Source organism: Phoenix dactylifera, chromosome 7 (genome assembly GCF_009389715.1).
Source record: "Phoenix dactylifera cultivar Barhee BC4 chromosome 7, palm_55x_up_171113_PBpolish2nd_filt_p, whole genome shotgun sequence".
NCBI classification, from domain to species: Eukaryota; Viridiplantae; Streptophyta; class Magnoliopsida; order Arecales; family Arecaceae; genus Phoenix; species Phoenix dactylifera.
The window spans coordinates 11,643,411-11,787,589 of NC_052398.1; the positions used below are offsets into that span (position 1 = coordinate 11,643,411).

General features: G+C 37.5%; 9 protein-coding genes and 1 long non-coding RNA gene across 28 annotated transcripts in view; 4 read left to right on the forward strand and 6 right to left on the reverse strand.

Moving 5' to 3' along the window:
- The first annotated feature begins 4,149 nt into the window (after positions 1-4,149).
- LOC120111355 (E3 ubiquitin-protein ligase RGLG3-like) lies at positions 4,150-18,347 on the forward strand. 2 transcript variants are annotated; one of them, XM_039128298.1, is made up of 14 exons: positions 4,150-4,342; positions 7,745-7,803; positions 8,006-8,189; positions 11,172-11,256; positions 11,379-11,519; positions 11,602-11,715; positions 13,632-13,729; positions 13,871-13,950; positions 14,021-14,126; positions 15,721-15,848; positions 15,932-16,067; positions 16,146-16,202; positions 17,873-17,949; positions 18,064-18,347. In XM_039128298.1, exons 3-14 carry the CDS (start codon positions 8,043-8,045, stop codon positions 18,089-18,091), a joined length of 1,197 nt encoding a protein of 398 aa, XP_038984226.1. In that variant the 5' UTR covers positions 4,150-4,342; positions 7,745-7,803; positions 8,006-8,042; the 3' UTR covers positions 18,092-18,347. The 2 variants fall into 2 exon arrangements, with proteins under 2 accessions (XP_038984226.1, XP_038984227.1); XM_039128299.1 differs by lacking the exon at positions 7,745-7,803.
- Positions 18,348-30,869: 12,522 nt separating this feature from the next.
- On the reverse strand, positions 30,870-31,907 carry LOC120111356. Its single transcript, XR_005512563.1, has 2 exons — positions 31,775-31,907; positions 30,870-31,645 (listed from the first exon to the last, which is right to left on the reverse strand). It is a non-coding gene; the product is annotated as an uncharacterized LOC120111356 (long non-coding RNA).
- Positions 31,908-45,824: 13,917 nt separating this feature from the next.
- Positions 45,825-66,658, reverse strand: LOC103718708 (PHD finger protein EHD3-like). Of its 11 annotated transcripts, none has more exons than XM_017845613.3 (9): positions 66,091-66,658; positions 65,530-65,781; positions 65,296-65,430; positions 61,499-61,735; positions 61,109-61,402; positions 59,871-59,960; positions 59,573-59,617; positions 56,444-58,945; positions 45,825-46,508 (listed from the first exon to the last, which is right to left on the reverse strand). In XM_017845613.3, exons 1-8 carry the CDS (start codon positions 66,205-66,207, stop codon positions 57,977-57,979), a joined length of 2,139 nt encoding a protein of 712 aa, XP_017701102.2. In that variant the 5' UTR covers positions 66,208-66,658; the 3' UTR covers positions 45,825-46,508; positions 56,444-57,976. The 11 variants fall into 11 exon arrangements, with proteins under 11 accessions (XP_017701102.2, XP_038984229.1, XP_038984228.1 ...); XM_039128301.1 differs by having other exon boundaries at positions 56,444-56,508; positions 56,709-58,945; positions 65,296-65,781; XM_039128300.1 differs by having other exon boundaries at positions 56,444-56,508; positions 56,676-58,945; positions 65,296-65,781.
- On the reverse strand, positions 46,022-46,600 carry LOC103718707 (GATA transcription factor 4-like). Its single transcript, XM_026809134.2, has one exon. The coding sequence runs from the start codon at positions 46,598-46,600 to the stop codon at positions 46,022-46,024; it is 579 nt and encodes a 192-aa protein (XP_026664935.2).
- A 4,984-nt stretch (positions 66,659-71,642) lies between the features above and the next one.
- Positions 71,643-96,371, reverse strand: LOC103718710 (ubinuclein-1-like). Of its 2 annotated transcripts, XM_008807638.4 has the most exons (13): positions 95,889-96,371; positions 93,131-93,214; positions 92,885-92,977; positions 91,590-91,666; positions 84,731-85,325; positions 78,433-78,532; positions 78,205-78,314; positions 76,561-76,647; positions 76,055-76,180; positions 75,687-75,812; positions 75,265-75,312; positions 74,697-74,798; positions 71,643-72,335 (listed from the first exon to the last, which is right to left on the reverse strand). In XM_008807638.4, exons 1-13 carry the CDS (start codon positions 96,195-96,197, stop codon positions 71,844-71,846), a joined length of 2,349 nt encoding a protein of 782 aa, XP_008805860.2. In that variant the 5' UTR covers positions 96,198-96,371; the 3' UTR covers positions 71,643-71,843. The 2 variants fall into 2 exon arrangements, with proteins under 2 accessions (XP_008805860.2, XP_008805861.2); XM_008807639.4 differs by lacking the exon at positions 93,131-93,214.
- An 11,581-nt stretch (positions 96,372-107,952) lies between these two features.
- Positions 107,953-110,409, forward strand: LOC120111414. Its single transcript, XM_039128467.1, has 3 exons — positions 107,953-109,239; positions 109,336-109,488; positions 109,909-110,409. The coding sequence occupies exons 1-3, from the start codon at positions 107,953-107,955 to the stop codon at positions 110,407-110,409; spliced, it is 1,941 nt and encodes a 646-aa protein (XP_038984395.1).
- A 5,039-nt stretch (positions 110,410-115,448) lies between these two features.
- On the forward strand, positions 115,449-126,653 carry LOC103718711 (1-aminocyclopropane-1-carboxylate oxidase-like). Its single transcript, XM_039128304.1, has 4 exons — positions 115,449-115,655; positions 116,088-116,329; positions 116,702-117,388; positions 126,517-126,653. Exons 1-3 carry the CDS (start codon positions 115,557-115,559, stop codon positions 117,315-117,317), a joined length of 957 nt encoding a protein of 318 aa, XP_038984232.1. The 5' UTR covers positions 115,449-115,556; the 3' UTR covers positions 117,318-117,388; positions 126,517-126,653.
- LOC120111415 (cytochrome c1-1, heme protein, mitochondrial-like) lies at positions 120,846-122,266 on the reverse strand. The gene is made up of 5 exons (XM_039128468.1): positions 122,240-122,266; positions 121,894-122,114; positions 121,285-121,570; positions 121,129-121,200; positions 120,846-120,905 (listed from the first exon to the last, which is right to left on the reverse strand). The coding sequence occupies exons 1-5, from the start codon at positions 122,249-122,251 to the stop codon at positions 120,846-120,848; spliced, it is 651 nt and encodes a 216-aa protein (XP_038984396.1). The 5' UTR covers positions 122,252-122,266.
- Positions 126,654-129,638: 2,985 nt separating the features above from the next.
- On the forward strand, positions 129,639-133,931 carry LOC103718712 (RNA polymerase II transcriptional coactivator KIWI-like). 5 transcript variants are annotated; one of them, XM_039128306.1, is made up of 5 exons: positions 129,639-129,842; positions 129,982-130,087; positions 133,300-133,322; positions 133,402-133,455; positions 133,598-133,678. In XM_039128306.1, exons 1-4 carry the CDS (start codon positions 129,711-129,713, stop codon positions 133,420-133,422), a joined length of 282 nt encoding a protein of 93 aa, XP_038984234.1. In that variant the 5' UTR covers positions 129,639-129,710; the 3' UTR covers positions 133,423-133,455; positions 133,598-133,678. The 5 variants fall into 5 exon arrangements, 4 of the variants coding, with proteins under 4 accessions (XP_038984234.1, XP_038984233.1, XP_008805864.2 ...); XR_003387831.2 differs by having other exon boundaries at positions 133,300-133,455; XM_039128305.1 differs by having other exon boundaries at positions 133,402-133,931.
- A 7,743-nt stretch (positions 133,932-141,674) lies between these two features.
- The window catches only part of LOC103718726 (receptor-like kinase LIP2), a 4,598-nt gene continuing 2,093 nt past the window's right edge, over positions 141,675-144,179 (reverse strand). Inside the window, exons 6-12 of one of the 3 annotated variants that reach the window (XR_005512564.1) lie at positions 143,948-144,114; positions 143,785-143,864; positions 143,537-143,684; positions 143,091-143,240; positions 142,431-142,716; positions 142,127-142,330; positions 141,675-141,923 (exon numbers count right to left, since the gene is read on the reverse strand). Coding sequence is in view for 2 of the 3 variants with exons in the window: in XM_017845607.3 (XP_017701096.3) it covers positions 142,450-142,716; positions 143,091-143,240; positions 143,537-143,684; positions 143,785-143,864; positions 143,948-144,114 (812 nt within the window). In the remaining variant the exon portion in view is untranslated. Of the gene's footprint in view, positions 141,924-141,963; positions 142,331-142,430; positions 142,717-143,090; positions 143,241-143,536; positions 143,685-143,784; positions 143,865-143,947; positions 144,115-144,179 lie in introns of those variants that run through there. The other 2 variants (XM_017845607.3, XM_039128307.1) reach the window with 2 other exon arrangements.

Below are 144,179 nucleotides of genomic sequence, written 5' to 3' on the forward strand. Positions count from 1 at the left end.
TGGTCAATGGGTGCGCAAGGAATGGTCAGATTGACATAGCCAGGAGGTTGTTTGATGAAATGCCGGAATGGTTAATTTGGTCGTGTCCTTAAGGTTACTTTGATCCTTTCTATAAACTTTTTCTAAGATGGCATTTGGGTCTCATTTAGGGCCCATTATTTGGTGGGTAAATATCATGAAAAAGTTAGTCAATTTTTTCATTGACCAACTTACCCATGTTCTTATACTTCTATAGGTGGGTAAGTCATTTTTTCATGAATAGCATTTACCCATGAAATAAAGAGAAAGTCTTACCCATCTAGAAGGTAGGTAAGCCATTTTTCCACCAGCTGGAAAAATAACATTTGTATTTTGTTCATAAAATACCCTAAATCCTTTAATAATAACAATTTAATATAATAATAATATAACAATAATATATATTATATTATATATTATTATACGATATAGTATAAGATAATAAAATATAGTATTATCATCATATAATAATATGTTACTATTATAATATAATATACTTATTATTATATTATCATATACTATATTATTATTAAAATATATTTTTATTATAATATAATATAAATATAATATAATATTTATATAATAAAGGGTATTATAATTTATAGAAAATATAGATAGATCTTAGCAACTTACTTAGAAAAGTAATAATGCAAAAGAACATGGCTAACAGATTTCAAAGCCATTTTCCAATGCATAAAAAAATATTGGTAGACTATTTTTTTCTAATGTTGCCTGAAAATATTTACCCAGGAAAATACATATTCTCGAATAAGTTTTTTACCTTCCAAAGAATAGGCCCTTAAGTTTAACGGTATGACTGATGTTTTGTTAAGTTATCAGTTAAAATGTTGGATAAAAACAAACCTCGGGGGAGTAAGCATAAGTTTTTCAAATTATTGGATGTAAGTGTAATTTATCCATAATCTCAAAAAGATTTATATAATTTACTCTTATTTTTTCTATTTAAAGAGGATGGCTGCCTTGTTGTTTTGCACACCCCATCTTCTGCCCTTTAAATAAAAGAAGAGTCCAAATACATATATCCTAATAATAATAAAAAACTCCTCTACCTTGCACCCGAAGAATAGAACTCTCTCTGTTTTTAAGAGTCCAAAAGCAGCTAAAGTTGTCCACTATCCAAAAAGAATCTTCTTTTTTTTTCTAATTTGACTAAGTGAACAATTTGGATTATACTTGTATCACTTCTCAACTTTTATAAAGAAGTAACATTATATCTCCCATGTGGGATTTTATATTACCTTGAACGATAATCTTCATTCTATCTAGTTTTATGGTAGTATCATAGAAAGTGCTTTTCTAAGATTTGGAATGCCGCAACATTCCTAGATAATTTATGAGTTTACATATATGACTAGAGGGAAACATATCTTCACTTGTTTTATTAAGAAACTATCCCTGAATTTCCCTTCTACTTCCAATTTTCCTAATGGTTTATTTGAGAAGGAAAAGACTTGAGGAAATTATATGACAGACTAATTTTCCTAATGCTTTATCTTGTATAATGAATGGGAATAGAAAGAGTAAGTTTTATATACTAGAGATTGCGGCATGCAGGTGTCACTCTTTTATGGGATTACATTTTTTTTTACTTATATCCAAGTAACATAAACTGACCTTTACCTCCCAGTGTAAACTCTCGACTAGAAATTTTCTAATATAAGAATGCTTTGGAGACATGAAATATTACCGAGTTTTGTTTACATACAAAAATATGGAACAACACTGTCAAACTATCATCTCTTGATATTTTCTGTGTCAATTAACAAACAAATGCGCTGCCCTTTGCACGTTTCTGAAGGAAAGAACATTACTTTGTGAAAGCATATTTCTCAAAAGCACAAATACCATTTCTTGGCTATATCTTTTTGCATGTGCCTTTTAAGTACTGTGCATGCTTGGATAGCTGTCATATCATCTATTTTGAAGATGGACGATTGTTGCTCATCTCAAAAATAGAGAAAATTGCGTTAGACGCCAAATATGGTTGAGTCATGAGATGAGCGACATCCATCCATTTACAACATGATTAACATCATGGATATTTTGGCACGTGCAGCTTTCTCTGGGACAAAACATGGATGCAAAGGATCTAGACTCCAAACACAGAAAAAGCAAGGTTGACAAGCATTAGATTTGCTATTGACTTTCCTCCAAATAAAAACATCTATATCCATACGATTCACCCTTTAGACCACAACTACAGGGACGTTGCGCTATAAACAGATGGAACGACTTCATGAAGGCAACAAGTTGACAATTTCTGCAGACCCTGCAGAGAAGTTCATTAACGTTAAGGTGAAGATAAAAAACATCATACATATTTCCAAATGCTTTCCATCCTGCCTCTCAAATTGCTGCAAGGTTTCCATTGCTTCTTGTTGTAACAAAAGTAATTTATAATAAAAAAAGAAATGAGGGGATTACTTATTTAAGTAATCCTTTGCCGAATTAAAAAATATATCTACGAGTTTACAAGGAGATTTAAATTTAAAATTATTATTTTATTAATATAACTTGATGAGGGGCAAAATGAATCGTCCAGCCCACAATAAAAAGGGTGCCCAACTTCGGCCTAATAAACACCGACGCCGATCAGGCATGTCCTTGGTCCGGCTCAGAATTAGCCCAAGCTCGGACTCCGCCGAAAGCTCCCCCGACTTCCTATATTCGGCGATTCGCCTGACCAAGTCCGGGGCGTTCCCTCCAGTAATATGCTCCGACCCTTGAGCCCGGGGTAATCCGCCTGGCGCACCTTGGAATCCGAGGTGCTGGGCTAACCACATCACCCATCAAGCCGACCTCATCGAATGCATGATGCGATCTCTTGACGTGCTCGGCCTTGCCAGCGGCCACAACCATGTCCATGCCCACACCCTCCTACGTGGCCGTACATTGCAATGCCGCTACGCCATGCTTCATTAGCTGGCCTACGACAATCAAAGGACAGTTCCGTGACTACTCCAACCATACCCTGCTACGTTTGTCAACACCTTACCGTTCTTAAGAACGGAGGGTACCGCACGCCACCGACTAGCTCTAGCTACATGCCATCCGGCTCAGAGCCATTCCTCCTCGTAATGAAGGCGGACAATGCCCCCACCATCTGGGCCTCTCCACCGGGACTATAAATAGCCCCGTCATGTCATCTCAAGGGGGGACCTCTCCCTCTTAAGAAAAATCAAATATACACATCTCTAACTTGATCGTCGGAGGGCTTTCATTGGAAACACCAGTGATGCTTTGTGCAGGAACTCCGACACGCGGGTGGCGGATCTTGCCCTCTTCCCTGACACCTCGGCGGCTTTCTTGACTCCTCCAGCGTGGCCGGGCCAAATTCAAACCACAACATTACTGTATAAACAATAAATAATAAATAATGATTATTATAATTTTATAATAGAAAGCTTGACTCGATATTAATTGGTTCTAGGCCAGTCTTTTAAAATTCCTATCGCCGCATAACCGCATTTGTTTTGATCTTCCCGTGATGATGCGGAGCATGTCCAGCCTGGCCTCACGTTCCAAGAGGACGTTGCCCCGAAACTGCACAAATGACAATGTCACCTGCGGTACCCTCACCTATTCTCTTTCGAGCTTTAATCTGGGGCAGATAAGAACCGGATCAAAAATTTATTAATCTAAATTAGATTTATTTATTAAAATAAATTAAAATTTTAGATTTAAATTCGATCCGCAATTAAATAGATAATCCGACTTATTTAACCTAGTTATCAAACATATTAAATTTAATTAAATAAATTGTAATAGATTAAATTGATTTAAATAGGTCAAGCGGACTGAATTGAGTAGGTCATAGATTTTAAATAAGTTAAATAAATTTTAAATAAATTAAATAAGTTAGATTATGATCTGAATTAATTATTAAATAGAACAAAATATGTTAATTAAGTAGATATAGACAGATTGTACTATTTATAATTTAAATTTATTTAAGTCAAATTTAAATATATTTAAAAAATTGTTTTTGGGTTGGACTGGCGGATGGAGTCATTAGTGGTGGCTGTTGAGGCTTGCTTCTGACCGGAGGTCACCGGAACGTGACATAGAGACGAAGGAACAGGAGGCGCACGTAAGCCTCCGGGCCCAGTCGTGATGAAAAATCCTTCGTGCAGTTCGAGCAAGCTGGTGCGGACTCGAATCACGTTCGACGACTTGACGATCAAGAAAAGAGAGAGATATAGAGAAAGAGGAAGGATTTTAAATTTTAAGGGGACCAATATTCGTGTATGGAGTTTCAATCCTCCTCTCCGTCTGCTTCTTTTCGTCTTCCTTTGTCATCTAGGTATTTTTTTTTTCTTGATTCCAGGTTCTAATCTCTGCCTTTCTACTGATAAGATGGATTCATGAATGACTTTATGCGGTTATTGTAGCTGATTTTGTTATTCCTATTGTTGTTTACGCCAATGAAATATAGTATCTGTGATTTGTGTGGATGTGATTGTGTTGTAGTTTTTATCTTTTAATTAGCTTCTAATTTGTGAATTTATGTATATATCTAAAACTCTTTCCAAATTTGGGAAGAACTTGAGAGAGTCGTAGCCTCATATTAGAGCCTATGCTGCAATCAAGAACGTAAGTTTAAACTGAAGTGTGGAAACAATTCAGAGATTGATGTAAAGTCTTTGTCGAACTTTAAGGATGCATCCCTGGATCCATAACGCCAGTCTTGTATAGATGGTACAGAGCTTGATGGGTGAGGTTGAGGTTGAAGATTTTCGACTGCAGTGAGAATATGGGCACCATAGGTTCATAAAATGGAAAAACACTGATGGATTCAGTTACCAGCTGTGATATAATATTGAAGTGTGTGTAAGATGGCTAATTTCTGATGATTCCATTCTTTAAATTTTATACAATAGACTTGCTTGTTGGGGTGCACAGCGCAAGAAAAATATCAAACTGACTTTGCGATTGTGTGTGTGTGTGTGTGTGTTGGGCTTTTTTTTTTTTGAGGGGGGTCGGGGGAGGTGGTGGGGTGGTTGGGAATCGAGGTGAATGATCGGTTGAAGAAAATAGAGATGAATGACATTATACGGCCAAGGATATTGTAAAAACCTTCATAGTGGATTAAGGGAACACATAAGGATTCAATATTACAGTTGCTTGAAAACATATGAAACTAACTAGGTTCAATATAAGAGATCATTCCTTGTATGAAAAATATTGTTCTATGCCGAACCGGTACAGTACGGATAGCGTACCGACACTTGGTACACCAAAAAAGTTTTCTACCGTGCCGTACCGAAACTGTGCTAGTGTGGCACCAGTATGGGGTCTGGTACTGAGATGGAAAACTTTGGTTCTATGTATAAAATACAAAAAACTTTCTACAATTCCTCTGCAATTCATACTTTAGTTGTCTTTCATAATGACGCTACACACTTTAGAGAATGTCACTCCATATTCCAATATGGCTCCTATTGTTTTCTAGACTCAAAAAACATACGAGTGACTATATTTCTCCTAAGACTCATCAATTACTTTAAAGGAGAATTTTAGAACATTTAAAACTATGAATTATTTTTCAAAAATTGATCTTTAATGCACAAAAATTCTTCCCAGAGTCTGCAATATTTAAGAAAGCTTACATTTCCTCTACTTTTCAAGATAAACACCACTCACTTCTCAAATATTTGCTTTTGGTTATAGGACTTGAAGCATTAGCAGGGAATCTAAAAAAAAAACTGATTTTTAGTTTCTAGGAATTCTAAATGTTTAAAGATCTTGTTTAATGGCATGCATTTTCAATTTAGATGTCTGATTATTGTTTTTGCATTCGTAGAATTGGAAGACATTACTACCGAGAGGACATTAGCACCTCTCTCTCTTGTGCAAGCTAGAATTCAACACCTGCAATGAATGTCAAGCACATTATGTGGTAGGAGTCTTGCACCTGCACTTGGGGTAGGAAAAGAAAAGGGTTGCACTCTGCCATTGTGATACAAAATTTGTCAGGATCCTCTCTAGTTTGGGGCTGAATTGGATAAGTTTTGCAAGCATGGTCATCCATGTAATGCTCGACAATCGTGATTGTGTAGGCCTCACTGTGGTATATGCATTGCGCAGCCCTGTGTATTTCATGGGGCCCATTTAATCATAACCATTGCATGATACGTGAATGGGACTAGAAGATTGGACCTCTCCAGTGCAGCCCTGAACTGAGAGGATTCGAACTCACATGAAGGAGGAATACGAGAGGCACTTTTGAAAATGACCAAAAATAATTGGGATTCTTCTCCCTATATGGGTTTTGGGTTCCAAGGAAAACACCACCGAACAAAACACAATGAATAGATATCTCTTTTCTTTTCTATGCAATACCTGGGGAAAAAAGGAAAAAAAGTGAGGTTTCAGCCACCGACACTAAGTATGCTCTTCATGCGGAGTATCAGTCCATTACTAGTAGGGTATGGTTTGCGTGATACGGCACGGTACTGTCCAGTACAGTGAGCCATCATTTAAACTGACATCCTGAATGAGATGATGAAGCTGTGCTATCTGTCTTATTTGGTCATGCTCCAAGGTGCATCTAAATTGAAGATTCCATTCCCACCCTTCTGCCTCAATTTCTCTCAGTTTCATGATCTTGGTGTTTTGATTTTTTGTAATGTTAAAAGTTGAGGAAATTATACAGCCAAGGGTCTATTCCCAAACCAAGTATCCTTCCAAAAGCTGTTTCCTATCAATATAATAATTCACATGGATGATCTGAGAAAAAAATGGATCTCTGTTGAGAGAAAAGCCTTAACCACCATTTACAGAATAAGGTTTTGTTAAAATTCCTGAGGTTGATGATTACCAGCGACCCTTCTCCCTACTCCAACACCTTTGGGCCCAGCTAACGGGGCAAAAGCCTTAAACCCGTAACTTATCTAGCATGACATCAATTCCTTGAATAGAAAGCAGATTTTATCTTGTGATGCAAATCAATGAATGCCAGTTGATTCTGATAGCGGAAGTCATATCAATGGCAACTAGCAGCATACAATGTAGTCTGCCCTCCAACAGTAGTTGTTGAAAGAACACTTGACTGATGAAAATCTGTTTTGAGTTTAAAACCTAGAGAAAGAAAAATTTCATATTCCTTTCGATGAGCATTATGATGCTTCAGGAGTCATCATTTTGAATTTTAGATGAATGAGATCTGGGAAGAATACAAGAATATGTATACTGCTGAATACATTGTGACTACTACTAGTAGGATCACTATTGTCTACGATCCATATATGGATATCGGTTTTTATGCAACAAAACATTCTTTTGTAGCTTTTAGTGGAAGATATGACTTTAGTTGTCATAGGAGCCTGTTACAAGCTTTAGGGTATTTTTGATGTTATCTTTTATCTTTGACTCAGATTTTACGAAATAGATGGTCTTATTCCAATAGTCTAGATTTCTGGGGCCTTTTCTAAATAGTATCTAAGTAACATCACATGACTGTGAGGTAGGATTTTGACATTGCTTTCAGTATTAAACTTTAGGCTTTAGATGATTTTTCACATCATCGTTGTGGTTCAGGAGTCCTGTTCTTCCCTGTTCCCTCTATTCTTCATTCCTATCTTTTCTTTTCTATCTATTCTCTAAGATTTTTAAATCATCTTTTTTAACCATTCTGATTATTAAGAAAATCATCAAAATATAAAATGAAACTGGAATCACCTGACATTCACTTGTAATTTTGCAGGAATTATTTCTTGCAAGATAGTTTCTGGACAGGACTGGATTTTAAATTTATTTCTTCTGGTAAAAGCTTAGTTTTTTTATGTCTTCTCTCACAAATATTTTTGTAAATTTCAGTTTTATAATATAAGAATATACAACTTGTGGCTTCATCACTTTAATCATTTTGTTGTGTGTAAAGCATTAAGTGCATACAAGCTGATACTGATTAATTTGTACAAGAAAAGAATAGCTTACTGATTTTCTTCTGTTGATTTTGGTGCAGAGTTCATTGCTGATATTGCATAAAAAATTCCAGTAGAATGGGGAATGCAAAATCTAGTGGAGCTTCATCTGCTCGCAACTATCATCAACAAGTTCCTTTTCCTGTTGGAAGTTCCTTGAATTATGGAAACCATAATAAACGACAACCAACATTTATAGCTGATAATTTCAGCTCTCTTGATGAGGTGCTTAACTATGCTTGCACATATCTTTTTGAAAATGTTCTTTGAGTCTATTTCAGTTCACAATTTGAATCATTTAAAGCAAAAATTGAAGCTGCTATACTAAGTAGTATATGATAGTCACTTGGTTGTTTATTAATGGAAAACCACTATGTAAAGTCATTTATCAGTTTCTATATAATTTTTCTATTAACTCATCCACACAGAATAATGCTAATTTAATATTGCATCATCTGTTTCTCTTATTCACTGGTTATACTATGTAATATTTATTATGCTGTCTATTAAAAGGTTTCTAGTTTTTTCTAGTAGATATACCATTACAACCTATGCATATGCTATCTCTTACATATATTATTCAGTTTTAATACATTTAAAGGGAAAATTTTATAAAATCCCCTGTATTATTTGATAATATTAGGAATTGCATTAAATATTGAATAAATCAAGCCAGTCCATTAATTTGATTGTCATTTTTTGTTTCCAACCTTTAGCTAACCTATAGGCATATGAGGTAGCTTTGGTTCTGAAAAGTGTCTCCCTCCTCGAACTTTAAATCAAATTCCTGTTGCATAAGGAAAGGTCATTGCCTTTCTGGTTCTTAACCCCAACTTGCTTAATTGCTGGCATAGACTTTGCCTGGTCATCCAAGCTCTTAAGGAGTAGGTATACCTTTGATAGCATCTAGACATTTTTACCAGTAACATCAAGTTGAATACTAGATTTTTTAGATGTTTTTGTATTCTATATGTGTAATAATACAGGATCTGACCCACAAAGGTTAGCCAAAAGGTGCTATTTGGGTTCCTTGGCCCTGTATAAGTACCCAAGATGTACCCATTTTATAGCTAATGTGGGACTATATACATGCCCGCATGGATCCTCATATACTCTTCCTGTTTAAGCCCGAATATCTTCGCCGGTCTAAGGATCCAAATCCATTCAAATTCTGTCATAATTTATCAAATCTAATTACAAATACCACAATGAAGTCATGATCAACTTAAATGGGCCCATGCTAAGCGTTCCCTAGTCCACCTGAGCTATAGGATGGGTTCGCTCTGATACTTTTTGTAACGATTGAGGACCTCACCCAAAAAGGATAGCCAGGAGGTGTTATTTGGGTTTCTTGGCTCTGTATAAATACCCAAGATTTACTCAATGAATAGCCGATATGGAACTATACATACATAGGTCCTCACAATATGTTCATCTGGATTTTGTAGATGATAGTGTCCTCTCATGTCATTATTGTATTTGCTCCATTTCTGACTTATGGTTGGGGATGTGCCCATGAGGGTAAAATATCTTGTACCAAATGATGTAGAGGAAGAGTATCCTTAAACATGAGAGTACTAAAATTGCAAATGTGATGTTGGGCTTGAGGGCTTTAGCCATGCTATTCGGGTGGTCATTAGAGCTTGAATGGAGATGCCACAATCATCATGGATGTACTTTTACGAACTCAAATTTCATGAACTCAAATGTCAAACCTGCTGCTCTGCTTGAGTAGCTCCCAGAGGCTTAAAATCTAGTATGAAATAAAAAAATAATAGGTATAGTGAAAATTTCACAATGTGATACAAGCTTATCAGATCAACATTGCTCAAAAGCTTGAGCATGTATCTATCTCTAATAATAACAATTTTTTGCTTGACAAAAGGAAAATAAAAGGGATACTGAGACTATAACATTCACATTTGAGTCATACTTCTTTTTCCATACTAGATGACCAATATCTTCTGATTAACTATACTTGTAAATTTAAAATTTACACAAATTTATATTGTAAAAGGCAAAAGAATAATTTGCTCCTTGCTCACCATGCAGCTGCATCCCGAGTTTCTATTGTAAATCAAAGGATATTGTATTTATGTAAAGTAGATCAAAATCTAAGATGATAAGCTTTCAATGAGCACAGTGAGCTCTCAATCAGAATTAAACAAGACTAATGGCGGGTTGTTCCTTAAAACTTCTTGGCTTCCTGTCATAGGCAAGAGATTGGATTACACAGGCATAGGTGAGGATGAAGGACATTGGTCTATATAGTTTTCTGTTATGCAATTATATACTTGATAAAAAAGGAGACTATTGTATACTATTATTTTTTTCCTCTTGATGTAGTTGGAGAGCATAATTAAAAGGAATTTTTAGTTAACGGACAAGAGCAGGAAGATGGATATTCCAGAAAAGTTTGGTTCAGCTGGATGATTTAAAGCTTTAGAACTTCCATAAAACTGAAGACAAAAGTTGATAATTGAATTTATAATGGATACTCTTGATTCCTTTGCCATTGCTGAAGTTTTTCTAATTTGACTGACCAAAAGCTTGGTAAGGTAGATGATTTAAATTATAGACACAAAAACCAAAACAAATTGTTCTATTATAGCTTAATATAATATAAGAATGGCCAAGGAAATTTACCAGAAGCATTGTGTTCAGGTCCATATTTGCTCCATTGAGTATGTAGTACATATTATATGGTTTGTTTTAGACACATGATGAGTTATGCCATAGACATCAGGTTAGAATTCAAAATAGCTTTTCAAATTTTCAACTACAGACTCTTCTAATATAAATTAAACTTCACTAAAACATGTCTAAGGAATTCTTTGGAACACATAGTCATATCTTACAAAATTATTTCTTCATAATGATATTAATTAACCATGAGATTATTTTCCTTTTTTGAATGATTGTCCAAATGAATTTGTTTCTTTTTCGGATCCAACAAGGTAGATATCTCCATCCTTGTTTTGCAGGAAGTCCAATGTCCTCATATGTCAGATGCACATTGCACGACCTTTAGAAAAGCATTAGAAGATTTAAAATTGATATATTTATTTGCAAATATCTATAAATTTAAGTCAAATGGCTGTCAAATTTTTCATCCAATAATATCGAAGCTTTTAATGGTTTGCACCCAACATTCATTATTGTAAGTTTGTCTGTTAGAAATTGACAGGCTTTAAAAAAATTTTCTAGGTTATTACTGCACTTAGAGATGCTGGCCTTGAGTCATCGAATTTAATCCTTGGCATCGATTTCACAAAAAGCAATGAATGGACAGGTGATGTTACATCTCTAAACACTGAAAATTTGATCCATTATACTTCCTTAACAGCTTAAGTTAAATTGGATGCAATATTCTCTAGATTGTAGAGTGAAAGAAATACTATTCCTTAATTGTAGGAAGACATTCGTTTAATAAGAGATCGCTTCATGCTATTGGTGACACACCGAACCCATATGAGCAAGCAATATCTATAATCGGGCGTACGCTGTCCCCTTTTGACGAGGACAACTTGATACCATGTTTCGGGTTTGGTGATGGTTAGTGCTTTCTTTCTTCTTCTTCAGATGTGCATATATCTGGTCTTTTCTGTTACTCATCTATTTTCCTTTTCTTTTATAGCATCTACACGTGATGAATATGTCTTCAGCTTTTTTTCCAACCACCGTCCTTGCCATGGTTTTGAGGAGGCTCTTTCACGCTATAGAGAGATTGTTCCACGTCTGACCTTATCAGGTCCTTACTATTCATTTCTTTCTTTTTTGAATGAAAGTTCTGTTATTTTCCTATAAATTATTTTTTTAAGGACTTATAATAAGTGCATGAACTTTTAAAAGTTGATAAACAGTTTATTTGATTTGCTCATTTAATGCAATAATCATTTAGATGGTTGGTTTATTTACTATACATATACTTATAATTTCCTTATGAAGTTGATAATTTCAGTTCCAACATTCCTATAAATCCACTCCATTAATATGAAGCTGGCGTACACAATATATATATTAACATCCTAAATATTGTATCTATTGAATTTTTCATCTCAGTGGTTTTCCAACTCTCAATATAGTGTTGTAAATGAGCCAAAGCTCAAGTGAGACAGGCCTAGCTCAAGCTCAGCTCGTTTCTGACAAAGCCAAGCTCCAGCTAGCTCATTTAATTTCAAGCCAAACTCAAACTGTTCATTGACAGCTCTTTCAAGAGATGTAGTGAGAACTTGAGATCTCTCAAGGCTTTCATCTATATATTTTGAGCTAATGATTCTAGTCAAGATATGTTGAACCGGCCCGTACCGGCCGGTTCACCCTGTACCGAACCGGTCCAGTCTCTGATCAATCCGATTCAACCTTAAAAAATGGTTCTGGCCTCTATGAGGCCGGACCAGCAGTACCGGGCCGAAACTGGCCGGTACTAGATGCGTACCGGTGCAAACCGGTCTCGAACCAGTCGATTCGCACCGGTTCTACCCAACACGCCCGCGCACGCTGCGTTCTACGGACCGGTTCGGCACCGGTCCGAATCGGTCCCAAACCGGTCCGGTAGGCGACCGGTACGCCTACTGGTATTGGTTCAGCGTACCTTGATTCTAGTTGTATTTAATATTATAGTTGAAATTCAATTTGTTGTATATAAAGTATATTTATTTTTTATAAACAAATGTAAAAAATAAATTTCTATACAAAAAATATCATAACTATGTAATATATGATATTTATATATTCATAATTAGAGCTTAACGGAGACAAGCTTGAGCAAGCTAAACCTAGCTCAGGCTTGGATCTTTGCTAATCAAGTGAGCCAAACTCGACCAGAATTTTGAGCTGGAGACCAGCTGGCTCATAAACTGCTTGCTTGTTTGACAGTCCTAGTTCTTAAAGAAACTCATGCATCATTAGCCTTTAAAAGTCAACTAGATGCATGTGTTCATGGAGAACCCTTCATAGAGGACATGTTTGCGTTGCCCTCTAACATTCCTATCTTACTAACAATTTTTGATGAGTTTGATTTTACTAATGACATTGAGTGTTTCAGAAGCTAAAATTGGCTGCAGGTTTTTCTGAAAAGAGCAAGTTTCAACTGATCAAGAAACTGTTTCTTCAATAAAGTAGTAATTCCTTGATATATTGGATATTTATTAGAGGAATTAAAGGAATCAAATTTTTCTAAGTCTAGAACTAGCTGTCATAGTAGAAAACCTACCAAGATAAAGAATGGAGTTAATGTAAAACATGAGTTTGGTGACTTGATTTAGTTTATTAGAGAAGATTCTGATGTAGCACCAGTTAATTATTTCTTGGTAAATAGTTGATATTCTGAAAGTTTGATGAGATAGTGCTAATCTAATTTCAAGATTATCATAGTTTGATGAGATTGTGCTAATATAAGTTCAAGATTATCATACTTATCTACACTACAAGGCTTTGACAATTAATCCCACATCCCTGAATTTCTTACTCTTTTGAACCAATGCCCCTGATGTTTCTATCACATAATGCATAGCAATATGCAATGTACTATCTGGCAATGCATGGTTGAAATGGAAGATATCCACTTTGGCTTGTAGAATTGTGGACCAGATCAACTTAATTGATTTTATCAATGAAATGTACTAAATACTGCAATACTCCATTGTATCTTTACCTGATGTACAGGTCCAACCTCATTTGCACCACTTATTCTTGCGTCAATTGATATCGTAGAGAGGAGTCATGGGCAATATCATGTCCTTGTGATTGTAGCTGACGGTCAAGTAAGAACATTTGTTGATTCATATGGTGTTATTGAGACTTCTGGTCTTAGCGTTTTCTGCTTTATTACCAATGAGGAATTTAGCAGAAAATTTGGGTGCTCTTGCCTACCTTTCACTCAAAAAAGATTAAAAAAAATGCAGGTTACCAGGAATCCAGGCTTACCTCGTGGAAGACTCAGTCCACAAGAACAGGCAACTATAGATGCTATTGTTGAAGCTAGGTAAAACATTGAAATTGGTTCTTGTATGACCTATTTTTGCTGCAATGCTCTGAACATTTTTATCTTTCAGTTATTATCCTCTTTCAATTGTTATGGTTGGCGTGGGTGATGGACCATGGGATGCAATGAAGCAGTTTGATGATTATGTACCTCAACGGTCATTTGATAACTTTCAGGTAATTGAAATACTAGTTTCTGAAAAAGGTAATTTTAATACTAAGAGTTTACTATCTGATGAGAAAAAAACTAAGATTTTACTTTCAGTACCCTAGTAGCTAATGAAAATAGCTCTTCATTGATTATACTGAGCACTATATGTATAGGCTAAATTTAACGATAATTAAGAGCCTACTCTTGCCAGTGAAAAGCAAGAACACCACCAGTGTTGTTGAAAAGGTTGAGTTCTAAAAAAGTAGTTTACTGCATTTTATTTTAATCTATTAAATCAACTGACCTGCCTCAAGTTTTTTTTTTTTTTTTTCCCAAAAGCAATATGATGGTAATTTGCCACCACCCAAAATAAAATCTGGGACCTCTCCTATGGAGAGCTGGGTGCCAACCAGCTGAGATGAGACTTGCTGGTCTGGTACTTAGATATTGTGTTCATTTTTCTAATGCATTTTCATCTAGTTTTAGGGTATTGATTCCAAAAATGTCCCAAGGTCTTCTCATCATCTTTGTGGAGACCTAAAATTTGAAATCCAATCATCTATTCTTGTTCTTTGCTGTTAGACCAAATCTTCACGCATTCCTTTCCCCAGATCAATGGAGCATTTCTGAACTCTTACTTGTTAGTTGTAATCAATAACCAATTGAAATGAAACAGGATTTTGGTTCACCAAATTTAACTAGACCATAGAGTTATTGTTCACATTAAGTGAAGGGAAACCAATTTTGTGGTCAGATCATCGAAAGGGGACTACCACTTCTGCTTCTTCCACAGAAATTCTGTTGGGTAGATTCAAGGCATGCAATCATGTTTCTGCTCTGATACTCAAAGAATTGTTGGGTGTTGAAGGTCTAAAAGAAACAGGAAGACCACCAAGGAAGGGTCATGCTACTTTTGTTAAATAGTCTTTCTGACTACATCAACATGATGTTGCAATCCCCCTGCTTGCTATCCTGGGAAGTCACCTGCACTAGCAAAACTGCTGGTTGAAGGCCAATATCTGTTCCAGCTTGTCAGGAATAAGAACATCTTAAAAAGTGTTAATACTATAAATCCCTATCTATGTTGTCATTTTATGTGTTAATGAGGGATGGTTCTGACATTCTGAACCCTTCTTGTCGGTATATTGGGAACATTGGCCAAGTGATCGACTACCACCACCAGGAAAGGCAATAATTATTACATTGGACTGATCAAAAATGCAACTTCTTTCTTTGTTACCCCTTGATACCTCAACCTTTTTCCTTCCCTTAGTACCTGGTGCTCTTTAAAGCTGAAGATTGGAAACAATTTTGAAATGATGGGAAATCTTACTAGCATAACCATAATCACCTGGCCTTATCCCATTATAGGGCTGGCTTTACAGATTCTGGGATCTTACTACTCGTTGCAATTCAGTATTTGTTAACAAAATACGTAATTTCTTGGGGCAGACTTTTTACTAATTCTCTTATAAATCTATAGAAAGTGTTTTCCCCTGCACTCTTACAAGTCTTGTACATGATGAGTTTAGTCTCCTATCCAAGTCTTTCTTCACAATATGCGTAATGGTGCAAAATTGCTCTATCATGCATTCTGATCAGAATTTTGTGCTCATCTAGTTTGTAAACTTTACAAAGATTATGTCCGAGAACATGGCAATGTCGAAGAAGGAGGCAGCATTTGCGCTTGCTGCACTCATGGAAATTCCCCTTCAATATAGAGCCACACAAGGCCTTAGGCCGATGGAGTAAGTCTGCTGCAACTTTCTATCTTGATGTTTTTGTCTTGCTATGAAATAAATCACTGATTTAGGATTCTGAAACTAAACAGAAATTATGAAAAACGAGTTGGTAGGAGAAAGCCTCTTCCTCCTCCATGCGAAATAATGGAACATGATAATGCAGCAATTTCACACAGACATATGAAAAACGTGCAGTCAACTGATTACAATGTTCCAGCAGAGCAGGTATGTTTTAGTTTATCATGCAGCATTTTAGTGTATTCAAAAGTTACATATATCTGAGAAATTTTATTGATTTTCAAGGTATGCCCTATTTGCCTGACAAATCGAAAGGATCTGGCATTCAGCTGCGGTCATATGGTAAGCATTTCTCTGACCAACATAAAAGGATGATTTTGTTATAGAGCAAGGTTTGGAATAGTATACATAGTGGCATGGTATGTACCATGATACACCCCTTATCTAGTCATGGTTTGCAGATATGGGGTGTGCAGTACATACTGTTGTACAGGGAGATATGTACTGCAGCACCACTTTTGGAACCATCTTACACAGTAGGCTCTCATCTGTAGTGCATAGTGGAATAATCACCATTAAATATGACATTACTCAACAAAAAGTCGAGGCTTCATATGCTGGATCATTTGTTGAGAAAATGTTCAAAAGCAAACTTGCTTTTCTGGAATCAGTGGAACTTTGTTTACAGGTATAAATTGTATTAGCCATATATTTTCAAACTTCACCTTGGTTTTTCCTTTTTCTCCAAAGGCTTATTTTCTTTTGTATATTTATTAAATAAGAACTTTGAATATGATGGCAACATTGTGCACCTTAAAAATAATGAAATTGTTGCCAAAACCGTCCACCTGTTCAGAATTTTGCTTGCAGTAGCCGCATTTAACCTAATGACAGGTCAAAATTGCACTTAAAGATGTGTTTTCTCAATGAATTGTTTCCTTTTCCATAATTCACAGAATAACCAGGATGTTGATGCAAAATAAATCTAAACCATTTTATTGGGTTTACATATTCTGGTGCAAAATAAATTATATATAGACAAGTATAGTGTGTATATGTGTGTGTGTGTGTGTGTGTGTGTGTGTATAGGCAAAATAAAAAGAATCATCATTTAAAGAGAAATAGTAAATACTTTGTTTTCAATTATGGCATGTCTTGCCCCTTGATTAGCAATCAAACTTTTAACAATATTTGATAATTATGAATAGAAGTAGCATGATGATTTTTCAAAAAATGGTATGTAAATTCTTTTATTTGTCTTATCATGCATTTCACTTCTTCGCTGTACTCTTTTCCCTGACCTAGATTTACTTCGGTTGAGGTTCATTATTCAGTCATTTATTTCAACAAGTGATTAGCTTTTGCCTTACTGATCGAAACATAAAATTAGGACAAGGCAGCAGTTTGGTTGGCTAAGACCTGTGCCTTCCTTGGGGGAATGTGGGGTTCAAAATACAAAGCCATTAAAGGAAAAGGAGAACAAAAATGGGTCAAGAAGTAGTTGACCTAAACTCCTACCCCTTACAATTTGACCAAGCCATGCCCTATCCTTAAAATTTTGCTTGAATGGCAAGCAAGTCAAAAATAGGACTCACTAGAATTAAGCTGTTTGAACTCTTACTTGCAAGGTTAGCCGAACCGGTACTGAAACATGTGCCGATTAGCTGCTGGTTCGGTACAGGGTGAACCGGGCGGTTCACCTCCAGTTGAACAGACCAATTTCAAGCCTTTAAAGAAGTTTTTGTGGGGGGGAGGGATTGAACTGGTTTAAACCAGTGTGAACCGAGTAGTTTGCGCCGTTTTGCTCCGAACTGTCGACGGTTTAGAGTGGTTCCCAATATTTTCTAAAAAACTCAGCTGAATTGATTCAGTTCCATTTTTGTTTAGTTCGGTACGGGGTGAATCGAATGGTTCAGCCTGGTTCAGCATATCTTGCTTATTTGTTAAGCATGGACCACCTGTGATAAAGAAGACTATCTTACTGAATATGTGCTCGTCCTTTTCATGTTTAGACTTGCAGGATATGTGGTGCAACAATATCAGCATGCCCTTTGTGCCGGGCGCCCATAACCACTCGCTTGAATCTCAGGTCCTCTTAAACAATCCTGTTCAGTCAATGGTATTGGATTACTGGCAATAGCTCTTAAGTCATATTACTTGATTAACCTGCATAATTGTATGATACAATTGGACCCTACCACAGCAATGAAAACAGTTGGAGGCCAATATGACAATCCAATTGCTCTCAGTGGAGCACCGATCAAATATGCCAGAGATAGACCTCGCTGCTGTTAACTTTAGTCGCAATTGTTTGTCATGTAAGTAATGTGTTGCTATGTGATGCTTTTGGCTTGCCAAGGGAAAAAGTTGTAGGGGATTTACATCTGCCCCTGTAAGTGGGAATTGATGAGGATGTGCAAACACTGAAAGAAAATATGGCTTTAACACTAATAAATGTGTTTCGTCATCTTGGAATTTATTATTGTATCAACGAGCTTCTTAAGGTTGCACATATACCGGATAGTAAGTGGGAAGGAAATATTCTTCATTTCTTCTTTCTTGGAAGCAAAATTAGGTCTCTTTCAGCAATGATGAATGACTCACATTTAAAGATGTGGTCACTCCTGTTTCTATAGCACAATCCCCTACTTTGACCTCTGCATTCATGCTTGAATGGGTGAAAGAATAGTCTTTTTTTTTTCGTAGTTACATTTTTGGCAAAAAGGCTACTCCATTTCTTTATTGCAAGAATGTTCATATTTTTTTTGGTTTTGTTGAAATAGTCGTTCTGTTCTTTCTAGATTGAAATATCTCTTGCCACATCATCTCAGAATATGGCTTGAAAAGAGAGGAAATGAGATAATAATATATGGTGTATGTGAAATAGGATATAGAAAAAATAACTCGAGACAAGGGAGGAAGAGAGGGAATTTATCATTATCCTCCTTGGTCGCCATCCATCATTGCTGACCATTGGTCATGTCCATCACCATCCGTCATTCTCAACAATCCACACGTCCATCCACCATCACCATCATCGGTCATGCTTCCTATCTCTTCCAATCTTCACCACCATCCACTACTACATATTACCTTCATAGATTTTTATTATTGTTGATGATTTTCACCATCATGTACCATCGTCAGTGATCTACCACTACCACCACCTCCAACAATCTGTATTACTACCACCGCCGTCAATAATTTTTAACATTACCTACCATTGATAATCTCCACCACAACTACCACTACGTATTATCTCTATCATCATCTACCATCGTCAACTATGTCCACCATCAAGCACCATTTGTGATCTCCATCATCACAATCATTACCACCATCAATGATTTCTATCACCACCCACCATCTCCTACAATCTTTACAGCACTCTGGACCTCCTACATTACCTACCACTGATAACCGATAATATGTATATCTTAAATAGCTGATAATATGTATATCTTAAATAGCTGATAATTGCTAGTATACACATTTTAAACAAGTGATGCACGCATTTTATATGGGTGATGCATTTATTGGATGGAAGTTGATGCATACACTTTAAGATGCATTATAAGATATTAAAGAGCTATAAGTACACATTCTTAATAGTCGATACGCATGATTCAAATTGGTGATACAAGCATCTAGATAGTTGATATACATAAATTTGAGGCATGGATTTTAAAAAAGTGAAGTACATGTTATAAACTATTGATATACACATTTGGAATAGATGTTCATGTATGCTTTGTTACCATGCATAATTTTTAGTAGGGAACGTGGTTGCTTGCATAATTTTCAACATGACAAATTAATCTTATTACAAATTTGAGCATAAATATATTGTTTAATTCAATAGAGGGTTCACTATGAGTACTAGCTTGGCTCATTATTGTTGTGATAATAGTAGAATATTTCCTATTTTTGGTAGTATCAAAATGCATTTTGGTTTGATATCTTCTCTGTTTATCTAGGAAAATGAATATATCTAAAAAAGTTTTAACTTTGTTACATATTTTCAATAATTTAGAATGTGTTTATTGGTTTTTAAAAATATATGCATCAACAATCTCTACCACCGCTATTAATAGTTATGGGTAGTGGTAGTAATTGTCAAAGATGGAGATCACTGTTAATGGTGGATAGTGTTGGAGACTATCAACAACGGGCAAAGGTGGAGATTGTCAATGATAATAGGCAGTTGTGGAAATCATCAATGATAGTAAATAATGGTAGAGATCGTAGATGGTGATAGAAATTGTAGATGGTAGTGCGTGCTTCTATATGATAATATGCACCGTCGGTTGCTGCGCTCCCTGCGGGCGGTGGTTCTCGCATCCCTGTGCCCAAAGCGGGGTGCTCGATGCGTCATTTTCTTTTTTTTATCTTCATATTAAGAGTTCTGGCAGAGTTATTGAAACTTCGAAACCTTTTGATACGAAAAGAAAGACAGTTTTTTGTGTGCGAAGTTGACGTCATGGTGTATGGTTGTGGAAATTGTGGGTAATAGTGGAGATTGTTGATAGTGATGAGTTAGTGGATGGTGGTGGTGATCATCGACAACAATGTATGGTAGTACAAATCATGGGAGATGATTGAGAAAAAAATTTATTAGTGATGGTTGGTAGTGGTAGAGATGGAGACAGTAAAGAATGGTGATGGAGATCAATAATGACAATAGATAGTAGGAATTGCTATTAGTGGATATTATTTACATGGTGGGAAGTGATGAGATGGCGGGTGGTGGTAGGCATTGGTAAGGCAACAGAAAAGAGTTCTCTCTCTACTCTTTTATGCCATCTTTTTTTCCTATTTATTTTGTATGTATCATATATTTTTTATCCTACTTTTCTCTCCTCTACTCATCCATACTATAGATTAAAGATGTCCGAGGGGAAGAGGCAGGGGGAAGAGGGCAAGCGGCGGCCGTGGCAAAAGAGGAAAGAGAAGAGGGAGGGGGTAGGAGAGGAGGCAGCAACGGTGGAATCTAGGCCGGGGGTAGGGGCAATTTGTATTAGAAAGAAACCAAAAGAGATCGCCGCCCTCTCCGACTGTCGTGGATCCTTCATGGGCTGACAAAGTCGGAAAATAGTAGAACACAGGAAATTGGAGATGAGGGAAGGGGGTTGAGGGGAGGGAACTTATCGAGATTAGAGATGGATGGGTAGGATCTTCAAGATGGGATCTCGGCAGAGATGAGAGAAGAGGATCCTCAGAAAAGTTAGTGGCAAGGGATTAGAGGGGGAAGCGATCTCTTGTCGATCGAAGCAAGACGTTGGGTAGGATGTCTTGATCGAAAAAGAAATTTTTCTTTTGAGAGGGTGCCCAGCTTTTCGGCCTCTTTTTCATTTTTTATTTTATTTTATTATTATTATTTTTTAGTACATCGGCTGCTCATACTGCTCTTCCATGAGCACAGTCAGCTACATCACTAGCAAGAAGACTACATAAAGCAGAAAAAACAGAGGACTACTTTGGTCGAGAGCAATTCTCCATAATGATGAGTAGCTTTTTAAGGGCTGGCACTGCTTCGCATGTTTCCCACATAAGGGGGATACATAGCGGGTAGCAGCACCTTCCTTTCTTTTTAATATTTTTTATGTTGAGGGGTACTCCAAAGTGGCATGTCCTCTTAATATAATTTATTTAGTAGTTCCTTCTCATTTTTGATTTAATATTTTTTTGTATGATATAATTTTCTTAGGTTCATCAGTAGCGGTGCAAACTGATGGCTTTAAGAAATGATAGGTGACTGCATATTTTTCTGCATATTTTCATTCATATGATTATGCTTGGAATAAGGGACAATGCAGGGCTTCAGTTGCAGTACATGGAAGTTGTTGTATTAGCTCATAATAAAACTTAAATTTACAATGAATCTCTTTCAATTAATCTTTTAAAATTAATCTTTTCTATTATTTAGTTATTCAAAAAAAAATTATTATTGCCTTTGATGTTAATTATGCCATTTGTGGTTTTGTTTTATCAACAACATTTAACTGATTTGAAAAAAAACAATTTAAAGCTTTTATTTAAAAATTTTACTGCAAAATTCTGCAGCTATAGTTTGCATTTTCATTGATTAGTTTATAAAGAATAGTAAATTTTCCTTCGAATATTTGGTCCACATACGTTTACCCTTAGTATAAAATTTAATTTATGAATTATGGGTTTTTCTACTGTCTCAATTAACCTTTTCCCACTTGAAGTAGCATTTATGATACATATTTTTTTTTTCTAAAGTAATGGAGTAAGTTAAAGCTCTCTATTATTTCGTTCCATCTATTGAGTAGACTTCTTCAAAAGGACTTACTTTCTAGAGTGTTGCCTTGGAGCATGACGGGCAGAGTTGGCCACTTGGTCTGTAGTTTTTGCTTCCCATATGGATTCAACTACATATATCAACCCTTCTATCTTCCTTTAATTTGGAAAAAAAATCTCCTTATTCTATTCTCTAGACTCTTAAGGCATGTTTTGGTTTGCAACCGAAATCAGAATCGAAATGGATTAGAATGGGAGTCAAAACAACTATATCCTCCAATGCATTTGGTTTACAACCGAAATCGAAATCGAATTTGGATACTAGGAGAGAGTCGGGATTGAATTTGGAAAATTGGAGCATTCTCCTTCTTCCTCCGGAATCAGATAAAAATAGAACTTCCTTCAACCAAATGACTGGAATGGAAGTCACTCATTACTCTCCTCAACCAAACGTGCTCTTATTTTTGCTATCTAATTGCTGATATACACAACAAAACTAGTTTGGTCTCATTTAATATATTCAAGATGCCTTGCGAACTCTTTCTTTACCCAAAGTTGCATTCATTATAAATGTCGAGCCAAATGGATGTCAACCAACTGGACCTGGGTGAAGTATGGGCTTTGCGTTCAAGTTTGCTGCCAAATTACAGGTAAGAGTATCAAAAGCTGGTTCTAGAGCCCGACTCGAAAGCCTAAAGCCGGCTCAATTTCTTCTTGCATTTCTCTCCTCTCTTGTTCGAGTTTAGCTGGATTCTCTCTTTTTTATTCTGAGCCCTATCAAAAAATTGTCTCCTTTTATTCTGAGCCCTATCAAAAAGATGGAAAAGTGGAATTGTTTCCCAACTCAATGTCCCCTTAAAATTCCATTCCTAGGGGCCACTTCTATCAAGAACAGCCTCTAACTTCTATAGAAGCATTTCAGTGGTTTATAACATGACTCATTAAGCTGGCCTTTGGCTGATAGGATGAGATTTTTCAATCAATGGAACCAAGTCCCATGGCTTCCAGTGGTGTGAGATTTTTTTTTTTTTTTGCATAACACAAACCTTTCTTCGAAATCCTATAAAGAGGGAGAGGTCTTATTTTTCTCTTTTATTTTTTTTTAGAAAATTTAGCTCTAAAATTTTATCAATTAGCAATGTTAGTAAAAGGATCTATACGATCTCTTTTTAGACTGATGCATATCTATAAACTTGAGTTTTTTCCCCCCTCTCTTTCAACATTTAGAAATGTTCTCTCCTTTTCTTCATCTCTTATCTCTTCTCTTATCTTCCATTTACACAGGAAGCTCCAATTGCCATCCTTTAGTTCAATATTGATGATTCTAGCAAGTCAACTAAAGATGCAATATTTAGTGTATGTTTTAGGAGATGTAAAACTCAAATACTCAAAGTTAGCTGATTATAAAGCTTTTTCCTGAGGGGATGGAGAGGGCTTCACTAAAGGGATGGATGGTAATATTTGCTCCACTCATAATTGCCTTAGATGTAGAAATCTACATGCTTTGGGTTGCTAGATCTGATAAATTTTGACCTAAACCTTCCCAGCTGCCCAATTTTTTTTCAAAATAAACAATTTTGGATTAGGGGTGCAACTTTGGTAGGGTCAAAAATCCTGACTTAACCTCACATAGAATTCAATTGTGGTTAACCTTCAATCCAGCTCGAACTTAACCATAACCCAATTTCTCCCAACCCATTCCAAATATATAAATAAATAGAAAATTTGTATTTTTGATTCATATAGATTATTTATATATTTAAATCTTTAGTCTTGTTAAATTATGTATAAGTGCACTACTGAAATTGATGAATGGCTCTCCAAGAAATATTAAACCAACAAAAATATCCCAAATATTTTCATCTTAGAATTCCTATTCAACCATATCTATTCTGTCATATCAATAATAATAAAAAGGGAACACCTCCATTTTCTCTTTAAAAAAATCATATCTAACCTGATTAACATGGTGCAAACCAACCCGATCCGACTAACCCAAGCCCACCCAAATTTTGCTCAAAATGAGGTTGGGTCTGGATTAGAAGATAGAGGGAAAGGGTTGGATTAGGATTAGCTTGCAATCTGGCCCAGGCTGCTCCAGTTGCAGCCCTAATTTGGGTGAGGGTTCTAGAAGTGGGTCAAGTTTCCTTTGGAACCAACCGATTATAGATGGGCCCATGAATCATCATGGTTGTACGATCCAAAACCGAGCCTTGGGACCTTAGATATGGGCTAGTCAAGATCTAAATCCTGTTATTGAGAAGGCCGGATAGTTAATTGCTAAGAAGAAATAAAAAAATGAAGAGAAAAGTGGATGGCAAAACATGCTAAGATTTAATATGATTTTCCTTCATTTTACTTTCTCCTTTTTTTACTTTATTTTGATTCCCAACTATAAAACTCTTCTTCTTGACCCATCTCTTTTTCTTTTTTTTTTCCTCGAAAAATATAAGGAAAGCTCTAATCGAATTGGCGGATTGTGTATGAGTCTATTTATGGATATGGGTTATTTTATGCAACCGAATTATGAATAAGTTAGGTACCTGTAACAACCCAGGACTTTATCCAAAATGGCTAGCCGGAAGGTATTATATGGGTTCCTTGATCCTGTATAAGTACCCAAGATCTACCCAGCAAATAACCAATGTGGGACTAAACACACACCCACACGGGTCCTCACAGACTCCCCCGTTCAAGTCCTGACGTCCTCGTCAGACTAAGGGTTTATATCTATTCAAATCAAATCACAAATACCATGATTGATCCATGGTCAGCCCCAATGGATCCGTGCTGCAGTATCTCCTAGTCCACATAGGTTATGGGCCGGGTCCGCTCTGATACCATTTGTAACAACTCAGGACCTCACCCAAAATGGTTAGCCGGAAGGTATTATATGCGTTCCTTGATCCTGTATAAGTATCCAAGATCTACCCAGCAAATAACCGATGTGGGACTAAACACACGCCCGCACGGGTCCTCACAGTACCACTTCAAGATCTTCTTGATTCGATTAGAATGTGACCAACCAAGTCTATTGATCACATATGAAACATAAATGTAATATTCAAATCTGAAAGGGACTAAATGAGGTGGATTCTTCTGCTTCCCAAAAAAGGATTTGAGGGACTAATGTACAAACACTATTGAATAATTTAAGGGTAAAATGGTATAAATATTTTGTATTATTAATTACTGTTTGTCAGAAGTATTCCATAAATAATCATTTCAACCACCATTAACTAGATTATGGAGACCTGTGCAATAGAACATATTATTTTGTGGGTGCCAATTAGTTTAGCTAGTAAAGTTATTAGAGGATTGGTGTTGATTACCTGAGTTCAAGTCTCGCCGACATCTCGGTGTGCATTACCCCCTCTTTTTTGTTCTTTTTTTGGTTATCATATCCAAAATTTTGTTAAAATTATATATAATACCTCTGCTTATCTTGATCTACAAATAGAACTAAATAATGTTGACTTTTTTCTGTAGAAGCACCTAGGGTTAGATTGACTTTAACATGATAGAAGATGCCTAACGGAATTTTCCATGTCCCCATAGAAAAGCTCAAGCCAACAAAATGATGAGGTAAAAATTTGAAAGGAGACAATTTTTCTTCGCCAAGTCCAGCTATCTTATTGTCTTTTTTTTATCAATTCCTAAAAACCTCCATACACCCCACTCTCTCTCCTCTCTCCAAAATTTCTGAGGTTTTATTCATTAACCATGGTTTTGAAGTCTTAAGTGGAGTTATGAGCAACTGTAAGAACATTGATCAAACTCTTGTTTCTTCCACAATTTGGTGCTTCTTGATTGCTCTGATTTGTCTCGCAAAGCTCAACTTCCCAAATAATAAAAGATTCTTCTTTTCTATTCCCTTCAGTTTAGGGACGTGTTTCTGTGATCAAGATCGGAAAGTTTTCAGATTATGATTAATTAAGAAATCAAAGGAACCAATTTGTTTGTCTGATGGCAAGTTCAGCAAATTCTAAGGAGGGGGGAGGGGTTTTGCTCATGTGAAAGGAGATGGGTTTATTTTACTGTTCATGGACCCTGGTTGAGAGTAACCAAAGGCAAGATTGTTGATTACCATCTTTGGTTAATTTAACTAGTCCTTGATAATTGGAGAGATTTCAGGCTTATGGAAAGAGCTCCTTGCAAATTGAATTAACATTATCTGGATTGATTTGCAAATAGAGATAAAGGAGGTGTCATATATAATTTCGATAAATTCTTGGAAGTGATATGCTAAAAAAATCTATGTATGTGTGCATGCATATACACACACATACATACGTATATATCTACATACCTACTGATATGGCTTGGATTTGCCGCTCTCCGAAATTATTTCTGTCAGCTCCATCCACTTTAGGAGGGCGACACGTATCATGCGGAGTCAACAGTTAGCAAACATGCAAACGATTAGTATGTGTGGTTACAACATAGCACGATCTCAGCACGCCAGAGAAGGAAACCTACAACCGCCTCGATCGGCAGATAAGAAAAGCGCATAACAACTCATCCGAAGATCGTGTGATTCGGATCATGCGAGAACAACACCCTCCTCTCTATATAAACCAGACCTAGGGATCCTCAGGTAAGAGACTCTTTACCATGCTCTCACTTCATTATTTTCGTTCAGATCTCTATTGCTCCCTCCTAAAACTCGACTTGACTTAAACATCGGAAGATTTTCTACCAGATACGTTCTAGTGACCCCCCGATTATTTTCTTTTGGTTGTAGGTCAAAGCCTGTACGATGCAATCCATCTCCAACCGAGCCACTTGCTTTGGCCTTCTAGACCCCTAGTTCTGCCAGGTTAGATTTTCGGCAACGGCACAGACATATATACATACATGTATGTGTATCTTGACTCGGCTATACTGATGCTACTTAGATTCGGTTAAATCTCGATTAGACGATATGGGTTTCACATCGACGATTCGAGCTATTAGATCTAATCTACTGCCTCTAAACTATTTACAAACTAAAAAATTATGAGATTTGTATGCTTCCAACTAATGCAAGTGAGACCTCATTGCCGATCTACACATGATCGGATGAGATCGCCTCAAGTATAGTTAGGTATCTTTCTCTCTTTAACTACCTGCAAATATGCATATAATTTTAAGAACTACCATATAAATTTAAACAAAAATTAAAAAATCAATTAATATAAAACATAAAAAATTTTGGAGATTGATATGTAAAAGCAAAAGTAACATATTTCGTGGGATATTCGTACCTTGCTGGCCATGACAGTTCAAGTCCCATCTTCTTTGCCGGTGGCCCGACAGTGGAACAGTGGAAGTGCTTGCCCGAGACTGTACTACTTGAAACTTTTATCCTACCACGTATCCTTTAATTTAATGCTCCTCACACCTTTACGAAGTCCCTTACGGCTTTAATTCGCACGCCAAGTGCCTGCGAGTTCCCTTTCCTTCTTGTCATCATAAAGAGTCACAGGATAAAGCGGGCGGCCATCATCTTCCCATCTACCCGTTGGGCAACGGTTTCCAAACCCGCCGATAGAATTTAAAACCTGGACATGCTTCCATCCATGGAGAACAGGTAAAGTCTCACTTGCTTCCTTTTCTACTAAGGCAATTGCACATCTTCTATGTTCCACTCCCTACCTGACAGAAAAAAGATTGCCATGGGCACTTGTGTAAGCAAGTGTTGCTCCAATCCCACCCTCCCTTTTGATCCTAGTCCTCCCCAAGATAAGCTTGTCATTTCTCAATCACCTTCCACTCCCACCAATCCCCTCCCCAATGATCACCCCAGTATGCAATCAACCCCCTCCTCTTCCTCCTCCACTTCTTCCTCTTCTTCTTCTTCATCGTCATCATCGTCATCCGCCTCCGCTGCTTTTTCTTGCACTAGTAATTCCACCTACTCTCAGTCTTCGTCGAAGGATCGATCTTTCACGAATGAGTTCTTGTTGTCTTGCGCAAGGGAGAATCCTCACATAATCATACTTGATCCCCATAAGCATTGTCCCTCAAAGCCTAAACCAAATCGACATCCGGTGAAAGCATTGCCACGGCCATTCAAATTAGTTCAAGGTACTGCCGGAGCAAACCAGTCACTTCCAGCCAAGCGGGGACGTTCTACCTCACCACCAACACCTCTCGGCCGGAAGAGTTCCAAGACAGAGCTTAGCTCGGCAGTCCCTCCCACATATAGAAAACTGAGCACTCCATCTGCTCGTTGGAGATCGACAAATGCGTCAACTGAACTGCAGGGGCGTGCCGTTGGAACGCCGGGTAATGCTGCAAGTAAGGAGAAGCTTCTGCGTTTGAGTCCTTGCAACTTAGCACACAGGCAAATTTCAAGCGTAGAGAAGAGGAGGGAAGCTTGCATGCACCAGATCCACCAAACGCACGGTCAAATGGTTCAGAAGGGTAGCAGGCAAGTGTTTGCTCAAGAGAGCTCCAGGATTCCTCACATGGAGGACCTGAATAATCCTCTCATGTATATGGATTGCTTTATTTTTATTTGATAGGGAGTGTTTGACTGCTTGTGAGGACTGCTTTGCTTCTCGAAGTTTATATAAATCACCACCACGCAAAATACTTGCACATAGGATTTGTCATGTTTGTGAGAACAATGAGTTTACCATGTTCTGTCCTGTATTTTGAACACCTGAGTGCTGTTTGAGAAGTAGAGGGAGGGAAAAAGAATGCTTGCCTGTAATGTAACTCCTGTGGAATATATAGAACTTGTTTGCTTACTTTTATACTTGAATCACGGCTGAAGTTATGCAACAAAGTATAATGAACAAAGCTTGCCAAAATGCGACTGCAGCCAAACTTTGTAACATAGACCTGTCTGGCCATATATGTTTCACTCAATTTTTGTTAATTCGGAGAACAGAAAATTCTGAGACGTCTTTAAATAAAATGGTGTGCTCAGTAAGCTTGACTTTGAGAAAGCCTGTGATAGAAGGTTCATTGGGATTTCTTTGTAAATTCTTTGGAGAAGAGAGGTTTTGCGTAAACATCGATCTATTCGATGGCCTCGATTCTAAATTCAGGAAGAAGTGCATTGTTGCTGAATGGCCAGCCAAGTAATTAGATACATTGTAGAAATAGACTTTGGCGAGGGACCTCGGATGCGCTGACCGAAATTTTACACACAGCCAGAATATTTGGATATCTGATAAGGTTAGGGTCCAGATTACGGAAATTGAAGTGTTTTAAGTCTGCAGTATGCTGATGATAGAGTCTTGTTCAGTGTGGCTAAGCAATTGTAGATCACTCATCTATAACTTATCTTAGTTCTCAAAGAGCAATGTGGTTTACTTTGAACAAGATGCGGAGAAAGGCTGATGGTTGGCTTCGATGTTGAGGTGCAATTTCTCCACTATCTCTATCACCCACTACTAACAAAGGCAGACTAGCAACCTCTATTAGAAAAGTTACTGCAGAGATTATCAGGATGGAAGAATCAAATGTTTTCATGGGGAGCAGACAGACACTGGTTAATTCAGAAGGAGCTTCTTGGTTATTGGTTAGATTTGTTAGGATCGAAGAAGCTTCATGTAGTCTGAGAAACCATTTTCTGCTCCTTGCTCCAAATTGGTAAATTGGAAGGTTGTTTGCAAAAGCAGAAAAGGAGGCTCGGGCATAAAAAACTTAGCAGAATTTAATCGCGCTTTATTGTCAAAATGGGCCTGGAGGCTCCTGCAAGATGGAGATGAACCATGGATGAAACAAATCAAAGCAGCATATTACTCTTTTTTTTTGAAAAAAAATAAAAGGAGACTAATGGGCAATGAGCCACATTAGCCATCAAGATTCATTAAGAAATCAGAGACTTATGTACAGGCCTCAGATGTTACAGCCAGAAGAGAAGAGAATACAGAGAATTTACAAAAAAAAGAGAAACAAAGGTCTGGCAGTAAAAAAGATGAAAACAACAAAAACACATTGTAGAGAAGATGGATAAAAAAGTTGGAGACTCAGAAGCAAACTCAAAAGCAGCAGGGATCAGTGAAAGCTCACGATGCTGCAAATCTCCATCATCGTCTTCCTAAAGAAGGCAGGCGGAAAAGCTTCAAAAAGAGGATCCGAAGAGCCGGGATCAGAGAGCATCCAAACCAGTGCAAGATAAATTCCATGATAGAGCTCAATCAAGCCTGACCAACTGAGGCAGCTGTTGAGGCAACCGCCAGTCGAGCTGGTATGGTAAGCCTCTTTTAACTTTTCCCATAATTTATAGAATCCTGGGAAATTTTTTTGGCCACAAAAGAGGAACAACTCATTAAACAGGTGAATGCAACAACTCCAAGACCTCATCCAAAAATGCTACATAAAAGATATTTTTTGAATTTCTTAGTCTTGTATAAGTATCCAAGATCTTTTCGGCGAATAACTGATATGAATCTAAACACACACCCAACTAAATACATGCCCATATGGGTCCTCACATATTTCCTCCGTTTAAACCTCGACTCCTCATCAAGCTAAGAGTTCAAATCTATTCAAATCTAACCATAAATACCACAATCAAATCGTGGTCAGCTCCAATAGATCCGTGCTGTAGTGTCCCTTAACCACATAGATTATGGGCCGAGTCCACTCTGACACCATTTTTAATAACTCAGAATTTCACCCAAAAAGGCTGATCGGAATTTATTTTTTTTTTGAGGGTCACGCCCCATATACGGAGTATGACATGGTCGTGCTACCGTAGGGTATTGCCCATAATAATACAAAGCCCATAATAACAATAAAATATTGCATGATAAAATTTGTCCTTTTTTTATTGAGAAAGTACGTTTCGAGTCCAAGTCAGTATGGGCCATTGCAAGTTGAAGAAGATTTGATATATGAAGAGTTTTCCTTGTGTATCATTGATCACAAAGAGCACTATTCCCCACGTGAAAATTCAGTAGAGTAACCATTCAGAAAGAGAGGCAACTTAGAAACTCAAGGATGAAGTGCGTCGAGGCATCTGCAATTTTCTGAAACTTTTTGAAGACTCGGGTATACAAATTTTGAGGACAAATTTTTTTTAAAGAAGGGAAGAATATGATATTGTTTTTGGGCGTGGACTAGCTGGGTGGAGTTGGCTGTGATCCTCACCGCAAGGGAGGGCAGGGCCGCGCGACATCGTTGGAGCCCCACCCCTCTTCTTTCCTTTCCGGTGAATCTCCTCGCAGGCGCTCTGATTTTGTTAGAATAGCACAAGGAGATCGCAGAATTCACAGTCTTCCTTCCTCTACTTGGGCTCGCAGTGCCCTCATTTGTGCCGCCGGATTCGTGGCTGCAGAACCTCCTCAGAGCGAAGGTAGGTCTCCGTCTCCTCCCGATCGACCCGGTGATGGATGGAATTCAACAAAGGGTCACCATAATAAGAAAGAAGAAGAAGAAGAAGAAGAAGAAGGGGAGAAGACCACTTACCTGGTGGTTCCTCGGCCACAACCGTAATCGGTCATCGACCGGAGCCGCCATTGGGCCAGAGGCCCTTCCTTCCCTTCCCTCGGTGGGGCAGGCTTTTGCCCTTTCCCCTCCTGGAAAATGAGGGGAGAGCGATGAAGAAGAAAGAAAAACAAAAGAGAACGAAGAAAAGAAAAGAGAAAAAGAGAAGGAAAAAGAAGAAAAGAAAGAAGACGAAGAAAAAACAATGGAAGACCACATACCTGGTGGTCGTTCCACCGCGCACCGCGGTCCTCGGCCGCAGCCGCCATTGCTCGGAGGCCCCTTTCCTCCCTTCCTCTATTTCTCGATGGGGTGGGTCTAGACCCCCTGTCTCCGCCTACGAAAAGGAGAAAGGGCGATAAAGAAGAAAGAAAGAAAAAAAAATAAATATATACATGAAGGAAAAAAAAATCAAGAAAGAGGTCCCATCCTAGGTGCAACCATTCCCTCTCTACCTAATTTTTAGATCCTGGTCTGATTTATCCAGTCGGAACTTGAAGCTTGCTTAAGTGCATTTCGAATTGCTCAAAAATTTTTAATTTATATTTAGATTTTAAATAGCAAATAACAAGTAATTTATTCTTTGTTAAATGGTTTTGATAGGTGCAGCGGATTTATCCAACTGAACCTAGTGATCTTTGGACGAACAGTGATAAGTGACTCTAGTACAAACTTTATTAATTTCAAATTACTGATTAATTTTAGATATAAAATTATAAATTATATTTGACATGATTGATCGTGCATCTTCTTAAAAATTTAGGATCAAGCATATGATTGTAAATATTTCATATTTTTGGCCAAACAACATCCTTATTGAATACATTATTGTAAATGATTTATATATGAATTATGATTATGAAAAATTGCATGAAAATGATATATGTGGCATGATTATGCATTTTAAACTTTTGCGATGTGATTTAGTATTTCCAACCTATTAAAAAGGTATGATTTGTGAAAAATATGAAATATTTTTCAAGCTCTCAAATAGCTATGACTCTCTCCTCTATAAATGGAGGCCAATCGATACCCTGTAAATGGCATCCAATGAAAATAACCCTCTGATAGGATTAAAGTTGGTAACAAATATAAACTATAATATATTGTCGATTATGAAGACGACCTTGTCATAGGTTATAGTAACCATAGCGCGAAAATCTTTAAGCATTGTTTTGATTAAAAGTATAGATAAATGGCAAACATTTGACAATTATGGATATTTTAAATTGCACCTTCAATTTTACAAACTTGCATGATTTGTGCATACATGATAGGTTTGCTACGACAGTTTGTTATTATGTTTATGAAATATTTTATTTTATAGTATAATTCTACTTTCAAAATGATGCATTGAATCATGTAAAAAAAATTATGCTTGATCCGGTAAGGTGATGCATAGTTACTTACTGAGCCGCAAAGCTCATTTATCTCCTTATATTTTTTGGGTATTTTAGATAATTAAGATTGAAAGGAGCGGAGAAGAATAAATGAATGAAGAATGAAAGAGTAAAACTTGAAGCATAGTTGTAAGCTATTAATAAATACAATTATATCTATGAATTCATATATTGGATTTAGATGCTCTGCACTCACTTCTCTTTATTTAGCAAATAAAATTAGACAAATTTTATCATGCTATATTTTATTGTTATTGTGGGCTTCATGTTATTTTGGGCAATACCCTATAGTAGCACGACCATGTCGTGCTCCGGATCTAGGGCGTGACACTTAGTGGTATCAGAGCGAACTCGGCCCATAGCCTATGTGGACTAGGAGGCATTGCAACACAAGTTCATGGAGGCTGATCATGGGCCGATCGTGGTGCTTGTGATTAGATTTGAATAGATTTGAACCCTTGACGAGAACGTCGGAGCTTGAATGGAAGAAGTATGTGAGGATCCGTGCAGGGATGTATTTAGTTGGGCGTGTGTTTAGTCCCATATTAGTTACTCGCCAAGGAGATCTTGGTTATTTATACAGGACTAAAGAACTCAAAAAATATCTTATAGCGAGTCTTTTTGGGTGAGATCCTATGTTATTACAAATAGTATTAGAGTGGATCCAGCTCATAATCTATATGAACTAAGGAAAACATTAGCATGAATCTATTAGGGTCGATCGTGGGACAATCGTGGTGCTTGTAATTAGATTTGAATGGATTTAAACTTAGCCTGACAAGGACGTCAGAGCTAAAACGGAAAAAATATGTAAGGACCTACACTGGCATGTGTCCAGCCCACATCGATTATTTGTTGAGTAGTTCTTGGGTACTTATATAGAATCAAGGAATCCAAATAATACCTTTAAGCTAGCTATTTTGGGTGAGGTCCTAGGCTATTATAAATAGTATCCGAGCAGATCCAATCCATAATCTATATAGACTAGGGGACACTGTAGCACGAATCTATTAGGGCCGACCACGGACCGATCGTGATGCTTATGATTAGATTTGAATGGATTTGAACTCTTATCCTGACAATAATGTTAGGACTTGAACAGAGGGAGTATGTGAGGATATGCAGACATGTGTTTAGTTACATATCCGTTATTCATCAAAGAGATCTTGGGTACTTATACAGGACTAAGAAACTCGAAAAATAGATAATACCTTCAGGCTAGCCATTTTGGATGAGGTTCTGAATTGTTACAAATGGTATCAAAGCGGACTCAACTCATAATCTATGTGGATTAGGGGACACTACAACACAAATCCATTTAGGTCGACCACATGCTAATCGTGGTGCTTGTGATTAGATTTGAATGGATTTGAACTCTTAGCCTGACGAAAACGTCGGAGCTTAAACAGGAAGAGTATGTGAGGATCCGTGCGGGCATGTGTTTGGTCCCCCATCAGTTATTTACTGGATATATCTTGGGTACTTATATAGGATCAATGAATCCAAATAATATATTGCGGCTAGCTATTTGAGGTGAGCTTCTAGATTGTTACGAAGATGCAGCACGTCTATAACACCACCGCAGTGGGCTAATGCCTGGCACATGGAAATAAGACGTGTTACGTTTTTTCCTTTCTCTATAACTAATGTTTGTGTCCATGGATATATATATATATATATATATATATATATATATATATTCATAATGAGTTGCCGTGCAATCATCCGCTCGGCATGCCTTTCCTTCCCCCCTTCCCCCCTTCGTCAGACTGGTTGACAGTACTCCACACGCCGACGCGTGTCCACCATACCAGTAGAGTAGGAAGGAGGATGGATGGTATGGATTCGGTTGCCCGACACCTATCGCGCGGGAGAATGGTAAATGCGGCCCTCGGGTTTCTCGGCCCTTTTCACGTGCGGGAGGCTTCTATATTTCCCTTTCAGGTATGGTATGTAAATGGTTAGTCCCCTCTCCAACTTCTTGGAGCTTCCGATATTTTGGTTCCAAAAAAAAGAAAAACTCGTCAAGGCTTTTTCCACGGTAGCTTCCACTATCTCATCAAGTTGAGAAATAGGAAAATAGAAACAAATAAATGCATATCTATCTTTCCATGGGCCCCGGGTAAGATCCGTTGAATAACCATAAGAGTTACAAACTTTGAATAAAAGGAAAGCGCTTTCATGGGCATTGCCTTATTTGAGCACAACTTATATTGATTCCTTCAAATACATTTTATGGCATAGGATGGTGGAAACAAATGAATGCATGCTTATCTTGCCAACTGCCAAGAAGCTGGATTTAAATCCATCGAAAACCCGTAAGACCCAAGAAGCTAGAATAAAAGGAAAGAGCTTATAAAGACCGTTACCATATTCAATAGGTACGATATAAACAAATAAATGCATGGCTATCCTGCATGCAGCCGCCCCTTGCCGTACACTAAAGACTTTGTGGAGCCCATAGTGGACCTAAATTGCATCTTCACCATGAAGGCTATCCGAAGAGCTTAATTAGCCACTAAATATCCAATCATCTTTAGGGTGCCAAATGGCTTGGTTGATAAAGTCACCAAGTGCTGATATTGGTGACTTGGGTTCAAATCTTGCAGTCACCAACTTCGGCTAAACATCTTCCCATTATAGTTCGCCGTTTAGCATATAACAAAAATGTGATTCAAAATATGTTTGTGTTACTTATCTTAGAAGCTTCGACATACTAGTAGTCTAGGAAAAATATGGCAAAAGAGGATAAGAAAACTAACAATTCGGCAGATTAATTCACTCAAATTACATGGTTTTTGTAAGAAGCTTAGGGCAAAAAAATGGTACATATATAGTTATATGCTTATATAATATACTACACACACACACACACTCAAATACATACATATATATATGTATATTTAATATATATTTTTACACACTCGAGTTTTCATATTTATGTATAATACTATAGTTATAAATCTCATTTCAATATTTTTGAAAATTGCACCCCCTCTCCCTGTTCCTGTCCCTTGGACATTTTATAGTGCACTTGAAACTAAGCATTTTTAGAAATGACAGTTTCATTGCACTTTTATTCATCCTAATCAGCCCATCTATCTGCTTCGTTAATTTCTTCCAATCATCTACTCCATTTCCTTTTAATTTATTATTTCCCTCTTGCTTTCTCTATTTCTCCTCCCCATCATCTACTCCGGAGCTTCTTAATCCACCAACTTTTCCAAGCAATTAGAGCTTCTTGAGCGGAGGAGACCGATCATGTGGGAAGAAGGGAAGTTCAATGGGTCATAGTAAGTTCCTAGCAATATATGTTAACCTGTTATCTGCTTCAGGAGTAAAAAGATAAATTTATAATTTTAAGCAATTTTTAATTCAAATCAATATGATTTTGGCTAATAACGTCAGCTAAACCGTTATATAAAACATATTCATGCAAAAATAATATTTTCTAAGGTTATGCATATACATATCAATTTTGAGATGATATTCATGTAAGTTCCAAATGTATATGAAATTGAATAAATACTCTCACAAAATTGCTATTTGTATCTATATTATAAATGTTTCTTTTTACATGTTTATTTGTTAAGGGTATTTCCATCATTTTAATTTTAAAACTGCTAATTTCTTATTTATGTTAGATGGTATCAGTATATATGCCAAAAAAAGAAAAAAAAGGATATATATGCAAAATAAGTATTTTATGAGGGTATACATGCAAATATTAATTTTGGAAGGGTATTCATATAAATTTCAATATTTAGGAAGGTATGTATGCAAAAAAATCTAATTTTTATTTAATTAAATAATAGACATTCAAATAATATTACATAGCAGTGCAAATTCACTTTTTATGAAGATCTAGTTCTAGCATAATAAAAGAAAAGAGAGACTTCTAGCATAATAAAAGAAAATAGAGCAAGGGAATTAATCATAACAAATAAATATAAACTTTAGGGGATGTTACTAGCTAGTCCTTTCTTAGATCAAGCCATAGTCTTTAAACTCTATGAACTCAAACTATAACAGTCGGTCCACCTGTGATCTCCAGATGATCATAATAGAGCAACCTCACCATTACATCGAAAATCACTCTCTATTCAACCACTATAAAAATAAAATACCTAAATATGGACAAACTTAAACTTTCACATATTTATCGTTATTTTGGTCATAGTTAATAGCCAGCACATGCCTGCAATCTATTTGCATAATATTAATGTATATGCACACATTCAAATGTAATAAACATGCAAATACTTACTACCTCTGTAAATATATTTAATGTAAAACTGCACACACTTAGAATCCACTTGCATATAATAATATGCACCAAATTACTATCTACCTATACATGGATAATATAAACCTACACAATCAATAGTATCGGGTCTCTATTGTCATAATTAGTTATATTATGAACCTCTATTCTAGGGATGTAGTTCCCGACAGTAGAAATTGGCCAAAATCTAATAAATGACACAGCTAATAAGATTTGACGAAAATGTAGACACAATTAACAAAGATCTATGCACACATAATATCTTTCTACACACAATTAATTCAATTATGCACGTGCAATATTCCTAGATGAATACAATTGCTATCACCTTGAACATGGATAATTAAGTTTGAACATAGTTAATAAAGATCTAAACACATTCATGTCTATGAGTAGACAATTAATTTAAATATGTGCACATAAAATGTCTAGCTAAACACAATTATTGTCACTTCGAATATAGTTAATCAAACATTGACATAGTATCTATCCAAACACTCTTGATGCCTTTTTGTACATGGTTAACGCAAATAAGAGCACAGAAAACTGTCCATCTCCAAGCACGTAATATATGCCTGCACATCCTTTCATGTTGAACACAGTTCATATGAAGCCCGGACACATTAGCACCTTCACATCTTTATCAACATACTATAAACAATTTTCCAGTGGTTGATAAGCATGAATATTTTATCAAACCAAAAACTTTCCTCCTCATCCCTAAAAGACATAAGAGCATCAAGACATGGTCTTCCCTACTTGATAGGGGGAAAGGTGAGGAAATAGCCTTAAGAAGTGGCCTTGACCATGTCCATTTGCCCATGAGAAGTGCATCAGCTCAATGAGGATGGGTCTGTCCTCCATCCCCTTTTCCTTCTTCCCCTTTTTCCTTTTCTTCCTCAATATTCAGCATTATATCCAGAAAATGTTTAAAATAACACCTCCTATTAACCATACTCTTAGGACCAATGGGAGCCTCTCGTATAATTTTTCCTTTTCGGTAGCTTGCTTACTTTCGATCAAAGAAGGAACCAGCTTCTTTATCTTGGCCCTTGTTATCCTTGGCTCCATCATTTTTTCTCTTGTTTGCATCTGTCACAAATACCATGTGCATCAAAAACATGATAAATTACTTGATAACTTATAGAAATGCATATAGTTTATGATATGTATAAACTATCATACACAAAAATAAGCTGCTCCTTTCATACATAATACAACATATATTGCACATGTCAAGGACTAAGCTGCTCCTTTCATAGATAATACAACATTACAAACTATCATGTCAAGAGTCTTGAATGAAATTGTAGAATGGATCTCAAAGATGGGATTGATATCGCATGCTCTTATATAATAAGTCTTACAAATCCTTATAATTAACCAATAGAGTTATCATTAGTTCATTGTTCACCATGATTATTGATACCTTAAAATCTCCTTCCACTCTAACATTAATTGAATTCTTTGGAAGTAGGTTATCCATAAGATATGAGCTCTAGTCTTAGCTGGCCCTGCCACACTATCCCTACAAATAAGATACAGAAAAGACCAAGCAATAGAGGTCTGCGAGTGGGTGAAAGGGTTAAGACTCCCTGATGGATATGCTTCAAACATATCGAAGTGTGTTAACCTGGATGATTATAAGTTTTACGGGTTAAAAAGTTACGATTGTCATGTTTTCATGCTGAGATTGCTTCCAATTGCATTCCATGAAGTATTGCCAGCACCAGTGTGGGATGCATTGACAGAATTAAGCTGTTACTTTAGATATTTATGCAACACAACTTTGCGTGTCCAAGATATGGAGGTTCTTGAGAAAAATATTATGGTAACTCTCTGCAAACTTGAGAAGATATTTCCTCCTGCATTTTTTGACTCAATGGAGCACTTACCTGTTCATCTAGCTTATGAAGCTAAGGTCGGAGGGCCCGTGCAGTATAGATGGATGTACCCCTTTGAAAGGTAACAATTTCTATAAAACCATTAAATAGTTTCTTTAAATCCATTAAATTTGAGAAAATAACATATTAATCTTATATATAGGCTTATGCATGATATAAAGCAGAAAGTAAAGAATCGAGCATCGATTGAAGGTTCTATTGTCGAGGCTTACATCATAGAAGAAATATCAACTTTCTGTTCGCATTATTTTGAGCCTTCTATACAAACAAGGTTAAATCAAGTTCCCTGTAATGAAGTCGAAGGGGAGTTTGATCTCGTGGATCGTCTATCCATTTTTACTCATCAAGGTCGGCCTTTTGGAAAACCTTTTGGAAGGCATTTGACTACTCAGGAGTTTAATGCTGCTGAATTATATGTTCTTCTGAATTGTGAGGAGGTTCAACCTTTTGGAAAGTAAGTTACACAAGTACTTAATTACAATCATGTTTGAAAATGTATATGGAGTAAAACATATGTGATTATAGCTTTTGTCTTGTAGGTATTTTGATGATTATATCCGGAAATCTTGTCCAAATATAAGCCAAATAGATTTGGAAAGACGACGCGAAATGGAGTTTCCGGCTTGGTTTAGGTCATATGTGAGTACATAATTCATAAATATAATAATAAATTAGACATTCTCTTGATTTATTCTTATGATATTATTTTTATCATGCTAGGTTAATGACAGTAAAAATCATGTTGATGGGTGCTTAAAGGACCTATCATATGGCCCTGGGAATAAAGTTAAATGTTATAAGGCTACTTTGTGAATGGGTACAGATTTCACACCAAAAAATATGAAAAGGATAAAAGAACCTTCAACAGTGGTGTGTGCATTAAGGGAAGCAGTTACAATGACTTTGAGAGTGACTATTATGGGATGTTGGTTGACATTATCGAGTTAGACTATTTTGGGGTTGGTAATAAAGTGGTGTTATTCAAATGTGACTGGTATGATAGAGATAAGGGTATGAAAGTGCACCCTCAACATGGCCTCGTTGAGATCAATTACAAACTAAGACTTCCAACCAATGATCCTTTTGTATTAGCTCAACAAGCACATCAGGTGTTCTATACTGGTTACCCAGGTAAGAAGGAGAATCGAAGATTGTGGTGGGCAGTAATTAAGACAAAAGCTAGAGGTAGGTTCCCTCTTAGTGGGATCGAAGAAAATTTTCTTGATTTTTATCAAGAAGAAAGCCAGAGGATTCCTACCCCAATCTCGATGACAGATGAGCTTGATAATCCAGACATTTTGGTTGGTGTTAATAGAGATGCAGAAGATATTGATGCAGCAGAAATTGGGTTGACAGCTAACCAAATGGAAGAGGACTTTGAGGATGAAGAAGAAGATTTTGAAGATGAACAAACTGAGGACGAGGAGCATGAGGCTGAGGAAGATTAAAATACAACATGCATATTTATGAATGCTAATATATTATGAAAGAGCAAAGGGAAAAACAACAGGTCCACTGATTATTCTTTACTTTGATTGGATTTGTTGATATTTATATTGTGAAATAACTATAACTTTTTATTGTTGTGCAGCTATGGCCAAGAAAAAAGGGAAACCAAGAGGTAATGAAAAAGCAGCTTTAGTACTGGCTGCTACTCAAGTTCCTCCTCAACCTCGTAGGTTGCCTGAGCATGTCGAGGAATGTCATGATGATGATGATTACATTCCTGATGGGGACATGAATGAAGAGGTGGATACAGATGAAGAAATAAATGATGAAGAAATGAATGGTGCAGTGCAAAATCATGAGGATACAATGAATGAGGATCAGATGAATGATGAACTTGGGGTTGATCCAAAACAGAGCAATGGCCGAGAGCCAACCCTTAAAGCCTCTGTTGATGCAAATGGAAAAGTGATTGTTAGATGCACAAGAGGAATGTATGAAAATATCACTTTCTTCCATCACTATTTTGAATTTATGTGTTTGTTGCATTTAAAGTATTTAGTTTATTTTTAAATTGCAGGTTTCTTGATTACGAGGTCAGTCACAAAGCTGTTGCTATCATGCGCCAATTTTTCAGTGGTCCGTGGTTGTCATGGAGGGAGGTCCCTGCACATGCTAAAGTTGGAATGTGGAACAAATTTGAGGTGATGTAATTAATTTATATTTCTTATCATTAACTTTTGCCCTTCTTACACATGTCAATTAGTAAGTCTGATTACTTGCGACCTATATATTGTTAGGAGATACACACAATTCTTCCAGGACAATTACATCATGTGCATCAAGTTTGGAACAAGCATTGTCAGCGACGGTTGACAACCTCATTAGGGAGGGTCAGAAGCCAAAAGCTTCTGAAAGCAAAAGGAGATTTAAATAGAGTCCGTGATAAACCCCCTAATTGGATCTCTAGAGAAAATTGGAATAAGCTAATTGACATTTGGATCTCCCCAAAATGGAAGAAGAAATCAGAAGCCAACAAAAACAATAGAAACACTCTGAAGAATGGTAGCATCTCTAAACACTGTGGAGGATCAATCGTATTTGTCAATCATGACGAACGACTGGTACACATCTTTATTCAATTGGATTTCTATAATAATTTTCATATTATTGTTCAATCATCTCATATGTTAATGAATTTTTTCTTTTCTCTTTTGTAGAAAATAAAGTTCGGTAGGGAGCCAACAATAGTTGAATCTTTTAATCGGACGCATAAGACAAAGCAAGGCATGGGAGGATATGTAGATAAGAGAAGTAAAGCTGTCATGGTAAGTATACTTTTTTTATGATTCATAAATATTATTGAGCTTGCTCATGTTTATCTCTTGTTTGATCCACTATAATGTTTTTCTCTTCTTTTAAATCAACTGGCAGGCAAAATATTCAGCTGAATATTCCAAAAAATATGGTGATGCCTCCACCTCAGTGCTCCTCCACGTGATTATGACTTGTGGTTTGAGGCAACTGGTGTCCCAACTCATGGCCATGTCTATGGCTTTAGTCCCTTGGAGGATCTCACTGGAATTGTTGGGCAATCATCATCCTCTTCCACCTCTACAAGTCAAGCTCCAGAGCTGTACACGCATGAAGACCTTTTACGTATTCTTGAGCACGAAAAGAAAAAAATGGCAAGAGGAGATTCTTCAAAAGATGAGACAAGAGATTGGCTTTGGACCAAAGCATGCAGATCATGGGAGTAATGGTGATTCTGGTTCTGCTGATCATGCTTCATTATGTTGCTTTTGCCTTAGATGATAGGTCTTTGTATTCGTAGGAGGAAAGAAATCTCTGTTGATCTCTATAACATATTTTTAGACTTTGATTTTGATGGATTTAGGACATGTTGATGCCTATTTTGAATGACATTTCAATGACTTTTGCATAATGTTGAATGCCTTGCTATTTATGATATTATTATTATTATTATTATTATTATTATGAGCCAATCAATGTACCAAATGTACCAGGATATTGGATTGTGATCAGTGACCAAATTTTGGTTACTAAATTGTTTACCAAATATTGTGACGAGCAGTCATAAACTTAGTGACAGGATTTTGGTTAATAAAAATTGATTTTGCTCAGAGCGTTTGTAACAAATTAGTGACGGTAACCTTGTCACTAAGTCAGTGACGGGATTAATGACAAATGTAGTGACAAAATGTGTGACCATGTTTGTGACGACTAAATCTGTCACTGAAGGTTGTGACAGATCAGTGACCAAACTTGTGACTGCATTCTGTGACAAAATCAGTGACCAAGTTACCTTCATCACTAACTCAGCGACTGGATAGTGACGGAAAATACGTAATTTCTTAAATATTTAATTCTTGAATTTGTAACGGTTTAGTGACGGCGGTTCTGTCACGGAGGTTAGTGACGGGAATCGCCGTCGTCACTGAGAATTTAATGACACGTATTTTTATAACCAATTCAGTGACGGAAGCTCCGGTCACAAATTCCGTATTAGTAACCGGAAACACGGTATATTGACGGGAATCGCCGTCACTATATGCGTGTTTTCTGGTAGTGGAAGCTATTAGACAGCAAACATAAGCATATAGGCAACTAAGGCAAGGCTAGCATCAAGCAAGTCAAAAAACACTACCCCTATGAGCATCAACGCTGCTTTTTTTCCTCTTTTCTTACGATAAAGAAAAAAAAAATTATCACATTATTTTATGATAAAGAAAAAGAAAATTATGTTTTTGCCATAGGATCAAGAATCCTTAGATTTACTTCCCATCACATTACATTCTTAGGCACCACAGATAATAACATGTCTAGGTTTGAATTATCATGTTATAATGAATCATGAAAAGCAATGGTTTGTTGTTTAACATATTTTTGGTCATTGGAACAACACTATTCTCAAGCAGATGGCTGTCATCTCAGCACACTGAACGCTCTTGCGCAGGGGGGCTTCAAGTGCAGATGCAGTTGCTTCCTTCATCCTTGTTTTATATGGCACCCCACTGCTGTCACCAGGGCTGTTGAAAGTAGAGTCTTCAATTAAATTGAAATCACGCCGAAAGATTAACAAATATATTATACATGCACGCACGCATACATGCATACATATATGCATACTATATGGTTCAAAACAAATTTTGGCAATGTGTTAGCTCTTTCTCCAATCCAGAGGCTTTGGTAGGAGACACTGTATCCTTTCCATGATAGTGCTGCCTTCTGCAAATTTTTCCATGAATGGCACTCTCGTTTCATTTATTAATGAAGTATGTGCATGACCCCCAACTGTTTCTCTCAAAATAGATATTATTCAGGAGTGGCAGCTCAAAATTGTCTTAAGACTGAAAGAGCAAAGTAGAATTATATGTTTGTTGAAATTAGCTATGAAAACCTCAATGGTTTATTCTGAAAGAGAAAAGCTCAAAGGTTGATGGATCATAACTTAAACCATAAAGCATACGCATCTACGTCCAAGAAAACCTTCTTATTGTTTTCCATGAATGCCATTTTGAAAGCAAGGCTGTCACTTGCCGAACATGTTTGAAGTTTGGAGGTCCTTCATCACATCTTCTCCATCTCGTTATTTTGGATCATGTATTTCTATAGTTTGGATCATTTCCTCCTTTTCTTTTTAATCTTTATGAATCGATAACTACTATAGTTTCTCTTGTATTTTTCACTTTTTAGCTATAACTAATATGGGTTATCATGGTTTGTATGTCTGCAACATTGAGATTCAGGCTACCCCTTGTGAGAGAGGAGCTTTTTTGCTCGAGAATGCCCATGGTTGTCCATTTGAAAGGATGTAATTTTCCCTTCACATTACAAGAAAAGAGCTAGAGGGAAAGGATCTGAAAACAGCCACTCAAGTTTTCTTTTTTTCTTCCCTGACAAAACTAAACTAATTTTGTTTCTTTGTTATGCCTCAACTATCAATCAAATGCTCATCCTCTTGAATCCATCATATAAAATTCCAAGAGCATGTGAACATCTGCTGACGTTATTATTGTTATATTTTAATGCAAATTCATTCCTTTTAAGCAATTAGGACACAATTGTCCATCACAGACTCATACCTCAAGATTCAAACACATGAATTGATCTGCAAAACTCTAGATCAAGGAAAATTGATCTTATCAAGTATATGAAGTTGCAATAGTTCATTAACTGCAGTATCCTATTTACTAAAAAAAATCAAAATTAAATTCATCAGGCGAGAGGGCAATTTTTTAACTAGGAAAATGAACAATCTCATGAACATTAGGCGACATGGAGAAATAAAATGCTGTGTCAGTTAACTACTCCATAGAGCATAGTAAAGTTAATCTCACTAAATACATCCACTTTTTGCATGATTTACCTAGGGGCAATTATCCCAATTTACATAGATTTGGCAGACTAAATAAGCACATTCATTTTACCAAATATATCAATTGCTTACGTGAATGTCATTTTTCGATGTCATGTGGACATCTTTTTCAGAAGGAACCATAAGAAATAATCTGAAACAATGGTTTACAAGCCAAACCAAATAGCTAGAATAAGGCTACTTTTTAAATGATTTAATTCATGAAAACCCCTTCATTACAAATAATGAAAGGTAAGAAAATGAAATGGGCTGTCAGAGGAAAAATATCAGTTTAGGAACAGAAGATATCTTCTGCCAAGCAAGAGCTGCCTTGCAAAGAAAAGGAAGAAAAATGGGAGAATTTGCTGCTCTAAGAATGAGCTTCCCAAGGTATGAGAAGCTATATAATATGGTGATTTTGGTATCTAATAATCTTGAAATCGTCTCTCATAAAAAAAATTAATTGCGGGATCAAGAGATCTACAATACCTCCAACTTCATCCTTCCACCTTGCCCCTTCACACGGATACACTCCTGTAGATGTAGAAATAAGCTGGTTGCTTGTCCAAAAATCGGCATATGCAACTACCAGAAGTGCAACTTTTCAATCTAAATCCATAAGGCCTCACTGCCAAAATGCTAGTAGATAGGCAGCCAACAAAACACATCTGCCCAGCCCTAGTCATAGGAAATAGAGTTTCAAGTGATTAGATGGCCAGTGGCGTTCACCACCATGATTTCAGCCACACACACACACACAGAGAGAGAGAGAGAGAGAGAGAGTCAGAAGTTTGCTACCCCTTCAATACAAACAAACATTACCATGAAAATATTAATCCCAACCAAGAGAGAGTCATTAGACAAACACATGCATTACAAACCATGACCCATTACAAGGTATCTGCCCAAAAAAACACAACAGCTTCCAACTCCGACATCAAACAGAACCAAACCTAAATAAGGTTCTTGAGAAACTTATGAAGATATGAAATGAGAAACACAGATTTTTTCCTTTTTAAACTAGACTATGACTCTTTTAAGTACTGCAAATATTTTCAGTAAATATGGCCATTGCTCTTCTTGCTTTTCCTCCCCCTTCTCACCTTGCAAACCTTCTTGTGAGTGGCTGCATAACCAGTAGTACCACGGGCAGGTCTCGATGCAGGTTGGTGCTCTGGCAGGAGCCGCCGGGACTTGTAGCGGATTCCACAAGCATTACAGAGGGTCCCGGGCCCATCAGGCCCAGACCTCCATAGTGGCGTCTCCCTTGTGATGCAGTGGGTGCACTTCTTCAGCATGTCGAAATGAACACCATCCTTTAACAGGTGGCCATAGAGAAGGCGCTCCGGGGGGTCTAAAGACCATGTTCTTCGTCCAACCTGTCTGGTCCTCCGCTTCTTGGGCACTTCCCAATCAGTTAAAGCATCACAGAGCTCACTCTTCTTGTCTCCACCATTGGGTAGTAAGTTGAATACCAGTGAGTCATCGTAGAGGGCCGGGAACCACTCCAAGTCCTCCACAGGGTCATCAGGCACACATAACCTGCCATCACATGTTTCTTCTATGGTGACATCCTTTAACATGTCATCAATATCAAAGGGTGGAGAGAATAGGTTAAGGTTGACAGGGGGCATGGCTGCAGTTGGCTAAAAAGGGTTGAGGGGTGGTAAGAAATATATATCACTACCAGAAGAGAGCATATGGCACTGAATGTCCTATAATTCCGGTACTCTGAGGGAATAACAGGAAAGGACTTTGGTGACAATCACCACTTATGAGTTAGAATAAATTAATCCATCCAAACAGGGAATAAAAGAGAATAATAAATACATATGCTGCTTTTCAGAAAAGAAAAGGTATATAAATAAATAAATGCAGATGCCTATCTTGCCAACTGGGCTGCTCAAAGAGGTTAATAGACCAATAAATGCCCAAAGTTATTGTGTTGAAAATTTGAAGGCAGTACGTTGCTGATTTAATTAGTTTTAAATGATTCATTTAGTTGGTTTCTTATTCTATAATAGGAAAGGATTCTGGTGAAAATTTCAATGCTGAAAACATAGTAAGTAATTGTTCTCTTATGGAAACATTTCAAAGATAATAAGAAAATTTGCTTTTTATATCATCTTGGAACTGTCAGCCATCACACAGGTGGTTTTAGTTACAGAATCAATCATTTGATCGACTTTGCACAACATGCGATCATCAAAGAATAAAAGTTCAGATAGTTTATGGTAGTTTCAGATTTTCCTCAGATTAACCTTAAGGATAATACAAAATGAGTACATTACATTATTTATGGGAGGGATTACTACTCTAGCCTTCAGGCATATCAAGAGACTAAAAATCAAGAAAATCAATGTTAAATTTTGCTTTATTTAAATAGCACATATTTCTTTTAAAAAAACAACAAATAATGAAAAATCACTATGTTTGAATCCTAATTCTGTTGACTTGGAGCAAAGAATCAGACAGTTCACACTGTGATAGAAGAAGGGCTACGATAGTTTACACATTTACACGAGCATTTGATGGCAATGGATTTTTCTTAAAAATCATGATAAATGAGTAAATTACTATGCCATTTTATGGGAACGATTATCACACTGGCCTCTAGGCATATCAAGAAAGGGAAAGGAATACAATATCTTTACCTTTATTTAGAAAGCATATATTTAACTGACACCAAATGGCATGATATGAAAGATTCAACAAACCACATTGAATCTTGAGCAAGACAGTTTGTATTGATCAAAAATCAGAATATTCTTAGATTTTTTGGGGATAAACTAGTGCGAATTTTACCAAGAAGTCACTTGGTGCAAAACTTTGCAGGTCTGACTTTCAACAAGAGAGAGCAAGCAAGGGAGAGTTATAGATTTCACCCTACTCAAAGCTCTATGGAGCCTATATACAAAACAATAGCATGAGAATACAAATTGACTCGAGTGTTGATTTTACAAAAATATAAATGGATTTTATGTACTTTTAATAAGCTGCAAATGCCAAAGTTGATACATGCAGATCCTTAAAAGTGACTCTAGATCATTGATTATGGCTTTCTTTTCAGCTATTCTGAATCTTTAATTTTTTAAATATGTACTCTGTTATATGTATCGTGGACATAATGTGTTCTAAGTAGATTAGTTCATGATGCGGCAATATATGTTTTATTGCCATGCCATTAAATTAAAAATAAGTTATGACCCTTGTAGCAGGGCCTGCCAATGAAGAAAAAGAGATAAAAGAGAAGCAAAGGAATAAATGCAAAACCTTTCACACTTGGACATCGTAAACCCTTGTTCACCCACCCCTTCCCCTACTCTCCTAATATATCGATAAGTCAGTCAATCCATAATGTAAATTTGGCATTTCTGGAACTTTGTTTTATTAAGATTTACTTATTTATTAAGACTTGAGCTTCATATAGGACTTGTATGTGAAGATTGAAGAATTTAGGGTTTTCTTCCTCTTTTTCTCAAGTCTTTAGTACTTCATCTTCATTGTTACTCTTAAATCCTCATTATTTTTAACTACACCACCCCCCTTCTTTGATTTTGCATCTAATTTACCCCTTTTTATCTTTGCCATTATTGTCTAAGAGCATACCTAATCTGAAAATATTTCCTCACCTAAAATGATTTCCTGCAGTCTCAATGCTATAGGTTGTATCAATCAATCCCAAAGTTCCCATTCCTAGAGCAAACAAATTTGTCAGGTTCAGCTTAAGGGTTATAGTCATATAGAAATTGAGCATCTACATTAATATGTTAGGAATGATTTCCAATCAGTCCTTAGGTATGTGAACAAGAAAAGGATTATGGCACAACATGAAAATTCATTGGATCAGGTTAAACCATAATCATTTTCAGCATGAATTATCGCCTCAAGTTGGTTTACATGCTGCAGCAGAAGGGAAAGTATAGTCCACAACTCCACATATTAGGAAGTTCACACATGAGTCTGATCTCATTGGATTTAACCTAAAGATTATGGTTATTTACTAAATTACTACATTAACATGTAGCAAGGACTAAGGCATGTCCAAGGAGAGAAGAAAAAGAGTAATTAATTTGTGTTGTTTTAAAATAGCCACACACTTAACTGATACAGGATAGCATGGTACATGGAGATCCATCCAATAAAACAGCTTGATACTATATTAGAATCAGCTAGAGGAAATCCTCCTCCTCCCCCCACCCTCCCAAAAGGAAAAAATAAAAAGAAAGAAAGAAAAGAAACCAGTTGGAGTTAAATAATTTTGGTGCAAACCTTGAAAAGTACTTCCTCCAATCAAGTTAAAGACTTGAAGACCATATGAACTCAGTCCTATAATGCCTAACAACAGCCTACACTATAACACCAAAATATAATAACTAAATTAAGTATCGGTTAGAACTAATTAAAATACAATTAATTTTAATCAATTTACAGAAATTGAATTCCACCTTGAAAAGAACTATAAACTATAGCATGATCAATCTAATAAGCTATATAGCAAATTGTGGTACCTTCTTCACAATACGTATTGGATCACATATATGTTGTCAATTCAGCATCATAAGCAACAATTTTCCTTTTCAACTTTTGGTATGATAAATCTTTTTTCCTTTTGAGAATGGGCGGAAGCCCGGTCAAATGCCAAGGTGAGTGCAAGATCAAAACCAAGTCTCTTGTCTCAACACAAAAGACTTTACTGACTCAGCTAGTCGCCACCGTATAGGTATGACAAACGTTGAAGATACTCAAGGATATGGTTTTAGAAATTTTAGCTAAGGCCATCAATTGATCTGAGAAGCCCAAGCTCAGCTCCAGTTAAACTCAAATTAAGCTAAATTCAAATTTAAATGAACCAAGCTTGGATTTGGTTCATGGGCTCAATATTAATTTTAAACAAAGTATGAAATCACTCAGCTCGATCAGGTGCAGTTCAATGAAAGTTTCAATTGGTAGCATAGTTAAATTATTATATTTTATAAGTGATAATATATCTCATAGTATTTTTAACAACTTTTAAATTTATGATTTACAATTAGATATTAATTAGTTTCTAAATTTAATTGCTTGAATCAGTTGCATGCATTTTCAAACTTCTCATTTTTGAGGAAAATATGTTTATTCAAGCTTAAACAAACTTTTAATTGAAGATATGAACTTGAATGAAGCTTCTGCCAAGCTCGATTCAAGCATGATACAAATCTTGAACTGACATCAGCTTCATTTTAGGTTATCAAGTTGATCAGTTAGGCTTACATTCAGCTTAGTTCAAAATTAAGCTTTAATTTGGCACAATCAATTAATAAACAAATCAAGCTTGATCTCAAAATACAAGCTCAAAAATAATTTCAAACTAGTTTGATCAAACTCAAACTTGATAGATCTTGGCTTGATTACACCCTTAATTTAAGCCCATGAAACTTGGGTCCAATGGTTGGCACCCCTTTCCTATGTTTTGCTCTTATGGGAGGTCTAAGGTTCAAAACTCAGCGATGGCATTACCACCATGGCACCATAGTTCTCACAAATATCTTAGAAATTTATGAGCAAATAGATATTGAGTTAGGCACTATTCTCCAGCAAAATCACAAGTAATACAAATTAAGATCATACTATTAAATATTATGTTAAAAACATCATTGGTGCATGTGATATTTTGTCCATTTTTCCTTCTAGCTTATCTTGATAACCTTTATAATTAATTCTCTCTACTATTATATTGGAAAACAGTATGGGTAGGACTCAACCCATTTGTCTCTATTTTTGACATATTTACAAAGCTACCCTTTATGACAAAAGAGACTCCATCAAGAAAGACTCCCCCCTATATTTTTTCTTCTTTTTCAGGAAAAATTATTAGTGTTTATCTTATTCCTTTTTATAAAGGCCCTCCACCACCCTTTTTTCCTCTCCCTCTTATTCATAAAATTTCTGCTCTGTTTTCTCTTCTTTCCTTTTCCACCCCATGCACTAGAACATGCATTGCATGTGCTAAATCCTGTCCGCAGAAATGTAAAGATGATAGACATCTTCATTTGCAATTAATAACAATAGAGCTTCTAGAGGAGGATACCGATGGCCACATGGTTATCATATTAACCAATCTGTATCAGAAGTTGAATCATTTGAATCTATACTACCAAACAAAAGAAATCATCTTCTTATATTATTTAGAAATATGATGTGGTCTCTTTTATGATCTTATGTATTTGCATAGACAACATTGACCTTGATAGCTTCAAAGCTCTCTCTCAGGTGCACGCTAATAAGATAATGTTCTGTGAAGATATAAAATTCCTGAGAGGCCAAATGCACACATTGTTGGCTGTTCAAAATAACTGAAGCTACACAAGTTTCACATCAATGATCAAATATGGCTGGCATCTCATATTCAATAAAAGGCCTAATTGGCTTGAGACAATCTTCGACTCCTACCATTGCAAGCATACTTCAAGTCAAGGTTAGCTAAACCGTCCCGAGCCGAGCGGTTTGAACCATACCAAACCAAATTGGCCAAGAACTAGAACAGTTCGGCTGCTCCAAACTGATACCGCTTGGATCAATTTGCAATCCAATGGAAGTGGAAGAAAAGACAAGAACAATTTCTTGTGCAAGGAAGAAGATAACTTTCATTCAAAAACTTGGATTTTAATGTTCTTAGGCTTGTTGGAAAGAAGAGAAAGAGACCTGAAACTTTTATGTTAATAATTTTTCTAAATTCGGCCATTTAATGCTCTGAAAATGGCATGCAAGTTGTCTGACGTTCATGCACCTGCATCATACTCCCCCGATTGAAGCTCAACTCGTCTTCGAGTTGTCCAATGCCTCTTCTTTATCATGATATGGAATTAGATCAGAAATATTGAAGGTAGCAGAAACTCCATAGTCACCAGGAAGTTCAATTTGATAGGCATTTTCTCCAATACGCTTAAGAACTCGAAATGGTCCATCAGCACGATCTCGAAATGGTCCATCATACAAGGTCGCCTTCTTTAAATGATGCCGAGCGTCGATACTTATCAGCTTTCTCCTTAAACTTTTGATTGCCCTTCTCAATCTTGGATCGAACTTGCTCATGCATCTTTTTGATTTCATTAGCCCTTGCTTCTGCATCACCGCTAAATCGAACAACATGAGGAAGGGGAGCTAGATCAAGGGGGCCATTAGGATTGCACCCATAGACGATCTCAAAAGGACTAGCACCAGTAGTAGAACTACTTGAGCGGTTGTATGCAAACTCCGCTTGAGGAAGAATTAAGTCCCATTGCTTCTTGTTGTTGCCCAAATAACTTCGAATAAGATTGCCAAGGCTTCAATTCACCACTTCCGTTTGACCATCGGTTTGTGGATGATGAGAAGAACTGAACTGAAGTTTGGTGCCCAATTTCGCCCATAAAGTCCGCCAAAAGTGTCCTACAAATTTTGGATCTCGGTCCGAAGTGAAATTCTTTGGAATGCCATGAAGTTTGACAATCTCTCGAAAATAAAGATCAGCAATTTTAGATGCATCATAGGTCTTCTCACAAGGTACAAAATGTGCCATTTTAGAGAATCGATCAACAACCACCATGACCGAATCCTTTCCACGTTGAGTGCGAGGAAGACCAAGAACAAAATCAATACTTACATCCTCCCATGGAGCTTGAGGTATAGGAAGAGGAGTATAAAGGCCGGTGTTTTGAGCTCGGCTTTTGGCAATATGGCATGTTCGACATAAGTTGACATGTCTCTCTACATCCTTTCTCATCTTCGGCCAAAAGAAATTTTCTTTGACAAGGATTAAAGTCTTGTCTCGGCCAAAGTGTCCTCCAAGTCCTCCATTATGGGCTTCTTTGATGATTGCTTGGCGAAGAGAGCAATTAGGAATACATTAAGTAACCTTCTTGAATTGAATAATCTTCATGAGGAGCATCACTGCATCGAGCCCAAATCTCGCCAAAAAATAGAGATCTTTGATGAAATCAAAACCGATTACCTTAATCTCCAAGGTTGATAACAAAGCATGTCTTCGACTAAGAGCATCCGCAACTTAATTGAGACTTCCGGCTTTATGACGGATGGTGAAGGTAAAAGATTGCAAAAATTCAATCCACTTGGCATGCCTTGCACTAAGCTTGTGTTGAGTATTGAGGAATCGCAAGGCTTCATGATCGAAGTAGAGAACAAATTCCTTAGTCACAAGATAGTGCCGCCAATGACGAGAGCCTCAACAATAGCATAAAATTCTTTATCATATGTTGAATAGTTATTTCGCCCATCTCCAAGTTTGGCACTAAAGAAGGCAATAGGGCGTCCTTCTTGACAAAGCACTGCACCAATGCCCACATTAGAGGCATCACAATCCACCTTGAAAACTTTTTCAAAATCTGGCAAGGCAAAGATAGGGGCCGTTGTCATTAATACCTAAGCTTCTCAAAACTTTCTTGAGCCAAGAAAGAGAATATGGGTGATGGTGAGGTTTTGTCTTGAGTTTCAACTTTTCCACCATCTCCATTGAGACGCAATTCTCGCAACTTCCTCCATCGATAATAACATTGCAAATTTTGCCATGAGCCGTACATCAAGTATGAAAGATGTTGTGCCGGAGCCACATGTGATCATCTTCGCTTCGTATTGAATTCAGGGTTCGACGGACCACAAGAGCTTCACCATGATCACTATATGTGATGTCTCCTTCAATTTCATCATATATAGAATCTGACTCATTTTCTTCACTATCACCTTCTTGGGCAAGAGAAACCACTCTTCTATTTGGACACTTAGAAGCAATATGCCCATAGCCAGAACACTTGAAACATTGAGGTCGAGATGATATTGGCCGAGAAGAAGATGAAGCATCTTTTTTCACCATCGTGGTTGGCTTAGATGTAGAAGACGAATGAGATTGTGATGCACTCCCCCGGTTAGGAATGCCCTCATGCTTGAAATTTCGGCCTCCAGGAGCATTTGTTAAACCTTTTTCTCGCCGTTGTTGAAGTTGGCGTTCCACCTTAGTAGCAAGTTTAATAACATCATTAAGAAAAAATAAAAGAATGGAGGTGTACCATATCATGGATGTCACGCCTCAATCCGCTAAGGTAGCGAGCTATTGTTTGCTCTTCGGCCTCTGCTACACCACAACGAACCATAAGATTGTCGAACTCTTCAGTGTACTCCACGGTTCGCATCCCTCGAGTGAATTGATACATAGTGAGAAATGCATCTTGAAGGTAATTTTCGGGAAGGTACTTTTTGCAAAGCTCTTTCTTCATTTTCTCCCAAGTACGAATCTTGGTTTTGCCCTCCTTTGCTCTTTGCAACTTGAGGCGCTCCCACCAGATTGATGCATGCTTTCGAAGCTTGATGGCTACAATCTTCACTTTAAGCTCATCAGGGACCTCTTTGTAGTCAAAGATCCGCTCAACAGTGTTAAGCCAATCTAGAAAGATGTCGGGTTGCATTTTTCCTTCAAACTCAGGAATGTCTACCCTGATGTATGGAAATCGAAATTGATGACGATGTTGGTGAGATGAAGAAGAGTTGCTCCTCCTACCACGACGTGAACTTTGGTCACGGAAGATGTTGCGATCTTCTTCAGTGGTGCCACCCTCCTCTTCACTCGATTTTTGCTCATAACGAGCCAACCTTTCGGTAAGGTTTTGGACTTGCTGCCGCAACTCATCATTCTCTATGTCACGAAGATCTCGCTCTCTACGAGGTTCTTCATCGCTAGAACGACTTTGGTTGCCTCGGCTTGCCATGGTTGGTTGAAGCTTGCGTCAATACCACCACGAGAAATGCGATAGGATTCTTCTCGAAACGTCAAGAGATGATAACCTCGCTCTGATACCACTTGATACCGCTTGGATCAATTTGCAATCCAATGGAAGTGGAAGAAAAGACAAGAACAATTTCTTGTGCAAGGAGGAAGATAACTTTCATTCAAAAACTTGGATTTTAATGTTCTTAGGCTTGTTGGAAAGAAGAGAAAGAGACCTGAAACTTTTATGTTAATAATTTTTCTAAATTCGGCCATTTAATGCTCTGAAAATGGCATGCAAGTTGTCTGACGTTCATGCACCTGCATCACAAACAATCCGGCTCTTAATAAAATCCCAAGCCCCCCTCCCCCCTGGCAGAGTTCTCACCTGATCACACTCGATTTCCCCCTCCCTCCCTTTCTTGGATGCCTCCTTCCATTCGTTATAAGCTCCGTCTCTCTCCTACACAGGCCTTCTCTCATTCCCATTGAAACCCTCATCTCCAATTGGAAGACTCCCCTTCATTCCATATCCTGCAGCTCGACTGTCGCGGCCGGCCTCCTCTGCTGCCTCCTTCATCTGCGATTGCAACCTGCACTTTTTCGGCAAAGATTCCCATGTACGACTCTTGATCTCTCTCTCCCCCTCTCTCCCTCTATCATTCCCTCACTCTCTCCCCTCCCCTCCATCTCCCTATTTCGGTACACTGCGACAAGACATGGTACAAACCCATACTGTACTATACCGGTAGTCAATAGGTACAAGTCACATTACCGGTTCGGCAAACCTTGCTTCAGGTTACACAGCTTACAAATATATATGATATTTATGTCCATGAAATATCTCATTCAAAGGAGAAAGAAACCTGAACAATGCTAGATTCAATGTTTTTTTTTTTTTTTTGAGCGAAAGGATAGGAGAAAGTCCAGCCTAAATCAAGGTGAAGGCAAGATTCAGGCCTAGATCACTAGTGTCCAGCACCTCGTGGCTTGAACAATTGAGCCCGTTCTCACCTTCCAAATGAATTGTTTCTTAAAGTTCAAATATGAAGCATTTTCTTTTTCAATGAAAGAGAACCATGTTTTCTTTTCTTTTCTTTTTTTTTGAGCATCATTTAACAAAAGAGTTCTAGGAAACTGACATGCTAACAATCCAAGAAACGATATTATTTGGTCGAAGAAGGCAATTATGGTTTGTCATGTAAATCTCATTTATGAGTATCCATATTTGAGTATGTCATGTCATCAATGCTAAGACTGAGTTTTGACTCCCTTAATTATAATCAGCTACTTTTTCATAGTTTGACAGCAAATGCTTGATAAATGACAAATTATGAATCTTAATTTCCAAATGAAATCATTTATATGATATTTTTTATTAATCATATTAATTACAGATGCAACAACTCCTAAACATTAGAAAAGTCTGCATCTTAGTAATATCTCCTAACTATTGACTAGAAAACATTCCAGAATATGTGAATGGGCACTAGAGATTCTAATTACCAGGGTCCAGGTCCAAATGCTCGGTGATGCACCATCCAAGATTCAAACCCAAAACCTCTGATTGTGTGGAATACATATGATGCTATTAAGGGCACATATGGCATGCAGAAAATTCATAATCACAATGCAGAGTATCAAAAGGTTGCAAATGCTCTTTGAATATTAAAATTATATACTGTGAACGTGAAGATAAACATCTCAGAATTTTAAGAGAGGTAAGTGATAAAAACATCACCTAGACAAATTGCTTAAACGAGGCATCAAACACCGTTTACACAATCCACCAATGATACAAGTGCCCTGTCAAAGCAAACAATTATATAATATCATAAGATATTCCTCCAGGTAATTCATGCATCATTCATCTACTACTTTAAAGAAAGCTCAAATAGATGGTGAACTCCACATATCCAGTCCCGTAGATGAATCTGTGTCCACACAGCTTATAAAAAATAAAAGCAGTGTACCTCCATGCTTCGCTATTTTTAGCATATTCTCACCTTCCTTCCACAGGATACTCCTTCCTTCAATTAATACACTATCTTGGCTTGGTTGTAGAGAAAGAAACAAGAATGCATTAGCCAAAAGTTAGCATATTTATCAAGTCACAGAAAATTAAAAAAAAAAAATCTCTACTCAGACAGAAGACTACAGTCATCCATGCATTATATCACATGCAGGGCACATGTATGCAGAAAAATTAAATTTTATTACTTAGTAATCAGAATTAAATATTACATTGTTTTTCAGTATGGTGACAATAAAGCTTTTAACTGAATGGCAATGTCTGAGATTGTCAAAGCATATGGAAGGAACAATCATATTTTCTTGAATAAACACTAAAGGGATGGTCCTCCAGCAAGCCATTTGCTGGTTTAGAGATAGGAATTTTGTGCAAAAAAAAAAATCCTTGCAGAGTTTTGAATGTGTTGCAAAGTTGTTGAACTCTCCTTTCTATTCTGTTTCAACCATTTACTATCCTTCCTTCCGGACAAGTGTTCTTTCCCTACTCTAATTAAATTTGGTGGGCTGCAACCCTCATTTTTCCCTCGAAAATAGAGAACCGAGATTGTTTATCCATTAACATTTTTATCTAAAACTGCAGCTACATGCTGATCAAATGAAAGCAAGAGTAAGTGTAAATTAGGAAAATCCAGCTTTCAGAATATTAATTGTTTCCTGATCTTTTATAGTTCAAGATAAAATTAGACATTTCAATAGGAAAGTTAGCATTCTTCACTGAAAAATGCAGTGCATTTTACTGGATAAATGAAAGCATTTGAGTAGAAAAAACTAACATTCTTCCCTGGAAAAATTCAGTACATTATACTGGAAATTACATAGGTTACATGTCCTCTAAGAATGCTCTTAACAAGATACAGCAATTGTGTTACAGCAGTGGGAAACTTCAGGGAAAAAAGGAAAAAAAAAGATAAAAGATATATGTCACTCTAGTTGTTATCACACACCGTTAAGAAAAGAAATCTACAGAATACAGCTTCTTCCAATTCCTTTCTTAATTCTTATCCTGCAGCAGTTCCTGCCATTATACATGTCAAGCATTAATATTCTCACTCGAGGAATAATATCCCCTTTGGCAGAACCCTTATATCATAAATCGTTCTATGCTAAGATCTAATTAAAGTTACAAATGGAAGAGGAAACACCCATATACATCGAGGGAATATTAAGAAAAGATTCCTAATTTAGCCATCACTAAATCAAAATCCTTTGGCATATAGCACAACGCTGCAAGCAGTGCGGTAATCTACTTATCTTTCTTCCCAGCTACCAATTGATCTTCGGAGCTCAGCTTCTCAGCTGCACTCAGTAGCAAATCCATAGACTCATTGGCCTCATTAGCTTGCCTTACATTGTTCTTCCTATGACGTTGTAAGATCCATTGTTCATACCTTCTCATCCCTTCTCTGGCCCTGGCCACATTGCATGGAATACAGTACCACTGGCCTTTAGGAATAGAAGTACGAGGTGGTTTCATGCAGTAGGTGTGGTAAGCCTCATCACAACCATCGCACAAGACAATCTTGTCATCGTCTTTATCACAGAGACAAGCTCTACAGAGGCAAGATGGGCAGTACCAACCAGGCTTGTTTTGTTGTTGTGCACTAGCTATCTGACTAGTTTTCAGGCATCTGATATGGTAGAACTTGTAGGGGCAGTGAATATGACCACAAACTAGGAATCTCTTATCTTCATCCTCACAAGTTCCGCATAGCTTGCACAACCGTGACATAGCAGTCCTTGACAATTCTGGCGACTCATCAGACTCCATATTTGAAACTGAGCTTTCTCTGGAGTCATTAGCCATCATGGTCCTGCTTCCACTCTCATTTTCTTCTTTTGTTTCTGAAAATTCTAATCGATCACAGACTGGACACTTCTGGTGCGAGCTGTCTGGATGGATATGGGCAGAGGTAGGCTCAGATGATTCCCTCTTGTTTGTACGACAGGCAGAACAGTACCAACTTCGAGTTGGGATCTCTTTGATCGCAGGTTCAATGCAAGAGAAATGGTACATTGCTTCACATCCATCACAGATGAGGCTCTGCTTGCCATTCGCTTCAGTGCCACACTTCTTGCAAGTGCAAACTTTGTATAGACTGGAGGCCTTAGTTTGATCGGGTTTGGTGGAACGGTCTGACTCACATGAAGCTAACTGCATTGTGGTATATGATTCCACAGAATTCACTTGTTCAACACCTGCTCGATAAGTCTCCTGCAAAAGAGTGAATAATGAAAACCAGCAACATGGAGAAATTTGATGGACAAAAAACTGGTAATGCAATAAAATAAACCAGCATTATGACCAAGGTCAGCGAAACTGTCTCGAACCAAGCAGTTCTACCCATTCCGAGCTGTACCAGTGACTCACTAGTACGGTTCCGGCAACGGAAACGAGACGTGTTGCCGGGGCTAGAGAAGAAAAGAGAGAGCGAGTAGGGGAGGAAGAGAGAGGAAGAGGTGGTGGACGTCGGTGGAGGGCCGCGGGGGGCGAGGCCGCAGCCAGTTCCCCTGCGTTCGAAACAAGGGTCCAGCCATGGCTAAAAAATTTAGAAATATTTAAATGAAGTCGGCAACTTAAAAATTCCGAAATTTTTTAGCCGCGGCCGTGTTTCGAACGACCCCCGCCGGCGTCCGCCAGCCTCACCCTCTCTCCCCCTTCTCTCTCTCTCCCTTTTCCTTGTTCCCACGGTATTGTGCCCTCGTCGGTATAGGCCCGGCACGGCCCGTACTGACTCAAGCCGCTGGAGAACCGATATGGTGCCCGGTATTGGTTCCTCCGACCTTGATTATGACAGTCCACATTGTATGAACCATAATTTTCAAATTAACTATCACTCGCCTCAAGTTTATGTTCGCCCGCCCCATCAACTAAGTCTTGTCCAACCTGTACACATTTATTAGGCAAGTTAGAGCAGAATATCACAAGCATAAATCAAATATAAGTAGCAAATTAAATGATTTAAAAGCCTTAAATATTAGCATTCCAAGTCAGTAAAACTTCAGACACTATAAGAAAGTCACTTTTTCTTCTTAAGCACGGGAAAATATTATATGTTAACAAGACACCACTTTCCATGCAGCACATGAAAGAGTCAATGTCATATTGGCAGTACATGAAGGGTCCATGACTCTCATACCTGCTTCTGATAGGATGCCCGTGATATGTTTGAAAGACTACTTGCTAGAAGAACCATTTCTCGGCCAATTTTTTGAAAGTTATCCCATACCTGCAATACAAGGCATGAGATATTTATTCAGCAAATCTCTAATGGATCCTCATAACTGAGCCCACCTATTACTTGCTAATTGAAGTTTTCCCATTGATCCAGGGACTTTCAAATGGAAGGTCTAATTGAACCGGGAAAATCAGATATATCAAAAAAAAAAAAAATCAAAATCAGTTTGCTTTACGCAATCAACTATATCCCAAAACAAATCTAAAACTAGTTCCATAAGGTTCAATTTTGGTGCCGGACAACATATTATTTCAACCAAAAGAATGATTAGCATACTTAAACAAAATATTATCCTATTACATATTTGAAAGAAGTACTCTACAGTTCAATTGTACGCCACAAGAATTCAACATAAGTGAACACATTAAAAAAACACAAAAGATTCGATGGTCATGGAACTAGATGCTAAAGAAATTATACAGGACAGTGTCTAATCCCATATCTTCTTTTGTTACATCACATTGACAAAGCAGCAGCAGTTATGATACCATAGCATTGACTAGACCTTGAACAATCAGGTATCCTCCAAATTTTAGCATTCAGGATTTCAAAAATAAAGGATTTGTTGAAAATCGAGAAGTTCTAACCATCCGCAAACAGAATATTGATGACCATTATATTCATGAAACAATAATTTATTGGTGGAAGAGAGAAGGCCATCACGTAACAAGATTCTCTCTGTGTAGCTACTTCAAAATGAAAGATCAAAGAGTATACAGGTGCCGGTGAACCACAAATAGAAGTGAAATAACAATATGATGGGTTAGAATTAGATGATGCCAATTGCAAATAAACCAAAACCTCAACAAAGAGACACAAAAGAGATGACAAAACATCAAGATAACCAACAAAGTTTATGTGCATTCATCAATGAAAGATTGTGAATACAAACAATGAAGTTATTGGTTTACTTACAATATTGAAGCTTTCAGCTTTCCACAAAAAGGCATCCAATAGGCAGTAAATTTCCAAAAAAATGCATTCTTAAAAAAATGCAAGTCTGAAGGCATATGTAAATACATTCTCAAATCTCAATATAGCAGTTAATAACTAACATCAAGAAATCACCAAAATATACATTGAAGAAAGCACACCTTTATAAGATACACTAAGGGAAAAATGAATAATTAAATAAATACCTGTTGCATATCTTGATCAAATAATCCAGGCGACTTCTCATATTCCCAATTTTTCATCTTTGAATTTATCAGGCTAAAGTCAAAGAATCTCTCACCCTTGTTGTCTTGCAAGGTTACACAAAGTAAATCACACAATAAAGCAAATTTCTCTGACCGTAGAATATCAAGGAAAACATTTTGGCACTTTATAGTGTTGGCATTTACATCTGAAGCCCCAGTTTTTGATACATCTGAGGCAGCACCACCCAGTCTTTGAGACTGACTTTTAACTTCATTAAGGCCCTTATATCTGTCCTGATAATGATGAATGTATACTTGCTTATAAAACCACATAATCTAAACTTTCCAACATAGGAGAATGACAAATAAAACAAAATAAAACAATAATACCTTTGGCTGTGTAGTGTCCCAGGGGGAATCAGTCATCTTGAACTTCCTGGTGAACCCAGAAGGACCACAAATGAGTGCATCACGGATGCAGCCTTGAATACCACTACCTTCGCTCGCATCTGGCAACTGCAGCAAGTGTTCCAGTACTTGTCTCCAGTGACTATGTATTCTAGCATGATCATCTTGCTCATAGGTACTACTGTGCAAACCCGTGTCATGAGCTTGCTTCATATCCTGCTGCAAGCCAAGTGACCACGGCATTGGTTAAAATGAAAATGAAATGGTCCAAATAAAATTACTGCAGAATTACTTGACTAACAACTAAAAAAACAATGTATAGGAATGAAAAATAGATTAGAATTAAAATTTTTAACTCTTAAAAGTCCATTGGTAATAAGCTAGTAATAATGTAAGAATATTTCTATATGGAAAAATATGAAGGACCATAACTGTATTTCAAAATCTCATTCTTATGCACCAATTAAGGGGTTCCATATACGTCCACATACCTTCTGCATGAAGTACTTATATTTCCATAAATTTCCATATAATTTTTTTTTCTAAAGATGAAGCATGGCACTTTTTAAATTATCAGCTGTATATATGCTGGACATGAGTTGACAGCATAGAACAAATGGTTGGATAAGAAATAATTAGCGTCTACCAATAAATCATGCACCCAAGATAATGATCAAAATCACAGATCAACCAAACTAGTATCTTTGAATGAAATTAGATAGAACCCCAAAAAAAAGTAAAACAGAGAAGAGAAAGGGGTTGAAGAGTTCAGCTATTAATGGCCCCACTAAATTGTCCTAATAAAGGTGGCCACCTACTGGTGGCTAAATGACTACAGTGTTATTTTACATAGGTTCATCCACCAATAGCTGTTTTTATGCTATGTAAATGATCCACAACCAACTTGTTAAGGCCCATATACACCAAATCAAACACATTAACCTTGATAAAGTAAAACAAAATTGGTACTACATCAACAAAGGGCACATATCTTTGACTCCCCTCCATATTTAGCATAAAAATTAAAGCCTCCAAGCTTGTAATAGCATCTGAACCATGGTCTGCCGAACCAGGCCAAACCCCCTAGTTCTGGCCGTACCGAGTCAACCTGGCGCGAGACCAGGTCGATTCGGCTGTGGGAGTCAGAACCGACCCTGAATCGGTCGAAACTAGTCTGAATCGGCCCCGAATCGGCCAATTCCAAGCATAAACAATGCAAACCACCTGGAACCGGTCCAAACCAGTCGGTTCGCACCAGTTCGGACCAGTCCGAGCCGATTCTCCCTCCCTCTCTTTTGATGTGGTGAAAAGGCTTGAGAAGACAAAGGAACAAGAGCTTCGGTGAGAGATCCAAAAGTGATTATAACCCATAGCGTGTTCCTTATAGAATGAGCTTACAGTACTACAACACCGTTTGGTTAAAGAGATGGGCTGATGTGCCTCCTAGTTATGTTAATGATCCAGATATTTACGAGAGGCATCACCACTCGACAGGATTTTAGATATCGGTATGTATTTTATAATTTAAATATATGTAATTGATTATATTATTTTATATTTTGTATCTCACTAATAAATTAGGATATTTCATATTATTACTTGTAGCATGTAACATCTCACTAATCATTTTATATTTTGCATCACTTTAAAATATCAAGATGTATCATTAAGGTTATATCGGGATCATAGAAACATTAAAAAAAAAATCAAAAAAACATCAAATTATACTTAAAATCATTGAAAAAGTTGAAAAAAAATTATTACCAATAAACCAAACCTAAAAAATATTGAAAAAAATAGCGCCTCTATGTATCGTGTGTCGATACGTACCAAACCGGTACCGAACCAGCCGCCGACCGGTATGGATCCCGGTACCGATTCGGCATACTTTGATCTAAACAATTGTGTCTTGTTCAATCTCTTGCAAATACTGCTACAATCACAAGTTGGGAGTGTCTAAGTGTCCAATCATTTCTCCAAGAATTTCTTATTGCGGAACCGTACCAAATATTATACTCATACCTATATCCAAGTGTCGGATGCAGGTACTTCGGGGTAAATTGAAGGGTCACTTGAAGGCCTATAAAAATACTCAAGAGAAAAGGGAAGTGACTTACTCTTTCTGTCTTGTGTACACCTTCACTTTTGCCACACCAAGTAATAAATAGGAATCGTAGTCCCCCATCCCTTTACAATTTTATCATCTAAAAATGGTCAAACATAACGGAAATAGGATAAGTTAGGTCTGAGTAATGACCTAGTGAAAACAAATTAGATAGAAACTAATATTCAACCAAGTCACATAGGCCTTGTGGTTGCAGCATAGCAAACCCGAGACGGATAACCCTAACTCTCACAAACCCTCCAAGATTTCCTTAATTTTGAGTTGGTGAAAAGTAGGTTGATGGACGCTTGGAGGGATAAGGTGAGAAAAAAGTGTGAAGAAGAGAGAGAAGAGAGTTCTGCAAACTAACTATATCCCACCTTTTTGGTCTATCTCATTTTTGGCCCATTGACCTAATAACTTCAACCCCTCAAAAAGCAACCCTCTAGAGGGTTAGCAGGATAGCCCAGCCCTAACTCACATTTATGAGGCAACCAAAGAGGGTTTTAAGAGTTTGGTTTGGGTTTGGACTCAGCCTTACTTTTAGGAGGTAGACCCAAAATTGAAATTTTGAACTGTCAGCCATGTCTAGTTGGATCATGTAACACATGTTCAATCCAGTTCTGTTCAACTTAGTTTAACAATAGGATGTAGGTCTACATCTTCAATCCGAGCCAACTCCCATTCTGGCTCATGTTGAAATTGCACCAGTTCAGACCTAATCATTCAACAAACAGCCCAATAAATATTCACTGATCACTCTTCATTCCAAAGTCAATTCAAGATTGATCAGTAAGTTGGCCAGTAGTCAAAACCATGCAAAATGCTAAACCAGTAACCTAAAGCTTAAACTTGAGTAATGCATACTCAGTTCAATCTGGTAAAGCTATTAGCTTATACCGATAAGCATGCTGCATTAAACAACTAGTGCCCAGTGCCTACAATGAATCCATTCAAACGATACGAGTCATTATTGCAACATTATGCAAATTTAATACCTAATAATCTCTAATAGCTAAATTTTTTCTCTTCGCTCTGATTATTGTCGCAAATGAGTCTGTTGTATTTTGATAGAGGAATAGCACCATGTACACCAAAAAAGGAATTGCAATATGAATCATAACTCCCATCCATTTTTCATTAAATTTCGGCTAGGATGAATATTTTTAGAATACAAAAAGAATGAATGATCAATGATGGTAAAGAAAAAAAGAGGAAAAATCAAAGATCAATACAAGGGAGTGAGAATTTGAAAGATTGATGTGTATGTATATATGTAGTAGAATTATGGAGTTGTTCATGATCTTATAGATCAAATATGTTCCAAATCATAAAGCGAAAGTGTTATTGAACGGCATCATATCGAATTAGCTAGTACTGCAATGAAAAGAAGCAAGTCTTCGGATAATACATTTATGTATGTAGAAGAAAACCTCTTTTCAGTTCATAATATTTTAAATGATAGCATAATCTTTAAAAAAAATACCATGAGCATTATGAATGATGTGTTTGGGTCTTTCAAACAAATCTTAAATATCAAAATATCTAGAACTTACATGTTGAATCTAACAACTAATACCAAAAGAACATGAAATACAACATATAAATAACTCAACTCATATACTTATATCAAGCATGGATCATGATGAATTTAAATGGATCAATCAATACTAACATTAGATACCTTAGCCATGCCAATCTTAAACCGCTGAGTAGTTGTCATTGATCGTTGAGTCGCAGTCCTGGACCGCTGACTAGCAACCCCAGATTGTTTAGTGGCTCTCTTAGATAGTTGGCTGGCATTCCTCCCCTGCATCTCCAGGTCAATTTTTAAATTATCCTTATGAACTAAAACATCTTCATGATCAAACTTGGACTTCATCCTATCAATACCATTGCGTGCAGCTACCTTCCCCATTCTGTGCTTTTTCTTTTCTATCAGATGGTTCATCATGCTTTTTGCAACATCCTCTGGAACCTTTTGGCATTTTTTAACATCACAAGTACCAGCAATATGTTGTTTAAGCCTAGAAACCCCACCACCATTTCTAACCAAGCCACACCAATTGCACTTCCAGTGAAACCTAATTCCATCAACTATCACTCCATGCTCCCACCCAATATCCCGATTTTTCCCTGTATGCAAAGGCATGTTTGAAACCTACAAATCCACACACATAATCAATTTAACACATACACACATAAAAAAATCTAAGATTAGGGCATAGACATAAAATTCAATTATACAGCTTAAAATTCAATTATACAGCAAAACAGAATCACAGAATTCGAATGACCACCACATCCCTGCAAAGCTCGAATAACTAAAGCAAATAAGAGAACCAACTACGACCTCAAACCTCAATCCAAATTCCACGAAGTTACTGATTTTCTTGACAAAAAAATAAAAAATTCAATCTTTAGTATCAAAAGTGCAATAAAGGAAAAAAAAAAAAAAGAACGCCCTTACCTGGCAGGCGTCCGAACTTGACCTGCCACGCTTCCTCCTCTTGTAAGTGATTAACCCCTCACCAGACGAGTCCTCCAGCTTAACAAAGCCACTGCATCTCTTCTCTTCGATGGCCATTTTCTAACCAAAAAAAGAAAAAAAAAATCGCCCTACAATCACGAGATAGGATTCCACCGACACCCAAGCCGTGAAAAGGACAACGCGAGCCGGATCCAAAGCTTAACACCGCCAGAAATTACCTAAGAAAACCTCTAAAAGAACAAATTTTGGGGGAATTTCGAGCAAGGGGGCTTCCAGACGAACAGAAGAGGAGGAAAGATCGGATCTTGGAATGCCAGAGATTAAGAATTAGAGGTTGGGAAGGAGAGGAGGAAAAACCCTAGCTTTCGGGGGGGATGGGAGAGATTTGATTTTGTGGGAGGGAGGGCCGAGAGGAGTCGGCTTGTGGTCGCGTAGAGTGAGAGAAAGGCGAGGAGACGCAGGCGGCATAGATACGGAGCGCCTGACACCATGCCACTCGGAGAGTGATAATAGCACTCCTGGTTTTTAAGACATCTGCGCTCCGTTTCTTTTCATTCTTATGGGGCAGAGGCCAACTGGAGGGTAGGGGGGGTGTAAGGGTACTGTTAGTGAGTATTGAAGGGATTTTTCTGACCTTAGGCAAAAAAAAAAAGGGGATTTTTCTGGGCAGTGAGGTTTGGTGCATCCGAAATGTTTAAATTGGGCCATCTTTCTTGGGTAGTGAGGCTTGGAGCAATATATTTACTAGAGGGATTCAAATTTTGTGGTGGTCCAAGTTGGTTCACTCCAGGTGCAATTAGGTTGAGAGTAGGCTCGTAGTAGGATAATAGTAGGGGTGCCATGAAGTCGTGTTTGGTCCGGCTTTTGTCTAATCCTAGACCAAGAAAGATCTGCATTTGAATTCTTATCCTATCTATCAAAGAATCAAGTAGAGTAAGGTTTCAACTTATATTGGCATTTATGATAGGCAAAATGAGAGGAGAGATGCTAACCTGCCAGTTAAGCAGGCTTCTTGTGCTTCAGTCACTCAGGCAGATATTATTGGAGTATGCCAGGTAGTGGCTTAACTGCTCCAACAGGAGCTGTTTCAGGCAGCTCCTCAACCTATCTATCCTCCTGAATCATACCATGAGAGGTTTTGGAAGCTCACCCCATCATAGTTCAAGGGTGGAGCTGATCCTTTAATAACCGAGGCATAGATTTGGAAGATGGAGGCGATGTTTGATGTGTTGCAGTTCCCCGAAGATGTAAAAGTGGGAGTGTCCATTCCAATGCTCAAAAAAAATGTGGAATTTTGGTGGGCTGCAACCAAGATTGCTTATGTAGATGATGGGAATCAACTTTCTTGGGAGGAATTTAAAAGAATATTTTATGAACAATATTTTTTAGGGTCCATGAGATAATAAATTTCTAGCTCTGCGACACACAGAAAATATATTAACGCTGGAATATGCCAATAAGTTTAATAAGATAGGACGCTTTTTGCCCACATGTTATTGTGTCCAAGAGAGGCAAGGATAACAAATTTGAGCAAGGTCTAAGATATCTAATTCAGTCTCGTTAATCTCACCTCTTCAGGAGCTATAAAGATGTATTGGAAAGAGCTCTAAAAGTTAAATCAGAGTTGAAGAGATCAGAGAGGAGAGGGGTGACAAAAAGAGACCTAAACTGACAGAAAATCGGAATGACCGATCAATGAACTACAGGAGAAATTCAAGTAAGAAGAAGAAATTTGAGGCTTGTGACTATTGCGGCAAGTTTCATGCTAAGCCTTGTCTTAAGAAGTTCGAAGCTTGCTTTGCATGCAGTCAGTCGGCACATTTAGCACGAGACTACTCCAACAAAAAGAAGAATGACTCTAAACCTGCTAAATTTAGTGATCAAAGACAGACGGGGAGTGCACGGGTTTTTGCACTGACATAGCAAGATGCTAGTAGTGATGGGTAGTGGCAGGTATAATTTCTATCACCTCAGCAAAGAGAGAGAGAGAAATGAAAAAAAGGAGAGAAAAAATTTAAAAATAAAAAAAAATAGAGAGATCCAATCCTTGGTGCAACCTTTCTCTCTCTACTTAAATTGTAGATCCTAAACCAGTTTACCGAGTCGGGTTTGAAGCGTGCTCAAGTCCATTTCAATTTTGTTAGAGCTCTTTAATTTGTATTTAAATTTTTTAAATAGTGGAATGTCAATTAATTTACTTTTTTAAATAGTTTTGAATTGGTGCAGCTGATTTATCCATCTGAACCTGATGATCTTTGGGCCAATAGATGAAAGTAACTTGGAACAAACCGTACAAATTTTTGAATTATTAGTCAATTTTAATTTATATAGACTATGAAAATATAAATTATATTGATATGATTGGCTTTGCAATTTTGAATCAAGTATATGAATGTTTTACGATCCATGTTTTTATAGCATTGTCTCATGGATGCTTATGTACGAATGATTTCTAAAATTATGAAAAAGTACATTTTCCTATGAAGGCGATACATATGGGGCTCGTTTGGTTCGCGGGAAGGATTTTTTCTCATAGGAATATGATTCCTGTGAAGCATATTTCTAGAAAAAGGATGCCTAGGAAAGTACTTTTGGCATGCTTGGTTGACCATGGAAAAGTGACAGATTTCCAAAGTGCTTATGTTTGGTTGACCATCCACTTTTCTGAAAAAGTTATATGTAATTCCTATTATACCCTAAATAAAAATTAGGTTTTTAATACTTTGAATCCAATAATGATCCTTGATTTGATGCTAAAGGGTCTGTTTGAAAAAAAATAAAAATATTTCGATTTTCGGATCACGAAAAAGTAACATTTTCATATTTCTCATGGAAAAAACTTTTCATGAAACGTGGAAATCATATTCCTATGGGAATACAACTTTTTCGTAACTCTTCTTTGAAAACTCCAACCAAATAAGAGGCATCTCTTTACTTTTCCGTTGACCACACTTTTTTCCGTTCTTTTCCCGCGAACCAAACGAGTCCATAGGGTCTAATTATGAATTATGAACTTTCATAAATATAGTTGATTTACAAAAAATAATTTTATAATAGTTTTATTATTAAAGATTATTTATGGATCACGAACTCTGTAAAGCCATTAAGTATCTTATTCACGTATGAGTTAAGAAAATATATCTTAAGAACATCTGAAATATTTTATGAACTATCAGATTGCTATAACGACCCTAGAAATGGGGACCAATCGCACTCTGGAGCTAGCATCCAACTAAAATGGCCCTTTGCCAATGAGTTAAAATCGGTAAAAAATATAAACTATGATATTTTGTTGATTACAAAAAATAGCCCCACCATGGGTTATAGTGACTATAGCATAAAAAATCTGGGAGCAACGTTTAATTGATAGTATGGATAGATGACAAATATTTGACGATTATGAATATTTTAAGTTGCATTTTTAGCTTTATAAACTTGCATGATTTGTGCATACATAATTAGATTGCTATGATGCAGTTTGTTATTATGTTTATAAAATATTTTATTTTATAATAAAAATTTAATTTCCAAATTATGCATTAAATCATATAAAAGTTTATGCTTAATTCGGTAAGGCGATGCATTGTTACTTATTGAGCCGCAAAGCTCATTTGTCTCTTATATTTTTTTCAGATAATTAAGGTTGCTTGGAGCAGGGAGGAATAAATGAAATAGAGGATGAAAGAATAAGCTCCAATCATAGTTGCAAGCTATCAATAAATTTAGTTATGATTATAAAGTTTGGGTTGTGTACCCGTAAATATTCAAATGTTGGGTTTAGATGCTCTATACCCCCCTCTCTTTGTTTAACAAATGAAAAATCTTTGGACTAATTTTATTATTCTGTAAATTTTTATAAAAATTTTAGTATGAACTTCGTGTTATTGTGGGCAATACCCCGCGGTAGCATGGCTATGTCATGCTCGGGATCTAGGGTGTGACACTGCAATCTGGGCATAAAAATCTTATTTACCCTTGGTTCTTTCATGATCCTGTCCTGACAAGGACTGCAAATCTAACAAGAGGAAATTTGGTTGGTAGCCAGTATGTAGTGGGCTGCTTTTGGTGCATGAAAAATATGATGATCAACCATTAACATGGAACCAATTTTTTTCCCCGTATGTTCAAACGCCTCCTTGTTCATAATTTATAGAGGTGCACTACAAACAAATTTGTTAAGACCGATCAATTATCATCTCTTAATGGATCAAGGAAAAGTTATAGCAAGCCTTCAAAACCTATATTCAAGAACCCGATGTAGCAAGGCTGGGTAAATTAGTCATGAAATTTACAAGGACCTGATGACGATTAAAGTTTTAATGTTACCATGAGTATCAAAAGTATGTTGATATTCCTCCACACAGCTGGGGAGAGTATGAAGTTCATAGAGCTCAAATGCATGACATGCAGGAGTTGGCACCAGAGTCATGGTCACATGGTTTGTGGGGTATCTTCCATTATCCTTTGAGCGGCCATGCATGACTAATTCAAGAGGGAGCATGTGATGAATGACTGAGATATCAAACCATAGATGGGCGGTACAACATTACACCAATGCCAATTAATCAGGGTCAACAAGCCTATCTACTATACCAGGCCGCAACCACCATCTTAGAAATAAATATTTAGGATTGTAATTGCAGGAAAAATGCTTTAGTAATTCAGAAACCTTACTCAAACGTTAGTTGTTTGCAGCCAGCTGAATTACTTTTTTGAGTGAGCTTTGGGTTGATGTAGCAGTGCCCAGTTGCAGGCGTAGCACAAACCATTCTCTAATAAAATAATGAAGCACCAGACAGTCCATGATAAAGATTAAAGGTTGAATCACCAAGAGACCTAATAATGGATTGAAATAACTAAGATTTCATGCTCCAAGAAAACCAAAATTTCTATGCTCAAAGTTTTTAGTTTAAAAACAATAACTTGTTGCGTTCGATCTTGCCACGACGCCAACCAACAGTTCTCTTGATTCAGCTTGCCTTTAGATAATGAAGCACATAAGAACGTCGCGATGCGCTGGAGGCAACCATCAAAACATTATGTGGGCAAGACTCGAAAACTCGTGGAAAAATAAGCAATATGTTGATGGAGAGAGACATAAGATGTTAAGATGTCTAGCCTGAATCAGCACTCAATATCTACGAATCCCTTGGGCATTCAATCTATTACAGAAAGCTTTAGATGAAGAATAGAACTTCCCCTTTTTCTCGTGAGATTTTGGGGGTGGGATGGCGGCGACAGTGGCTGCAGTTATGGTTAAGGAGCAGAACTATTGTTTAAAACGCAGGTAACAGGTTGCTTACTGGCTCATCCTCTACTCAGCATTGTAGACTACCCAGTGCACCATAATCATTAAATCTGAGTGAGCACCAATTTGCAGTCACTCTGTCATCTGTGACATGGCTCAACCCAAGGTTCCTGATTACCACAGAGTGATGGATTCTCGGAATATGGTTTTATGAACCACAGCAGCAGCATAACTAGGCAAACGCTACAATAGATAGTAGCCGATGATCTTCTGTACTGGTTAGAAGCAAAATAAAGAAGCCCATAGGTCTCATGTTAATATTGGGAAGGCAATCGGCATTACATTAAATGATTGCTCAGAAAAGAACTGGCTGGAAGGGGAACATGAAGACCATCTTTCTGTTTGATGATCGTGGGTGCAAAACAAAAGAAAACAACTAACTCATAATTAACATGTAATTCTGTAATGCTATGATGAATCAGAATCAGCTTGCATGGTCAGAACCTGGAACTCCAGGTAGTGGGATAACCGGTTTAGGCTGCTGACTAACATTTGTGTCATCTGTAAGCTTTTGAGATTTGTGGCTTTCCTTGGTATGCTGCGAAGGAACTTTACGTGGATGAACATGGATGTACCCCAACTCTGATTCTGACTTCCTCTTCATCTTTTTTTTCATATCAACAACAGCTTTGCTGCCATCCTCAAGGATCATGCTCATGCTACCTCCTCTAACCTTGTCAGGATTTTTCAATCCATGCTGCTGTCCAGAATCACTTGAAGGTGGAGTAGGATCAGTAATTCTGCCTAATAAAGCAGGCGGTGGATTGGATACCAACTTGCCCGCAGAAATGAGAACTGCTCCAATAGAATCAGTAACTGGTCTCTCCTGTCCAGCCCATACTTGAGCAGCTGGATTAGTCTCTACCCTAACTGCCGCAGCCAACTTTTTCCTCTTGATCCTCTCCTCATCACGAACCTGAAGTTACATCAAAGAGAACATTTGAAGATGACATTTCATGCACACAAAAGTGGCAAGCAGCAAAGCAAATCACAACAATTTTTTTAATCATTAAAAAAAAGGATACAAATAAGAAGAAGTGATCAAATAACATTCTCTAATCCATATTACACCAACTTTCACTAATTTAGTGCCTCATTGCTACTAATCAGAGATCAAGACTTCCAAGAAAAAGCATATTTTGAGCCCCCCCCCCAACCATCCTGACTCCTAAAGAAGGAGAAAATGCTTTATCTGTGCAGAGATACTTCAATGGTCACGCACGAGAGTCCTAAGTTAAATACTTTACAGTTTCCTACTTATGAAAATGGGAAATGATCAAATCTAAAGTTGCAAACAATGTTTTTTTAAAAATACATTCAAAAGCTACCTAAACCAAGCGGAATAGATGAAAAGGATTCATGCAGCCAACCACAACTAGCTTGGGATTAAGGCTTAGTTGAGTTGAGTTTACATTCAAAAGTCAAATGGGTTGAAGGGTCACTAGGTTGGGTTGAGTACCGGATCAAGGTTTCATGTGTTTCCCTATCCTGACCCAACCAACCCAACCCATTGCCACCCTACTACAACCATGTATGCAATGACTCTATTTAGGAGTGCATGAAAGGAGGCCACCTCCTGCTACGTCATGATGATAGTCATGAAGGACGGTGCAATGACAATGGCACCCAAGAGGCTCTCGTTTCCAACTCCACCTCTGAAAGGCCACTTTGTGTCAGACAATGTGGAAGGGCTGGCGAACTGCCAATGGTATGCACAGTTGGTGTTGCCATCTAACACCTTTTGAGGGAGAGATGGCGAATGAGGGTTTACTTGGAGGACAAGGAAATGGGAGAGGAAGGAGAAGAGGGAAGGTATTGGGTTAGCATTTGCATTAGGGAGAATAATGAGAAAAGAAAGAAGAAAGAAGAGATTGGAGGAGGGAGGGGGGGGGGGGTCAAGCTAGGTTTAGATATTTCTTTTTGAAAGAAATTATAAATGTATTATATTTTAACAAAAAGCATAAATAAGGGTATCATATGTACTAAATTCCCGACCCACCAGTAGATTAGGCTGGACCCGACTTGTGAACACAACAGTCAACACGTCAGGTTAGGCAAGTTGAAGTGGGTTGCATAAATAAGTTGGGGTTGTTTTTTCCACCCCTACTAATTCCAATATGTGTATGATGGAATCATGTAGACACCAACACATGAGCTGAGTACTAATAAATTATAGAGCTCACTTTGCATGAGTAAGAAACCAAGAATTAAAGCACTCCAGGACAAATAACATTTTATCTGTAAAGTATATAAGTTGAACATTATTGTATTTAACTGTATTAATCATTTTTTCTTACCAGATATTTTTCCTGTTTATAATACCTCAGAAGTTCCATGTCTTCATTATTTACATGCATGATGATCACTATGTTGTGACTTAATTAATGGGTAGGCGCAACTACCATTTTATATACATGAATTTCTAGGTGGCACTAATTTTCATCCTCCACAGCCATATTATGCTTTGTTTGCTTGCTAACGAAACGTAAATAATATGAAAATAATAAAAATAAAATACAAGAACTTTTTTGCTTAGTTGGTTATAATGAGAAATCTGCAGGTGAAGAATATGACTTGTAATTAGCATGATCTCGTTGGCTTATTCCAATCAAGATAGTTATTTAAATGGGGCAAAAGATTTTGGACTTCTTTAAGAGACCTGTTTTCCTTATATTTTTTATATTTATATTTTTTTCCATTTAACCTCATTTGATCGCCAAGCATTAGAAGAGGAACATCTAGAGTTTCTCTCCTCTTCCCTAGGAACCAAACTTAGAACCTAGCCAATGACTCAAACTTGACTTTATCTCATGCAAAGAAAGGTCTTGTCTTTCTACTTTAACATACAATTTGCCAATCACTTTTTTCAACATCAGTTTTCTATCAAAAATGTTTCATAACCTTCATAAAATCATTAATGAATCTCAACTTCACCGGCACAGATACAAGACATTGCCAATTACAAGAAGAAGATTTCAGCCTATAATGCAACTTGCAGCAGACGATTTATGCCATTTACACTAGAAAAAACAGTGACATGTAAGATCTCGAAGTGATAATACATAAGTACTCCACCAAATAAAAATATTAATTCTTTAAAGCAAATGACAGTGTGATTGAGATGATAGGGGTCTGAAGCAATTCATTTATGCATCACTAGCATTATAGGTCAGAAAGAACTCATAGTTGTACGGAAATTAATGCAATATAAGAGGTCAGTTTCATGGAACAAGAGAGAGTCATACGCATAAGAAAAAAAAAAGGGGGAAATGAAGACCTTATGCGGCCTGTATAACACCCTCTTTCGCTCCTTCGATCTGTATATAGCATCTTTAATTCCAACATTATCCATATAACCATGGGGCCACAACTCTGCGAGCTGGAATCCAGGAAAAAGCATGGGTCAAAAGTAAAAACATAAGCCATATCAAAAGACTGCATCAGGAGATATAAATGAGGGAAATGCAATATTTTCACTAGCAGAAACTTAAAAAAATGCAAGAATGGACATGCTACCAGAAAATAGTAACAAACAATTAAGAAGTGACAGTTACGCCAGCAACCATCCACAATTTCTAGAAACAAGAAAAACAAAAATGCAATCAAAACAAAAATAAAGCAAGAAATTTAATGCTTGAAGTAAACAAAATTAGTCAGCTCATTATCAAAATTAGTCATATAGAACTACAAAAAAAAAAAAAACTTATAATGTATAAAATCTTAACAATTTTTCCATAAGAGCAATTATGTCTAAATTTAAGTATTTGAATGATCAATAATTACAACATGCTCAGACAGAATTATACAAGAAAATGTTTAAAATATAAATATAGGATTAGACCTACCTCAACATATAGCTTCCTGCTTTGAGGGCCCTTATCTTCATCCATCCCCTGAAATGAAATATAGTTTAGAAAGTGATGTGATGGACTGTAAAATCAATTTTAGTTTGGAGGCTAGAAATGAAACAAAATGATGATAAGAAATAACTAATGAAATATGAGTTACTTTAAACTGGCCAACAAAAGGCAGGGTTTTCTTTTTTTCCGAATTAAGATAGGACCATGGAACATAGGAGAACCCTTCATGACACATTCCAATCACTTCAATTAACCTAAGAAAGGTTTTAGGACGCAGCATAGTATCTAGTCTCCAAAACACTCTCCTCTTGAATATACCTCACTCTTTCCCTCTTTTCTTTTCGAGATAAACCCCACAGCAAAAAAAAAAACAAGAAGAAAAAAATCAATTGCAGATAACTTTGTACCTCAACATATAAATCATAGAGATCACAGATCTTGTCTTCCAGTGCAGAATCCATGCTATATTTTCCTTTTAGAGCTCTTCTTTCATCATTATTGATAACTTCCTGGAAATCATCAGCTGAAGCATCCTGTGGCTCAGCCCCATGTTGAAGAAATAAGAATTTAGATATAGAGGGTAATAACCAAAATAAAGTAGTACATGTTAAGTTCAACTTCCTAAACATAAAATTTAACATATGAATTCAACTTCGGAGATGCATGCTGTTTGTTATATATCATCTAAAAGTAATGTTCTTATAAAATTATCGAAAATTATGTTTGTTTTCACAAGAGCACATGATGCTTCCATTTTGATTATCTATGCGCTTACCTTAGATTTCATGTTTGAGACACGTGCTCTGATCATTTCATGAACTTCTTTTTTAACTTGTTGGAATCTATCAGCTTTCTGTTGTTTTGCCGAAAGACCTAATTCAACCATCTCCTTCATGTTCCTCTGTAATACAATTTAATATATTAGTATATAGAAAATTTTATACAGAATGAGACTATGATATCCTACTGCAATATGCCTAAATATATATCAAACAATAAAACCAAAAAAGCTTACTGAAAAATATATGGTATTCTCATTTATTATTTGGAGAAATATAAGTGCACACAGGAAAACAGATCTGTGCGGTCATCCTGCTGAAAGGATGTCATTTTTGAAATGCATGAAAACGGGCAAAAAGATAAGTTTCAAAAGTATTTTCTAAGTGAGATAATAAAAGCAGGAAATTTGTATCATATTTCACTGACTACATTTGGCATTAGCTTTTCTAAATATGACATAATTCACTGAATACAGTGGGGATTAGCTTTTCCAAATATTACCTTCAATGTTTTCCGTTGCACCAAGTGACCAAGAATCCCCATAAGACGATCAATTAAATCATCTTCTGAAACTTTACCTTGGCTTGCCTACAATAACATTGAAATATAGTTCATTATAAAAGCCAAAAGACATCTCGAAAGTAAAATTTATGGGATTTTTCCAAATGACAGAAAACAACGATAAGAACATAGCAAGAAAAAATTCATATAGTCTACCCTAAACTTCTGCATGGACCCTATTTTTTAATATTAGAATGTGGAGGGGCCACCAAAGGTTTCTGAGAGGCGGATACCTAAAGGGCTAGGGTATTAAAGTTAACTCCCCGATGATCTAGGTTCCAGACAACATAGACAATATCATTTCTAAGATGACAGCAACATAGTTGTGCATATCACTACCAACCTATGTAGGTACTATCAAATGCAGATTGACGCAATTTGGCATGCGGTCAGACTGCATATATTGCTAAACCTACACAATTGATAAACTGCAATTAGTTGGATTCAGTTTCCATTATACCTCTGCCAGATTTCCCTTACTTTGTTTGAACTTCTGGTCATTGGTTTTTGATAAAAAATCAATATAATAACAGATCATATAATAACAAGTTTGTGACCAGCTTTATCAGCAATTGGTATTTTTTTTTTTAATATGAACTAAGATGACAGATTTGCTTAGATCAGTCAGAAATCATATTTGACTGACAAAAACAGGGTCCAACTTCCTTTCATAAAGAAGCAGATGTATTCTGTATGCACTTAACTTGAGTTGTTAAATCATATTGGAATATGCTAGTTACATATCTTTTGCAAGTTATTTGTATCTTCCAACTGTGCTGCGTGCCAAGTGCCGACATACTGGTGCAAAATTCAGTGCCAATCATATACTGCCATTGGCACAACACACGTGCTTCAATCTTCGCAACTCCCATAGAACCTCTCAATGCAGATGGTTGTTGTGTATAACATGCCCCCAAAGAAAAGAAGGAACGGGCGATCATATGTGAAGAAGATATCGTCAGCACAATCCAAGGACGTTGCATTCACAGTTCTTAAGCCAAATCACAGTGCTGAATTACATTATCAGCCCAATGTACCACCACAACCAGTTCATTAGTTATGAAGTTGATAAAATCATGCAACAATAGACAATATGACCAGAATTGCATCAATATTGGTATCAATCATGGAGCCCCCCCCCCCCCCCCCCCCCTCTCTCTCCAACCAGCAGAAAAAAACAAAAAAATGTTTCCATAGAGAATATCCACGTCATCCCCTGCAGCTGAAAATTTTCTGAGATGATTGCTGCTAACATTAGTCAGACTGTTTTAAGACACAACAGAATCTCCTTAGAAAGCCATATATTTTCCAAACAACGAAGCCACTTGGCCTTAATGCTTATTGGAAGCCTCAAGTGTGCAAGATGAAACTGATCATGAAATACTTCCAGATAATTATTAAATATCATTCATGCAGATACGTGATACGATGGGTAAATCATTAAAGGCTTGAATTTGATCTCTAAGATAGATCATGGAGTTAAAAATATAAAAGATCATGACAGCATGGGAAAATGTTTTCATTATATATAACACTACTAAAAGCATTAGCAGGAGACAAGGAATGAGATTAATTAGCAATTACCGATAATCTTGCAACTTTAGCAAGCTTCTGTTTTACTTCCTGAGGAAGCCTCCTTTTAACTCCTTGAGATGAAGGATCCATTTCCTGAACATCAATACTTGGTGGTCTGGCTGTAGGAAAAATTTTAAAGTTTAAACAATAACAACAAGAGCTCAATTACTTCCAATGGTATTCCATAAGGAAAATCTTCAACAGAAAGTACTACAGTTTGGAATCATCAGGACTTACACACTGCAACTATCTTTTCCAGGTCTCGAATGGCTCGTTCAAGTGTTGTCCCTTTCGGTCTAACAGTGGAGCCTTCTTTCACCCTTCTGAATGTTGGTTGCTGCAAGACATCAAAAATAAAGTAACCACCCAAAAGACAGATCATGCTATATAAGAAAGAACCTGGTGTGCTCAGCAAGTGATATATCATCTAATTCAACTGCATTACCAGGCATTGAACAAGATGCCGTTAGCGAACAACATCTGCGATCTATTGTTTTGCAGAAACTAGGGTAAAAGGATTTTACTGTTTTCAAAAATAATGCCATAAGTAGTGCTACATGAGAGCTAAGCTGCTAGTGGCAAAGGTGAGCAGCAAGGTGCTTGAAACAGCAAACAGGTGTACAACATCTCCCAGGTGCTGGGCTCTACCAGATCACCCTCCACTTGGATTTTCTCAGTAAACTGAAAGGGGTTTCTTTCAAGTTTAAAAGCATAGTTGTTCAATCAACAGGCCATCCTCCACAAACAGAAACAAGGAGGTAAATAGTTTCAAAGCCTTTACTAGATGAAAAAATAATTTATCTTAGAGATTAATAGCTTGAACTTATCAATCTATATGTAAAAGATAGAAAAAGAATTAGCAATCAATTCAATTTAGTGAATAAACATGTAAAAATAAGAATGGAGGAAACAAAGTAAAGAAGTCCAAGAAATATCTTTTAGACTTGGAATATCATATTTAACTTGTAGAAGTATAAAATTTATAATACTTAGGGATCAATCTCAGCATATAATCATAGTGTACATAGAGAATGAATGTAGCTGGTGAAGTTCAGGATCAGTTATTTTCTTTCATGTAATCTAATATAAGTAAAAGAGATTGCAAAATGTTGTTTAGATATTAAATGGTAGCAAGACTTTTGGTCAATGTAGGCCGAACCGGATTGAACCACCCGGCTTGGCCTGTACCAAACCGAACCGCCCGGTTCAGCTCGTACCAAGCTAACCCAGTGGGGAACTGGCTTAGTTCGCCCATTAAAAATGATTTCGGTTCTGAACCGGCTGGAACCGTTCGAAACCGGTCGGTTCTATTCGAAGGTGCAAACCGTTCGGTTGCACCAAGTCGACCCAGTTCGAAACTGGGCCTCTTCTCCTTAGCTTTTCTTGTTGAAAGGAAGCCTTCCTAACACCTCCTCTGCTTCGTTTAGGCTTAAGACGCCTAAACAACTCCCCCTTCACCCCAATTTGCGACCGATTCAACGCAATTGAAGGAAGATCCAAGCCTAAATAAGGTGTGCTTCCTCTCCCTTATCTCATTCCCTCTATTTTTATTTTTTTGGCTTGAAAAAATAGCTCGAAATTTGCAAAATAAGAAGAGATCATGCCAAAAATTTTGATTTGGGTTTGAATTTATTATATGTTGTAGATCTATAGATGATCTACACAATAATATTAAAATTTTTAATTTTCAGATTATATAATTTTAAAAAATTAAAAATATATTTTTAAATTGAAAAAAATAAAATATATATAAATAAAATTCAGAAAAAATATAAAATCCAAAACATATTAGGGGCATGCAAGCTACTCTCCATCAAAATTTGGTGTCTATTTGTTCAAGTTTTAATACGATCATGCGCATAGTGGCCTAGGCCTAAATTTGAAAAAAATTGAGAAATAAGTAGCCTTTGATGCATGCCCACAGGCCTAAAAAAATATATGTAGCATTTCATTATTGGGTTGTACAAAGATCTGAGCTGAAATTAATTTTTTAAAATATTTATATTTAAAAATTATTTTTAAATTTAAAAATAATTTAAAATATATAATTAATACCAAAAATTATGAAAAATTAGTGGTGCATATTACATAATTTAGAAGTATTTTCTGAGGTAAAAAACATATTTTTTGAATTTATTATATTTAAACATATTTTCTAAATTTAAAAATTATTAAAAATATATAAATACATAAATAAATATGAAAAATTAGTATTATGCATTAGATAAATCAAATGTACTTTCGACAGTAAAAAAATATCTTCATCGTAACTTAATTTTACTATTTTTTAATAATTGATAAACTGACGTACTTGATAAACCTGCAAGAATGGAATCATCAAAGAAAAAGGAGCTAGAGCGTGACATTAATTGAGATCATGGACAAATGCTCTCGAGCTAGCACCATTGAAAGTGCAACTGATACAACACAGAGTTCAAAGAACGAGTAACCAGATTGAAGCAGCACTTAGCTGGTGGTTATCCTGACGTATCTGTTCGAAAAGGTCCACGGAAGATTCGGTAGCTGATGAAAAAATATTTTTCTAATTTCAGAGCAATGAAGGAAAGAATTTTTAAGAAAAAAGAGATGGACCACCGAACTGCAGAGCCATCATCAGATACATTTATAACCATACATGGGTCCTTTCACTAATGAGGAGGTATGCAAAGGAAGAGATCTTGATACTAGAAGTCACACCGTTTGCTACCAAATACGTTGCAATTGATAGCCTTCTTAAGAGGAAAGCAGCCCTACGTCAGATGTTTGTCAATCCTGAGTGGCAGAAAAGTAGATATGTGAGGGCTGACACTGAAGGAAGCATTGTCGAGGACTTAGTGACAAGACATATTCTGGCAGAGGGCCACTACGATATTAAAGGCTATCAAACCATTGTATAAAATGCTTCAAGTCGTAGACAGCGAGAGGAAACCCAAATGGGCTTCTTGTATCATATTATGGAAAGAAAAAAGACTCAGATCAAGGAGGCAGATCCGACGTATGCCCAGGAGTACATCGACATCGTTGAGCAGCGATAGGACTATCAGATGGATAGAAACTTGCATCTAGCACGTAAGCAAGAAAATTGAAAATTAGAGTGCTCATGTACTTGTACAATTTTACTAGAACAATAACGAACTCTATTTGCAGCATACTATCTGAATCCGAGGTTTCAATACACCGTATCTGAAATCGATATAGATGACAAACTTCTGGCCACTCTGCGAAATGTGATTTACAAGATAGAGCTTAATCCAAAAGTTGCGGTCCTATATCTAAAAAAGGTAAGTTAACTTAAGTGAGATGTATAAGTTAATTGGTATCTTCAATTATTAACATATTACAACATGGTTCTTTTTTACAGACCAAAATATTTAGAAAAGGCACTAACAGTTTTGGAGTCTCGGTAGCTGTCCATGTAAATTACACATCAGGAGGATATTTACCTAGCGTTAGATGGTTACTAATATAATACTATCTTATATGTAATTTTATTCAATATTTTTGCAACATGAGGACATTTTGGTTTGTCCGCAAAAAATCTAAAGTAGCTAGCTATGAGCTCTCCCAGACAGTTTCCTCGAGTAGCTGTCAGCACAACTAGTTCACCTTTGCCCTCATCCACAGCAAGTAGAGAAACCGTTTGACACAGAAATGCCTCATCCACAAACTGAGATTGAAACTGAAGTGAATTCGAGAGAAAGTGGAGCTAAAGTACAGAGATTCGATCCATAATGCTTTCTTTGATGATGAGGATGATCCTATGATCGGATGGCTTGTGGGCCGGCAGTAGGAACTGGAGCTTGATAAGCGAGGATTGCCTCCACGACCGGCCAGTTTCGTAGCTAATGAGACTAGGATCGATGCAGGGCAATGAGCAGAAAAATATTCCACGCATCCTTCTAGCTGATCAGCCACAGCCACAGAAGAGCCGGTCACCATATGACTCCTTGTCCGAGACATCCTCTTGGAGATATGATCGAGAGATGCTTAAACAAGACCACCATGCTACCCGATCGACTCGGTCAAAAGGGCGATATACATCCTCCCAACATAGCCAGACAAAGAGGAGCACCAAGAGTAAGCAGGCAGAGAGTGGCATAAAAGATAAGCAGGCAACGAGTGGCACGAAGGATAAATAGGCAATAAATGGCACGAAGGATAAGTAGGCAACGAATGGCACGAAGAGTAAGTAGGCAACGAGTGGCACGAAGGATAAAGAAGATAGCCGCCCAGTACATCAAAAAAGAAAAACAAAAGGCACCCACAACTCCAATGAAGAGTATAGAGGAGCCAGTTTACTCATATTCGGAGACTAGAAGCAACAATTCTGATGGTCAAGGATCTACTGGCCAGAGGGAGTGGACATGAGACTGCTATTTATGGAACAGCCGCAGGATGGTCTTCAATTCATCGATGAATCTCAGTTTATGCATGCTACACAGAATAGAGACCACGGTGCACAATCTGATGGAACTTACGAGGATCCGATTCCATATAACAGACAGGCTCCCCAACATCATTCAAGAGGATACGATGTAGCTGCAGATGATCTCACATATGGAGTAGAATCCATAGGCGTATCAGATTTCGAGTCCTACATTGAATCCTATCACCCACAGCTACAGACAGCCTATAACCCAAACGGATACGGATATAAATATGGTGCGTCTGAGACATCTTCCGGTAGCTACTATCCTACGCAGCTCGAAACATCTTATGAGTCGGATTTTGCTGTCAACTTATTCGGATGGGCTCCTTCACAACCGTTTTATCAGCCAGCTTATTAGTCAAAGAATACCTCAGAGCTAGAGCTTCAGCGAGAAATCCAAGAGTGCTTATAATTCGGAGCATGATCCTTATTAGATGAATATACAAGACTACAACGCTGCTTAGTTAGAGGGGTGGTCTGATGTGCCTTCTGATTATGCTAATAATTTGGATATCTACGAGAGACATCGCCACTCAAAAAGATTTTAGATATCGATATGTATGTTGTACTTTAAATATATATGTAATTGATTATATTATTTTATATTTTTTACCTCACTACTTAATTTAAGTATATTTCATAATGCTTATTCTAGCATGCAACATCTTACTAATCTTTTTGTGTTTTATATCATTTTGAAATAACAAGATGTATCATTTAGGTTAAACCAGAATCATAGAAACATCAAAAAATATTAAAAAATATCAAATTGGACTTAAAATTACTGAAAAGTTGAAAAAGATTGATTACCAAGTAATTAAACTTAAAAAACTCAAAAAAAGGGCATGCCGGTACCGTACCGGCATGCCCAAGTGTACCGTATATCGCTACGGTACCGAACTAGTACCATACCGATACCGTATTGATCCATCCGCCGACCGGTATGGATCCCGGTACTGATACCATACCAATCCGTTTGCCAACCGATACGGATCCTAATATTCGTTCGGCGAACCTTACTTTTGGTAGACTTCTATAAGACTTAAACAACAGTAGTGAAACTGTCCAATATAAAATGGATCAAAATGTTAAGCATTTAAGACAATTCAGGCATGTAAGAATAATTTTGCATAAATGGAAATATTGGGATCAATGCATAATAAGCTGGAAGTTACAATTCAACAATAATAGGAAGTTCAAGAGTTTCCCCGACCTACCCAAAGAATAGAAAGATGATGAAGGAGCACCCACTTGTGTAGCACTTACGGAGATCATGAGAAATCAAGATAGGAATGATTTTTATATGATGATAAATCTGGCACATCACAAACCATGGACGTCCAGAACTCCAAACATTCTTCTTTATCATTATATAAATACAACTAAAACAACTTAGAGAGGTAGGTCTTTTATTTTTAATGACACAACACTGCAAAAAGTTTAGTGCTGAACCATTTGTTCTGAGAATGCCAGAGCGAATTTCTATAAAGCTGATAAGATTGGGAGATTTGAAACTAAAAGCACAAAAATCAACTATCATTCTAGTTCTTAGATCTGTAGCTAAGCAGAAACACTGATACCCATCCTCGAGGGTATCTGATGAAGAAAAACTCCTACCATTCAGTTACATCATCCTACCAAGAATGCAACTTTCAAAATAATAAAATTGTAGGAATTTCTAACATGATTGATAACAGACACATTACTGGAAAAATCAACTGATTCTGCAGCACTTAGCAGCATTCTAACAGGATTTAATGCTTAGGACATCATAAACTGTGTCCCAAGTTATAAATTTTTATAGATGGTAGGGCCCTTTAGCTACATCAGGGAAAATTGTCAGAGAGGTCCAAGCTGAAAAGACAGCCCATGGAAACTTGTGCCGAAGAACTGTAAGCCATTTATATATGTAAAGTTAAGAGCAGCAAGTACAACACCAACAAGTCGATAAAAAGTTTTGAACAAGAGGTCATAGCAAGAATAATTGTTTACAAAGAAATTTGAGGAAGAAAGTATTAGTCAAGCAGAGAAAACAGAAAAAAATCATGTTGCAGAAAACAAATAATGGCGTGAATTCTAAAATATCTAGCTATTCCAAGTGCTTACCACTGCTTGCATAGGAAATTCACAAGTTCCATGTTTCTCCTTGCGCCGTATTTTAGCTGATAATTCTTCAATCTCACCATTCAGCAATCTCCTAGATTGAAATTCAACCTGAGAAGAAACACCTTTGTCCTGAGATGCCTGATACATGGGATCCAAAGAGTTGCCCGTTCCTCTTGATTTATGAACAAGGTCATCAGATGGTATCACAACAGCTTTATGTTTATCAAAATCCTTTGATTCCAAGGGTAATGATGGGACATCCTTATTTGGTACTTTCACAGATGGAGGATTTTCCAAATGCAAGGTGAGATCAGAAGACCTTTTTTTGTAGGCTCCTGCAGGGGCATTTAATATTTTTTTTACAGGTTTACTTTCCTCATAATAATGTTCGAAATATGGAAGAGCCAGAACATCAGCAGTGCTTGATAATTTCTTCCCCACCAACGGTGCATTCCTTGCTGCAGCCTTGATTCGCATATTACCCATCTTTACAGATTCATTGGGACCATGTTGATGATCCCTTTTCCTGTAAACTTTTGTTGAATCTTTTCTTCTCCTTTTCTTTGGTGCCACATTAAATGATGCCATAGGCTCACTGATATAAAAAGAAAACAGTGTATAAAGATGTCTTCTTCATTATTATTTATCAAACTAATATCACTGAAAGGCATGCATTGTCTGCTATTGTCACTCGAGAAATGGTAAGTGCCAAAATTAGATCTTGTTAATTTATATGACCCCAAAATTTCAGAGACTACATTTATAGGTACCTATAGTTGTTGGCACAAGATTGAAGTTTTTAATCAAGACATCAACAAATGTCATACAAAAGTATTTAATTAAACCCCTGAACATATTTATGCTACAACAAATTAATGTTAAAGGAATGCAGCTTTAATTAAGACTGCTGATATTAGCAATAAATCAAATGTCCCATTAATGTCCTCATTGGAAAGAAAGAAGGTCCATTTCATTTTGAAGGCAATTTACAAGCTTACAGCATCGATCTTCCTAAAAGGAGTTCTCTTAGCATGTGTCATGCGAGCTAATATGCAGGATATTTAATAGTAATTGTCTCCTAATCTCGGCAAGTGCATCATAGGTGCCACTTAAGGTTTTCATCTTGGCCAAGATCTCGGTTTGTATCAGTATTGGGCATTCACGGACACAATATACAAGAAACCTCAGACCTTACAATCCCAGCTGATAGAAACTGAGATATCCGAAGACATCAACCATTACGATATCATCATATCAGCCAACATTTTCCAATGTCTTTTACTTCTTCAAATAGATTATTTAATTAATAAATCTCAAAAATAATGCTTCAAAATATTTGCTAATATCGGTTTTACTATATCAGCCAAGATTCTGATATCCTGAATCTAACATATTGATCAAAATCAAAAAAAATCTTAGTCTTCAATTCTTCCCTACTTTCAATCTCAGCTGAAATAAAAATGAGATCTTAATTCACTTGATCTTAATCACCAATCGAGATGACCTATATCTTAGCTTCTTAGAAACCTCTCCATTACCACAGAAAAATACTATGAGTAAAGACAAATAAGGTAATCAAAGGGCGGGCCATGGTGCAACGATAAGGTTGCTCCATTGTGGCCTGGGTATCATGAGTTTGAATCACGGAAACAACCATACGGGCATAAGGTTGCATACATTTAACTCTCCCTAGATCCTACTATGGCAAGCCTCGTACACTAGGTGATACCGCTTGGATCGATTTGCAATCCAAAGAAAGTGGGAGAAAAGACAAGAACAATTTCTTTGCAAAGGAGGAAGATATCTTTCATTCAAAGCTTGGATGCCTCCTCATTACAATTCATGACTATTTATAGGCAAGTCATGGGTAACATGAAAAGACAAAAGAAAATGAAAGGTCAAGAGTCACCTTGATATGGGTAACTCACGCAATAAAAGACATTAAAGCCAAAACCAAATTCTCTTAGAGAATTAGATAATTTAAAAGGTCAAAAGACATATGCCTCTTAAAATACCTATAACTATCCAACCATAACTCTGATTTTAATGTTCTTGGGCTTATTGGAAAGAAGAGAAAGAGACCTGAAACTTTCATCTTAATAACTTTTCCAAATCCGGCCACTTAATATCCTAAAAATGACATGCAAATTGTATGGCGTCCATGCACCTGCACATCCACCTGCATCACTAGGACACCCTTTAAAAATAAACAAGGTGATTAGGTAATTGATATAACAAGAATGTCCACATAATTCATACATAGGCAACACCAAGGTACCTGGGTGACCGCTAGTAGACAAACAGGCCTCGGAATGCCTGGAAGACCCATCGATAAACATGTGCATATTTGCAAGCACATACATATACCTATACATACATCTATACATGTTTTTATACCTACATACACATATCTCCGAATAGCTAGCTAGCTAGCTAGCTAGATGCATAGATAGACAAACAAACAGGTAGATAGATGAACATATACAAAATTATGTAAGTACATGGCAAAAATAAATGGGTGTTTTGCATGTACACCTTCCCAAATGTGCAAAAATGCATGAATAGCCTCGTAAAGTTACTATTTTCATGTATACCCTCATAAAATACTTGTTTTGCATGCATACCCTTCTTTTTCTTTCTTTTTATATATGTACCTATACCATCTAATGCTGTTAAAAAATAAACAGTTTAAATTTAAAATGATTGAAATACCCTTATAGAGAGACATGCAAAAAAAAACTTTATAAGGTGAGAAAATTCATGCAATTTTGCATATTTAGGAGGAAATACACTTAAAAAATACAATAAAAATAATCAAAATCCAATAAAGATAATTCAATTGTTCTTAATAAAAAACGGTCACAAAAAAATATTAATATTATCATGTCGCATGATCTCATGTTAATATCAACTCTTATAGAATAAATCATGTTGCATTTACAAAATTCTCGCTCCAATAAACAAACAACTCAACATTTTCAAATCACTAACAATATTTTACTAATCTAAGCATCTATAATTAATTTAAGTTTGATATGCTTTAGTCTTTTAACATAATGAAGAATATATAGATATCACGGACTCGATAATGATAATTATGTCAAAATCAAATGGAGAATAGTATTACCAAAATGATCGCCTAATATTACAACTTGACCGAGTTAAGATCTTAAATAAAGAAAGTTGACAAGGGGACTTGGCCTTTTTCTGACTTGTTGATCCAACTGAATCATAAAAGATTTGGTAAGTCTCAACCAAGTTTTGATCTTTTTTTAATGAATTTTTCGAATGTATAACCTTCTAAATATGAGACATTATATGAATATCCTCGCAAAGTTACTATTTGCATGTATATCCTTATATAATTTTTTTTTTTGCATATCTACCCATAAGGGTATTTCAATCATTTTAATTTTAAGCTGTTTATTTTTTAACACCGTTAGATGGCATGGGTACATATGCAAAAAAAAAAAGAAAATATACATGCAAAATAAGTATTTTATAAGGATATACATGCAAATAGTAATTTTACGAGGGTATTCATACAATTTTGTATATTCAGGTGGCTATGCATGCCAAAAAAAACCCTAAATAAATAAACATACACATAACATATGAAAACAAATGTAAGGTGATTATGGCCATGAAGCACTTGGAACAGAAGGGAAGCAAGTCCAAGTTTGCCTAAAAACTTCTCCAATACTAATTAACAAGGTGCAACCTTAAGTAACCCAACTGCCTCTTTCAAGAAATGCATGCTGCACACTCTACTTTTAAGAACAAAAATTCAAGTATTACAAGCACAGATAAGTTTCTTCACTGAATGCAGGCAGAGAAAATTTCCTAACCTCAGGGAAGAAGCAGAAGGAAACAAAAAGAAAATGCAGCACGGTGACATCTTACATGAATTCAAAGAAGAAAACCCAATATCTATGATCTGTTCCATCTGGTAAAGAGAAACAAGGAGTCTTCTTTCCCAAGTCCAAAGACAACCAATAAAAAATCAAATACTGCAACCATATAAAGAGCATAATTTTATTTTTTTTAATTTCTAACAAATCAAATAAAATGACCCTACTATGGAGGACATGAAGCTTGGAAAAAAAACAGTAGCTATTACATCTTTGCTGATTTGTGCAGAAAACAAATGATTAGGAGGTTCAAGGGTGATATCATGATGCACCAAAGTTGAAGATATTTGTTGTCGCTGATGTTGTAGAATACAGGAGCTGAAGGAAATGGCTACAGACATCCATAGACAGACCAGATAGGTAATGATTCATCAAGATTTCAGTATAGTAGTCTACCAAATTTCATGAGATTCTATGTAGAATCTGATTAAAGGATTGACATTTATTTTCTTCTAGAGGAGGGATCCTGCAAGTCTATTTCTCATAACCGTTCTGAGACAACATAGAAATTATATGCATTATATAGCTGGGGGCATGCTCGTAATCATCTGAGTGAAATAAAGCAGTAAGATTTTAAAAGCAAGCAAGCTAGCTAGCTGGAGTCTTAACTGGATCAGGAGTCATCAACAGGCATACTATTTACAGGCAACCTCCATAGGCTACTTTTGGAGAGATTTCTGGGCAATTTCCTAGTCATCAACAAACCTCAGAAGAAATTGCCCTAAGCGTATGCTTGGTCGTTCTGAAAAAAGTGGAAAGGAAAAACGAAAAGGAAAAGGTTTTCCAGGAAAAAGGAAAAAAATCTAGCTACTTTTGGAGAGCTTTCTGGGCAATTTCCTAGTCGTCAACAAACCTCAGAAGAAATTGCCCAAAGGGTATGCTTGGTCGTTCTGAAAAAAGTGGAAAGGAAAAACGGAAAGGAAAAGGTTTTCCAGGAAAAAGGAAAAAAATCTAGCCAAATTTGGAAAATTCATCTCTATAATATCTTGGTTTTCCTACAATCTGAATGGTCAGGAAACCGATTTTTTCCAAATCTTTAGTTTTCCAAAGCCTTTTCCAAATCTTACAAGCTGTTTAAAGTATTCTCATGCTAGGCTTTGTGATTGTTATCTATCTTCTTTTTTTCTTATTTCAAAACAGTATTCATCTTCAAACTCCCCATGGCAGAAATGGTTGTGATTTCTTAAGTGGTTAGAAGTTAACAAGCTTATAAATTGTGTGCTACTTTCCTCCTACGAACCTTGAGTTCTTGCAATAGCATGCCCTCCTTTTGTCTTCCATTGCCACAAATACCACCTTGGTTTAAGGGGAGCAGCCTCAAAGCTTTTCATCTAACGCTCTTTTTGGAATGAGCCTTGGAGTGGAATGGAAAAAAATATCAAGTAGCATGCATTTGTAATACTCTATCAATTGCTACATAAAACTCTAGTATCTCTTACACACTCATAAATGAGCACTGTGCAATGCATGTTAAAAGGAAAAAAAAGTAAAACATATAAATAAAAATACATTTCATAAATACTAAAAATAAAAAATAATATAGAAAAACGAGCATAGCATACCTCATTACAATACCAAAGAATATAAAATAAAAATGTTAACTAAAAATTACAAAATATGAACAAAAAGGAACAAAGAGCATAACAAAAATAAATAAAATATAATATTAATAAAATTTTGAATATTAATAATATAAAAAATAATTAATATAAAAAGAAATAAATAGTATGATAAAATTATCAATAAAATAAAATGTAACTTAAAAATATATGAATTAAAAATAAAAATATGAAGTCAAAAGAAAAGTATACATAATAAATAAAAATATAAAAATAACTAAGAAATATAAAATAACTTGTCATTATAACATTATAATGATATTTACTTAAAAACTTAACATGTAGATATATAAGATAATAGAAGGCCAAAACACTTATAAGGATCATTATTACAAAACATAGTTCTATTCCTTATTAGTGATATATTTATAAAGTTAATATAATATTGATTACATTCTAATATACAAGTAGCTAAATTAAATATTAGAAATGAATTGTTTTTCTTTTCCATGTATTCCTCATCTTGCATCCAAACAATGGAATAGAAATCATGATTCCAGTTCCCTACCTTCCATTCCTAACTTCCAGTTTCATTCAGATACCCATGCCCATTCCTTTTTCTTTCCTGCAAACCAAAAATAGCCTAAGTTCTTTTGTAAGTTTACAAACAAAAGAATTCTGACATCCAAGACTTGTGTTATAATATTGGGTTCCTCTGATAGAACCAATACGGGACTATTTTAAATCCTACACATAAATAAGAGTAAGAACTTCCTCAAATCTAACACAACTCTCATTTAAATTGCCATCTGATATATGTAAACTTTGAAGCTATTTCCAAGCAAATAAGGTCAAATTGGTGGTGGGTTACCTGTATCCATGATTATGAAGCCATTTAAAAAACAAGCAATTTGATACATGATTGAGCAATGTTCCTCAAGATACAGGATGCAGGTCTCATGCAAAGTGCCCAGGCATCAACAAGAAAAACTGATATGAGAAACTTTAATAAATTTGACATAGCAGCACAAGTATATTTTAGATGTGTATGAATGTGAAAGGACATATCTGCACAACAAATAATAAATAGGATTAAGGGATATATAATTTTATAGAATATGATAAACAGTCTGCTAGATTGAAAACTTTTATGTATAAGCACCAAAAGGAAAATATGTAATGATGGTGACTTGACAAGAAGTTCAAGTTTCGTATGTCGAAAAACTAAAAATATAACATATCCAACTAAGAATTGGACTGCAGTTTTAGGCAAAAGGAAATACCTATATTAGAAAGTCATTCTACCACTATATCAAGATTTTTTAAAAAAAAATAGCAAGCCATAGATGCAATCATAACTGCAAATGAAGAGCTCAAGAGGACACTTACACATGTTCTAACTTCCCTTTATTGACAAAATATCCATCATATTTGGTTCTCAATTTGTCAACTTGAAAATATTCATCCTGGAAGAATACCATATATAACATAAGATAGAAGGCGCATTAGCCAACAAAAAATAACCCAATCAGATTTACAAGGATAAATGTTGAGATTACATTAATTGTGGTCGATATATCTTGTAAATAAATTACATTAGCTATTGAAAATTGCAAGTTATTTCAATTCATCCAACTAATCAAATATTGAAGAATGCCAAAAATAGTTGCTATCGTATGCTTTATTTTGAAACCAAGAATACTAGAAAGGGAATAAGAACACAAACTAATTTGGAGCAAGCAACTGCTGGTATATATTTCAAGTTGTATAAATAAACTTATGTGTTGAGAAACAAACATTATGTGATGGCAGTTTTAAGTTGCTCTTAAACAACAGATACTTTTAGGTTCCATGTGGCATAGCAGCATATCCAAATCAAAACCTTTTGCATCCTTTTGCATTATAACTTATAAAACATAACACCCAATCTTGCCCACATAATTACACCACCTCCAGATTTGGTTCACCTCCTAATTCCTAAATGCGTCATAAATGAGTTGACTTGAGACTTTATCAGAAAAAGGAGTCTTTCAACAACCTTTCTACTGTAGAAGTAGTGGAGAGAATCAGACTGGAGCCCTTGTAAGCAAATTTTATCTATCTGAAAAATAACTATCTAGTAGAAGTATGCTATTCTTTGGTGACAAGGCTAATTGCAAGCACATTGAACAAGAACACCTATTGAATACTAGAGTTTCCAACTTCTGCATGATCTTGAATCCAAATCTCAACAAGAACAATATATATGATTTTGCTGCATGCTCTTGTGGGGAAGTTTACGTATGGATTGCAATAAACAACTATACTATCACTATGTTTCCTTAGAAAAAGGAAATAAATAAATAAATCTTTGTCCAAAGTATCTGAGATAGAGAGATACAAATATCCATCAAATTAATTTGCAGATGACTCTTCCTCAGCATTCTTTAACAACATCAGTTATGAATAAAATTGTTTATTGATATATGGCCATGAACAATGAGCAAGAAAAGAAAACTATAAATCACTTAACTGGAAATCATAGCTACGATACCATGATGAAGTCATAGAATAGTAGTGAATTGTGATAGCCAAGTTTGAAGTCCATGTATAAAGAAACACTATGTCAACATAAAGCATCGAGATTACACCATGACATAACAATAAATAATTCTATAATAAACTAAAAAGGTACATGAACTAACCAACTCGGCATCATCAATGAAAGAATCCTCAGTGTCATATTGATCATCATCAGGAGCCTCATCAAGATCCTCCTCATCACTGCTTTGTTTGCCCTGAAACCAGGAACTTCATGAGTTAATAAAGTTATCAAACACTCAGTCACAATCCAACAACATAAAACGTTAAGGATTATCACGTTCAACTAATGAACTTCTAATACTATGGATATATTAGACCAAAAGATAGCTATATGGAATGCCTCATACCATGTACAGGCGTTCAATCTTCTCAATAACTGCACTAAATCGATTTGGAGGTGCTACTGCATCTTTTAGCTCATCTTCCACGGTCTGGACCCAAAGAAAAAGCCAAAGGCCCTTGTTAAATGGCAATTTAAATCAATCTACCAAATTGAGAGTGACTGCATAGACGCCTAGGGGGCCACCTAGGCACTTTATTTAGCCTGGCTACCTGGGCCATGCCCACTTTCAAACCCAGTTCTTTAACAGTTTGTTTTACCATTTTATTTCCCTATTTGCACCCCATATGGGACATGCAGGAGGGTGTGCTACCACCACACTAGAAGCAGCCATGAGCTGAGCAACCAATAGCTATAAGCAGCGGCTCCAGCACTACTGCCAGATTTATGTTTATCTTTCTTCTCAAAGTAATCCCATCTTCTCCTTCCTATGATTTTTATTCCTCTTTCTCTTCTACTCCTTTCCCTTCTTCATCTGACCTTTTCAGTTTTTTCCTGATCTTTATTCCTTTTATATTTCCCGCCTCCTCCTTCTCCTTAATGGTTAGCTGTTGGTTATGAACCTATGGCCTGTTGGCTGATGATTCCGACCCTCCTCCTGCTTCTAGCTAGATGCTGACTGCCAATATTTGTTCTACAACCCTGCTAGCTGCTATAGCGGCAGCAATGCTGCTCTTGGTCTCCTCCTTCTAGTGAACTTTAATCTTTGGACTTTAAGTGTGAAAATTAGGTTTCATGATGTCAAATTTGGTGAAAAAAGTGTGCGCGTGTGTGTGTGTGTGTGACATATGCAAATGTTTATTTAGCATATGATATTAAATGTATGCATCATAAAAGTTTGATAGGCCTTCATCCTTAGGCGGTTGCTGAAGCGCCTAAGCATGCACCTAGTCTTTACAGGAGGTCCACCACCTAGCCTTGCCTAGGCAGTTTAGCAACCTTGCTTTTTCCAATTCCCATTATCACTACTTGCAGGAGCAAAGTCAGGTACGGGAGTAGGGGATCAATTACTTTTTAGATTACAGTGAAATTTTCTTGTATATCTATAGTCTAGATCTATGTTAATTAAAGAGTTTGGCCCCCCTAGGCAAGTTGTTAGAAGCATAAAAGTGCAGATTGGGGGGGGGGGGGGGGTCTGTTAAGCAGCATTCACCTATTTATTTGATAAACCTGAGATCTGCTTAATTAATCACAAGTGTCCACCTTTATATAGAAGGATGTGATGGATTGTTAAAATATATGGAAGACAATAATAACAGCCCTTTAAATCATACAAAATTTTGGTTAGTTCTCGCAAAACAAAGAATAGAAACTGATATTATCCCCAATTTCTAAAACATCTTATTCAACATCGGATTTCAGATATTATGGAAGAAGATGAGGATGAGCAACATCAGAATTTCAAGAAAAGATTTCTTTATTTACTGATCTTTAACATTTTTAATTAAGATACCTTGATTGTGTTTTGAATTTTCTTTTCCCAACAACAACTAAATAGCGTCCATCTTCCAACCAACATATAATCAGTGACATTTTTTTCTTTCATTTTTTTGGCATATTTTATAATTTTACTGATTCTTTTCTTGGCTCATTATTTTTTTTTATAATTTAGTTTGCTTCTTCCACCCTTCTTGCACAAGTGGTAGATAGTAATGTTTTGTACCCCATCTTGTTCACTTATTTTTGTTTTTTAGAAAAAATTCATTCCTTTATCATCGTTCAATGAGTATAATTGGTATTTTCTATTTTCAGAGTTCATGCATGAAGAGCCCCAAGATGCCAACTAGTACAAATGGTAAAGTCTTGGGGGTTAGTACCAATGACCTACGTTTGAGTCCTGCCCTCACCTGATTCTTGGCTAGGTTTTCTCCTATTCTGGTTCTCAAATAAAAACCAAGAAGAACAACCCAAGTATGTATTTATATTAATCTTTTACATCCTATCTATGCTCGTATGTATTTTTTTTTCTTGTATGTTTTATTGCCGCTTCTTTTTACATGATATCGTCATAAGAAATGTCATAACAACAGTATTTTAACATTTTTCTATGATAGTAAGATAATGTTAAGTAAAATTAATTAACATATTGAAAATATTATTCAATTCTGTATTGGACATCCCAAGTATTTATGGATCCAAATATTATGTATAATGATCCCTGTGGAGTACTAGTATTGATTTTAATTATTGATATATTTACACAATTCTAAAACGCAACTAAGAGACATGGCATAAAGGTTATCAACAGAAACTTAGTAGAAAAGAATTTATCAAAACATATCTTCTAAAAACATCTTAAGTTCCCTCCCTCAAGTAAAATCCTGGCGCCACCACTGACTACTCAACAGGTTAGGATCAATATTATGTCCTCTTCTAACAAATATGAGATGCCCAAATATGTTCGTATTCCTATTATCTACTCAATTTAACCACTCTAACATTAGCATCCCACCTCATTCTTCCCAGAGATACTAACGATAACGCTACTGAATTCAGAAGCAGACAATGATGTGAATCGCTCGATAGAAAGGCAACTTAACACAATCACAAAAAATAAGACAACTGAGGAAGTCCAAGGAAGGCACATTGTAAACACCCTGAGCCCATCTATGATCTAACTACGAGTACTCGAATCCAAAACAACAGCACAGAGAAAACAATCAGTAATCGTATAAACCCTAGAAACAGCAAAAGCAACACAAATCTCAAACAACATCAAAGCAAAAGGGACAAAGGGAATAAAATTGAAGCCAGTGAAACCCTACCGCAGCAGCCGGTCCGGCGTGGGTTCCGAAGGCCGGTTCGGCCCCACTAGGAGGAGGGAAAACATTCCTCCCCTTGCTGGAATCCCTGACCAGTCTCTTCCAGGAGACGATGGTGGTCTCCCCGGGCCGCAGCTCCACCGTGAACCGCAGCCGCTGGCTGGCTGATTCCGGAGGCGGCGGCGGCGGCGGCGCCTGCTTTGGGGGGTTGGAGGAGGAGGCGAGGGGCGCCGGGGCGGAGGGGAGGGGGGAGGAGGAGGAGGAGGAAGCCCTAACGCCGGCGGTCGCGGCGCCGCCCTTGTCCTCTTCCATGGTCGCAGCGTGGGGAGCGAGGATTGGCTTCTAGGGCATCTGAGATCGGGGGAGTTCTTCTTCTCTCTTTCGCTCGCTCGAGCGCTCGGACGACACGGAGACACCCCTTGCGCGGGACTCTCCAGATGCCCGGACCTTCACCGTACGTCAAACACCCCTTGCAACTTTTCTTTATTTCCCCAAATAGTTGTTGAAGCCTTGAACTAGTGGATTTATTAAAAAAATATTTAAAAATTTTCGCGTACAGTCCTATGTGGGACTTTTCACAGGATTGGTTTTTATCACCTCAAAAGGCGACAAATAATGCAATTTATCCCGTACTACCATGCAAGAATTATGCAATTTAATAACCTTTTGACCTAATATTATCAAATAGCTACCGCAACAATGGTGATGGAGGTATACTTGAAATTGAAATTTGATATGTTAGAAATTAATGCCATGTCTTTTCAATCTTGTAGAGATAATGAAAATCATACTTCCACATTTCTTTCCTATAGAAAATAACTAAATATAGAATGAATAATATTAAAAAAATTCAAACAAATAAGATAAGTATATTATTGTACGTTAGTTGATCACTAAATTTTTTAATTTCTTCTTATGTAATGATGGTCAAACTATCAATTTCATTAATTAAGGGTTTGACTAATGGGTAACAGGAAAATAAAGGAGGCACTCCTAATAACCAATTATAGGAATGAATATTAAACCCCTAGATCATGAATAGTTGACCTACAGAGACTTTGGAAAGTAAAATAAGATAAAATAGGTAATCAAAATTTAGAAAGAAAATGGAGAAAATTATAATTTGTCCTATAAGCTATGATGGTTTTCATCCCAGGAAATAAATAATGCAATTTATCCCATAAAACAATATAAGAAACGTGCAATTCAACAAGCTTTTTATATTTTAAAATATTTGTACAAAAATATTTTGGAATATAAAGAACTACATCAAAGTGTACAAAGTATAAACCTTTTGTTTAATTATCAATAAATAATCATTATTTAATAATTTGTTAAACAAGTCTACAAGAATAACAAATAGTACAGATTATTAATTCGGATACCCCATCCTAAAGTTTAGCTGCATGTTACAAGTTGTGTGGTTTTGCCTATTTTAGATGAAAAGTTTACTTATGTTGCACACTTCAAGCAAAATAGGTTAATTATAAAATATCTTGATAATTATTACCGACAAACTTTTCAAGTTGAGATCAAGTATTAAAGTGAAAGTCGCCACTATATTTTCTTTTATTTTTCTTTGGATAGAAGTCATTGCTGCTTATTGATAAGTGCCATGGATTGCAAAAACTTACTTGATACATGACAATATGGTAAATTTAATCAAGTTAGAAGGTAGAGAAAATTGAATAAATCAAGGGTAAAATAGTCAACAAGACCTTAATAGCGACTATCTGATTTTGTGAAATAGTATTCATAAAATAATTCCATAGCTCTTGTCAAATATTAATGTTGGAGTTTTCTACATTTCTTTAGGGTGTTCAAACAAATACCAAATAGTAGAGGGTTTATTTGTATTATATGTTTCTATTGGAATTTTATGAGAAAAATCTATTTCTTCAATGTCTTTGTTTTGCTTTTCATATATCATGTATACATACTATAAAATCTATTTACTAAGAGAGATTTTATTTGAACAATCTGTATGATAGTGACAACATAAAGTGCAAGAAAATAATTTAGGTGTTTTTTCATATACTTATGATTTGAAAATATGTACCATCTATCTTGCAAATTATTAATCACAGATAATTATAACTTTAGTTTTAAATAGTTTTATATCGAGACATGATTGTAGATCTAATATTATTGTTGACTCTAAAAGTTTGATATTGATGATGTAAAATATTTGTGTAAAAAGTTTACTAATTAGTTGCTTTGAGTATACTTGAATATTTACAGAAAGCTAAGAAGAAAGCTTTCTGGAACTCTCAAATAAAGATTAATTATCAAAAGCTCTACACAAAAAAACTCGACTCCAAAAAGGCCTTAAATAAATTCTTGAATGCTCGCATGCAAATATAGAAAATTCTTCTACATTTCACTTAAAGTTTTAGAAAAACCCAATTCACCTCTTTCTTGGGCTGCAAAGCTGGACAACAAGTGGTATCAGAGCCTTGGTACTCAAACTTTTCATTGACCTAATAGTCAAAGAGTTAAAGATCTATGACAACTTCAATTGGAACCTCTTTTATCGAGGGATAATTCACGAACAAACCTCCACTTTTCAATGGCACAAGTTATATTTGTTGGAAAGCACACATGCACATATTTGTTCAGGCATTAGATTATGATATTTGAAGTGTCATAGTTAATGGCCTTCACACACCCATAAAACTCATTGATGGTGTGTCTCTTCCCAAACCCAAAGGGGAATAGGAAGAGTTTGATAAAGAAAATGGCACTAAATACTAAGCCCATTAATAATTTTTATTGCTCCTTAGATACTAATTGAATTCAATCATATTTCAACTTATAATTCTGCTGAAGAGATTTGGGATAGGCTGAAAATAACTCATGAAAGCTAGTAACCAAGTCGAATCTAAAATTAATATGCTTGTACGTAAATATAAATTATTTAAAATATAATCAAATGAGCTAATCATTGAAATGTTTACTCATTTTACTGATATTATTAATGGTCTTAAAGTCTTGAAAAATCTTATGCTAAGAGTAATTTGGTGATAAAGATTCTCATGTTACTACCAAGAGCTTGGGAGGCTAAAGTAATTGTCATTCAAGAGGCAAATGACCTCAACACCATTCCTCTAAAAAAGTTGCTGAGTTCTGTAATAACTCATGAGCTGACCATGAAGCAAATCTTTGAAGAAGAAGAAGAGTCAAAGAAAAAAAGAACCATTACTCTCAAATTAATAGCTTAAAGAGAGAAAGAGAGAGAGAGAAGATTAAGATGGTACATAAGTCAAAGAAAAAAAGAACCATTACTCTCAAATTAATAGCTTAAAGAGAGAAAGAGAGAGAGAGAAGATTAAGATGGTACATAGGTTGATGAGGAGATGGCCTTAATTATAAGAAAACTCAAACGATTCATGAAAAAGAGAAGACAAAGAATGAGAAAAAGGCTATTAGCTAAGGGAGAGTCAAGCAAAAAAAAAAAAGAAAAAGAAGAGTAGCTAGGGTGCTATGAGTGCAAAAAGTCAAGTCATTTCAGAGCAAACTGCCCACTACTTAAGAAAGCTCTCAAGAAGCCAAGAAAAAAAGCTATGATCGTAACATGGAGCGATAGCGATGAATCAAGTTCAAAGAAAGAGACAAAAAAAATAGCAAATATGTGCCTCATGGCCCATAAGAATGAGGTAAACTTTGAACACATTAGTGATTTCACCTTTGATGAGCTTCAAAAAACTTTTAATGAATTACTAGATGAGTTTAAAAAGCTTAGTCAAAGAAATAAAGAACTAAAACTAAAAAATCAATATCTTATAAATGAAAATGAAGAAACCTCAAAAGCCAAACAATCCTCAATAAAAAAACAAAACCTAAAAAAAGAAGTAAATAAGCTAGAGCCAATTGTAGATAAATTTACTTTAAGTTCTAAAATGTTAAATATGATCTTAGATAGCCAACGAGCTATTTTTGATAAAGTTGGATTTGGCTATAATCCTTTACAAAAATAAAAATTATTAAAAAATATGTTTGTCAAATCATCAAGCAATTGCTTAAGTAAGACAACATATTTTAAATGTGAAAAAACTAGCCACAAATTCTTTACCTACAACTATAGTGTAAATAGCTCAATTAGTAAACTAACAATTAACAAAAATAGGTTCCAAAAGGAATCATAATAGCCAACCTTCAAGGACGTAAGAAATCTTGGGCATTTAAGACAAAAACTTGATTTCTGTAGTGCAGGTATGTCTAGCAGCCCGTGGATTAAATAGAAGATGGTATTTAAATACCGGGTGCTTTAGACATATAATAGGAGATGAATCACAATTTATTTTTCTTACAAGAAAAGATAGAGAGGTGGTCACCTATGGCGACAACGGCAAATGAAAAATCATTAAAATTGACAACATTGGTATTACCCCTTCTACCTTTATTGAAAATATACTATTAGTTGATGGTCTTAAGCATAATTTACTTAGCATTAGTCAACTACGTGACAAACACTTTAAAGTGGTATTTGAATCCTCTATATGCATTATTTCTAGTCTCAATGAGGATGGCATAAAATTTAAAGGGCATATGCATGAAAACATATACATGGTAAACCTAGATCATTTATCTATAAAAAATATGCAATACTTAGTTACAATAAATGCCAAAATAAGTGAGACTAGTTGATTATGGCATCGTAGATTAGCTCATGCAAACATAGATCTTTTTTTCAAAATTAGATAGAAAAAATCTAGTTATAGGTTTGCCAAAATTAAGTTTTAAAAAGACAAAGTTTGTGATCCATGCCAATTAGGAAAGCAAACTAGAATCTCTTTTAAATCCAAGAACATAATTTCATCTTTAGGCCTTTAGAACTTTTGTATATAGATTTATTTGGGCCAAGTAAAACTGCATGTCAAGGTGGCAAATATTTTGGTTTTGTCATCATTAGTAGCTTTTCGAGATTTACATGGATTTTATTTCTAGCAGATAAAGATGAAGCTTTTTCTGCATTTTGAAAACTTTACCAAAGAATTTCAAATAAAAAAGGCATGCAAGTTCCTAAAATCAGAAGTGATCATAAAACTAAATTTGAAAATTAAAATTTTAAAAAATGTTATAATAAAAATGGCATTGAATATAATTTCTCTACATCTAGGACACCTCAATAGAATGGGGTGGTAAATAGAAAAAATACAACTTTTGAAAAAATGGCAAGAACTATACTATGCGAAAGCTTTCTTCCAAGATATTTTTAGGTTGAGGCAATCAACGCAACATGTTACATTCTAAATAGAGTTTCAATTATACTATTATTAAAGAAAACATTCTATAAGCTTTGGAAAAATAGAAAACCTAATATTAGGTATTTTTATATTTTCAGTTGCAAATATTTTGTACTCAATAATGGTAAAAGATAAATTAGAAAAATTTGATATCAAATCCGATGAGGCAATTTTTCTTGGATGCTCATTTTCTAGCAAGGCATAGAGAGTATTCAACAAGAGAACCCTAGTATTAGAAAAATCTATGCATATTTTATTTGATAAAACTAATGATCTTCCATCAAGAAAGAAAAAAGTATTTGATGATGATGCAGATTCATTGGACAAAAAAATAAAGGACCTCACCATGAATGACTTGTATACACAAGATGCAATGGACCATGAAAAAAAAGATAATGGAATGATCAAGAAGAGGAAGATCAGCCACAACAACAATTTCAAAGTAGATATAACTTACCTAGAGAATAGAGATATGTTCATAATCATCCAAAGAAACTTATTATTGGTGATCGATCGTATGGGGTAAGAACTAGGTCCTCTATTAGAGATGCATATAATCACTTAGCTTTTGCATCTTAGATCAAACAAAAAAATGTAGAAGAAGCTGAATAAGATCATAATTGGATAATTGCCATGCAGAAAGAATTAAACCAATTTAAAAGAAATAATGTTTGGAAGCTTGTAAGTAGACCCAAAGATTATTTTATAATAAAAACAAAATGGGTATATAGAAACAAATCAAATGAAGGTGAAAATATTGTTAGAAATAAAGCCAGATTAGTTGCTACAGAATATCATCAAGAAAAGGCATTGATTTTAATGAAACTTTTGCTCCTATTACAATATTAGAAGCTATCAAACTATTACTTGCATTCGCTTGCTACAAGAATTTTAAAATATTTCAAATAGATGTTAAAAGTGCTTTTCTAAATGGATTTATAGCGAAGGAAGTTTATATGGAACAACCTCTTTATTTTGAAAATTACAAATTTTCAAATCATGCCTTCAAATTAAATAAGGTATTATATGGTCTAAAGTAAGCTTCTAGAGCTTGAAATAAAATACTGAGTACATTTTTTTATAGAAAATAATTTTTCAAGAGGAAATATGGGTAAAACTCTTTTTTATAAAAAAAAGATGATGATGTTTTGATTGTTCAAATATATATTAATGATATTATTTTTGGTGCCACTAATAAAGCTTTTTGTCAATATTTTGTTAAGCTCACGCACGTAGAATTCGAGATGAGCATGATGGGTGAACTCACATTTTTTTCTCAAATTTTAAATTAAACAAACTAAAGATGGGATCTTTATTAGCCAAAGCAAGTATACAAGAGAAATCTTAAAGAAATTTGGTATAGAGAAAGCCAAGCATATTTGTACCCTATGAGCCCCTCTTATAAATTAGACAAAGATGAGCATGGTAAGAGTATTGATTTAAATCTTTATCATTTACTATTATATCTCAATGCTAGTAGACCTGATATCATGTTTAGCATTGTTTATGTGCTAGATATCACTCTAATCCTAAACAATCACACTTAACAGATGTTAAAAGAATCTTAAAAAATTTAAAACACAAAATCTAGACTTATGGTACTCTAAAATCCTCAATTAGCCTAATTGGACATTCAGATGCAGATTTTGTTGGTTGCAAAATTGATAAAAAAAGCACTAGTAGAACTTGCCAATTCTTTGGAGTTAACTTAATCTTCTAGTCTAGTAAGACATAAAACTCGGTAGCTTTGTCTAGAGCTGAAGATGAATACATAGCAGCCGAAAGTTATTGTGCTCAATGCAAATCTTATGAATTAAGCAACAACTTGAGTATTATGATATAAAACTTGATAAAATTTCTATAAGATGTGACAACACAAGTGTTATTAACTTAACTAAAAACTCTATACAACACTCAAGAAGTAAACGCATTGAGATAAGATATCATTCATAAGAGACAATGTTCAACACAATGATGTAATGATTGATTTTATTTATTTTAAAAACTAATTAGCTGATATCTTTACTAAACTCCTTAGTGAAGACAAGTTTTGCTTGATTAGGGGTGAACTTGGAGTTTGTATTTCGAGTTTTATTCCACTGCATTTCATTTAAAGTTTTTAAAAAGCCCAATTTACCCTCTTCTTGGGCTGCATAGCTAGACAACAATTATCAAATAGGTACCACAACCCTACTTTCAAGCGTAGAGAATATACACAACAATGGTGATGGAGGTACACTTAAAATTTTATAAGGAATTAACACCGTGTCTTTCCCTTTTTTAGTAGCAATGTAGTAGAGATAGTGGAAGTCATGCTTCACATAAAAGAACTAAATTTAGAAAGGATAACATTGAAAAAATTTAAACAAATGAGATAAGTATATAATTGTACCTTAGTTGATCTATAAACATAATTTGACATGCCCATCTTAAATTATATGTTTGTGGAATGTAGTATTTGAAATATACTTAATCGAACTTATGTTAAGTTTTCCATCTTTTTTAATTTTCTCTTAAGTAATGGTGGTAAAACTATCAATTACATCAATTAGGGGTTTGAATGGAGAACAAGCAAAGGGAGGAAGCACTCCTAACAACTAATTTAAAAGAATGAATATTAAACTCCTAGATCATGAATACTTGGCCTATAAAGACCTTGAAAAGTAAAACAAAATAAAATAGCTAATCAAAATTTAAAATGAAAATGGAGAAAATTACAACATTGGATTGTTTAGCAAAGTTTAATTGAACATATTTTTATATATTGCAGATTGGGCCGCCTATCTTGGGCCCCCAAGCTATCATGGTGTTAACTACTTCCAATATTTTCAAAGTCCAAGCTCACATAGTTGTCTAAAGACAAGCAATGAATGATCCCAATGAGAGTGGTAGCATAATCCTCCTAATCCTTGAATATTTATAAGTTTTGTTCTTTTCATACACATTAAAGTTTGCAAGTTTATTTGATTTTAGAATGAATTAATTTTATCTTACATTTTCCACTATTTCAGCATGCTCTAGATCAAGAATAAATTTCTTATATTGTTACATAATCAATTAACTAATTTGAAATTTATGTATAAATTGTAACCCGAATTCAATATTGAAAAGGAATTTTGTGGAACGTGTTGAAAGCATATAAGAAATTATTGTATTTTGAGATGAAAACTATGAGGGGTCTAAGAAAATAATTGGCAAGCAAATTATGACTTAACATCAATGTTTATGAAGGGTTTTCTTTTCCAATCAACATTAAAGGCATGATTGTTGTCCCTTTTGTCTTGTAGCCACCATTCTCTCACGAGAAATGAACATTAATTAAAATTTGAAATTCCAAGAACGAAATAGGGGTTGGAAGGGAGATAACTAACTTGCCGAATTGGCTCCTATCCTATTGGAAATCTCAACTCAACATAAGGAGAAGAGGACCTTATTTCGATCTAGCTTTGAACCATAAAATTATATCCCTTATTGGTCTTGTGTTTGTATAGACAATTCTAGCCTCAAAGTTTTGACGATCTTATCTCCTTCGAGGTGATAAAAAGATTATAGGTGTATATTTTTAACATGCATGACAAATGAAATTGCAACAATCTTGATTGGAGGATGATAGATGCTCATACGCTTGTGCCTTTCCAATGACCCCCTCATACACAATCCAACAAATTTAATTAACCAATAAATTTAAATATATTTTTTATATGAATTACCAATGCCTGCCTAACATTATTGCTACAATGAAAGTAAACTCCACCATATTTTGACAACTAGATATTATAATGCATATTGGAAATGTATTGGCTATCATGGTAAGATAGCTGTACCACCAAACTTGAAAAGAAATGCCTTAAGAATTTTCCTAAATCAACCCAATGAAATATCTAATAATGACTAAGCATATGATAACTTTTAGATCCACTGTTAGATATGGACCAATCATTGAAAATCAGATTCATATCCAAGTTAGAATCCCCTACGTGTTTGAATTGGATTATACAATCCAAATGTTACTAGAATTGACATGTGAAGTCGTTAGGCAGCCGAACCATCTTGGCATTCAAGCCGGGCTTCAGGCAATCTAACACCTTTTTCGAATTACTTTCGCTACTATTCACCAGTAGCAGTGGTGAGGATGAAGGTCACGGCAATCTTGAATAATACCTTTCGTATCCAAAAATTGCCTCCTTGCTCTGAGAAAGCGCCAACGGCTAGTATCCCGCCGTTGACTGATTACTGACGTTCACAACGGCTAGTATCCTACCGGAGAACCTCTCGGCGGTGTGCTAGGCGACGGGGTCTCCCCGGTGTTGCGGGAGGCCGGCCACCTAAGGTCTTCGGGCGGCGGGGCGAGCGACACGAACTGCTCGACTCTGAGAAAGCGGCTCTGAGACGAGGCCGGCACAGTGGACTAGAGGCTCTGAGAAAGCGGCTCTGAGAAAGCGCCAACGGTATCCTGCCGGAGAACCTCTCGGCGGTGTGCTAGGCGACGGGGTCTCTCTGGTGTTGCGGGAGGCCGGCCACCTAAGGTCTTCGAGCGGCGGGGCGAGCGACACGAACTGCCCGGCGCCCCCCAGGGCCACTCCTACTCACCTTCTTCTTCCTTGCAGGGCTCCCGATGGATCCGAAGGGGAAGCAACCGGCGGGGACGGCAATAGAGAGAGCGGCGAGAGGAAACGGTAAGGGTTCCGACGCTTGGACGAGGCCGGGGCCGTGGGTGACTCAATGGCCCACGGCCGCGGAGGTGGAGCGGCTGAGCCGCTGCTTCCCGGAGGTGTTGACTCCTCCGGAGGAGCCGATTGCGGCGGCCCGGCTCGAGTGGGAAGGGCGGGCGGCGGTGGTCCGTAGTTTCGGCCGCCGCGTCCCAGCCGAGTGGGTGGCGAAGGATGTCGCCGCCTGCTCAAAGTTGAAGGAGGTGGTGGCTGTCCCGCTTGCGGACGGCTACCTGGCCCTGAGGTTCCGGTCGACGGAGGACCGGGACCGGGCACTGAGCGACGGCCCGTGGGTGGTGGCCGGGCAACTGCTCGCCATGACCCCATGGGTTCCGGACTTGGAACCCGGGGAGGAGGCTGTGCAGATGGCAATCTTGTGGCTCCGCCTGCCCCGTCTGCCGCCGGAATACTGGTCGACGTCGACCATTTTCCATATAGCCGCTCGGGTGGGCCGGCCGGTCGCTGTGGATAGCCTCACGGAGCAACGACAGGCGATGGGGTTCGCCCGGGTGAAGGTGGTGGTCGACACCACCAAACCCCTGTTACCAGGCGTGCTGATTCAGGGGAAGACGAAAGTGCGATGGCAGCCTTTCGTCTTCGAAAATGTCCCGGCTTTATGCCCCCGGTGCGGGCGAATGGGTCACCAGGCAGCGGCTTGCCGCTTTCCGGCGACCCCTTGCGCTACAGGGGATTCGGGTTCGGCCCCGGCGGAGGCGAACCCGGGGGGCGGGCCTGCTCAACCGTCTTCGGGCGTTGGGGAGGAGGCACAGGGACCGATCTATGGTCCCTGGATGGTGGCGTCACGGCAGAGACTCCATCGGGAGAATCGGCCGCCGCGGCCGGGGAAGATGAGCGAGCCGCACTTGGGGCCCAGGTCGTCTTCGACTCGGCCGCCGCCCCCGGTGGCTCTCCCAACCACGCCGGTGTCCCTGGCGGACATCGACGGCTGACAAAAGCCAGCGAAGGTGGCACGCCGCCGGTCTCCGCTCGCCGTTGGGGGGGACGGGCACCCGGAGCTCCCCTTCGGCCCCCTCCAAGCTGACTCGGCCGATGACCTCCTGGCCGAGTCGGGGGACTCGGGGCTGAGTCCGCGTCTCGGCGAAGGCCCGATTCGAGCCGATCCGATGCCCAGCCGGGCGGTTGCGGCCCGAGCCCAAACCCAGAAGCGGCCGAGGCCGCTGGTGGGCCTTGGCCCATCTGGGGAACCTCGGCAGGGGGCCCAACTGGCCCTCACGTATGTGGGCCGGGGCCAACAGTATGGGCCAGCCCAGCGCACCCGGGCCCATAGGGCCGGGCGCCGGGGCCGGGGCCGTGGGCCGGTGGGGGCGGCCCAGGATGGGGCCCGTGAGCTCGGCGTGGCTGACGCCGTCGGTGCGCCACGCGCCGTTGTGGCGCCGCACGCCATTGGCGCGACCAGACCCAGGGACGCACCGGGCGCTGAGATCGTGCCCGGTGCTGTGGTCGCGCGGGCCCAGGTTCCGCTGGGCTCGCGCGAGGTTGCGCGCGGCCAGCAGGCCGCGCGGTCTGCTGAGGAACCGCGGGCGGTGGGCCTTTCGGCCCAGGCTCAGGTTGTCTCCTTGGGCCAAGCTGTAGCTGGCCCAAAGGCCCAGCCAGCTTCAGGCCCGGGGAGTTGTGCCGTACTCGCAGTGCAGGGCCTGGGCGACGAATCTGCTGGGCCATTTCGGTATAGCCCTCCTTTTCGAGGAGAGCACGGTGGCCATGCCCTCCTGAGTGAGGTACAGCCATGGGATGTGCAGGGTGTTACTGGCCCGGATGGAGTCTTCCGGTTTGGCCCTCTGCCCCTGGTCGCGGGTGAGCAGGGGGAAGCTTCCTCTAGTGGGAGTGGGGCCAGGGATCACCTCGGGTCATTTCCAGAGGGGTGTCAGGCCGCGCCGCCGATACCAGTTGAGGGCACGGACCACACAACTGCTGTGCAGCGTATTAGGGCGGCAGTCATGCAGACCACATCTGACGAGCAGCGGGTGGGCCCAGGTATCGTGCTTGAGGCTGGCTCCGCGTACCAGGGGGAGGATGGGTCTGAGGCCGACAACGTGGACTGTGATCCATGAGGGTCCTAGCTTGGAATTGTAGGGGGCAGCCAAGCCGTCCTTCATGTCTTCCTTCAAACGGTTAGTGCAAGTTCACTGTCCGGAGATCTGCGTCCTTAGTGAGACCCGGCTATCTGGTGAGGGGCTTGTATGTCTGAGACGGCGCCTGGGGAGGGACTGGGAGACATATGCAGTCGATTCCCAGGGGTTGTCGGGAGGTATCCTGCTCCTGTGGAGGCGTGGGGTGGCGACCTTTGATGTCTTCCACAACTGCCCCCAACAGGTAGTTATGGTTGTATCGGCACCTGATGCTCCTCCGTGGGTTTTGTGTGGGGTGTATGCGAGCACGGATTACAGGATTAGGAGAGTCCTCTGGCAGGAGATTACCAGTCTCACTGCCCAGGGTTTTCCGACAGTTGTAGTTGGTGACTTCAATTGCATCCTAAGTTCGGGTGACAAGAGGGGAGGGGCAGCCTTCATGGATAGAGTGGACAGGAGGGAGTTTCGCGATTTTGTGTCACGTACGGGCCTGGTGGACTTAGGTTTCTCAGGACCTCAGTTTACTTGGTACAATAATCAGCTCGGCAGTGCTAGGATTTGGGAGCGTCTGGACTGGGCCTTTGCGTCCCCAGACTGGTTTCTTCTTTTTCCTACCTGCAGGGTTAGTCACTTACCTCGGATCGCCTCGGACCATTGCCCCCTGCTGATTTCCACATCATTGGGACCCAGGCATTACAGCCCCTTCCGCTTTGAGAAGGTTTGGCTATCGTACCCCCAGTCCTGGGATATTGTACGTGACGCATGGCGCCTCCCGGTGCGTGGAGATGCTATGCACCAGGTGTCGCGCAAACTAGAGTTGGCCAAGAGGTATCTCCGGCGATGGAACCGCGAGGTTGTGGGCAATATCTTCCGGAGAGTAGAGGGGGTTGAGACCGCGATCACCGAGTTGCAGTCGAAAGAAGATTTGGAAGGTACGCTTTCGATGAACGATATGGGTGACCTTCGAGGGTTCCTAGCGACTCACCATTCTCTACTACGACAGCACGAGATCTTCTGGCGACAGAAATCTCGAGTCCAGTGGGTGCGTGAGGGTGACCACAATACTAGTTTCTTCCACCGGACTACGATTATTCGGAGGCAGCGGAGCACGATCCACTCGCTGCGAGATAGGTCTGGATATCGGGTGGAAGGTGAGCCCTCCATTCGTCAGATCTTGTTGGATTTCTTCCGCACCAGATGGATGGAGGAGGAGGATTCCGAAGATAGTAACCCCCTCCCTCCTCCAAGGGTGGATGTGAGGATCGAGGATGATGAGAACGCAGCCCTGGTCCGACCGGTGTCGGCACAGGAGGTACAGGAGGCAGTCTGAGCTTTGGCTCCAGACAAGGCTCCGGGACCAGATGGGTTCTCCCCGTTCTTTTTTCGACGATATTGGCGTATTATTCAGACAGCGGTGGTAGAGGCTATTCAGTGCTTCTTCTCCCAGGCGGTGATGCCGGGGGATTGGAAGGCTACCTTCATCACGCTCATTCCGAAGCGTCAGGAGGCGGCGGAGCCCTGTCACTTCAGACCCACTAGTTTGTGTACAACCTTGTATAAGGTAGTGGCCAGAATTATGGTTCGGAGGATGAAGCCCCTTTTGCCTGGCATCATCAGTCAGGAGCAGGGGGCGTTTATAGCTGGCAGAAACATTTTCCATAATGTTCTGCTAGCCCAGGAGATGATGTGGGACCTTCAGCGAGCATCGAAGCGACGTAGCCTGATGGCTATTAAACTGGATATGGAGAGAGCTTATGACAGGATCAGATAGAGATTTCTTCAGCAGGCACTGGAGGCGTACGGATTCCATAGGCAGTGGATCGGTTGGGTTCTGGGGTGTGTCAGGGGGCCAAAGTTTTCGATTTTGGTCAATGGCACACCTTCTCCTTCCTTTGAGTCTACCATGGGGCTGCGTCAGGGATGCCCTTTATCTCCTTATTTGTTTATTCTTTGTGCTGACATTTTGTCTCATGATTTGCAGAGGGTGTGTGCCCGTAGGGAGATGGAGGCCTATGTTCCCGCCCCGGGGGCTAGTCCTCTTTCCCACTTACTTTTCGCTGACGATTGTCTTCTTTTAACCAGGGCGCGGGTTTCTGATGCACGGGTCCTTCGTAGGGTGGTAGCAGATTACTGCATGGCGTCGGGCCAGAGAGTTAACTTCCAAAAGTCAGCTGTTCACTTCAGTCCGAGTACGGAGAGCAGGGTCAGACAGGAGATTCGTGGGATTCTACAGATTCCTGAACAGGAGGAGACATTGACCTACCTGGGAGTTCCCATCACAGGCCGCAGATTACGGGTGGCAGAGTGCTCCAGCCTGGTGCAGCGGGTAGAGAGCAGGTTGGAGGGATGGAGAGCAGCTTCCCTATCTATGATGGGGAGACTGACCTTGATCAGATCAGTGTTGGGGTCCATGCCAGTTTATCTCATGGCCAACACTGTGGTTCCGAAGACGACCTTACTGAGGGTCGAGCGACTGCTGTGATGCTTCCTGTGGGGGTCACATGGCGGAGGCCGCGGGGTGCATCTGGTAGCCTGGGAGCACATTTGCCGGCCTACCAGTGAGGGCGGTCTCGGGGTGCAGTCCCTGCTGGAGCGTCGCGAGGCTTTCATTGCTCGGCATGTAGCTCAGTTCCTGCTAGAGCCACACGAGCTATGGAGTCAGGTGATGGCTGCCAGATATGGACGCGACGGCTCAGAGGTGGCATGGAGTGGGCGGCGAGTCTCCTTCATGTGGCGTGAGATTGGGAGGTATGTGCCGACGATGTCGGCAAACACCAGGTGGATAGTCGGCGATGGGCGGAGCATTGATGTGACTGCGGACCCATGGGTGGACACTGTCCCATTGAGGTGCTAGCCGACCATGATCGATGCTGCGGCTGCGGAGGGACTGCAGGTTTTTGATCTTCTGGCCCCAGGAGAGTCAGCATGGGATGACGCCAGGTTACGTCAGCTGTTCGGGGGATACCTAGCTGAGAGGATCCGGTCTCTTCCGGTGCCAGGTTGTGGGGGGCCTGATGTCAGGGTTTGGGGCACCTCATGCCGATCCAGGGTCCGACTGGGAGATCTCGCCGGTGTTATCCAGCAGGAGCATGAGCCAGAGCAGGACTACACTTGGATTTGGAGGTCAGAGCTTCACCCGAAGGCTGCACTCTTCCTATGGAAGGTGGCGTGGGACCGTCTCCCGACGAGAGCAGCGCTGAGTAGGCGAGGATGGGAGATCCCTGCGGAGTGCGGGACATGCAGTGTTGAGGAGTCGGTCGACCACGTGCTCTTCCAGTGTACGTGGGCGAGGTCGGCATGGCAGTGGGCAGGGTTCCCGCAAGAGGTCTGGCGTGGGAGGCCTCAGTTTTTACAGATGATGCAGTAGTGGTTGGTCCGCCCTCGGACATGTCAGGAGGCTATTCGAGCGATCTGCACAGCACATCAGATCTGGCTGGCAAGGAACGCTCGCACCCTCGGTGAGCGCAGGGTGTCACCGAGGTTCGTAGCGGAGCTAGCGCGCGTACAGGCATTGGAGATCAGATCTTCTTCAGATGGACCTCTGATAGCTCGGGACACCTGGGGTTCTCTTTCTGCTTCGGCAGCTTCTCAGATGGTGTTCTTCACTTGGGAACCCCCACTTCCGAGTTTCCTCAAGGTCAACTTCGATGGATCGGTTCTGGATGGAGGCGCGCGAGGTGGTGCGGGCTTTGTGATACGGGACCCGCACTCCAGAGTGGTGGCAGCAGGTGGCTGTCAGTTGTTCGGCACGTCGGTTCTCGGGGCAGAGTTACGAGCTGCCTGGGCGGGTCTTTGATATGCGAGGCAGGCTTTGCAGGCTGGCTCGATTGTTTTGGAGGGCGACTCAGCCACAGTTATCAGTTGGATTCAGAAGGGGCTGAGGGGTGAGGGCACAGACCACCCCTTGGTGCGGGACATAGGGATGATGTGTGGGGTTGGGGTGGCCGTTCAGGCTAAGCATGTATTTAGAGAAGCCAATGGGGCAGCCGATTGGGTGGCTGTCTTCGCGGCTCATCATTCAGGATACACCCTTTGGGTGGGGGAGGGGGAGCTGCCACTGGCTCTCCGTGAGTTAGTATTTTTTGACTTTATTGGGTGTATTCGTACACGTATTGTATGAAAACCCGTCTTTAGCAAAAAAAAAAGGTCACGGTATAGGCAAGGAATTCACGAGGATCGCATCTTGAGACTGTGTTCCATTATCTTCTTCTCCCAATCAGTCCGCAAGAGTTTCTTTTCCTTTCTATTATTAAATCTCTTTCTTTTCTCCATTCAGTCCGCTTCTCAAAATATTTAAATTGTTTATACAATAAGAACGACATAATTTGTCAAAAAGAATCACTTTGTGCTTCAGTTTGCTTTTTATGTGCTGAAGAATAAATCTTTAAAAAGATTTTCTTGCTTCATAGTTTGGTGGTCATTGCTCATCATAATTTTATTGAGATTTATTTATTTGTTTGTCATATTTACACTAGGATTCCATTCCTATTTGACATTATTCTAAAGGAATCCTATTTATTCTAGGAATGTCCTAGCAAGAATAGTTCTATTTTTAGTGACCTTTTGAGTTTGGTTCCAACGCTATGTAATAATATGTTACCATATAGTATAGTAACTAGTACTGGACTTAAGCTAAAATTTAGCAGCATAGTCAGAGCGTATAACCAAGTTGAGTCATGATAGCTTTAGGAAATATTCTTTTGTATGTGTGATAGGTGAGGGAATTAATATGTGCCAACTGTTGTGTCGAATTCTAGAGAGTATTATAGTTTTTTGGTTTTTTATTTTTTGAGTTTGTAATATTTTTGTGCTGGACAGAAGTCTTTTATTCTCTTTAATATTATATTCTTGTGAATATTTTTGTGTTTGGTGTTTGTTCTTGTAACCCTTGGAATTGCATGGTCCTCCTACATAGGAACCTTCAAGTTGTAGTTCAAGATTCATAGACTGATAAGTGTTATTTAGCTGAAATTTGGTTCTACTGATTCCTGAACCAGGCAGCTAAATTTTTGAAGCAGTGGGTGGCTGTAGCAGAAGCCATCTACATGAATGGAATGGTTTTCGGGATCGTTAGGGTGGAAATGAAGAAAGTGAATGCAGATTGGAACAACACTCCCTGTCTAGTGATAGTCTGCTACCATGTAGTTATGGACTTCTCACAGAAAAACACCATTAAAGTTTAGAGGAAATGGTTAACAAAACACCATGACACTTTTGATGGGTTCTCTAACAAAGCACCATGTATAATTTGAAACTCTTACTGGTCACTAGCTTCTAATATCCTATTTGAATTGTTTTCATCTATTTTTAGGAACTTTTAGCTCATTCAGACGTTGGGTTTTGACCTCTCATGATTTTTTTTTTTTTAAAAAAATATGCTGGGGATGGCACTTCTAGCTCTGAACCTTGGCCCTTCCCCAAGAGGGATGCCAACCAGGTGATCTAAGTTGTCATCTAATGTCCATGGTAGCTCCACAAAGGTACCATGCACTCTGATGACTAATTCTTTGTGTATAAATCTTGATATATCCTAATGCTCTAAACACCAATTAAGTGCAAGTAGTTATATAGTTAGTGGTTTGCTTGAACTGGAAAGCAAACAAATTGCATTATGCTATACTTTGCAGTGTCTTTTATGTTCTGAAAATATTTGCATGCCTGTAAAGTTATGTTTGGTTAGGAGGATTACCTTTCCTATTCCGATTTTTAGGAGAAATAGAAAGTTTTGCCCCAATCCCCTAAAAACCATTATAATATTTATAAAGACAAGCACGAATATCATCAATCTTTTTCTTGCACCCCTGCACATCAAATGCCCTTTCCACTCGGGTAATAGGATGACTTAGAGGCGGTTGGGATCAAGCAAAGCTTCTGGGTGCCGTATGGGTACTTGAAGAAATTCCAACCCAATGAAACATGGCTGTGTTGACTAAGAGAAGAGTATTAAATAATCCAAACAAGTTGAGAAGCTAATGAGGCAAATGTTCATAGATGAAAATTATTATATTGATGACTTAATTTATAGTTCATTCAAAGTTATCCTCTCTCCATGAAGCCTCTGGCTATGTTCTCAATCCCCGGCGGCGATCCAGGGATTCTATTCCTTTTTGGACTAAAACTCTCGTTAAAAATTAAAGAGCAGGTCACATTCCATGTGAATAAAGTCAAAAGGGATGGGAACATTTAGAAGTGGAGATGAAGAGACCAACTGATGCGGGAGAAGTCAACTATAAGGGCGGGACGTCGGCCGGATAGCTGCCTAATTAGGTCTCTACAAAACTCTAGAGATTTGAAGCCTCTAATAATTGACTCGAGTAAGTGTTTTGTACAACATAAATACCATTAGGTTAGTAGATTGTCCTCTGCAAACAAATCTTTGCCATCTAATGACATCAAACAATCCGCCTCCTTTGTCCTAGACCTAAAGAGTATGTTTTAAAGTTGGTCATGTGTCCTTGAAGTTAGTCCTCAGCAAACCTATATTTTGGACCCAACATTAGACATGAAATATACTAAACAAGAGTTAATATTAGTAACCAAATTTAGTTCAAAGAATAGAATCATTGAATTTGATTATTTTTCTCATAGATATATTGGGCATACAGATAGTTTTACACTACGAAACAGGAGATAACTCTTCTTGCAAGCACCTAAACCTCCTTATCTCTCCTAAAGATGGTATTCTATGATAGGTCTTTGGTACAAACATCAAGAGATTTCAGTATCGGATTCAATTGTAACTTCCACATCAGGAGATAACTTAGCGACACTTATAAGCGTTGGCAATTGCGGATGCTTAAAAACATCGATAATTACTGACGCTTTCACAAAACGTCGGCAAGTAAAATTTTGACGTTTACATTGTCGATACTTTTGTGATGCATTAGAAAGCGTTGGCAATAAAAATACTAATGCTTATAAGCGTTGGTTTATGCATTAAAAAACATCAAAAATTATCATTGTTTTTGTGATTATTATTTCGAAATATATAATTGCTTGCATAGAGGTTCGCGCCAGAGCTGAAATGTTTACACATCATTTTGCGTGTTATCTTGGACCCGACCTAACACATTTGAATGGCCAGTCACCACCTACTTCGAGTGGTTCAAAAAGGTGGGACATTCTTCAAACTTTCAATCCTATTTGAACTCTTGGTTAATGTAGGTCCAAGCCTCGAGCCGTGACTAATTTGCATTAGTTAGAAGTCACATCAGGCCTGGACCTAACCAGTTTAGAGGGGTCCCTTAATTTTGATTGTGTTGCCTTTAATCTCTTGCCCAGGGTCCTTTACTAATCTCTGACAAGTCACAAGAACATCTGTGAGAAGGTATTTTCTTCTTATCATGAACACAATGGATATATATAAAAGCTAATAAGAAATGCTTAAGGTGTGGGCATCCACGGCTAGGTTGACTTTTGATTTCTTTTGTTTGGCAATGCCGTCCCAAATGTTGCTTTATTTTTCTTATTACTCATAACCATGTCGAAATGAAATAGGAGTTGACACCCAGGTTGGTGAATTATAAATAGCACACTGTAGGCTCAATTCTAGTCATCTCTGTGAAGGAGGAGGAGCTTCCATAACTTGCCATTTATTTCTGATACTTTCGCTGCCCTCGTAAGTGCACCATGATTCCGGTCATTGATTTCTCAAAGTTGGATGGTGAGGAGAGGGCCACTACTTTGGCTCAAATTGCTAATGGATGCGAAGAGTGGGGATTCTTTCAGGTCAGTAAGCTATTTTTCAATACCTTTCGGATAACTGTTTCGGTAATCCATATGCACCAATTCACTTTCATCCTATTTCGATTCTACTGTAAAATATAAATTTTTGGGTGTGGTTTCCCTCCCCTTCGTTCAAAAAAAAAAGAGAAAAGAAATCTACTGTGAAACAAAATAGTTGTTAAGATTTTTTTGATTAGATCAGAATATGTGAGTTGCTGAGAAGAAAACAAGAGACGCAGAATCTTCTTGATCAATCCAACTTCCTTTAATGTACTCATTTATAATCCTATCCTGCCGGGCTTTGTTACCACATGATGCAGTGAACTTGATATCTTTTTTTCCAAAGAGGCTTATGATGTTAGACTGCTAATGGTTCCTGTGAAATAAAGTGATCATGCTCAAATAATTCATTAACCAATGTTTTTCTTCTTGCAGTTGATAAACCATGGAATTCCAGTGGAGCTTCTCGAACAGGTGAAGAAGGTGTGCTCTGAGTGCTTCAAACTTGAAAGAGAGGAAGGATTCAAGGGCTCCAATCCTGTTCATTTGTTGAATGAATCAGTGGAACTTGAAAATGGTCCTGGAGGCATGTCCCAGCGTCTGGATAATGCGGATTGGGAGGATGTATTTGTTCTCCAAGATGATAACAAATGGCCATCCCAGCCCCCAGAGTTCAAGTAGGCCTCTCAACTAGCTAGTCTAAACTGATGATGTAATCATAGAACAGGATAAAATGATATGAGAACATGCAAACTTATGATCCTAAGAGCTGCCATTTTATAAGCCCATCTTCCAAGGATGGAACAAACTCAATAGCTAAAGTGTAAATCAAATGTTTTTTCGAAATTTTATATACTAATAGTGCAACTTAATAAGCTTGAAACTTTGGTCCTAAAGATTAGGAAAGTGAGAAATGAAGCTATATTTGTAAATTAAAAAATCTCTGAAGAGTTGCATCGACAAATGAAAAACCTTTTACATATTTGTGTGCGTCGATTTTAGTGACCTCACTTTGTGTATCTTACACCAATTTCTTTGCCATACTCCAGAGAGACCATGAAGGAATACAGGGCCGAGCTGAAGAAGCTGGCTGAGAAGGTAATGGAGGTCATGGATGAGAACCTCGGTCTGGAGAAAGGCTACATTAGGAGGGCATTCTGTGGCAGTGAAAATGGACAACCATTCTTTGGCACCAAAGTTAGCCACTATCCACCATGCCCACGCCCCGATTTAGTTCATGGCCTTCGTGCCCACACTGATGCAGGCGGCGTTATCCTCCTCTTCCAGGATGACCAAGTCGGAGGCCTTCAAATCCTGAAAGATGGCCAGTGGATTGACGTCCAACCATTAGCCAATGCCATTGTGATCAACACCGGCGACCAGATAGAGGCGATGAGCAACGGGCTGTATAAAAGCGCATGGCATCGTGTTCTTGCTACCCGAAATGGTAACAGAAGGTCCATTGCATCCTTCTACAACCCATCTCTTAGTGCCATCATTGCCCCCGCAAAGAAGTTGCTCGAAGGCCAAACAACGAAAGAAGAAGAAGATCAAGATGGCGCTGCTAGATATCCTGAGTTCATGTTTGGTGATTACATGACAGTGTATACAAAGCAGAAGTTCTTACCTAAGGAGCCAAGGTTTCAAGCTGTGAGAGCTATGTGATGGAAGAGAGAAAGATGGTGAAGATGGTGCGTGTTTTAGTTTCCTTTGTATATTAGACGTTGTTTAAGAACATCCTGTTGTTTGTGTGTATTGTGAATTTGTAAAATAAATTGAATAATAAATATATGAATAAATAAATCTGACCTCAAATGAAGATTCAACTATGTTAGATCAAGGCTAGTGTTTGACACTATGTCCTTAAGACAGATTTCGCCCTCCACACAGGTGCTTTGGATCTCGTGAGCGTCTGCCTCCCAGGATACAATGATCTTCACAAACAAAAGGAGCACACCAATTTGTTTGTACGGCGAACCAAAAACTGAGTTTTTGTACTCTCTTTGAATGAACTCACTTATGCTCTCTAAGAACTCTAGAATGAGAGAACTAGATGAATTGGAAAAATTCCATGTGTAGAATGGTTGGAGGAAGGCTCTATTTATAGAGTTCATGGTGACTTTTCAGAATAGACACCAAGTGAAGAGACATGTCTTTTCTATTCAAATGAATAGACACATCCCTATGAATAGTTATGTCTTTCATGCTAATAGTCATGTCTTTTAAATGAAAAGATGCATCCATACAAAGATGCAATGAAAAGATGCATCCATACAAAGATGCAATGAAAAGATGCAACTCTTTTGAAGAGACATACCTCTTCTAAGAAGCACCCTTTCAAGTGGGTCATTTTGCAGCCTATTTTCTCATTCACCTATTATAGTCTAACAATCCCCCACATGAATAGAAAATTGGCTGAATGCATGTAAATGTTAATGCAGACACTTAAGAGAGTACATTGCGAAAAGATTCTGCATCGAGATAGGTAGTTTTTGACCTTGAACCTTCTCTAGTGAAAGGCTATCGGATTTACTGGCTAAATAGTGAACAAGATGTCTTGAACCATTCAGCTGATTAAGTAAATCGAATCAAATAGACTTCACACAGTCTCTTTTCTAACACAGTTAGTTCTCATGATTGTGTTCATTTTGGCCCCGAACAACTCCTGGTATTCATGAGTGCTCTAGAGAATTCAGCCTTATAAAAAATTCTCATGGAAGCGGCCCCTTCACACTCATATAGGTGACTCTTATTAGGAATATCCTGCTATATCCCACTTAGATTTTCAAGATATAAGAGTTCATTAAAAGCGAAGCTTACCCTTAATTATAAACGCTGCAGGCAACACTAGTTAATCTTAGGAATAGGTTGGAGATTTTGTCTCCCTAGTGCTTATGTTAAGCCACACATAATTCGGTTGTCCCTTTGAACATAGATCTTGGGATCTCCAGTCAACTAGGTTGGGTTGCCATTATGATGACTCTTTAATTATAGGCTTTAATCCCATTCCCCTCGATGTGCAATTTACTTGCTCTCTAGTTAAACCTTTAGTAAGCGGATCCGCAAGATTCTCTTTAGACTTTATATAGTCTATCGATATAATTCCATTTGAGAGCAATTGCCTTATGGTATTATGTCTTCGACGGATATGTCGAGATTTACCATTATACATATTACTCTGTGCCCTTCCTATTGCTGATTGGCTATCACAATGTATACATATTGCTGGCACAGGTTTTGGCCATATTGGAATATCCTCTAGAAAATGTCGAAGCCACTCTGCTTCTTCTCCTGCTCTAAAGCAATAAATTCAGATTCCATTGTGGATCTTGCAATACATGTTTGCTTAGAAGATTTCCAAGACACGGCACCACCACCAGGTGTAAATACATAACCACTTGTGGATTTTGTATCTTTGGTATCAGATATCCAGTTTGCATCGCTGTATCCCTCAAGTACAGCTGGATATCTTGTATAGTGCAAACCAAAGTTTAGAGTGTATCTCAAATATCTAAGCACTCTAATAATTGCCTTCCAATGATCAACTCCAGGATTACTCGTATATCTACTCAATTTGCTAACTGAGTATGCTATATCGGGTCTAGTGCAATTCATGACATACATTAGACTACCAATTATACGAGAGTATTCCACTTGAGAAATGCACTCTCCAGTATTTTTGGCTAAATGAAGATTTATGTCAACAGGTGTTCTAGCTACATTGTTATCTTCTTTGTTGAACTTTTCAAGTATTTTCTCAATGTAGTGAGATTGAGATAATATAAGTCCATCAGATGTTTTAGAAATCTTAATTCCTAATATAACATCTGCAACACCTAAATCCTTCATGTCAAATTTATTGGATAGCATTCTCTTGGTAGTTTTAATGATTTCATTATTACTACCCAGAATGATCATATCATCCACATAGAGGCAAACAATGACATAGACTTGGCTATTATTTTTGACATAAACACATTTATCACATTCATTGATTTTAAATCCATTTGTGATCATGTGTTTGTCAAATTTTTCATGCCATTGCTTAGGTGCTTGTTTTAATCCATACAGGGATTTAACAAGTTTGCACACTTTCTTTTCTTGTCCTGGAACAATGGTACCTTCAGGTTGTTCCATATAAATCTCCTCATTTAAATCACCATTTAGGAAAGCTATTTTAACATCCATTTGATGTATTTCAAGGTTATACAATGCTGCAATAGCAATTAGCATACGAATGGATGTTATTCTCGTAACAGGCGAGTAGGTATCGAAATAATCAATACCTTCCTTTTGCTTGTAACCCTTTGCCACAAGTCTAGCCTTGTATTTATCAATTGATCCATCAGCTTTCATTTTTCTCTTGAAAATCCATTTACTACCCAAAGGTTTACTTCCAGGTGGAAGATCTACCAATTCCCAGGTGTGATTTTGCATAATGGATTCAATTTCACTATTAACAGCTTCTTTCCAAAAAGGTGCTTCAGGAGTGGACATTGCTTCTTTGAAGCTTTGAGGCTCATTTTCTAATAAATATGTTAGAAAATCGGGACCAAATGACTTTGCAGTCTTTGCCCTCTTACTGCGTCTAATTTCATTGCCTCTTTCTTTTTCAATGGACTCATGATCCATATCACTAGTTGCAACATCATAAGTTCTTTTATGAGAACTTGCACTACAGGAGAACTTACCTTTTCTGATGCTTTTTAGGGCCTTTAGCGACGCTTATAAGCGTCGGCTAAAGCTTCCGCGACGCAAACCAAAGCGCCGCAGAAGCGTCGGCGATACCGGAGTGGAAAAACTTTTTGCCGACGCTACATTAAAGCATCGGCAAAAACTGGGATTTGCCGACGCTTTTTTCCGACGCTATAAAGCGTCGGCAAATAGTGTTTACCGACGCTATAAAGCGTCGGAAAAAACCGTCGTGGCACGCGGGTTACGCCTAGGCCGACGGTTTTTACCGACGCTTTAAAGCGTCGGGAAATGTAATTATTTTAAAAAAAAATTAAAAATATCAAACTCTATAAATTTACATAAATCATAAAACACACATTATACAATATGAACCAAACATTCAAATTACATTGATATTGACGAACATTTAGATCATTCGAAATATAAATTTACATAAAAAGTTATGAATTACAATGTACTTTTACATATCAAACTCCATAAAAAACAATCTACAAAGTATCAGGGACGGGATTCAGCTCCATCATCATCATCTATGTGAGCATTTGAAGTATCAGGAATCTACAAAAAAAAAAGAAAAGAGAAACCTTAGATATTTGTAAAAATGGGATACATTAACTTATACATCATAATTGATAATATGTAAATTTTTATTCAGCCATAGCTCCATTTAATTTATCAGATATGCCGAAAATTATCATCCAAACAAAGTGAGACAAGAACTGTGATGGACATGGAAAAAAATGTCGCAATAAATACTTAAAGAACAGAGAAAAAACATTACCAAAACACCTGCAGAAGGATCACGATATCCTGTGAGTAGGGCAAAAACATAGTTTTGGCCATTGTGTCGTGCCTGGAAGAATATGCAGGAGAACATTAGTAAAAGAACCAGACAGACATTGATGCAAATCTGAGTCCAAATTTTTAGTGATACTACCTTGGTGATAATGCTTAAGTCTGGAGGATATGCTCCTCCATTGGCAAATCTTGCTGCTTGTTCATTTGGATATGGCTGAGGGAAACGATCGCTTAATTTACCTTTACCAGGACATGTGAACATTTCACCTTCACCATTTGGCCCATCAACCACCTCAACCTCAGCTGCCATAGCCTTTGTCTCCTCTTCAGTGTATGCTACACCAACAAGATCTCGATATGAAATCAGAGACATTGAATGGCAAGAAGCACAAACTTGTTGGTAAACTTGGTGACCGCGCCGAATTCTGTTCAAGTTCATTATAATTAGTATTTCAATCATTGTACATCCACATTAAAACTAGTATACAGCTTTGCTTATTTCGTTGTGCAGATGAACAAAATGTTAGTTAATCTAAAACGGACAACCTTTTTTTGCAGCCAAGCTACTAAGCTACTCAGGTTAGCCATTAAATGATAACAAGAGATCTCTTCAAAGTTGATGCAGCAGATCTCAAAGCATAAATTCATTCAAATTCATGTAATATATAATTAAATCAGTATAGCGAATATAAGAATCTTATAGAAATGAGAAAAAAATTAGTAAATATAGAGATGGTACTCCACTTACGATGCGTGGTCATAGGAACTAAGAATGCCTTTGTGAGGCCAAGGATAGATTGGACATGGTAGGCCATGCTCAGCTTCATCAGCAGATGCCAAAGTAGCCAGGCTCAATATACCAGAAACACCTGCTCGAAGGAATGCCAATGCTCTTAGTGATTTCACATCAGCAGATCCAACACTTTCTTGATCTTGCTTACACACATAAGATGGAAGCAAAAACAGGGCCTGCATGTAAATGATAGATAGTTAAATGCACAAAGAATGGAAACAATAAAATTAATGCAACTTGACTAGAAACCACCACCAAAACTAGAAAATGGAACTCCCTTCAACCAGAGGAATATAATAACTGGAAAGGCCATCAGTAATTTTTGTTCTTCGCCTACTGCTCAGAGAACAAGTTTCATCTATTTGCGTAATGAAGATTAAGTACCTGGGTGGAGGAAGATCTCTCTTATGGCTGTGCTGGGAACTCCCTCATCTTCTTGCTCCAGGCGAATCTTTTTCAAAGCTATCATCTCATTAGTCGAACGGTCTCGAGCCTTGTACACCACTCCGTAGGTCCCTTCCCCAATCTTCTCCACCTTCTCGTACTGCGACCAAAATCCTCACATTATCACTCAAAACATCACATTCTACTACCAGAAGAAGGGAAAGCACATTGCTTCTAACCTGGTCCATTAGATCCCAACCAAACTCTACTGGGGCACGAACACAAGAAATCCAAAACCTAGCATTCCATAAAGGAGAATAAATGAAGAATGTGAGTTGAGAGCAAACTCAACCAGACAAGAAACAAATCTAGACCGCGCATGCCACATTCATCAAAAACCATATCGATCAAGATCATAGAAATCGATGGCATTTAACCAGAAACCAATTCCGATCGGCGAAGACAAAGCATTCGGAACAAAGCCCTAAAGTCCGATCAAATCCATCAACAATCATGTAATCCAGCGAATCACTTTCCATAAGCATTCGTATAGAAGGGGAAAATCAGAAACAACAAAAAAGGAACAAGATCGGAAACGAGGTGTAGAGAGCTAAGTACCGAGCTACGACGGAGGATCGGATCCCCGAGACAGCGGAGGAGCTGTCGGAATCGAACGGAGTCGGGCGTCGAAACCGAGGAGACGAGGGTTACTCTACTTTGTGGGCTTCAAAAGAAAAGAGAGTATGGGGACTGGGAAGAGAGCACGCGCGAGAGAGACACGGAGCTGCCTGAATGCCTCTCCGCCCCTCTCCCTCCCTATCTCTCTACCCTTTTTCTTCTCCTCCCTGCGTAGCTGGTGGATGGCTCTTCCTGCAGCCATTTTAGTCAACTCCTCAAAGAGATTTGGTTTTCAACGACGCGAATAAGCGTCGTCTTCTCCCAACTCTACAACGACGCTGATAAGCGTCGTAATTAGCCGACGCTCGTAAAAAGCGTCGGCTATTTTCGGCCATAGTTGGAAAATTGCCGACGCTTCCAAGTGTCGGCAAAAAAGCATCGTTAAAACCCATATTTCCTGTAGTGTTGTATCACTTGTATTTTTGCATGGAAAAATATTCTCAAAAAATGATGCATTTCTAGATTCAATAATTGTATTGACATGTATTTCAGAAATATTAGATTTATGCACAAGAAATCTATAAGCACTACTATTATTTGCATATCCAATAAATATGCAATCAATGGTTTTAGGTCCTATTTTGCTCTTTTTGGGAGTAGGAACCAATACCTTAGCCAAACACCCCCACACTTTTAAATATTTGTAGGAAGGTCTTCTACCTTTTCATGCTTCATAAGGGATTTTGTTTGTTTTCTTATGGGGTAACTTATTGAGTATGTAATTTGCAGAAAGTAAAGCTCCCCCCCACAAATTCTGAGGTAATCCTGAACTTATCAACATAGCATTCATCATCTCTTTTAGAGTTCTATTCTTTCTTTCAGCAACACCGTTTTGCTGAGGTGAATAAGGTGCAGTAGTTTGGTGAATAATGCCATGTTCTTGACAGAACTTATTAAGCGGTGCATCATATTCACCACCTCTATCACTTCTAATTGCCTTAATTCTTTTGCTAAGTTGATTTTCAACTTCATCCTTGTATTGGACAAACATATCTAATGCCTCATCTTTGCTTCTAAGTAAATACACATAGCAGTACCTTATGCAATCATCAATAAAAGTAATAAAATACTTTTTTCCTCCTCTAGTTTGAACATTTTTCAAATCACATATGTCAGTATGTATCAATTCTAAAGGTTCAGTACTTCTTTCAATTGAATGAAAAGAGGATCTTGTTAGTTTTGATTCTATACAAGTCTCACATTTATTACTAGTATCAATATCAAATTTAGGCAATAAATCTAAACTTATCAATCTACGCATAGTATCAAAGTTAACATGTCCTAATCTACCATGCCACACATTTGAGGACTCAATAATATAAGCAGAAGATAAATTCTTATTATTAATAGATGGTACAATAGTCATTACATTTATCTTAAAGAGCCCTTCGCTCACGTACCCTTTGCCTAAATAAATTCCACCTTTAGTGAGTACAAATTTGTCAGACTCAAAAACCAACTTAAAGCCATTTTTGCTCAACAATGACCCAGACACGAGGTTCTTTCTAATATCAGGCACGTGCAGCACTTCGTTTAGAGTAAGTTCTTTTCCCGAAGTCATCTTCAATATAACCTTGCCCTTGCCTTCAACTTTTGAAGTGGCAGAATTACCCATGAATAGTTTTTCACCACTAACTGTTTCATAGAAGGTGAACATGTTCTTATCAGAACATATGTGTCGAGTAGCCCCAGTGTCTACCCACCATGTCTTGGTATTGGAAACCAAATTTGCTTCAGATATGACAGCAGAAAAATTTAATTCTGCAACATTCGAAGCTAGCTTATCCACCTCGATTATATTAGCTTGTGGAGATTTTTTCTTGAAATTCTCGTGTGCCTTTCGGTAGCGACAATCCTTAGCACGATGGCCGGGTTTGTTGCACACATAGCAATTTCCCTTGAATCTCTTTCCGTTGCCACTCTTGGTATTTTGTTGATCATTATTCTTTCTTTTTCTTTTGTTGGTCTTTTGTCCCTCTTCCACCACATGAGCCTTGGACTCCATGAAATGGTTTCCAACCTTTTTCTCAGAATTTCGATTGTCTTCTTCAATTCTCAATCTAACAATCAAGTCTTCAAGTTTCATCTCCTTGCGCTTATGCTTGAGATAATTTTTGAAATCCTTCCAAAGTGGTGGTAATTTTTCAATAATTGCAGCCACTTGAAAAGACTCACTTAGTATCATCTCTTCAGCATGAATGTCATGGATGATCACTTGGAGATCTTGAACTTGACTTATGACATCCTTGGAGTCGACCATTTTGTAGTCTAAGAATTTGCCCACAACGAACTTCTTTGTTCCAGCATCTTCCGTTTTGTACTTCTTGTCCAAGGATTCCCATAGTTCCTTTGCCGACTTAAGAGGACTATACACATTAGATAATGTGTTGTCCAATCCATTGAGAATGTAGTTTTTGCATAGAAAGTCAGAATGCTTCCATGCTTCTACAGCAGCCATAGTTTGAGCATTTTCTTCACCCTCGGCAAGAATAGGAGCCTCTTCACGAAGAACCTTCACAAGATTCAACGTAATGGGATAGAACAACATTTTTTGTTGCCATCTCTTGAAATCGTTCCCATTGAACTTTTCCGGCTTCTCTCCATGGCTCACATGTGAGGCAATGGAAATGGCGGTAGGCACCACATTGCTTGAACTTAAAGCCATCTCTAATTACTAAATAAATGAATAATCTCAAATTAGAATGAGTAATATCAAAATTTAGTTTGTCAAGTTAATGCAAACCAACAATGAACAAATTTTGCAAACAGAATTATAAAGTGTATATATAAAACTATTTGTAAATAATTAAATAAATACAAAATCACAATATACACAATATAAAAAGTGGAAATCTGTCTTAAGATTGTTGTTTGTGTGTATTGTGAATTTGTAAAATAAATTGAATAATAAATATATGAATAAATAAATCTGACCTCAAATGAAGATTCAACTATGTTAGATCCAGGCTAGTGTTTGACACTATGTCCTTAAGACAGATTTCGCCCTCCACACAGGTGCTTTGGATCTCGTGAGCATCTGCCTCCCAGGATACAATGATCTTCACAAACAAAAGGAGCACACCAATTTGTTTGTACGGCGAACCAAAAACTGAGTTTTTGTACTCTCTTTGAATGAACTCACTTATGCTCTCTAAGAACTCTAGAATGAGAGAACTAGATGAATTGGAAAAATTCCATGTGTAGAATGGTTGGAGGAAGGCTCTATTTATAGAGTTCATGGTGACTTTTCAGAATAGACACCAAGTGAAGAGACATGTCTTTTCTATTCAAATGAATAGACACATCCCTATGAATAATTATGTCTTTCATGCTAATAGTCATGTCTTTTAAATGAAAAGATGCATCCATACAAAGATGCAATGAAAAGATGCATCCATACAAAGATGCAATGAAAAGATGCAACTCTTTTGAAGAGACATACCTCTTCTAAGAAGCACCCTTTCAAGTGGGTCATTTTGCAGCTTATTTTCTCATTCACCTATTATAGTCTAACACATCCTTTGTGTACTAGTCATAATGACAGTAGCATGAAATATGTTGTTGTAGCCTCCCACCATAGGGAGTGCATGGAAGAATTCGTACTGATAGTTCAGTTATTGTTAAGAAGTATACTCTTCTTGTACTAAAAAAAAGATGTTGGCTATTGTTCGATTACAATACTCTAAGCTAAATTGTGGTGGTAGTGAAGCTTTTGTAGCAAACGATTTGGAAAGTAATTGTCAGAAGCATATTGCTCTTGCATCAGAATGGGTAAAAAGTACACTGCGAACTAACATTGATCCTAATAGTCACACTCTTGTGCTTGACAACCAAAAGTTCTAGGTTCCACTCTTGGATAATTCATTTCCAAAAATCTGGATCCAAATAATTACAATGGTTCATTGGCTAATGCTTGGTTATCATACTCTTAAGCAATGATTGTGGTGGTAGTGAAGCTTTTTATAAACTTTCTTCTCTCTTTTGCATGCTGTATCTTTTCCTCTTTACTAGTAGTGGAAAGAAGTATAAGAGTTGAGTTTGGAAGCATGGAGATGCCATAATGAAGGAAGAAAAGGAAGAGGTATCTGAGAGCTCATAAGACTGAGAAGCCGAAGAGATAAGAGGAGAAATTGGGACCTTTGCCTGAGATACTGCCAATAGGTTTCAGTGCTTCTTGTCATGCAAAGAATTTTCGTCATAGTCAGGCAAGTTACTAGCACTTAAAACATCTGAAACACAGATTAGGTTGCAGTTCGCCTGCAGGGAGTCTCATCGAATGGATGTCCATCCCAAATTCAGATAAGTATGTTTACAAAATCAACGGTCCCTGAATAACCAAAGCAAACAGGGTTCATTGCAGCATGAAGCCAATTCCTTCTGATTTGGAGAACAAAATTCACATTGAGAGGAAATGAGCTTGAGTGAGACAAAATCATATGGACTATAGGAAAGATAACATGATATCAACTTATTCTCCCCATCTTTGACATCCCATGTCTGCTGAGTGTCATTCTTCTATCTTACATCCTCGCTACAAGATCAAACCAAGTAACATGAAAGATTAGAAACAAATAGTCTGGAAAATTTATGAGGAATGGAGGGACATTTTTTTGATTTGATTCATGTATATTGGAAATGCTTTGTTACTTAAAATTCTTTCTCCAGCTGAGAATACTAAGAATGCAAAAGAAATCAATATGCAGAGGAACACTGGAATAAAGAATACAGTTTTCCAGCTCTGCGGGATTGAAAAGTCTATATTGGTAGTTTGGGATCCTCAGAAACTTTCTCGTGAGCCCAACACCCCGAACCTGTCACGCAGGTCGACCATATGATACGGCTACATACCTTCTATGGCAAGACCCTGAAGAATATATAAAGCTTGAAAATTTATTACAACCTTAATATCACTAAATAATCATGATTTCTAGGGCTTCGCTTTAGGGATTATATAGCTGTATCACGTGGTCGACCCAGGTGGCGAGTTCAGGGCGTGACACCAACAATACCACCCAATGTCTATTTGAAATACTTCTTCTCATGTTTCAGTGCTCTGCACTTTGTTTTCCCAATAAAGAGCTTTATGCTTTAATCCCATGACAGCCCTGATGCAGCATCATACTTTCTGGTCTTCTATGTTTCTTCGCCAGCTTCAAAACTTGCATAGTAATTTCTGATATGTCAGCAATTTGCACTATTTTGTTAGCTTAAAGTAACCATGAATTATGGTTTGATTAGGAAAAAAAATGTTACGCTTTTACACGGAGGGAGATTTGAGATCTTATTTATTCATCAATCCATGTCCAATCCCTTCAATTTTTCAGTTTCATATGACTTTCTATCTGCTGAATATAATAATTCATTCAGAGAGTGTTAAGTAAGAAGATAAAGATGCTGAGCAGCTACATCTGATTGCAAGATGTGTTTTTGTAGTAGTGTTATGAGGCCAGTTTCTTGTGCCCTTCTGAAACAGGTCAGGCGAACACAAAAATTATTGATTCTTAAATGAGGATTGTTGGTTATAATGGTGTCATCATTGACCCCCTGCACACCATGTGCTATGGTGACTTTGAGTCATCTAGGAGTTGGACGAAAGAAGAGAAAGGAGGGGTTGCTCGAAGTGGGCAGTTGGGTCGCTCAATAGGATGGCGGCGCCAACAATCAGCAAGGCGATTGGTGGCAACATTGGCGGCGAGGAAGGAGATGTTGGCTCAATGGTAGTGATGTCGGTGGACGACCGGAGGTACTCAGTTGGAATAGGGTAGATGTGGCAGGGGGGTGGCCATTGCTGATCCAGCAATGGAGAGAAGAAAAGAGAAAGAAGGAGAAATTACTAAATTTAAAGTAACCAAAAGTTTTTATGCTATCCTTCATTTTACTTGATTTAGGTTGGTCTTTGAGATTCTAAAATAAGCCTACATGGTCTAATAGAGAGCTCATGATGACAAAACAAGCTTTGGCAAGACAAAATAAGCTCTAATATCATGGAAGGAAGAAGGAGAGAGATAGAGAGAAAAAAAGAAAGAAAGAAAGAGAAATAAAAAAGGAGGATGGGAAGATATCATGAGAAAGCAACTTAATATTTTGTATTTTGAAATCTCAATAGTACAAATTATATCTAAACTAACATAGTAATGAATTTATATAAATAATCCAAAATTTTGATAAAAGTCTGCATAAAATTCTAACTCTAGAGCCTCACAAAATTTTAATCCTGAAGTCCATAAAAAAATTTTTTTTTTACTAAATTCAGACTTAAATTTGACTGTTCTATCTATTTACTAAGTAAGGTTAAAAATTTAGACTTAAATTTGACTGTTCTATCAAATAGCTAATCTAACTTGATTTAAAATAAATTAAATGGGTTAGTTAAGCGCTGCCACCGGCTGGGGACCCCACGAAATTTTCATTCGTCAGTGTTTTGTGTCCCGTCACCGAAGCACCCAATACAAAGGCGGCTTCAGATGCAAGCTTCAAAACCGGCGGGAACTGAAGTGCGCGATATGAACCAGCCACCCACCGACCCACCACTGATGCAAAAGATCAGACGGCCGGAGAGGCTTTAAAACCGCTCTCCTGTCCAGGACGAGTCTAGAAGCAATTCCGAGACTTGCTAGTTGCTACAGTGCTGCTTAGAAGGACTTCCCTCTTTGTCTCTCCTTCTTCACTTCGGACGTCATCTGAGTTCCGGAGAAGGTGAAGAAGAAGACATGTCGAACAGGGAGAACAAGAAGCGACGCAACGAGGAGGCCGCCGCCGGCGACTCCGACGGGGCGCCGCCGCCGAAGAGGGAGGCTAAGCGAGAAACCGGGGACGCTACCGGCGACATCCTCGTCTGCGAGGTAGCCCTCTCGAACCCACAATCACCAAACGCTTCCCTCTCTCTCTCTCTCGCCCGCCACCCCCCCCTCCATCCCAATTTCGCAAGCGCAACGTTTTGGATCCGCTTAGGGTTTCATCTCTGAGGATGGGGGAATGCAGTTGTCGAAAAATCGGAGGGTCGCCGTGCGGAGGTGGCAGGGGATGGTCGTAGTGGACATCAGAGAGTTCTACGCCAAGGATGGGAATCAGCTCCCTGGAAGGAAAGGTCTCTTCGTTCTCCTCATTGCTTTTTCTGGGCCTTTTTTTCTTTTCAATTTTTCCCATTTTTTCTGTTTTCTCTTTTGTGATTATATTTGTTGCTTCACGTTTCATAGATTTTTTCCTTTTATTTTTTTTAAATAAAATATCTGCGCCCTTAGATGGATTCATTCGTTACAATGGTTTATTGTTAGGCTCATGTTGGTATGTAACTTTTGGGGCGAAAAGTTAAATATGGGATTGGTTGATGTCTTGTTGGTTTTGGGTTCTTTGCTGATTTCCTGCTAGGGATACTGTAGGGAACTGTCACCATGAGCAAACCGTCATCATCATCCCAAGAGCTGCGGAATATTTGGTGCACTCAGCAAAATTGCACCAAGTCCTGCTGATAGGTTTACGGGGCTTCCAAACTCCATAAGTTTAGGGCTGGTGATCGCTATGTGATATTTGAAAACAAAACTGTTTTGGACCTTGTTGCAATTGAAGCCTAAAATTGTGGAGTGGAGTCCCCACTGCACCAAGCATAGCTTCTCGTTCACCACCATGCACAGAGCCATTCCATTAAACCACTTCCTAAAAAAGATTTTGTTTGATTGGTGAGGATTGGAGAATTTAGGCATGTATCCGAGCATATTAGCGAGCATCTCCTCTTCCAGATAAGCCAACAAATGTGGGTGATAATGGAAATGTTAAATTTAAGGATGAGATCCTTAAATAGATTCTTCCTTGTAACTAGTCGAAGAGAGAACCATGAGTTGGTAGTTGGAAGGGGGAGTGATTATTATCTAGAAGAAGATCCCTCCAAAGATGAATGTCACCACAACAGCAAAGGATATGACTGATAGTCTTTACTGTTGAATGTGACTTCATATCCAAGAAAAGAAAAGTTCTAGCTGACATCTACAAGCAGTTAAAGAGACTATATACAATAATTATGAGTGAAAGGTGAAATTTTAACGTCCAGCCATTTGCCAATATTTATGAGATTGGCTTTTATTCATCTCTATCTTGTTCATGTCTTTGAGATGAACACATCTCGTCATAGTTATATGGAAAGTTATCATAAACCTTTCTTTCTAGACTCTGCAAGCCTAGGGGCATATTATCACCTATAACATAAATTTGCCTTCATGTCAAATGACCATATAGGTTTTATAAAGGGCCTCTCTCTTGTCTAAATTTGCCTTGTCTAGTAACTTAGCATCAATTTCTAGAAGGTTGATGTCAGACTGACTGTTGGATGTAGAATTTGCTCAATCCTTCCATGACTTCTTCTCTACTTAGAGTTGTTTTTTAAATTTGACCCCATATTAATTGGGGAAAGTCTGGGAACAATCAAGGAATGAATATGGTTCTACGAATTTCATGCTAACTCAATAGGTGATCATGATGATGGTGAAAAGATCTTGCGCCTTGTCTAATGTTCTCCCATGATTCAGAAACCAAAGAAACCCATGAGGCATAGTAAATCTACTTTTGTCCATTTTCTCAATTATATGATCGAAAGCATTGCTGACTGAGATTGAAAATTTTCAGGATTGTCTTTTTTGAAGAAACTAATACAGGAAAATAAGTGCATCTTATGGATGGTATGGTGTTCATTGATCATTTGTATTATGAAGAGTCTCGTGAGTTTGAAGGTGCTGCTGCTGAAAAACTAGTTGATTATCAGAAGATCTTTATGGTAAAGCACTTGCTTGCAGCTGATCATGTAGAGAGAGCATGATATACCTGGGGACATTCTGTAATATGATTGAATTCTGTAATAGTAATAGTAGCATTTATTAAGTAGATTCTGGTCGTGATATACCTGTGGACAAGCATTCAATCATGCAAGCACTTTGTTTAGTTGGTATGATCTAAAACATATTTTTTGAATTTTGATGATTTGTGACTCATGATTGAGGAGAATGTTAATAGATCATAACCTAGTATATGTTACTGACATGTTTTTGGATCATGAGTAACAAGAAAGAGAGATAATTTCAGTTTTGCAATACTTTCAGTATTGCACAAACTAGTGTTTTAGTTCTATTCAAATTTTTCTAGGTGGTCTCTTGGCCTTGAGATGGGCTGCATGAAAACGAAATAAAAATGGCCAATGCAAAATGACCTGGAAATTCAGATTTTGTAAGTGCGCTATCCTCTTTAAGGCTTTATTAATGCTTAAATATTTAGTTATGGATTAACTAAATGAAATGAATTTTCAGTTGAATTATGTGTCAAAAACTTAGAGTCTAAGCTTGTTATTAGACTAGGAGTTCAAGTCACAATTGGCTATTTCTGTTCAATGGCCAGGATTTGGATCAGAGAAGTTTTAAGGATTGATTATGCATATATATGGTGGTATTTAGATTGATTTGTGAATCTAGTTGGTTCTGTGTAGTAGTTTGGCTAGATGCAAATTAGTTATATTAAGCAAATGGCTTATAGCTCCTAGTCACGATGGAATAAATGTTGCTTAACTAGTATTGTCATTACAACTTGAGCACTTATAATTGAACCTTTTCTCTATTATACAGCCTGTCAAAGATAAACCTTCTAGAAAAGGAGCACTTTACAGAATACCTTTTGCTACCATCACGCAAATAAAGTTAGAGATGACTTTTTTTGACCCAAGGGCCACATTTTTTTCTCCAATGAAGATAATGGACCTATGCAAGAAGGATAGGTGAGTGGTGATCTCATGTATACATTCCTATCATTTCTCCTTACAAAGGCCTCCTAAATCCACCAATTCTCTCCTTCCACTCTATGATCCTTGATTACAGCACCAGGATTTATTTTGATGCAAAACAAACAGTTTAGCTTGGTGCTGAATGATGGCCAAGTTGTAGACACCAAGACTGCTTAGACTGGTATTGATAAAGTTAAATGCCCCCCCAAATGTAACGTCTTCATATTGTCCCTTCATATAAGTCCACATTGGTAAGGTCAACATGTATGGATAGATGTCCCACATCTGACAATATGATTCCTACTTTTGAGTAATCTGTTAATCTTTCTGTTTGACTAGTCTTCGACATTAGTCTTGAAACATACCAAGCTTAAATTTTTGCCTTGCAAAACTTTAATTGTTTGTATGATCAAGTTGTTTCAGCTTGGAGTCTCAAGTGTGATTTTGAATGCTTGCTTTTAGTCTTCTACATTTTTACCTTATAATATGAAATTTTCACACAAATTGCTGATAGTCCCTTTTCTTTTTCTTTGTTCTATTAGGTATCACACTCTCCATTGATCAGGTATGCACTGAGCATCCTTCCAATCACAACATTCTTTTTTGTCTTTCTACTAAAAACCCCTAAATCGTCTTGGAAAAAGAAAGAAGGCACTTTCGTATAATCATTAAAACATCAGCCATGTGTTTGATGCCAGGTTAGATCCCCCCCTCCCCCCTTCTTTTCAACAAAATCAAATGGCCAAATTACAGTTGGTTGTATGCTTCAAAGGACAGTTTTCTTGTGCCTCCTATCATGTGATTCTCTCTGCTTTAATTTAACTCTTTTTCCTAATGAAGTGGAAAATACTTCATGACCATATTGAAGAGATCAACAAGGCAGTGACTGAGAATGCATAGCTTCAAGTCGTGATTGAAAGCTGCAGCAGTAGTTGGTGGCATTTTGATCTTTTTTGGCGAGGTTTTGGTGGTCTTGTTTACTGTGGTTGTAAATGTTGGTGATGTTACATTTTGTCTTCTAGCATGGAGAGGATGATGCCCCTGTTCACATTTTGTAAGTATGGATGCCAAATGGGACTGCACTGGCATCTAGCAGAAACTCTTGAAACAACTGGAAAAAAAAAACATTTTCTGCCTGAAACTTGCCTTCAAAAAAGGCTATTTCTATCCATATATGGCTTTCTCATTTTTCGATGTCAATCTGAAACATGATCTTGGTGGGATTGGCCCTGTTGCTGCGCTTGCTCTCTCTCTTGGCAGCTCGCAATAAAAGGCACTGCTCGAGTATCAATGAACCCATACCAGTGGATGCTTGTGTTTGTTTTATATGGCTCATTAACTTCGCCTGCGATCAGGCAATTTTGGTGCATGGTTGTCCATATGTTACTTGTTATACCAAGGAAGACAATCATGCGGACAGAACTCTAGCCTGAGCTGCTAGAATTCAGCCATTTTTGGGTCTGGGAGGTCTGCAAGCTCTTATGTGTGCACTTAATGCCATTCTAGATATAAAAATTATAATAACCAACTTAAACTCTGTATCCTAGACTCCTAGTTGGTTCTTTCTGCAACTATTTTTGTATGTTTACTTCTTTGCACACCAAACGTATAAAGTATGCAATGCTGGTAGCACATACCAACTTGTTTTTGTGTCAGGCATGCTTGTAACCATTCTGTTGAAAATGCCATAATCAATGGCTATTGCAATTTAAGATCTTAACCATATTACCACCTGTTTTCCCCTGAGGAATGAGCAATGTCGTACCTGTTAGATCATGTTCATGCTATGTATTGAGGTATTTCTGTCATTGCGTTCCTTGTCTGCATGTATGATAGTTGACAATGAACCATCATGGTCAGCAAGATTAGATGAGGATGATGAGGCAAGAATGGTTTGCTGATTTGATCGGCCAGTCTTGGGTTCATAATTCTACAACTAAGTTATCTTGGTGTTGAAATAGAATGTTCCTTTGATTTTTTTCCTAGATGAATGATGTGGGAGTTAGGCAGGGATAGATATACCAAATGCAAGGACCAATCAATTAATCTTCCATGGAAAGCTTTTAGTTGCTCATGTTGTTGTACCAAACTAAATCATATTTTGAATGGATTGGTCTGGCACCAATCAGAAATTGCATGTAGGTACTTGCAGGGATGCTTGAATCACATGTAGGTGCAAGTGAAAGTAGACACATAAATGTGCTTTGCAATTCATAGACCCAAAATCAATGCATATCTATCTCACCTAAAAAGATAATGAAAGCCAACATAACTTCTGGGGTTGTTTTTCTTCTTGGGATCTGGTTTGTCGAGATTTTGCATACCAAAAAGGAAATAATGTCGTAAACATTTCATATACGGCTATGGATTGACCTTGCTATGTTGTTGTGTTTACACCATAATTAATTTGGGTCGGCCAGATAAGTAATAGGTTAATTGAATGATGGTTTGAAAAATTATATGTACTTTGAAAAATATGGTTGATCAGTGGTCGATCATCCAAGAGGCAGCTTAGAGAAAACTATCTGAAGAAAGTTATTTCCAGCAATAACTGTTATCTCTCTCCATAAGAGCATGAAGTTTAAATTGAGTGACTCTTCCTCCCCAGCACATCTTAGGTTGCCTTTATCTTATGTTACATGTCCTATGAAATGATATATTGGATTACTAATATTCGACAAGCAATGAATTACATTTTCCTTCATATCTTTCACTTTTCATTTCTCCTTTTAATTTGACGATTGTTAAGTCTTCTAACATGAAGCATGAAAAAGAACCTGCCCAACATCATTGTGAAGTCAACTAGTAATTTATAATGTTGCAAAACAACTGGAAACAGAATTTATACTACACTGGAATGCCACTGAACATAAATTTTAAGAGCCAGACACTATAGTTGATAGTCTTGAATTTTATGCTGAGTCTCAAAATCCCTGTGAATGACATTGTTTCTCTGAAGTTGTTTTCCCATGAACTAGAAAAAATCTACAATAGACTCTGAATCAAGCGGCACTGAGGACTTGTTTGGTTCGCGGAAAAAGTTTTTTATTACTAGAATATTTTTTCTGGAAAGTTGATACTTAGCTATAGGATGCTTAGAAAAGTGATTTTTGCATGTTTGGTTGATTATGAAAAAGTGGCACATTTCAGAATGGCTTATGTTTGGTTGAGTATCTAATTTTTCGAGAAAGTTATGTAAAATACTTATTATGCCGTTACTAAAAGAAAAGACCTTACCTATTTTATCCTAAAACTTAAGGGTATCTATTCTATCTCAAAGCTTAAAAATACTTTTGGAAAAAAAAATATCCTAATTTAGAATTAGACTTTTCCATATGAATTTTTCTTTTCTATAAAATATAGTAATCTTATTCTTATAGGAAAGCTACTTTCTCTTTTGAAAACTCTAACCAAATATGACGTATTTCTCAATTTTTTCATTGACCACACTTTCGTCTCTCCTCTTCTGCGAACCAAACAGGTTCTGAATGGGAGGAAGCATCACTGTCAAGTGTCAACCAATAGAATGTAATCATCAGTGTCAACCAATAGACTCTGATCATCACTGTACTGTGTTTTGCATCAATGCTAATAAGTATTATTAGAACTCTGCCATCTGGTGGTTTGATCTTACCAGGCCCTGCTAGCTCATGGCCAAGTCTAGAATTTTGTTTGAGACGATGATGAGAGCATCTCATATTGTGTTTGGGTAGGAGTTTTTAACCCTAGCAGTTGGGTTTGGGACAATGAACCGAGTTAGTGAGCTCCATATCAGATTTAGATCATACTTTAGGTGGCTAGGATCTGTTGTATTGACTAATTAATTAAAAGAAAAACATGGTTATGAAGAAATAACATAACAAAACCTGTTTGTTAGCCGGGGGAAAACGAACATAAATGGTAAAATGAATGACAATAATACTTAATTTCACTGTATTGAATTTGAACAAAAATAAATAGATACAAAAGCATGTTTGGATACATATAAAGATAATCAAAATTACATGATAAAGAAAAGATGTAACTTTTTAATGTACTATTGCTTCTTGAGAACAACAAAATTAAGTAATAGGAACCATAAGGTCGTGAAAGTAACGTTATATAAAATATTGCTACTCAAAACAAATGCTATTTACCAACATTATATTTTAGAAATCGAACGAAATAGTTGGATTTCCACCTGGTTAATACAAAGCGGACTTGACATAATATTAATAATATACAATCTATTAGCAACCAGTTATCATAAAATTTATAGTATGAAATATAATGCAAAACAAGTATTATTTACGAACATAGTTTGAATTATCATGATATTGCTATACAAAACAAATGTTATTTATTAACATTATATTTTATAAACCAACAAATAGCTGGATTTCGACCTGGCTAATACGCATATTAATAATATACAATCTATTGGTAACCAATTATCATGAAATTTATAGTTTGAAATATAATGCAAAATGAATGTTATTTACTAACATAGTTTGAAATATAGTTTGACTTATCATGATATTGTTATACAAAACAAATGTTATTTACTGTTGCTGGAAATTAGACCCGGAGGTGATCACTGGCTGAGAAGGTGGAGCTCCGACGGGTGGTGCGTCGGCGGGCTGCGTCCTCCGGAGGACCTGCAAAAAGCCGGTGGCCGGAGTTTCCAGCGCCAGCCCTCCGATGCTTAAGTCAGAGAGGGGCTTTTGTGGAGAAAGGAGATAACTTGTAAGTAGAAGTCAGAGCCAGAAATCAGAATCACCCCCAGAGGAAGAAGTTCCCCTTTTATAGAAGGGGTGCATGTGTTATCTGTGACGTGATCAAGCGAATTAATGAGTTACCGTCATGATTGGGCGTGATCGTGTAAATTAATGAACTGCCGTGGGTGACTGGACGGGGTTGAGTGAGTCAATTGGTTGCCATGAATGGCCTGAGTTTCGAGTAAGCCGGGAATCCGTGGAGACCGTGCGCATTAATTGTTGACAGTCGTTCAGGCGGAGATCGCGGGATGGGTCCCGGATGAGGAGGAGAGGAGCGCGGAGCGAAGGAGTTTGCCTCGTCCTTTGACCGAGTCTTCTTCGGGGTTGAGATCGATCGAGTTCGGCTTGGCCGAGACCAAGGCCGCGAGGCTGTGATCTTTGAGGTTGGGGATGCCGAGGTCGGGCGCTTCGAGGTCGGGCGCCTCTGAGGTCGGGCGCCCTGAGGGTTGCTGCCGGGGCGCCTGCCATCACGTGCCGGCGATGCGTCCATGTATTTCGGGGCAATCCATTTTTTTCTCCAACATTTACTAATATTATATTTTAGATATCCAACAAAATAGTTGGATTTCAACCTGGCTAATATGCATATTAATAATATACAATCTATTGGCAACCAATTATCATGAAATTTATAGTTTGAAATATAATGCAAAATGAATGTTATTCACTAACGTAGTTTGAAATATAGTTTGACTTATCATGATATTGTTATACAAAACAAATATTATTTACTAATATTATATTTTAGAAATCCAACAAAATAGTTGGATTTCGACCTGGCTAATACGCATATTAATAACATACAATCTATTGGCAACCAATTATCATGAAATTTATAGTCTGAAATATAATGCAGAATTCATCAATTTCTGCTCAAGTTCTCAAAAGAAAAAAAGCGGAATCCACATGTTTCCAAGAGACTGGATTAAAAGAAGAGAGGTATGAAACAATTAGAATATTTGCGAGGTCTTTGTAGAAATTGAAGAAGAAACCTGGGTGTGTACAATAGCCTAAATAGTTGGGTTCTTTGTAGAGAGGTGGTTTGGTTGAGTCTTGTATAGAAATTTGGAAACATTTAAGTTGGAAGTAGAGCTGTTGGAAGTAGAGCTGTCTGAAGTAAAGCTGTTATAAAAAGCTATTTGCTGTTTGGTAACTACATTTGTAAAGTGCTGTGGTACTTTGTTTTGTGTTTGGTAAACAAACTGAGAAAGTACTTTTGTATGACAAAATTACCATAAAGGACATTGCATAGTATTATATAACAGAACATAATAAAACATAACATAAATTAATACATAAATATACGATATATTATAATATTATTGTAATATAAAATAATATTATGTTAATATCGCATAATAGTAATATAATTATTAGAGTAAAATAATATTTGGTAATATAACATAATATTAAATTATTTAACATAACATATTAATGTATTATGATATAATGTAATATATATTATATTTATAGTATAATACAATAATAAAAGTATAAAATATTATAATTATTAGTATAAATTAATTTCTCATAATATAACATAATATTAAATTATTTAAAATAACATATTAATGTATTATAATGTAATGTAATATAATACAATATTTATAGTATAATACAATAATAAAGGTATAAAATATTATATTTATTATTATAAATAATTTTTCATAATATAACATAATATTAAATTATTTAAAATAACATATTAATGTATTATAATGTAACGTAATATAATATAATATTTATAGTATAATACAATAATAAAGGTATAAATATTATAATTATTAGTATAACTTAATTTTCCATAATATAACATAATATTAAATTATTTAACATAACATATTAATGTATTATGATATAATATAATATGATATTATATTTATAGTATAATACAAAAATAAAGGTATAAAATATTATAATTATTAGTATAAATTAATTTTCCATAATATAACATAATATTAAATTATTTAACATAACATATTAATATATTATGATATAATATAATATGATATTATATTTATAGTATAATACAAAATAAAGGTATAAAATATTATAATTATTAGTATAAAATAATTTTCCATAATAATTTCCCATAAAATAATTTTCCGCGGTCCAGGGGCTCTTCTTTGTGGTCCACGCTCGAGGAGGATCTCAGCGTGGGCCGCGAGGTTGATGATAAAAAAAAAAACAATAGATTGATTTTGGAAGGTATGGAAAAGGATTAAAATTTTTTTCTTCTAAAATGTGGTTCAAGAGATGCATACAAAAATTGAAAAGAAAAATACTTTTTCTTACGGAAGGGAGTGGAGTCTGATGGTTAGGATTCTTGGCTCCAGCAGATTTTTAGGTTTATAAAGGGACAAACTATGTAATTATGTTATTTTAATATGGGCATTTTTGTCAAAAATACAGCTTTCCGAAAAAGCTGAAACAGCTTCCTCCCAAAAGCTCCAAATTGGAGCTTCCTCCCGAAGCTGTTTTCAGCTTCCCGCAAAAGCTGAAACAGCTTTTCGAAAAATTTACCAAACACAGTTTTTCATCTAAAAGTACTTTTGGAGGGCCAGAAAGTGCTTTCTGGCCCTCCAAAAGCTCCCCCTTAACCCTATAGATGGCCAAAATTTGCTCTTTTAGAAAGAAAGGTCAGAATTGCTTTTGGACAAAAATTTATTGATGCTTTTATATATGGTACATAGATTATTACTGGCCTAAATCATGCCGTTTGGACAACTTTTGGTGCGTAAATACAGGTTTAGACGAACTCAGGTCAACTATAAATATTCCAGCTTGACTAGTTGATGAACTGAACAACTTGTTAGAGTTAGACCCGTCTTGTTATATTTTTACAAACCCAAAGTTTTTTAGAGGAAATGTGAGCTTGGCTTGTTTCTTTATTGAATAAGATCAATCAAACTTGTTATCAAACTGAGCTTTGGTTTCATTCATAGCGGACTTGGGATTTAATTCACCCTTGTCCAGAGCCTGTCCGGGGCTTGAATTGCATCCTTGCACTCAAGTCAGCCTTTACCCCTTCCAGCAAAATTTTGGTTAGGACTCACATGAGCAAAGTAGAGAGCATAGAGTCCATGAAGAATATTTATTGCTCACTATGGAACTTGAAAGCACCTCTTCTCTAATTATCGAGCTTGGCTAAGTACAATAGTGGCCGAGATGATGCCATTACTCATCTATTTGAAGGTTGGAAGTGTTAAGAGAACTTTGGATTTCTTTGAAAAAATCCAGGTTCTAGCCTCTAGGCTAGTTCTTCCGCATGATATTACAAGAGATGAAAGCTGTATGTCATTCTTACCGGTGGAACTTCTCTTTTCCTGTAGCCTCTTTTCCTGTAGCCTCTCCATTGTTCGTAGGGCTGAAAACAGGTAAGATCGGACCAAGGCATATTCGATCCCAACCCAACCTGATTTCACATTCAGGTCATTGTTTTGGACTTGAATCCAACCTATTAGTTATATCGGGTCAGGTCAGGTCCATGGAAAGAATTTTAAATTCGGTGGGTCATTCTGACGGGACCGAGGTCAAGTATGACTTAGACCCAACCCGGAATGTTCAGTTTGGGTCACGGCTGGTAAGAACGGGTTTGCAGTTCAAGTCAAGCATCTTACAGAAAGGCCAATATCAAATATTCCTTAAACAAATTTAGAACACTTCCAATGGAGCTCTGAAACTGAGCATCTGGTTCATCCAGGCACCAATTTTATCTGGTAGTTTAATACAAAGGAGGCAACGATCCCAGTTGTGGCCTAGCTGCTTTGCTGGTTAACCCTGGCTATTACGTTTGTTCCCAACATCACATCTCACATTTCACCCTGATCCCAGCTTTGATACTGATCTCGACAACTTGCAATAATTCATTGTATGTTTGTTGTGTTGGTATTTTCCAACTGATGAGATCTTGAGCTAATCGAGGATGCTGTCTTGATTTGGATGGCTTATTATAAGCATGTGTGCGCAGAAAGATAGAAAAGGTAGATATAAACCAAGTAACAGAGAAAATTGACAGGAATTTAACCTCGCTGTGGAGTTAGCAGTATATTTGCATGCAAGAGCAGCAAAGTAAATGATGGTAGAAAGTTACAACTCAAATCATTGGGGACAAAAAACAAAAAAGTTGATTTGAGAAAGCAAAGAACCATGTACAAATGTGAGTTAAATTTTCTTACCTTAGACATTTCATAAATCATTTATTGATAACCATATATACAATGTAGCAATACTTTTATGAGAATAATATTTATTCAGGACAGAGTTCTGTTTATGCTAGACCATGCCAGCTAAATTAGTTTCAGGATTTTATCATCTACTTTTGCAACCTTTTGGCCTCGTAATCTTTTAAGTTCAACAATTGGAAACTTCACAGCCTCTAGCTTCTATGGAGACTGCAAGTCCTGCATCTAAACAAACAAGCCAGTTGGTCAATAGAGCAGAACAAACTTCATAGCTTTCAACATTAACTTTCACCTCGCCTAAACAATGCTGAACATAAGATCGCATGGTATAGCCCAAGTTGATCTACAAATGCTCATGGAATTTCAAGTCAAACAATTAGAAGAAACATGCTGCTGGAATTTTTATTATTCATTGGAGGCAACCTTACAGCTTCATATAATTGTGGGCTCAACCAATTAGATGACAATTCTGATGATCTCTCTTTGACTACACAAAAAGCCATCGGCTCCCTGTTGTTAGTTCCCTGCATTTCATTTGAGAAGACAGTGCGGAATTGTTCTTCAAAAACAATCTCACAATAGACTAGCATGTGAAGAGGCAAGGAAGTGGGCACTTTAGACCATACTGCTTCCTGCATCAAGTTAAAACAAATAGATCAAATCAAAGGAATCAGAAAATATAAACACTGTACATTTAAATAAAAGGAAAAAAGGAAAAAAAAACTTGGATACCACATCTACAAGAAGTTACTTAATTGAAGCTTGAGGAACAGCTCCATCTTCCTTTCAAGTAATCCTCCATGGAAGTGTTTGCGGTTATAAAATCAACAGTATGCTCTGTGCTGCTGATCGATAATGAGTCATCATCCACATCAAGAAGTGCAAGGTTAAGATGGGATTGGATGATAGATTTTGGGTGTATTAACTCATCATCCAACTCATCAAGCCCTTCGGAAGTGCTTACTTTCGACCTTGCCCACTTGACAACATCATCATCCCCTTGGAGTAGCTTCAAAACCTGTTGTGAAATAAAAGATGCATGAATTTCATAAAGCTAAAGTTACATTTTAACCCATGCAACTCAGTGTATAATAAAATTTGTGGTGCTTCAGTCAACTCTGTGGAGAGCATTTGATTGTTCAGTTATAAAAGCCCCAATTGGTGAACCTTAGTTATTTATTGAAAACCAATGTTTGATTGCTTTCAAGTTTTATTAGAGAAAGACACTAACCCCACATCGACATCCCTTTATTAGTTCTCATAGAAATGGTTCGATGAAAATGAACTGGCAACGTTGCCTTCCCGGTACCAAGCAACAAAACACTGCCTTAAAGTAGTGCTACCTAACACAAGGAACTTGGTTAAAAGATAACATGGGAGATTAGATTTTACAAGGGCTATTTGGGGCCGGGATTGATGAGCCCTCCTGATGCAAAGGGAAGCAGCTAGAGTCACCCTTTCCATCTGATCGCTATCATATTCATTTCCTAAACATGGATCCACCAGCTGTTTGACTTCGCCAACTTGAAGGATTGGCTTTGCCTGCCATCACCATAAAAATTAAGGATGTTGGACTATTTTCATTACTAAAATACAGAAGTAAAGTTTGATTGGCTTTGCCTGCCATCACTAAAAATTAGAAATGTTGGACTATCTTCATTGAGGAGCTAAAAAGAAGGTTATACATATCATCATCAAGTCTCTGAATATAAATGCAGTGCAGTTTGTTGTTTGGAACAGTACATTCTGCTCTTTAGTCTTAATGGTGGAAGCTAGCTGACCAACTAGCTATCAGTTCTCAAAATTAAGATGCAATAAGTTGAGCCCCAAGGACTTACCCACATGACCAGGCTCTCCTGGCCCTTGGGGCACCCTGTGCTGATGGGCTTCCTTCCTGAAAGAAGCTCGAGAAGCACGACACCAAAAGCATAGACATCAATCTTTTTGTTGACTTTCCCATACATGAAGTATTCAGGAGCCAAATACCTGCCATGAAGGAGAAAATAGATTAGAAGGCCTTATATTTGATCCAACAGCCATAGTGCAAGCAAAATCTATGTATATTTATTTAGACGATGATGCAAACCCGAATGTTCCTGCAACATCACCAGAAGTTGGACTTGATGTCGATGTCGATGCCCACTTTGCAAGTCCAAAATCAGACAACTGAAGTGATGACAACAAGAAGATTGTGACAAGCTGATACACTACAATTTGCTCATCTTATGTACTGGAAAACAATATTAGACCTGTGGTTCGAAATCCTCGGAGAGAAGGATGTTTGAAGACTTCACATCTCTATGGATCACAGTTTCAGCACCACTACCACCATGTAGGTAATCAAGTGCCTCCGCTACACCCATAGCCACCTTATATCTAGTGGCCCAACTAAGAACAGGCTTGTTCTCTTTCTCACCTAGGAAACAGTATTCAGTGAATAAGAAGAAGAAAAACAACAAAAGTTTGACATTAAACTTAAGT

Excerpts from the sequence above, each read along its gene's own strand:
- LOC120111414 (XM_039128467.1), top strand. The coding sequence starts at position 107,953 with ATGTCTTCCTTCAAACGGTTAGTGCAAGTTCACTGTCCGGAGATCTGC. Across the intron at positions 109,240-109,335 it reads GACCGGTGTCGGCACAGGAG|ACAGCGGTGGTAGAGGCTAT; the intron begins GTACAGGAGGCA and ends CGTATTATTCAG. Across the intron at positions 109,489-109,908 it reads TGTGTACAACCTTGTATAAG|AGGGTGTGTGCCCGTAGGGA; the intron begins GTAGTGGCCAGA and ends CATGATTTGCAG.
- LOC103718711 (XM_039128304.1), top strand. The coding sequence starts at position 115,557 with ATGATTCCGGTCATTGATTTCTCAAAGTTGGATGGTGAGGAGAGGGCC. Across the intron at positions 115,656-116,087 it reads AAGAGTGGGGATTCTTTCAG|TTGATAAACCATGGAATTCC; the intron begins GTCAGTAAGCTA and ends TTCTTCTTGCAG. Across the intron at positions 116,330-116,701 it reads TCCCAGCCCCCAGAGTTCAA|AGAGACCATGAAGGAATACA; the intron begins GTAGGCCTCTCA and ends GCCATACTCCAG.
- LOC103718707 (XM_026809134.2), bottom strand. The coding sequence starts at position 46,600 with ATGCCCCCTGTCAACCTTAACCTATTCTCTCCACCCTTTGATATTGAT.
- LOC120111415 (XM_039128468.1), bottom strand. Across the intron at positions 121,201-121,284 it reads ACTTAAGCATTATCACCAAG|GCACGACACAATGGCCAAAA; the intron begins GTAGTATCACTA and ends ATATTCTTCCAG. Across the intron at positions 120,906-121,128 it reads ATCCTTCTGCAGGTGTTTTG|ATTCCTGATACTTCAAATGC; the intron begins GTAATGTTTTTT and ends TTTTTTTTGTAG.
- LOC103718708 (XM_039128301.1), bottom strand. The coding sequence starts at position 66,207 with ATGGCCATCGAAGAGAAGAGATGCAGTGGCTTTGTTAAGCTGGAGGAC. Across the intron at positions 65,782-66,090 it reads CAAGTTCGGACGCCTGCCAG|GTTTCAAACATGCCTTTGCA; the intron begins GTAAGGGCGTTC and ends GTGGATTTGTAG. Across the intron at positions 61,736-65,295 it reads GCATGGCTAAGGTATCTAAT|CAGGATATGAAGCAAGCTCA; the intron begins GTTAGTATTGAT and ends CTTGGCTTGCAG.
- LOC103718710 (XM_008807638.4), bottom strand. The coding sequence starts at position 96,197 with ATGGAAGAGGACAAGGGCGGCGCCGCGACCGCCGGCGTTAGGGCTTCC. Across the intron at positions 92,978-93,130 it reads AGATTGAACGCCTGTACATG|GGCAAACAAAGCAGTGATGA; the intron begins GTATGAGGCATT and ends TCCTGGTTTCAG. Across the intron at positions 76,181-76,560 it reads TGCAACGGAAAACATTGAAG|AGGAACATGAAGGAGATGGT; the intron begins GTAATATTTGGA and ends ATTGTATTACAG.
- LOC120111355 (XM_039128298.1), top strand. The coding sequence starts at position 8,043 with ATGGGGAATGCAAAATCTAGTGGAGCTTCATCTGCTCGCAACTATCAT. Across the intron at positions 13,951-14,020 it reads GATGCTATTGTTGAAGCTAG|TTATTATCCTCTTTCAATTG; the intron begins GTAAAACATTGA and ends TTTATCTTTCAG. Across the intron at positions 17,950-18,063 it reads ACCACTCGCTTGAATCTCAG|CAATGAAAACAGTTGGAGGC; the intron begins GTCCTCTTAAAC and ends ACCCTACCACAG.
- LOC103718712 (XM_008807641.3), top strand. The coding sequence starts at position 129,711 with ATGTCGAACAGGGAGAACAAGAAGCGACGCAACGAGGAGGCCGCCGCC. Across the intron at positions 129,843-129,981 it reads GCGACATCCTCGTCTGCGAG|TTGTCGAAAAATCGGAGGGT; the intron begins GTAGCCCTCTCG and ends GGGGGAATGCAG. Across the intron at positions 130,088-133,299 it reads TCAGCTCCCTGGAAGGAAAG|GTATCACACTCTCCATTGAT; the intron begins GTCTCTTCGTTC and ends TTGTTCTATTAG.